At 35.6% G+C, this 107,955-nt stretch overlaps 12 protein-coding genes, 1 long non-coding RNA gene, 1 other non-coding gene and 1 pseudogene across 27 annotated transcripts; 7 read left to right on the top strand and 8 right to left on the bottom strand.

The window, feature by feature from the left end:
* The first annotated feature begins 12,870 nt into the window (after nt 1-12,870).
* On the top strand, nt 12,871-15,767 carry LOC142522407 (mitochondrial outer membrane protein porin 2-like). Its single transcript, XM_075625780.1, has 6 exons — nt 12,871-13,060; nt 13,154-13,221; nt 14,536-14,646; nt 14,728-14,814; nt 14,909-15,117; nt 15,246-15,767. The coding sequence occupies exons 1-6, from the start codon at nt 13,012-13,014 to the stop codon at nt 15,550-15,552; spliced, it is 831 nt and encodes a 276-aa protein (XP_075481895.1). The 5' UTR covers nt 12,871-13,011; the 3' UTR covers nt 15,553-15,767.
* A 673-nt stretch (nt 15,768-16,440) lies between these two features.
* LOC142522408 (large ribosomal subunit protein uL24z-like) lies at nt 16,441-17,185 on the bottom strand. Its single transcript, XM_075625781.1, has one exon. The coding sequence runs from the start codon at nt 17,107-17,109 to the stop codon at nt 16,669-16,671; it is 441 nt and encodes a 146-aa protein (XP_075481896.1). The 5' UTR covers nt 17,110-17,185; the 3' UTR covers nt 16,441-16,668.
* Nucleotides 17,186-19,445: 2,260 nt separating this feature from the next.
* Nucleotides 19,446-22,347, top strand: LOC142523097 (BTB/POZ domain-containing protein At3g49900). Its single transcript, XM_075626744.1, has 4 exons — nt 19,446-19,768; nt 19,868-19,940; nt 20,879-21,385; nt 21,507-22,347. Exons 1-4 carry the CDS (start codon nt 19,617-19,619, stop codon nt 22,245-22,247), a joined length of 1,473 nt encoding a protein of 490 aa, XP_075482859.1. The 5' UTR covers nt 19,446-19,616; the 3' UTR covers nt 22,248-22,347.
* Nucleotides 22,348-23,247: 900 nt separating this feature from the next.
* Nucleotides 23,248-25,431, bottom strand: LOC142523223 (uncharacterized). Its single transcript, XM_075626905.1, has 4 exons — nt 25,142-25,431; nt 24,494-24,644; nt 24,226-24,296; nt 23,248-23,788 (listed from the first exon to the last, which is right to left on the bottom strand). Exons 1-4 carry the CDS (start codon nt 25,346-25,348, stop codon nt 23,561-23,563), a joined length of 657 nt encoding a protein of 218 aa, XP_075483020.1. The 5' UTR covers nt 25,349-25,431; the 3' UTR covers nt 23,248-23,560.
* Nucleotides 25,432-29,221: 3,790 nt separating this feature from the next.
* Nucleotides 29,222-29,295, bottom strand: TRNAT-AGU (transfer RNA threonine (anticodon AGU)). Its single transcript has one exon. It is a non-coding gene; the product is annotated as a tRNA-Thr (tRNA).
* A 1,520-nt stretch (nt 29,296-30,815) lies between these two features.
* On the bottom strand, nt 30,816-32,415 carry LOC142522501 (glycosyltransferase 6-like; annotated as a pseudogene).
* A 17,629-nt stretch (nt 32,416-50,044) lies between these two features.
* On the top strand, nt 50,045-61,123 carry LOC142523089 (1-aminocyclopropane-1-carboxylate synthase 3-like). Its single transcript, XM_075626737.1, has 5 exons — nt 50,045-50,861; nt 59,356-59,499; nt 59,656-59,787; nt 59,872-60,032; nt 60,122-61,123. Exons 1-5 carry the CDS (start codon nt 50,664-50,666, stop codon nt 61,074-61,076), a joined length of 1,590 nt encoding a protein of 529 aa, XP_075482852.1. The 5' UTR covers nt 50,045-50,663; the 3' UTR covers nt 61,077-61,123.
* Nucleotides 50,904-53,800, top strand: LOC142523051 (AP2-like ethylene-responsive transcription factor ANT). Its single transcript, XM_075626691.1, has 9 exons — nt 50,904-51,057; nt 51,153-51,582; nt 51,632-51,799; nt 51,906-51,988; nt 52,202-52,290; nt 52,377-52,450; nt 52,569-52,619; nt 52,698-52,777; nt 53,011-53,800. Exons 1-9 carry the CDS (start codon nt 50,904-50,906, stop codon nt 53,595-53,597), a joined length of 1,716 nt encoding a protein of 571 aa, XP_075482806.1. The 3' UTR covers nt 53,598-53,800.
* A 7,773-nt stretch (nt 61,124-68,896) lies between the features above and the next one.
* On the top strand, nt 68,897-70,449 carry LOC142522704 (homeobox-leucine zipper protein HAT22-like). The gene is made up of 3 exons (XM_075626243.1): nt 68,897-69,469; nt 69,733-69,812; nt 69,945-70,449. The coding sequence occupies exons 1-3, from the start codon at nt 69,005-69,007 to the stop codon at nt 70,240-70,242; spliced, it is 843 nt and encodes a 280-aa protein (XP_075482358.1). The 5' UTR covers nt 68,897-69,004; the 3' UTR covers nt 70,243-70,449.
* A 2,753-nt stretch (nt 70,450-73,202) lies between these two features.
* LOC142522485 (kinesin-like protein KIN-8B) lies at nt 73,203-80,383 on the bottom strand. 5 transcript variants are annotated; one of them, XM_075625912.1, is made up of 16 exons: nt 79,591-80,383; nt 79,393-79,464; nt 79,213-79,329; nt 78,618-78,740; nt 77,984-78,128; nt 77,799-77,894; nt 77,497-77,588; nt 76,929-77,030; nt 76,692-76,838; nt 76,403-76,553; nt 75,984-76,046; nt 75,668-75,904; nt 75,348-75,452; nt 75,154-75,267; nt 73,991-74,572; nt 73,203-73,860 (listed from the first exon to the last, which is right to left on the bottom strand). In XM_075625912.1, the coding sequence occupies exons 4-16, from the start codon at nt 78,725-78,727 to the stop codon at nt 73,597-73,599; spliced, it is 2,208 nt and encodes a 735-aa protein (XP_075482027.1). In that variant the 5' UTR covers nt 78,728-78,740; nt 79,213-79,329; nt 79,393-79,464; nt 79,591-80,383; the 3' UTR covers nt 73,203-73,596. The 5 variants fall into 5 exon arrangements, with proteins under 5 accessions (XP_075482027.1, XP_075482028.1, XP_075482029.1 ...); XM_075625914.1 differs by having other exon boundaries at nt 73,204-73,860; nt 78,618-78,706; nt 79,591-80,382; XM_075625913.1 differs by having other exon boundaries at nt 79,213-79,464.
* An 887-nt stretch (nt 80,384-81,270) lies between these two features.
* LOC142522473 (uncharacterized) lies at nt 81,271-86,236 on the bottom strand. 2 transcript variants are annotated; one of them, XM_075625893.1, is made up of 10 exons: nt 86,031-86,236; nt 85,171-85,264; nt 84,843-85,072; nt 84,255-84,372; nt 83,668-83,742; nt 83,463-83,586; nt 82,854-83,359; nt 82,628-82,764; nt 82,426-82,512; nt 81,271-81,776 (listed from the first exon to the last, which is right to left on the bottom strand). In XM_075625893.1, exons 2-10 carry the CDS (start codon nt 85,189-85,191, stop codon nt 81,677-81,679), a joined length of 1,398 nt encoding a protein of 465 aa, XP_075482008.1. In that variant the 5' UTR covers nt 85,192-85,264; nt 86,031-86,236; the 3' UTR covers nt 81,271-81,676. The 2 variants fall into 2 exon arrangements, with proteins under 2 accessions (XP_075482008.1, XP_075482009.1); XM_075625894.1 differs by lacking the exon at nt 86,031-86,236 and having other exon boundaries at nt 84,843-85,086.
* A 1,004-nt stretch (nt 86,237-87,240) lies between these two features.
* Nucleotides 87,241-90,098, top strand: LOC142521704 (uncharacterized). 5 transcript variants are annotated; one of them, XM_075624846.1, is made up of 9 exons: nt 87,241-87,394; nt 87,740-87,825; nt 87,896-87,975; nt 88,161-88,280; nt 88,407-88,546; nt 88,646-88,738; nt 89,305-89,413; nt 89,497-89,633; nt 89,954-90,098. In XM_075624846.1, exons 2-9 carry the CDS (start codon nt 87,783-87,785, stop codon nt 90,096-90,098), a joined length of 867 nt encoding a protein of 288 aa, XP_075480961.1. In that variant the 5' UTR covers nt 87,241-87,394; nt 87,740-87,782. The 5 variants fall into 5 exon arrangements, with proteins under 5 accessions (XP_075480961.1, XP_075480962.1, XP_075480964.1 ...); XM_075624847.1 differs by having other exon boundaries at nt 87,242-87,825; nt 89,958-90,094; XM_075624849.1 differs by lacking the exon at nt 87,740-87,825 and having other exon boundaries at nt 87,243-87,394.
* Nucleotides 90,031-96,107, bottom strand: LOC142521701 (glycine-rich domain-containing protein 1-like). Of its 3 annotated transcripts, XM_075624840.1 has the most exons (9): nt 95,540-96,105; nt 94,598-94,715; nt 94,255-94,506; nt 93,631-94,080; nt 92,429-92,967; nt 91,699-91,894; nt 91,151-91,318; nt 90,934-91,068; nt 90,031-90,341 (listed from the first exon to the last, which is right to left on the bottom strand). In XM_075624840.1, exons 1-9 carry the CDS (start codon nt 95,695-95,697, stop codon nt 90,336-90,338), a joined length of 2,022 nt encoding a protein of 673 aa, XP_075480955.1. In that variant the 5' UTR covers nt 95,698-96,105; the 3' UTR covers nt 90,031-90,335. The 3 variants fall into 3 exon arrangements, with proteins under 3 accessions (XP_075480955.1, XP_075480956.1, XP_075480954.1); XM_075624841.1 differs by lacking the exon at nt 90,031-90,341 and having other exon boundaries at nt 90,737-91,068; nt 91,699-91,891; nt 95,540-96,107; XM_075624839.1 differs by lacking the exon at nt 90,031-90,341 and having other exon boundaries at nt 90,737-91,068; nt 95,540-96,104.
* Nucleotides 96,108-97,727: 1,620 nt separating this feature from the next.
* Nucleotides 97,728-101,811, bottom strand: LOC142521705 (uncharacterized). Its single transcript, XR_012814367.1, has 3 exons — nt 101,486-101,811; nt 99,600-99,713; nt 97,728-97,867 (listed from the first exon to the last, which is right to left on the bottom strand). It is a non-coding gene; the product is annotated as an uncharacterized LOC142521705 (long non-coding RNA).
* Nucleotides 97,866-101,459, top strand: LOC142521702 (nodulation receptor kinase-like). Of its 3 annotated transcripts, none has more exons than XM_075624844.1 (7): nt 97,866-98,036; nt 99,188-99,351; nt 99,460-99,686; nt 99,793-99,919; nt 99,995-100,253; nt 100,588-100,720; nt 100,880-101,459. In XM_075624844.1, exons 2-7 carry the CDS (start codon nt 99,195-99,197, stop codon nt 101,210-101,212), a joined length of 1,236 nt encoding a protein of 411 aa, XP_075480959.1. In that variant the 5' UTR covers nt 97,866-98,036; nt 99,188-99,194; the 3' UTR covers nt 101,213-101,459. The 3 variants fall into 3 exon arrangements, with proteins under 3 accessions (XP_075480959.1, XP_075480958.1, XP_075480957.1); XM_075624843.1 differs by having other exon boundaries at nt 99,173-99,351; XM_075624842.1 differs by lacking the exon at nt 97,866-98,036 and having other exon boundaries at nt 98,756-99,351.
* Nucleotides 101,812-107,955: the final 6,144 nt, after the last annotated feature.

Genomic DNA, 107,955 nt, shown 5'->3' with positions numbered 1-107,955 from the left:
GGACGTCCACGTCGATCCAGACTACTATATAAATGTAGAACTCGTAAATCAGTAGACGTATAAGTCATGCATAATTCTAGGTTTTCTTAAATTTAATTTACTTCATTGCATGATGCATTTATTTGAAGTTAATTATTTATTATTTCAGTTCAGTAGATTGATTTTTAGCATTTCAGTATTTTCAGTGAGGTCGGACCGGAGTTGGAGTTTTGAGATAGAATTTAAGATTTCGAGAAATATTTACAGAAGTTAATTTAGCCAGCAACCAAGTTCATTTAAGTTAGAAAGGGAGGTTTGAGAATTTAATTTAATTATTTGAGGTGATTAAGAAATGAACTCATTTAAGTTATTAAATTAAGGGGTTAGCTCACTAAATTATTTAAAGGATTAGTAAGGCTTTCAAGGATTATTAGTTGACTAGATAATCAACATTCCCCTTAATTTTATTATGCAATTTTCGGCCACCCTTAGTGCTAGAAGATTCATTTTCCAACTCATCAACTTTGACCAATTCTTTGCATGTAATTAGTAGGATAATTCTAGGATTTTTGGGAGCACAATTTAATTAAATAAATGGACATATCCTAGTCTAGAACAAGAGAAATTTCGGCCACTACCTCCTAGAAGCATCTACCAACTCATTTGATATCAATTCAAAATTTAAAATTCAAAGGGGAGTGGACTTGGTCTTGATTCTTCCTTATATTGTGCACCCTTCTCCTCACCCCTCATAACCATTCCCCCCCCCCCCCCCCCCCCCCCTCTCCTTTTCGAAAATTCAGAGTGAATTCACACTCATTTTCAGTAGAAAAATCGTGAGGTACCTAGCCAAAAAGAAGAGAGAAAAATCGAGAGCAAGGTAAGGTAGAAAAGAGAAGCGCTCCACCTCCTCCGTGCCGCGTCGTCGTCGTTTCGTTCGTTTTCTTTCGAAACGAAACCAGACATGTCTAGATTTCTTTCAAACCTCAATCAAGTCATATTATCATTTATTTTTCAGTACATGATCATGTTTATTCAAGTAAAAATCGAGATCCAAGTCAAAACATTTTGAAACCACACATGCAGAATTTTCGATTTCCTTGGCAAGCTTCACGATTTCTTTTGGTTTGTGAGTTTCAGGTATTGGATCGACTCCAGGATCCCAAGGCGGCTTGTATACATGTAGTAGGATGCATTAGGACCATGTTGGTCCATTCAAACCAGCCCCATGCTTGCTGGAAATTCAGAATGACAGCAAGTCCCCATAGGTGCAGAAATGTTGTTCGAAAAATTCAGTTTGTTGTCATGGAGGAAGGATCTGATCTTGGCTGCCCCAAGGGCCTATAGCCATGGTTGGATCACTTCCCTAGCATGTCTAAGACGTGACTAAGTTGCCCTTTTGGTGGCTTGGTCCATGGTTCATCGGTTTTTAATCAAAACGTCACAACAGCTCCTATACCCCTTCGGCTTCTTCATTTGTTCAGCTTTTGGTTCGTTCTTTTGTTGCTTGGTATGGATCTTGGTTGGCCTATGGCCCTTAGCCACGGTTCATATCATGCTCCTAGATGTCTAGATCATGCCATGGTCAATCAAATGGCCACTAGAACGACGCAAGACATCGATCATAGCATAAACACTACACACGCATGCAGGTTGCTCTCGGTTGGACCCTTCGGTTAAGATTTGGTGTGATGCGGATTGTGGCTGGCCTATGGCCCTTAGCCATGGTTCAAATCATTCCTTGGGATGTTGGTAAGAGTCTCTGGTCGGTGGTTCACTTCCCTAATGGCCGATAGCCTCGAAACCAACGCAAGTCTTGTAGTTGCGCAGCTGCTGGAAATTACAGCAAGTTGCTGTGTCGGTTCAGAGGCTCGTTCGAGTTCTTGGTTGGCTTTTAGCCCATGGCCTTGGACTGGACAGTGCCTCATTGAGTTAGGAAGGTCATGTTTTTTATCGTTCGTCATTTGGATCATTTTTGAGGTCGTACGAGAATTTACGGTGCAATGTGCCAAATTGACTCTCGAAAGAGCGTTTCGTGTTTTGGCCCCCATTCCACCTAGATTTCGACCCATCATTTTAGGAACATTATTTTATGATTTTTCAGCGTATTTTAATCATGACTATACGTCGGTTCAGTGTCGGTTCAGGTTGGCTCGGAGTCATGATTAAATGCGAAGTCATTAGGCGTCATAGTCGCATCTTTTGAACGTAAATTGCATAGTTGGTCATGTTTAAGCTATTGCATATTTTTCATGGCACAGTTAGGTTGCAGCGAGCCTGGGAACGATCCAATCCAATCCAGTTGGTAAAATTACGGGACATTTTCATTATGCCAGTTAATTATTTTACGTGCATTAAATAGAAAATGATTATTTTTGAGATTTATGCGATATGACTTGTGGTTCATTCACTATGTGGGAGTGTTATTTTATACGGTCGCCAGTGACCGATCAGTTCAGTATGGTACCACCCGGTCGCCAGTGACCGGCCAGCTCAGTTCAGTTTCAGCCTCCCCGGTAGCCAGTTACCGATCAGTTCAGCTTAGTGCAGTGGCCACAGGCGTAAAACATAATCTCAACAGAAAATTTTACCAGATATTTCAGTACAGGCTCCAAGGAGCAAATATTTCTACAGTAATTTCCAGTTTAGTTATGCACGTATTATAATTGCTCAGTACAGATTATTTTCAGTATGCCTCAGGACAGGATATGTTAACTCATGCATATTTTAATTCAGATTTTTACTCGTTACCTGTGATATATGCATGCTGAGTCTTTAGGCTCACTAGACTTGATTGTTGTAGGTACTGATGAGGCCAGGGCCGAGGGCGGGGACCAGTGAGCCAGCTTAGGTCGGCAGTAGTGGCACCCGAGGACCTCAGTGCAGCAGTTGTTATGTTATTCCGCAAACAATTTTTATCAGTTGTTGGATATTTTTAAATCGTTGTTGTTAGCAAAACTTTAATTTTCTTCCGCTGCAATATTTTGAAATATTGAACTTGATTCACCAGTGATTTTATGAATGAGGCCATTTAAGTTCTTTTAAAAAGAAAATTTTTAATTTTCCGCAAATTTTCAAGAAAGAAGTTTTAGGCCCCTCACAGTTGGTATCAGAGCCAGGTTCTGTATAGGGTTTCACTACTACTGACCGCGAGAAGCTCACGAAGCCACGTCTTCGGTCTGTAAGTTTTTCAGTTCAGCATTTTGTTCAGCATTTTAGTTAAAGCATGAATTAGTTTGTCAGCATGCTTCCAGATTTTTCAATACTTCAGTGTTCATTTAAAATAAATTATGGAATTATGCATGTTAGTTACGTATGGGTTATGTTGGAACAGTATGCCCCCTAGACGCATTTTAGAGCGCATCAGAGAGGAGGAGCCTCGCCGAGAAGACAGGGAGGAGCGTAGACCAGAGGGAGACCTACCACCTCCTCCACCGCCCCCACCGGACATGAGTGCCCAGATGTTAGCTGGGATGGCACAGTTTTTCGCACAGTTTGCGGGGGACAATGCCGCAGCCGCAGCCGCAGCCAGGCCGACAGGGCCCGAGGCTGTTTATGAGCGATTCATGAAGATGCGCCCGAAGGAATTCTCTGGGACATCTGACCCCATGGTTGCCGAGGGATGGATCAAATCCCTCGAGGTTATCTTCGAGTTCATGGAGCTGGGAGACGCAGACCGAGTCCGATGTGCCACCTACTTGTTCACTGGAGACGCCCGCTTATGGTGGGAAGGAGCTTCGGTAGCCCTGACATTGGCTACACTTTCTTGGACCCGCTTTACGGAGGTTTTCTACTCCAAGTGTTTTGCTGAGGAGGTTCGCACCAGGCTGACCACCGAGTTCATGAGTCTGAGACAGGGGGATATGTCGGTTACGGAGTTTATCCGTAAGTTCGAGAGGGGCTGTCACTTTGTGCCCCTGATAGCGAATGATGCCAGAGCCAAGCTGATGCACTTCCTGGTGGGTTTACGGCCGATCTTGCGCCGGGATGTTAGGGTATCTGACCCTGCTACTTATGAGATTGCCGTCTCCAAGGCCTTAGCCGCAGAGCAGGATCTGCGGGATATCGAGAGGGATCGCCAGGGCAAGCGCCCAGTCCAGGCACCGCACCGCCCTCCTCCTCATCAGCATCAGCAGCAGAATAAGAGGCCTTTTCATGGACCGCCCAGGAACCGAGGCCAGCAGCAGCAGCAGCAGCAGCGGGGACGCCCAGCCCCGAGGACTCAGGAGCACCCAGTCTGTCCCAGGTGCTCACGTCGCCATCCTGGAGCATGTATGGCTGGCTCAGGAAAGTGTTTTAAGTGTGGCAGTCCAGACCACATGTTGCTGCAGTGTCCTCAGAGGAATCTGCCTACCCAAGGCAGAGTTTTTGCTCTCCATGCCGCGGAAACCAACCCGGAGACTATGTTGTTGACAGGTACCTTTAAACTTTAAGTTATTATTTGAATTTCCGTGTTTTGGGAATCGAGATTTAGATTTTGAACTTAGAACTGTTATAGGATTGCATGCTCTACTCAGATTTATTTCAGGGAAATTAAGCTAGAGGAACCTTGACCTTTGCATGTCTATAAGTTTAGATCTTGTAGTGGGATTCAACTTAGAACTCCGCTCTTTCAGGGAGAATTTTTATATCTGGTTCCGCTACCAAGGCCTTGATAGATTCAGGGGCCACTCACTCGTTTATTTCGGAGGTCTTTGCAAACTTTCTCAAGATCCAGACCATTGGGCTAGATACAGCCTTTTCAGTAGTGTTGCCGTCAGGCGAGGAGATGGCAGCTACCAATGTTATCCGAGATATAGACCTTGAGCTACACGGTAATCTTGTTTATGCGGATCTGATCGTGCTACCGATGCCGGAATTTGACATCATCCTAGGGATGGACTGGCTATTGAGGAACAGAGTGTTGATAGACTTCCAGCGGAGATCTGTTCTTGTCCGACCGCCTGGAATGGAGCAGTTCTTATTTGAGCCGGACAGGTACTTTTCTTTACCGCGCATTATTCCATATGTTCAGGCTAGGAAGCTCATGCATAGAGGGTGTCGGGCATTTCTAGCAACCTTTTTATCTGTCCCCGAGGAACCCAGCCAGTCAGCCTCAGATGTTCCGATAGTTAGAGATTTCTTAGACGTTTTTCCCGAAGACGTCTCTGGTATGCCACCAGAGAGAGAGGTGGAGTTTTCCATTGAGCTTATGCCAGGTACGGCTCCGATATCCAAAGCGCCGTACCGTCTAGCACCGACAGAGATGGCAGAGCTTAAGAAGCAGATCCAGGAACTTCTCGACAAGGAGTTCATTCGCCCGAGCTTTTCTCCATGGGGCGCGCCAGTCTTATTTGTGAAAAAGAAGGATGGCTCGATGAGGCTTTGTATTGACTACCGGGAGTTGAACAGGGTTACAGTGAAGAATAAATACCCACTGCCGAGGATTGAGGATCTGTTTGACCAGTTGCAGGGAGCTTCGATTTTCTCCAAGATAGATCTGCGTTCCGGTTATCACCAGTTGAGGGTGAGAGATGCTGATGTTTCGAAGACAGCTTTCAGGACTCGTTATGGTCACTACGAGTTCCTTGTGATGCCGTTCGGTCTGACGAATGCACCAGCGATCTTCATGGATCTCATGAATCGCGTATTTCAGCCGTACCTCGACCAGTTTGTGATAGTGTTCATAGATGACATTCTCGTCTACTCCAAGAATCGGGAGGAGCACAGCCGACATCTGACCACAGTGTTGCAGACATTGCAGAAGCACAAATTATTCGCAAAGTTCAGTAAGTGCGAATTCTGGTTAGAGAAGGTGGCGTTCTTGGGCCACATTGTTTCTAGCAGTGGTATTGAGGTAGACCCCGCCAAAGTTGTAGCAGTTAGAGATTGGGTTGTGCCTCAGAATGCATCCGAGATCCGCAGTTTCCTTGGACTAGCAGGATATTACAGAAAATTCATCCAGGGATTCTCCTCTATCGCCGTTCCACTCACAGCACTGACAAAGAAAAATGTGAAGTTTGTGTGGAGCGAGGAGTGTCAGAAGAGCTTTGATACTTTGAAGCAAGCCCTTATTTCAGCACCAGTTTTGGCCATGCCATCAGGGCCCGGCGAGTTTGTCCTTTATACCGATGCTTCGAAGCTTGGTTTAGGTGCAGTTTTGATGCAGCATGGGAGAGTGATAGCGTATGCTTCTCGACAGCTGAAAATCCACAAGAAGAATTACCCTACCCATGATCTGGAGTTAGCGGCCGTAGTTTTTGCTTTGAAGATTTGGAGGCACTATCTGTATGGGGAGAAGTGTCAGATCTTTACCGACCATAAGAGTCTCAAGTATTTCTTTACGCAGAAGGAGCTGAACATGCGTCAGAGGCGTTGGTTGGAGCTTGTGAAAGACTACGATTGTGACATTAGCTACCACCCGGGTAAAGCTAATGTAGTTGCGGATGCTTTGAGCAGGAAAGTCGCAGTGATGGCTCACTTGACGATTCAGAAACCTCTTCAGATCGAGATGCAGAGATTTGATCTTGAGACTTACCCTCGAGGTAGAGTTCCTCGTCTATCTACCTTGACCATCCAGTCCTCTCTTTTTGACCGTATTCGCTGTGGTCAGACCGCAGATGAGCAGTTGGCACAGTGGAAGAAGAGAGACGAAGCCAAGGGCAGTGTTTTGTATTCAGTCAGCGACGGTATTGTGAGATACCGAGATAGGATATGGGTTCCTAGCAGTGATTCTATCCGAGCAGACATCTTATCAGAGACCCATACGTCCCCGTACTCCATTCACCCTGGGAGTACGAAGATGTACAAAGATCTGCAGCTATTGTATTGGTGGCCAGGGATGAAGAAGGACATCAGGAGTTTTGTATCCGAGTGCCTGACTTGCCAGTTAGTGAAGGCCGAGCATCAGAGACCAGCAGGTTTGCTCAAGCCTCTTCCTATTCCCGAGTGGAAGTGGGAGAACATTACCATGGACTTTGTGACCGGATTGCCGAGGTCAGCCAGAGGATCGAATGCTATCTGGGTGATTGTAGATCGTCTTACCAAATCAGCGCACTTCTTGCCTATTAAGACGACTTTCACCATGGTTCAGTATGCAGAGCTGTATATCCGAGAGATAGTCCGACTCCATGGTATTCCAGTTTCTATCGTATCCGACAGAGATCCCAGATTCACTTCCTCGTTTTGGAAGAGTTTGCATTCGACTATGGGTACGAAGTTGCTGTTTAGCACAGCTTTCCATCCGCAGACAGATGGACAGTCGGAGCGAGTTATTCAGATCTTAGAGGATCTTCTCCGTGCTTGCGTCATTGATTTCTCTGGGAGTTGGGAGTCGAACTTACCATTGGTAGAGTTCACCTATAACAACAGTTTCCAGTCGTCTATAGGTATGGCTCCGTATGAAGCGCTGTATGGCCGCAAGTGTAGATCTCATGTTCATTGGGATGAAGTAGGAGAGAGAGCAGAGTTGGGTCCAGAGATTGTTCAGCAGGCAGCAGAGGTAGTAGTCAAGATTCGTGATAGAATGAGGACTGCTCAGAGCCGACAGAAGAGTTATGCCGGTCAGCGGAGGAGAGAGTTAGAGTTTGCAGTGGGCGATCATGTCTTCGTGAAAGTGGCACCTATGAAGGGTGTCATGAGATTTGGCAAGAAAGGGAAGCTCAGTCCGAGATACATTGGACCGTTTGAGATCCTTGACAGAGTTGGGACGCTAGCGTATCGTGTGGCTCTTCCGCCGAATCTGGCCGGAGTACACAATGTCTTTCACGTCTCCATGCTGAGGAAGTATATGGCAAATCCTTCGCATGTGCTGAATTTAGAGCCGTTGCAGCTTACTCCGAACTTATCTTTGAGGAGAGACCCGTGCAGATCCTAGACAGACAGGAGAAGAAACTTCGGAACAAGTTGGTTAAGCGAGTCAAAGTCAAATGGCTCAACCATTCAGAGGAGAAAGCTACGTGGGAGTCTGAGCCGGAGATGAGAAGTCGATACCCTGAGTTATTCGGTGAGTTCTAATTTCGAGGACGAAATTTATTTAAGGGGGGGAGGATTGTAGAACCCGTAAATCAGTAGACGTATAAGCCATGCATAATTCTAGGTTTTCTTAAATTTAATTGACTTCATTGCATGATGCATTTATTTGAAGTTAATTATTTATTATTTCAGTTCAGTAGATTGATTTTTAGCATTTCAGTATTTTCAGTGAGGCCGGACCGGAGTTGGAGTTTTGAGATAGAATTTAAGATTTCGAGAAATATTTCCAGAAGTTAATTTAGCCAGCAACCAAGTTCATTTAAGTTAGAAAGTGAGGTTTGAGGATTTAATTTAATTATTTGAGGTGATTAAGAAATGAACTCATTTAAGTTATTAAATTAAGGGGTTAGCTCACTAAATTATTTAAAGGATTAGTAAGGCTTTCAAGGATTATTAGTTGACTAGATAATCAACATCCCCTTTATTTTATTATGCAATTTTCGGCCACCCTTAGTGCTAGAAGATTCATTTTCCAACTCATCAACTTTGACCAATTCTTTGCATGTAATTAGTAGGATAATTCTAGGATTTTTGGGAGCACAATTTAATTAAATAAATGGACATATCCTAGTCTAGAACAAGAGAAATTTCGGCCACTACCTCCTAGAAGCATCCACCAACTCATTTGATATCAATTCAAAATTTAAAATTCAAAGGAGAGTGGACTTGGTCTTGATTCTTCCTTATATTGTGCACCCTTCTCCTCACCCCTCATAACCATTTCCCCCCCCCCCCCCCCCCCCCCCTTCACACTCATTTTCAGTAGAAAAATCGTGAGGTACCTAGCCAAAAAGAAGAGAGAAAAATCGAGAGCAAGGTAAGGTAGAAAAGAGAAGCGCTCCACCTCCTCCGTGCCGCGTCGTCGTCGTTTCGTTCGTTTTCTTTCGAAACGAAACCAGGCATGTCTAGATTTCTTTCAAACCTCAATCAAGTCATATTATCATTTATTTTTCAGTACATGATCATGTTTATTCAAGTAAAAATCGAGATCTAAGTCAAAACATTTTGAAACCACACATGCAGAATTTTCGATTTCCTTGGCAAGCTTCACGATTTCTTTTGGTTTGTGAGTTTCAGGTATTGGATCGACTCCAGGCTCCCAAGGCGGCTTGTATACATATAGTAGGATGCATTAGGACCATGTTGGTCCATTCAAACCAGCCCCATGCTTGCTGGAAATTCAGAATGACAGCAAGTCCCCATAGGTGCAGAAATGTTGTTCGAAAAATTCAGTTTGTTGTCATGGAGGAAGGATCTGATCTTGGCTGCCCCAAGGGCCTATAGCCATGGTTGGATCACTTCCCTAGAATTTCTAAGACGTGACTAAGTTGCCCTTTTGGTGGCTTGGTCCATGGTTCATCGGTTTTTAATCAAAACGTCACAACAGCCCCTATATCCCTTCGGCTTCTTCATTTGTTCAGCTTTTGGTTCGTTCTTTTGTTGCTTGGTATGGATCTTGGTTGGCCTATGACCCTTAGCCACGGTTCATATCATGCTCCTAGATGTCTAGATCGTGCCATGGTCAATCAAATGGCCACTGGAACGACGCAAGACATCGATCATAGCATAAACACTACACACGCATGCAGGTTGCTCTCGGTTGGACCCTTCGGTTAAGATTTGGTGTGATGCGGATTGTGGCTGGCCTATGGCCCTTAGCCATGGTTCAAATCATTCCTTGGGATGTTGGTAAGAGTCTCTGGTTGGTGGTTCACTTCCCTAATGGCCGATAGCCTCGAAACCAACGCAAGTCTTGTAGTTGCGCAGCTGCTGGAAATTACAGCAAGTTGCTGTGTCAGTTCAGAGGCTCGTTCGAGTTCTTGGTTGGCTTTTAGCCCATGGCCTTGAACTGAACAATGCCTCATTGAGTTAGGAAGGTCATGTTTTTGACCGTTTGTCATTTGGATCATTTTTGAGGTCGTACGAGAATTTACGGTGCAATGTGCCAAATTGACTCTCGAAAGAGCGTTTCGTGTTTTGGCCTCCATTCCACCTAGATTTCGACCCTATCATTTTAGGAACATTATTTTATGATTTTTCAGCGTATTTTAATCATGACTATACGTCGGTTCAGTGTCGGTTCAGGTTGGCTCGGAGTCATGATTAAATGCGAAGTCATTAGGCGTCATAGTCGCATCTTTTGAACGTAAATTGCATAGTTGGTCATGTTTAAGCTATTGCATATTTTTCATGGCACAGTTAGGTTGCAGCGAGCCTGGGAACGATCCAATCCAATCCAGTTGGTAAAATTACGGGACATTTTCATTATGCCAGTTAATTATTTTACGTGCATTAAATAGAAAATGATTATTTTTGAGATTTATGCGATATGGCTTGTGGTTCATTCACTATGTGGGAGTGTTATTTTATACGGTCGCCAGTGACCGATCAGTTCAGTATGGTACCACCCGGTCGCCAGTGACCGGCCAGCTCAGTTCAGTTTCAGCCTCCCCGGTAGCCAGTTACCGATCAGTTCAGCTTAGTGCAGTGGCCACAGGCGTAAAACATAATCTCAACAGAAAATTTTACCAGATATTTCAGTACAGGCTCCAAGGAGCAAATATTTCTACAGTAATTTCCAGTTCAGTTATGCACGTATTATAATTGCTCAGTACAGATTATTTTCAGTATGTCTCAGGACAGGATATGTTAACTCATGCATATTTTAATTCAGATTTTTACTCGTTACCTGTGATATATGCATGCTGAGTCTTTAGGCTCACTAGACTTGATTGTTGTAGGTACTGATGAGGCCAGGGCCGAGGGCGGGGACCAGTGAGCCAGCTTAGGTCAGCAGTAGTGGCACCCGAGGACCTCAGTGCAGCAGTTGTTATGTTATTCCGCAAAAAATTTTTATCAGTTGTTGGATATTTTTAAATCGTTGTTGTTGGCAAAACTTTAATTTTCTTCCGCTGCAATATTTTGAAATATTGAACTTGATTCACCAGTGATTTTATGAATGAGGCCATTTAAGTTCTTTTAAAAAAAAAATTTTTAATTTTCCGCAAATTTTCAAGAAAGGAGTTTTAGGCCCCTCGATATAAATGCAGTGTCCAAATCAGGATGCCCTTGCCGATGCAGTTCACGGCTTGGAGCTGTCAATTAACTAAGTTAGGTAGTTTAAGGAAGGTACTTTTATTTTCGGATTAGGAATAATGAGATCAAGAAGTGGAGTTTCAGTCCCTTTGATAAAATAAATGTTTTTCAATTATGTGTGTGGGGTACGTAGAGCTCACATTCTTTGAGGAGGTTCATTTATCTATGTACAAATAAATGTTCATAAATTATTTGCAAACTTTGCATGTCAGGGAAAAGCTCATCTATGATGTCCAATTCAAACATTGAAATGTACATGGCCCGATGGTGGCCAGTGACTTTAAGGTTGTGTTTGGATACGAGATTTGAAATCTGTTAATTTTAAATGTATTTTTATTATTTAATAACTTAAAAAGAATAATTTCAATTCATGTTCATATTTATTTATATTACAGTTGAAATAATTCATAGATTATTATAATATTCAAATAATTCGAAATCCGTTGTGATTAATTAAATAAATAAGAGATGAATTAATTCGAAATTCATGGATGTCAAGCTATTTAATTCAAATACAATCTAAAAAAAATTGACTTTGAAAGAAATATTTTATTTTAAAAATGTTCTTAAGGAATAAGGAGTGAATTACTCTGGAAATTTCCCTAAACTCACAAATTTAGTATCATATTATGCACTCTAAACATGTTTTTTTTCCTTAAGATATCAATGCATTTACACAAATTGACGAAACCTAAATATAAATGAATTTAAGATCGTCTCTAAATGCGAAATGAAATTAGATTAAATTTTTTTTTGTATTTATTTTCTTGATAACAATCAATATGAAAGCGAATAGAATAACAATATTGCTTCAACTAAATTAGCTTAAAGAATTTTGGATTACATTTTTATTTCTTAAACATAATTAAAATGGATAGTAATAGTACAAGAGATATGTTACATATTAAATTAATTATTAAATAAACTTAAATATGTTGTCAACTATAACACACAATAGACGATATTTCGCATATACCTTTTGGCTCCAAATTTATTTAGCCCGTAAAATAAAATTAAAAATGATTAATCAAATATTAGTAGAAACAAATATATCATGATTTATTTTCCAAAAATTTAGTTTAATTAAAAATAAACTATTTTTTAATCGTAAGTTAAATTTATTTAGTCTTTCGGCAATAACGTTAGATATTTATATTTATTAATTTATTGGATTATATAAATATAAATTTATAAAAATGAATGGAAGTATTTTTATAGATGATGTTAATAGTACAACTCGAATATTTTAAATCGTATGACAATTCAAGTATCACATTTTGATTGTTCTAACAAGTAAGGTTATTTAGAGTGTGCCAAACTTGTGTGTTCGAGGGTTTAATAAACCAAAAGTTTAATTTCGTAATATTTTATTATCAATATTATTATTATTATTATGATGTCGTTATCTTTTAATACACGTTAGGTATACTCTAAAGTAAAAAGAGTAATCTGAAAAATACATTAATCAGGTAAACAATACTTAGCAAATCATGTGCAATAGAATCACATGAAAAAATATTGATTGAAAAAATCAAACTAACTCATATTATTGACCAAATTATATTATTCTCCATCCACCCCTCGAGCACTCCTAAAAGGATATATTATTGTGTTTAGGGGTGCAGTATGATTAAATAAATTTAATATTTTATCATTTCAATTTTTTTTAATTATCACTCGATAAGAACATGGAAGAGTTCTTGTGAGAATACCGCTTTCGAAATGATCGAGAAAACGCGACTTTGGGGAACATGGCTCCACTTTTACAAATACCAGATCGCAGAATTTTAAATCAACGGTCCAAACAATCCAACGAGAATAAATTCCCTACAATTACCGTACAGTTTCTATTATTTCTTCAATTTCGCTTTGCATCATTTCGTGTTCAGTTCTGTTTCTATTTCTCTAATTTTGAGCTTCAAAATGAGCAAGGGACCGGGAATATTCTCAGACATTGGAAAGAAAGCCAAAGGTTATTTTTCGATCTAAATTCAGCATCCCCTTCCTCTGTAGTTTATTTTTAAGATATTTTCAAGTGACTTAATTTTCGTTTTTTTTTTTGTAGATCTGCTGACGAAGGACTACCTTTCTGATCACAAATTCTCTGTATCCACCTGCACTGAATCCGGAGTGGTGCGATTTTTCACTTTTTCTTTCCAAACGCATAAATTTGTGGTGTATGTATGGATACTGTGATATTTTTGTGTGTGGTTTCTATTATTATTCGATTATTCAGGAGAATTCGTGGCGTGATTTGATAATTTTTCCATTTTGTGATTCTGCTTTATTTGTGATTTCTGGAATTTGTGCTCTACGATGGTATATAGATGCCAGAGTTTTGTATGATTGATTCTTGTCGATTGGCTTTTGATACATGCATTTAGTAGTCTAAATTACTCAGCAACTATTGCATTCAGTTTGTTATTTTTTGTTTCTTCGTATGATTGCTAATGAATTTTCTTTATGCTTTCCATCTGTTGCTTTAGTAGTTCATTTGTAGATGTTGGTTTAATGAGCTTCAATAATTCTGTCTTTTGCGGCGAATATGGACACGTTTCCTCCTGATTTCTGTATTATGTTTTTTTCATCATCAACATTATTCTTTCCAAATCTCTTTCTTGCATACACTTCAACCATGATTATGCTCTCTAGTTTATTAAGTGCAAGTTTTTACATGTCAATTGTGGTGATCTGTCATGGGATGTAGAAAAGATGGAAACAACAGGTGCTATTCAGTTTGGAGACAGATCATGAATTTTTATCTGCACATTGTTTTATTTCAAGATGCAAACGAATTAATTTCGATAAATGAATACTCTCTATTAGTACTGGTCTGTCTGGCCTCACAGTTATGTTATCTGTCATTTATTAAATGGTTCCTTGTTTTGAATTTTGTTTTTATTTTAAGTTCATGTTTATTGCCTGCTCCAAGTTTCTCGATAATATCTGTGGTATGATGCCTTCAGTTGGCAATCTATAGCAATCCGCTCGTTTATTTGGGGATTTTTAAAGTGAATAATTTATGCGAGAGTTTAGATAAAAAGGAAGAACATGAAATTGCGGGGAATTGCAGTAAATATACTGTGTGCTAGGTGAAGAGAACTACCATGCCTGTTTATGAAAAATAACCAATCTGGGCGTATTTATAAGCAGAAGATGAACTTAAACAGTAAATTGTGATTAAAAAGCCATTTACTTCACTCTTGGCTATTGCAGAACTTAGTTTATTTCATAATTAAGGTAATTACTGACATTTTGATTGAAAATATCCTTAACCACTGGCAATACAAATGACAACCTTGGACTCTGAGAGGAGGATCTACCCTTTGTTTATTGGGAAACTGTCGTAATTTAGTTAATAAACGTATTTTGTTTCTGGCGCCGTTTATCATTATTGATTTTTATCCTCGTACTGCACTTTTTTTTACTAGTGTTTCCTGAATTTAGGCCCTGACTACATCAACTGTGAATAAAGGAGGCTCCTCCTCTGGCGATGTGGCAGCACAATACAATTACAAAAATATCTTTGCTGATATCAGAGTGGACACGGAATCAAATGTTGGATCCTTAAACCTTCAACTCAGGGAAACATGCTTATCCCATTGTCACTCATCTAAGTAATCCCTCTTCTTTTCACAGATTGCAGCAACTCTGACTTTTTCTGATATCGTCCCCTCATCAAGGACCATCGCCACCCTAAACTATCCCAATTATGAATCCGGAAAGGTATAATACATGCATGATGCATGCATGTATAGTTTCCGAACAATTTTAATCTCATTGACCTTCTTTATTGCGCTCTTATGTTTTGCTTCTGCAGCTGGAAATTCAGTACTTCCACCCTCATGCATCCCTCACTGCAGTTGTTGGTATGAATCAGACCCCTCCAATTGATGTTTCATTGAATCTTGGTACTCCCATGGTTGCTTTGGGCGCTGAGGCTGGTTATGACACCGCTTCTGGTAAATTAATAAAATACACAGCTGGCATCTCTCTGACAAAACTCGATTCTTGTGCTTCAATACTTCTGTAAGTCCAAACATTTTTATACTAGTCATTAAAGATTAAAAAACAGTCACGATTTCTTGTTTTTCTTGTTACCGAGCTCTCATCTTCTTGTAAGATGAAAGATTTGACCCTTATTCATCTATTGATAGGAGCGACAAAGGAGACACCATAAAGGCATCATACGTACACTATATCGATCAATTGAAGAAGAGTGCTGCTGTGGGAGAGATTTCCAGAAAATTCTCAACGAATGAGAATACAATTGCTGTTGGAGGATCCTACGCCATTGACAGCCTGACTCTTATGAAAATGAAATTCAACAATCAAGGCATAGTGGGGACCGTTTTGCAGCACGAGTTCATTCGAAAATCATTGGTGACTGTGTCCAGTGAATTTGACACCAAGTCTTTGGATAAAACTCCAAGATTTGGTTTATCACTGGCTCTGAAGCCTTGAGAACATCTTACCAAAGCACGCTGCTTCTTTTACTTAAAGTTGCGCTTTAAGGAAGCGCAGAATAATCAGTTGCAGAGTTAAACTGTTCACAGATTTACGTCCTTTGTGATTCTTGCCGAGGGTATTTTACATGAATATTCTTCAGAGTTCTTCGGAACACGTAGAACTCATTTTTGAGTTAAAGATTGAGCAAACGTTGTATTTGTCTGTGCCAATTTTTCCATCAACACTATGCATGTATCGGATAGTGCGATTTTCCAGTTTGTTTATTTTTCTCAGGTTTGATCGCTTTGTCCATCTACACCATTTCATTTTTCCTGACCGCTTGGTGCAGTGGCAGAAGGCGTTGTCGTGGCAGAAGGCGTTGTCGTGGCAGAAGGCATTTCATCACAATATTCCGTCAGTCGGTATTTGACTTCAAAGTGGCAATTAGAAGTAGAACAAAAGTAATGGGGCATCCGCCCATACAGGAATGTGGAATATGGGCAGAGCCAGCCATCGCAAATGACATCTTTGTACAACGCCACGAAAATTGAAACATTTTTCCTCTTCACCCGTTTTACAACACCAGCTTCAAATTAACTCGAAAATAAAGAAAAATGCATCAAGATAATATTGAAATTATGTTTTACTAATATATATACAAGGATGGTTCAAGAACAAACGTAGAAAAAGCCATGACTATCATGAGTTGAATATTTTTCCAACTCCAACAAAAAAAGCCATAAGAACCAGAACCCGGAACCTGATAGCACAGGACCTAATGTAGTTCAGGCCAGGTGCGAGTCACATTGGGACTTTTCGATAGGTTGAAGGCTCGTAAATTGAACATCATTTTTGAGACACCACAATTAAGCTTTACCAAATGTTTCAATGGAACCCCCAGTCTATATCAAATTGAACATTGTAAATTATGACTGTAAAAATCATGAAACAAAAAGTAAATCGTGGACTGGTAAGTCTAAAATATAGAATTTCTGACGAACCTTCCATGATTTCAGAGACAATCAAAATACCAAAAAACATACACAAGTCCGCCACAATCATATCCTCTCTGATAAATCCAATAATTAACACAGAATAAAATAGAAAAAACAAACTTAATTGATTCACCAATCAATCGATGGTTTGCATAATATCCTCAGCCGTGAACTTAGTGCCCTTATCCTTATCTGCGGCGGTGCGTCCCTTCGCCTTGCGATCTAAGAGCGACTTACGGTCTTTATCTATGCGGAGCTTGGTAATAACAACCTTCGACGGGTGAATGCCGACGTTGACGGTGGATCCGTTTACCTTCTCGCGGGTGATCCGCTCCACGTGGATGACCCATTTCTTACGGTAGACCTGGACTACTTTTCCCTCGCGACCCTTGTAGGTTCCACGTACAACCTGAACTTCGTCATCCTTTCGGACGGGCATGGACCGGACGCTGTGCTTGGTTCTGAGGTCACCAGAGAGCGGTGCGCTCATGATAACACGGCGAACGCTGGACGGCGCCGAGAAGTGAGCCTTTCGGCTCTTGCGCCGCGATGAGGACACTCGGGGATTGAATTTCATCGTTAGGCGCTGGCGCTCCCTCTCTGGCTCTGCTCTTTGTGCAGCGGCTGATGAAGGTCGAACGAAAAGAGGTGGGGTTTTCTGTTTATATACTATAATTTTTGAGTGGGCTCAATTGTGCTTCTAGGGCTTTTTGTTTGGGCTTGAAGGTTTGATCTAGTTTGTTTTTGAATTTATGTTGTGTGTGTAAATATTTATTTTAAAAAGTATACAAACAAATATGATAATCCAAATATATATATATATATATATATATATATATATATAAACTATATTATTAAATGTATGACCCTTAGAGTAATTATCTTATAGGAAACAAAATATTTAATTCTATAATTACCAATTTACCATTCATACCCTACTAAAAAAATCCCAAATTATTTCTTATTTTACATAGAAAAAAATCTAAACAAAACTTTATTTTTAAATCGAACGACTCTTCTAAATTGAAAATAATTTCATATTAATTGTTTAGTATTATTTGATCAAATTAAAAATAATAATAATGCATGCAACGTGTGTGCATCTTTTAATAATATATATAAATAGATGGAGTTGTCATATATAGCATGCTTTTTCAAAAATTTCATACTAAAAATAATGTTTCAATTTTAAATATTTATTCAAACACTAATATTTATTAATTTTAATAATTAATTATATAAAATAACACATAATACATCGGAAACGACACTTGTCTTGTTGTTTCGAAAACATAAGTACTATTATTTAAATTTCACTAATTAAAATTTTCAACAAATCTTCTCAATGGGTGAAAACAGATTATCCACTTATAATCTTTTATGCTACATAGTTAATCGAAAATAAATTTCCATAATTGGATAAATTTTTTCGTTTGGGACTATGTTGATATTAGTTTGATGTCCAATTAATTATAATATTATTAAGTTTGACTAAATTTTATTTTTTAGGTGTCCTTCAAATTTAATTGGATCTAGACGACTCTACCTCTTAGGCATTACCTTACTCCCGTTCTTATTGTCTTAAGTTGTTTTCATATCATGATGTCAGGTTGTAGGTTTGTTTTTATGTTTGAAATTAATTTAGGTTGCATAGAAGTCGTCGAGTCGATGAATTTTTAAATGTATTTAAATGTATTTTTGTGTTTAAAAAATAATATTATAAATTTCAAATTCACTTCTTAAATTTTTATATAATATTTCATATTGATTAAGATGAATTTCAAGTTTATATAGTGACAAAGTCATTTGAAATACATTCTATTTTATATTGTTACCGGCCATGTTCATTTTATTCAAATTAAAATAGAAGAAAACAATTAATAATGTACAACTCAAAGACATTGAACCTATTTTTAGAAGATGCGCATGCTGCTTTAACATCTATATAATATATTCATGGTAAAATTATCATTATCTATAAAATATGTATATATATGTATTTATTAAGAAAAGTCCAATAAAAGATTGGCACATGTCTTAAATGCAATGCTCGCGACTTCTCATTTACGCTGCATTATAGATATGCCTCATCCGTTGGAGAAAACGACTAGTCGAAAATTTTCGACGAAATTGTATTTATTTATTTTTTAAAATAAAAAATAACACTTTCTTCTAAGAAAATGAATGACTCGAAATAAAGTCGAGGAAAGTATTTATATGCCCTTAAATTTGGATGCGTGATTGCTACTGTTGCACAAGTAATTGTCATAATTCACCGGCCACTTGTGTTTTCGACATTTAATGTCAAAGTCACTCTTTTATTTAAATTTATTATCTTTACAATATTAATATAAATATTTTTAATATCTGGTACGATACGATGTAAAATTCTATATTTGAAATTTGATGCCGTGGTTAATGATAAAAAATGAGAAATATTTATATTTGAAAAAAAAGAAACAGAGAACCGAGAGTAAACTAACAAGTATATTAGTTTTTGAATGATGTATGCCAAAAATATACGTGCTTTTAAATTAAAATTAACTGAAAAATAAAAGCTTAAACTTATTTATTTTATGCATCATATCACAACACACACACACAGATAAATGATTTAAAAAGTAAATTCAAAACTATTCTATCAATAAATTTATCCTCATGTATAACTAGAGAAAAATCTTCCAAAATGGATGGCCTCTTGTGAAAAATCATACTCTTTCCCCCCTTTTCACCATTATATTATATATAAGTATATATGTGTGTGTGTGTATCTATATATATATATATATATTTTAGCAAAACAGTGAATGGCGTTCGAGTCCTTGCATATAATATATACATATATACATACTATTACGTTACTATATTTAACTCTCCCCCTACAAATATATGTGTATACACTAATACACAAAATGCAGCATTTATGATTCTTACCATTCATTGCACCAACCCAATCTCCCTAATCTAAGCCAAACAAGGTGTTCAACATCTTCTTCACCCTCTCTCATAAACCCTTCAACCAAACGTTTTTGAGGACAAATAAAAAATCCCTATATTTTATGAAAGTATTCTTCAACGGTAACAATGGAAGCGGGGTTGAAAGGTTGGAATGAACTGGGAATTGTGGGAACTATATATGAAGAAGAAGATGAAGATGACGATGCAGCTTCTACTGTTCCATCCCAGAAATCAACCCCTTCGCCTCTTCTACATGTTTCTACCCAGAAACCCTGCAGGTGATAAACAAATTCAAAACAACGAAAATAAATCATCTCCCACTTCTTGATCCTCAATTTTCAATGATTTTCTTTTTAATTTTTTGGGTTTTGGCTCAGTTCATTTGGAAGGGTGAATCAGCATCCGGATGTAGTTATACATGTCCAGGATTCCTGTTTCCGCCTCCACAAGGTTTGTTTTTGGTCGCTTATTTTCCCCCACTTCAATTTACTATTTTTCTATATTCAGTCTCTCAATTCATTTTCCGTCTATATATTACATGTTTCTCGATAAAAGCATATATGATGTTTTGTAAGAGACACGAAGCTGGAAATTACTAGGTTTAAAGTGTTTGTGAATACAATAAATTTTGCAGGAAATGCTTCCACCGGAATATTCTCCATATTTTTGAGTAAATATATTTAATTTTTCAAAGAAAAAGTGGGTAGGTTATGCACAGATTTGGCTAGATTAAAATAATTTAACATGAAACTACTAATGTTCGATTATTTTAATATATAGGTAAATCTGTGTTTTATTTTTTTAAAACAAGAGACTTTATTACATATCCACCAATTAACAATGTTTCGATTTGATTTTTTGAAGTTGTGTTTAGATGGATTTATTTGAATTTGGGATGAAAAGTTATATACTATAGGATGATGATCAATAAATAAGCTAAAACCAATAGAAATTTTTTTATTTAAAATTTGAAATTCAAAAACTTTTGAACAACTGCGATGAATTTATATGTCATCATCTGACATGATTTAGGCAAAAACTTATGTGAGACGGTCTCACGTGTCGTATTTTGGGAGACAAATATCTTATTTAGGTTATCCATGAAAAAATTACTTTTTATACTAAGAGTATTACTTTTTATTGTGAATATCCGTATGATTGACCTTTCTCACAGATAAAGATTCGTGAGACTCTCTCGTAAGAGCCTAATCAAATTGTTTAGTTAGATTAAATTTATGTAAAATTAGATATTAATTAATTTAAGATAAAATAGATTAACCTTGTATAAATCAATAAAGAACCCCTTGTGAATTGAAATAAAATAATGTGCCATGAATTGTGTTTTTCAAAGAAAATGCGGCATTTAACTCTTATTTCCTCGATGGCAGCAAGTCTTGATACTGAGGAGTGGCTACTTGAAACGGCAGCTCACCAAATTGACGGAAATAACCCTCAACCCGCCGTTGAACATAACGTCCGCAACCTTCGCCTTGATAACAGACTTCTGCAACGGATCTTACATTTCCATAACGCCGTTCAACGTCGCCGCACTCCGTATTGCCGCGGAGTTGCTGGAGATGACGGAGGTTTGTGGCCCGAGGGACGAGAATTTGCAGCAGAAAACGGAAGCCTATTTCTGCCGTGCTGTTGCCGTTAACAAGGGGTACGCATCCATTGTGTTGCGGTCATGCTTTCCGCTGCTTCCGGAGGCGGAGATGACGGCGGCTCTTGTCAGCAGATGCATCGAGGCGTTGAGTTTGATCGGTGAAGGGGAATGTTTGGACGACGTCATGAGCTTGCGTGTTGAGGATTTGCAGTTGATTTTGGAGTCCATGAGTCAACGCTTGACTGAGAGTCACGATCTTCTTTACACAATCATTGACCTTTATATGAAGGTACAATTAAGATAAATTCATGATTAGAAATAATTTTGATTCTAATTCAAACAGAGGGAACCATCTTTGGAACAAATTTCATTATTGTATGTCAAGTCCGATCCTTCTGTGAATTACGCAGGAGAAGGATAGAACTGTATCGGAGGACCAGAAAACCCGAATGTGCAACTACATAGACTGCAGCATCTTATCCCACCGAATCCTCATGCACGCAGTCCAGAATCCCAGAATGCCGCTCAGATTCGTCGTCCAGGCCATGTTCGTCGAGCAGCTGAACACTCGGCGCTCCATCTTGTCCAACCAATCCGACAAAAATCACCAACCGAAAGACCCAGTCACACTCGGTGCCATACTTAAGCGCGATGCGGCACTCCGCCAAGCGACTCAGCTCAAGAACGTAGTAACCACGACAAATTCGAGAATCCAGTCGTTGGAGAAAGAGCTGAGTGGCATGAGGAAACTGTTGAGTGAAGTGGAGAATACTAATATTATTAATTCGGGTCGGTCTGCAAGCTTTCGTTTCAGCTCGGAGGGAAACAAGGTGGATAGGGGACAGATTGGCTCCATTTCTGCTTCAAGTGTCCTAAATATCGGGAATAGAATCGGGGCAGAAGGCTCTTCTTCATCAGAGGAGTCGTTTGAGGGGGCTCGAAGTGTTGAAAAGAATCTGGGTCGGAGATTAATGCATGGATTGAAGAGTGCGTTTCGGTTACAAAGTTTGGTTTCAAAGAAGAAGCGTGACACTAAAGGATCTCCAAATGTTGAAAATTCAGGTAAGGGAGATGATGGAAATGACGAAATTATTATCATAAGAAAGGATCAAGCTTTTCACAGGCGTTCTCGTTCCAATTCTTCGATGTAAGAATCTGTCAAATTTAGACCAAGCCGTTTGAATCCAGTGTGCATAAACCTTAAACGGTATTTGTTTATTTGAGTTGAATGAACGGTTTGATTTGTCCCAATGACGTTTAATTAGTTCAAGTAAATGCATGAGTGCATCTCTGCAATGCTCAAGCAGCAAATTGCGAAGGAGTGTCGCTTTCTCCACTAAATTCTTGAACAGGAGATGCTGTCAGATATGTCTGTCAGTCTGTCAGTTTCGTCGTTCGTTCTTGAATCATGCTATTATTATCGAAAATGATACGTGTGACTCACTAATCATGATCATGTGATTGATTACACAATTAACAATCATGTCTACGGCCCTTTCATTCTATGCAAATCATTGGACATACTTCGTCCACGTGGAGCGTCGGCGCTTTGTAAGCGCGGATTAAAGTATTTTTGCAAATTATTATTTTTTAAAATTATTTTTGAAATAATTTTTTATTTTTAAATTAATAATAAAAAAAACCTTTTTTCAGGCCTATCCCACAAATTTTTTTACCTTTTTTTAATGGCTCATTTCACTAAATCGAGAGGCTTAGTCTCATGATATATAAAATTATATACAATATAACACAAATTTGGAGATATTTTTTTAATAAATATCATCCATCAACAGGTCCTTATTCAGAGTGCTTATTTGAGTTTAGAACGAGAGAATATCAAAGAAATTCGACATTAATTCCACTTCAATCAATAGTGAGATCACGAACCATAACAGCGATAGCAAAGGAGCTCCGAGCATGGATGACAGTAGAACAGCAGTCTTGCTATCTACCTATATTTCCCATGCCTCGCTCCAAACCATCCACCAGCATGATTACCAACCCCGCCGTGGAAAAGACTCTACATCTTAATCTACCAACTAAGCCACGATTTTCGAATGCTCAGAACGGGGAAAGAGCGAAAGGAAAAGAATATGGACCTGAGCTATTCAACACTCAACATCTGCAATTAGGATGGAGGTGAATGTGATGAATCATCAGGAGAAGCATCAGTTGCATATAACGTGGAAAAAGCTTATATCCCATGACTCTCTTCACCTTTATTCAGCTTTATCCTAAATGAGAAACTCATCACAAATGGTCTCTCATTTACATTATGTATAACTTTAATAGTTGCATGATGCATCAACTCGACAATCATGAAAGCGTGTGTTGTTTTAATGAATTACAACAATACTTAAACCAAACTTTACCCTGGGATAAGCTTCAACATTCTTTTCTCATTCCAAAACCTGGTTAGGAAAAATCTTGAACATGGACTAGGTACTGCAACTATTAAAGTACATTATCTCCCATTTTGGGGGTTCACTCTCATATCCCTGGCTACTGAAGGAAGCCATCTTTCTCCTCTAATCCTTTTCAGCTCTGCCACCCGTTCTTCCTCTCTCTCTACGGCTGCCTTAGCTGCTGCTTCTCTAGCTTCAAATTTAGCCAACGACTTCTGGCATGCAACCCTTGATGCGATAACAATATCAGCCCCATCGACAACAACCGATTGAAGTTGTTTCTTGAACTACGAAAAATTATGAAAAAACATAGTCCAAATAAAATAAAAAAATTTCACCTGGAGTTGGACTGTTAATCATTGTAAAGCATCAATTAATTGTTTTCACCACCTCCCAAAAGTTTGAGCTTTCGGGAAAAAATGATTCCAAACAAATATACAAACTCTAGGATGTAAAAGTTCGTGACTCCTAGTGCACAATCCCCTTCATATTTGATTAAGATGGTATTAAGGATAATTTAATGGGCCTTTGTTACCCAATACTAAACCACATGAACTTGTATACATTGGATAATTATCATGGACATAAATTTTTTCTGTTCCAGATCTACACGTGAGGAGGCATGTTAAAATAAAAACCTTTTGTTGTCAACATTTCTATTGAGCTCAAACTTTTGGGGGAAGTGACTTCTTAAAATTGTAGCCAAAACCAGAGAAATGCTCACCTTCTTTGATTTTTCACTGAGCTCTTCTCCGGGGAGAATTTTTGGTTTTTTTTTGGGTCCATGAAGCTCATCTGGTCACATAAAAAACTTCCAACATCAAACAAGAATCAACAATGACAAAAACAATTTACAATTCTGAAGAGAAAATGCTCACGGAGTGCACTTCAAAGATTACTTGGTAAGCATCTCTAGGCAGACAAATTCAAGGTACTTTAATGTAACACGCACATAAATCGATGGAAAAATTTATCATCAGATGACTCCTTACCTATGTGATCAAAAACTATCCCAGGAGGAGCGTGTTTAAAAAGTCGAACTCCACCATCATTCGGAGTGGAAGTTTTGTCCAGAGTATTATGATTTGTATATGGCACCACTTCCAGAGTCTTATCTAATATCTCATCCAGTAACTTTCGCGCCTGTAGCAAAGATAGACAAAGAGAGGCCAACGGCATAATTATATAAAGAGAATTATGCAATTTAGCACGCCCTAACGATGCATTTGTAAGGGTTCCATGGTATAATTATATAGATGACTACAATATTCAAACACTACCAAATGTACTATTTTTAACTAAATTATGCACGAAGATCTTGCCCATACTACTATAGCTTTCCAGTCGCAAACACTGAAGGAAATTAACGGTTAATGTCCATCCTAACAGAACCAAAACAGAAATCAAACACTTGAACGGCATCCTCTTTAAAATTAGGCAATGATTTAAAAAACTCATAAAAATGCTATTTTTGGCATTTCTTGCTCACTGTAGCGTCAAATTAAGAGGTGAACGTAACTCAGCTTAGTGATACTCCTGACATTGTAGCGCAACTGGGGTGCGTGCTATATCGAACTTCAATTTTTCCTTTTATCTTCCGCAAAGTAATATTTGATGCATCGGTGTGATCAAAGTGATACCTTTATTTGGTAGTGTTTGATCTTTTGGGGTTTGCGAATTCCTTGTTCTTCGTCTTCATAAGTCTCTAGGCGGTCGAAGGATGTAAGAACACTGCGGGATTTTGGTTTGCTAAAGGTGGCGACGGCAGCTACAGAATCTATGGCGGCCCTCCACTCGGCGTCTCCGTCTTCCTCTCCACTGCTGCTGCTTCTCCGACTGTTGCCCATCCTGCGGTTTAGTCCCTTTGCTCCTCTTTCAATTATTCAGCGGCGCAGCCTCAGCAATTCGACAAATAGCGAATTTGTTTTAATACTTATATCGCACTAAAATTTACGTTTATAATTTATTTTTTGTATAAATAAATAAATGTATTATTATTAATTTTCTTTTAATAAGAGTGTATTCCTATTAATTAAAAATACAAAATGGGTATATGAAGTAGAAATTGTTGTTTATCACCTTATATGGGATCTTTTAGGTAAAGAAAAAAACAAATTCCCGAGTGTTTAGATTTAAAATAGATAATATCATAAATTGTAGAGACATACATGTCTTCTATTATACAAGTGATATCAATATCGTGGTCTAATTCGAGTTATGTACGTGAAATCCTACTATGTTTTAATGAAAGATGTGGAATTTCCCATAAAAATCTTTGAGAAACTCTCAAGGTAAACGATGCATACATGACTTCCATTGCCCAACCATCGTATATCCATCTACAATGCGAAATACAATTTGGATATTTATTTTGTTACTTGTGATTAGCTAAAGATTTGATCCAACCCAAATCTGTTTCTTCTTCCTTTCTCTTTGCCATCCGCAGCCGTATTGCAGTCCCCTTCGGCGGCCGCTGGTGGATCATCGTCCGCCACTAATACCGCTAAAGAGAAAACAACATTCGATGCGAAATTGGAGAAATTCGACCCTGCGACAAAGCTTAAGGTGATTTAGGAGATAAGAGGGTTGTTTACTGATTTGGGTCTTCAAGAGGCTAAGGATTTGGTGGAGAAGTCTCCGGTGCTGGTTAAGAAGCGGGTTTCTGAAGAGGAGGCTGAGAAGATTTTGGAGAAGCTCAAAGAAGTTGGTGCCACTGTGGTATTGGAATGAAGTAAAACGATATCATTTGAAGTTTAGGCATAAAGGTGCCAACTTTGTTGTTCTGCTAATGTAGAATGAGATCGAGGATTACATTTCATAAAGCAAATCAAAATTTTATGGAATACATATTGAGTTTTTTCGGTTGCTAAATATTGAATCTTGGTTCTTCTTTCCTCTTGAGACGGTAATACATTAACGGCTTTGATAATTTGGATCATGAAACTGGTCTATTGCCATAAAAATTTCGACCACTCATACTCCCACTTCGGGATACGCTTTCATTCACTTAAACAAGTTGAAGAATATGGTCTGTGACTCTGTTTTCTGGTTTTCATGTTCAGTCATTGTAATGTTTGTGAGTTGGTTCTGTGATTAGGGATGCCATTGTTCTTGTTGCATATGAGGTAATTCATAATTGTTTTCTTTTTTCTTACGTTTGACTCTTTTAGAACATCCAAGAACATCATGGAAGGAGTTGCAAGCATAAGAGAGAGCGCATATAGTTCTGATCCAAGTTCTCGGTCTGTTTTCATTTTCTTCTTACCTAGCTAGTCTTTGAGACTTTGACAGGATAAGGCATTCTATGTACCTTGGGCGTCATGGTAAACTATGTTGCTCACTATGTAAATGTCCTGTACACGAAGATAGGTGTGATGGAATTATATCCTATTTGTGTGTTCTGCCTGATAGCAGCAGACTATCATTCTCGAGGAGTAGATCCATTTTTCAGAGCTGATGAACCAACAATTTTCATATGCCATACACACACATACAATGGGGAACAATATTTTCTTACCATCGTAGATGACTACACAAGAGCAACATGGGTGTACTTAATGCACTCCAAGCTAGATGTTCTTTCTGTAATTAAGAGATTTCTAGCCCTCATTCAAACTCAATTTTCCGCTACTGTCAAAGTCATTAGGACAGACAACGCGATGAAATTATTCCAACATGAATGCACATATATGTTTCATGCTTTGGGTATTATTCATCAAAGTTCATGTCCTTATACCCCCAACAAAATGGTTTTGTGGAGCGTAAACACCGTCATATTCTCGATGTTGCTCGCTCCTTAAAGTTTCAGGCATCTCTATCTGATAAAAACTGGGGTGATTGTGTCATCACCGCAGCTTACCTCATCAATCGTACTCCGACACCTCTTTTATCCAAAAAACACCTTTTGAAGCCTTGTTCAGTGCTCCTCCTTCTTACTCTCACCTCCGAGTCTTCGGTTGTCTTTGCTATGTTTCCACATTGCCTAAGAGGGATAAATTTGTTGCGCTTGTGTTTTTCTTGGATACTACAATTCTCAAAAAAGGTATAAAGTCTAGGATTTAATCACAAAAAGAATTCTTGTCTTCCGAGATGTTGTGTTTCATGAAACCAATTTTCCATTATTGCATACTTCCCATTGTGAGTCCATCTTTCCACCCATACACACACTTATGGACACACCCATTATTGATCTCTTACCACCTTCACAGCCACCGCCACAGCCACAACCACTAACCAATAATTATGCATAGGAGATAGTTGATTTGTCATTGGATAAGGTTCTTATTGGGAATAAATGGGTTTACGAGATTAAACATAATCCCGCTTGTAGTGTAGATCGTTATAAGGCCCGACTTGTTGCCAAGGGCTATACTCAACTTTATGGGGTAGACTTCCATGACACATTTTCTCCAGTAGCCAAGATCAGTACTGTGAGATGTCTTCTTATTGTTGCTGTCATGTTACATTGACCTTTATACCAAATGGATGTCACAAATGCTTTTCTTCAAGGGGATCCTGATGAGGAAATTTTTATGGTGTTATCTCAGGGTCTTCGAAGACATGGGGAGGATTGCAAGGGACTTCGAAGAAAAGGGGAAGTTTGAAGGCATTAAGGAGTGTAAATTGATGAAATCTTTATATGGTCTAAACAAGCATCGAGACAATGGAACATTAAATTTGCATCCATCATGAAAGGGGCTGGTTTTTCACAATCCAAGCATTGCCATTCAATGTTTGTCAAGAAAGAGCAAAGTTTTATTATTGTATTATTGGTCTATGTAGATGATATAGTGATCACATATAATCATCAGATCTCAATCGAAGCATTGAAGAAGCATTTGCATAAGTGTATCAAGATTAAGGACTTGGGGATATTGAAATACTTTCTTGGTATAGAGGTTGCTCGATCCAAAGATGTGGTATGTTTGAACAAAAAAAAACGCTCTGGAACTTGTATCGGATGTAGGTTTAGCATGAGCTAAAATTTGTGACACTCCAATGGATCAAAACACTAAGCTCACTTCGAAGGAGTTTGATGGCAGTGCAGGGAAAAACACTATTAATGATCCATTATTGGACGATGCTGGTGAATATAGAAGGTTGATGGGTCGAATTATATATCTCATTGTTAGAAGGCCTTATATATCGAGAATTCGAGTGCTCAATTATGTAAATTATGGGAAGATAGTAAGCCCTACTTCCGAAAAGAAAATTAATAACTTGCAAAAAGACCATCTTCGCACTACACAACCCTAGAATCACAAACCACAAAAACAAAACTTGAAACTAAATCGATCAATATTGTCACACTTCAATCTGTAACCACAATATTTATTTTTCAGTTTAAAGTCCCAACTCTAACAGCTAGCTTACTGGTGTCGAATATCTTACTTCTCACGGAAGAGCTACTTAAAAAAAAGAAAAAAATCGTGGAATGAAAATAATTAGAAACCTAGCAGATGCAAGAGGTCTACCTAAAGAAAATTCCGCGGCGGAGCTGATCGAAGGAAAGACCGAAGGTAACACGAGCAGAAGCCATAGAAACAAAGGTGATGGAGTTGCAGCGGCCATAGCTTTCAACCCAGTGAAGATGACATTGAAATAAATTTGCTTTGTCGGAAAATTACACAAAACCTTTTACGTTGTTCGGCAATCGGCATAGCGTTTGAAACCCCTAGAAGAACTGAACTGCCAGAAAACAAAAACAAAACAATGAAAGTTGCTCTCGTTGAGAGTCGAACTCAAGACCTCCCGCTTACTAAACGGGTGCTCTAACCAACTGAGCTACGAGAGCTTGGCGTACAACTTTATTCACTTTTTTAATATATAGAAAAACTAGCATGTGTATCACGTGTAGCAAGAAATGCTAGGCCTAAGGTGATTTTTGTTGGGATCCACTCCCACTATGTTGTTTCGCTTTCATTAATTTATTGTCATTTACTTGTTATAATTTCTTTCAAACGACCACACTGGCTTTGCGGGATGATACTTCATTACTATGACAACGTTTTCCCATTTCTTTGGGGGCAAATCGAAGTAGTGCTAAATACTTTTAAAAGATGTTGCATCACTTGATTAATATTCAGGCAAACTATTACTTTTTAAGTAACATAAACATTTAATTTCTACTTTAATTATCAACAAAAGAAACTGAATTAAACATCCCGATCAATCGAGTCGATGAAATATATGATTGTTTGCCTAATACTCATAAATCTGATTTCTTTATCGAATGAAAATCATGATGTGCAGCAGTAGTAAAAAATGTTAATGCTCTCTTTCACTCTTCCCAAAGCCGACGACAAGATGCCAGAATCAATCAGCGGTCCCCATTAACACCACCGATATTAATGCGCATTGAATCACCGCCGTTCACTCACTCAAACCTTCCCTCCATTTTTATGTGACAATTGCAGCTGCTCCACATGCTTCGTCACATTCGATGTTGCCCTTTTACCTACAGCCCCAATATCATCTCCACACAATATCTTTCATTTCCAATCTTATTTATTCTCTTTGTGGTTAAAAGTGTGTCGTTACACCCCTTCCAATTCGAACTTCTTTAGTGGCCAAAATTTTCAATCAAGTATCCCAATATCCTATCCTTGTACCAAAGGCGCTCCCTGATTAACGGATTTTTAATCCAATCGAGAAAGTAAAAGGTTAACGCATCTGGGATTTGTGTATCCTTCATTCTCTACATTCCTTTTTTCAAAGTAATGGCGTAATTTCACTTTTCGATCACGATCAAATTTGGTGCACCCATCCTTAATACCTTGCCGACACCCATCACTGTCTCTATCCATGCTTCGGACCACATTCTTCTTAAATTTCACGAGTTTTATTTGGTGTACTCTATATTTAATTAAATATGAGGGAATTCTAAGATAATTATTGCTCTGTTTTGATTTTTTGACGCGTTTTGAAACCATTTTACTGTATGAATCCTATATTTACTCAATCAGTTGTAAAATTCAAAAATAATTATATTTACAATATACACTTGTTTGGTGGCCATAGTAAATATTACCTGAATCTAATTATCTTATTTATAAAATATATTTAGAATCAATATATTTTTCTTTCCCCACTGACATTAACTATGGTATCAGTAAAACATAGAAATTTTTAAAAGTAAAAGTTAAGTTTCAGCAAGACTTGGCAACAAATCTTCAACCGCAAACTAAAAAATAATCAATTTTGCCATTAATCGACTAGAGTAGCTTATGATTAATAATTAACTCGAGTTGATTGAAGAAGCTACCGTGCGAAGAAATATCTCCTCTTTCACGAAAAAGTAATCATCTGACAAGATCAGTCGAAAGATGAAACTAACATTTAACAACTTCTGCATTTATTACACACGATATATATTTTTTTTAAAAGAAAAAGATAACAAATCACATGATTTCCAGTCTCGGATGAGCAAATCGGATTCATCACCGGGAAAATCAAACGGCAATTGGCCTAACGGTGGAACCATCCTTAACATTTGGGTGCCCAAATCCATAATTTCTCAACACCTGGTTATCTGCGAAATTCAGAGCTCGTTCCATCTCCACTCTGCAAGAATTTTCCCCGTACTCTGGGTTATGCTCCCCGCTACACGGCTGGCATCCAGTAAAATGAGTAATAAAAGGCCGACGCCACCCCACCGACACGTGACTTGCTCGCGCCGCCCCGAAGATCTCCGTCAACGCTTCCGCGTGCCTCCTCCTAAGCTCCGGCGATCTTCTTTCTGCCTCATCGTATTTCTCATCAATGCTGTCGAGTTTCCCGACGATTTCACGCCAGTATCCATGCAAGAAGTACTCGTTTTCTACGTAAATCATGTCGCCCCACTTCTTCTTCTCTTTCAATAGTAAATAAACAAGTGCCGACTGATCATCTGACTCGGGGAACAATTTGTCTTTCAGGGTTGATCTCAAGATTTTGCCCCATGTTTTATAATCTGGACTGTTTGGACCCATGCTTGCCCATTTATCCAAGAAATCCATGGACCATTGGCAGTTTCTAATCAAAAAAATACCAGCGTTCACTCCAACCCAGCTCTTCTTCTCGTAAATCAAATTGGGCCAGCCATGAACGACGAGGTTATGATCTTTGTACCTCTCCAGTGGAACCTTGAACTCCATGTCTGTGAAAATGGCATCCGAATCGACCCAAAAGATCCATTCCACTTCCGGGTGGGCCACCATGGCGGCCCGGACTACCGGAATCTTGGCCCAAAAGGAGCGCATTTTTGGATTCAAAATCGCGTTGTTGTAGAAAACACCATAGCCATGAATTCTACAGTAATCAACCTTGTTCTTGAATAACCTTAAAAGCAAATAATCCCCTACAGGATTTTTACACGGAGTTGGTTGAGAACCCGTCAGGACGAGCACACGGGTCTCGACCCCTGGCCCGAAAACGGGGTGATTCTTTAGCCATTCCCTTCTCTTTTCATCCCACTCCATCACAGGTCTATCCATGGTGTAACCGACTTTTGGGTCATCATAGAATGTTTTTTCTGTAATTTCTTGACTCATGTTCAGGATTTGAGCACCGTCTGTGCAGTTTATTCCGTTGGGTGTCGAGAGTAAGGTGGAAAAACTTGGGAACGGGTCCGTAAAGATCCACAGGGCACAGAACATTAGAATTGCCGTCGCAGATGCTATACAAAAAGACGTATCTTTACCAAGATTTGAAGGTTTTGTTTGGACAACAGATTTGGCCATGACTGGAGGTTGATTTTGAGGGGATTTTGGAGAAGGGGATAAGATTTCAGGGGGAAAAAAAAGATCGCAGGATTTGCTTTAATTCAATGGTTTACTATTGCGGCATGATAAAACGCAAAGGAAACATTTTGGAATGTAAAATCATTGTGATTTTTATGAAGAATACACAATCTCTGTCCATTAAAGTGTGCGTGAACTGAAATTTCACTTAAGCCCGTTGATATTTATTAAAAAAATCGCATAATACTTGTCCAATCGGGCTTAACTCGACCTGGGACAATGGCTTTGCACAAAACCATATATTGGGCCTCAACATTTTCGTGGAATATAAAACTATTTAAGAAGGATACATTAAGTTATTATTAGACCATTGGGCCAATTTAGAAGAAGGCTTTCTAGATTCTGAAAACTGAAATAACGATATGTTTAAGCGTGGGGATGGGCCCAATTTAGTAGTGGCATGTGAAGTCAACATCGTACATGTCGACAGGGTGTGAAAACCACATTCAGCAAGCAGACAATACGGTTTGGATCGAGTTTAATTTATAACCCTTTATGTCACGTCTCGGGCCGTGGCAACTAAAGATATATAGAAAGCAATATACAATGATAAAAACTTCAATTTTATTAGACTAAAAAATATCACAATATCCATCTAGAATTCACGCTTAGACAATTTAGCATACAATTGACAATCTCAAAGTGTTTGAAAAACCAATCGTAAATGCTTTGATCTCAAATACACCAGCATATGATTAATAAAGATAATAACAAAATTATCTAGAAAATTTTTGAATACTCTATTCATGATATCCATAAACACTCCTGATGTATTTGTTAAACCAAACGATATTATTAAAATTCATAATGCTCATATCTGATTCTAAAAGCCGTTTTAGGAACATTTTAAAGAACTTTTTATAATAAAAATTTATTAAATAAGTTATGCGACCCCAATATACAGAAGCCGAACCATAATGTAATGTAATTTAAGCATGATGAAACAAGATTATATATTTTTCTGAAACTGATCTTCACGGCTTGTTTTGTTGGGTATAAATGTAATCAAGATGAGAAGCCAAACTCCTCCTCATCAAGCATTCTTCATCTCCAATTCCCTTGCAGCTATTTTCCACCTCTAGTACCTTAACAATTACATAAATTTAAGTGTTAAATTTTTCCCAAAAAAATTTATGGTCAAAATGTCTAGACAAAAAGTTTGATGCCATGCCTATAAAATATTACTAAAAGAGTGTTTGTAACCTGTAAAAAAATGATTATTGGATTTCCTTCACAAATTTTTGGGCAAAAATCTTTTTTAAAAGGTTACAAACACCCCTAAAACATCTACATGCAGATATTTGGAATTTACAGACACGGGATCGAATACAGGCCAATCGAGACATAGTTTTACTAACTTATAATGGATGAATAAATAATAAAATAGTTTATTTTTGTGAAAAAGCTTGATGCCATACCTCTTGTTTGGTTTCCTCTTGATCGATATGAAGAGGGGGAGAGGACAGAGAGGAGCTGGAGAAGAGGAGGAGTGCCATTAGGAACAATACCGTGGCTGTAGCTTTAGACATTTAATTTTCTAATCTAATGGTTTGTTTGCTGATGGTATGTGGAAAAAAATTTGGAATGGAGTTAATTTTATATAGATCCAGTGGTTTTGGTGCTAACTTAATAAAATGTGAAGGAGTGAACTCGGAAAGTGTAATGTTGGAGACTTGGATTTTAATGTGTGACGGTGGAGTCAATGTTATGAATGTAAACATTTGACAAATTCACACACGAAAAGGTTGACTGAAAGATGATGCATTACTTAATGTTCCATTTTGCTCTTGATTGGTCGAAAATGTTTTAGAAAATTATTATTCTTTTCCACTAACTTGTCTCATTTTGAGTTTTGTTTCATTAATATTTTAAATTTGGTTTTGCTTTAGTGACTTTGTTTTTTTAATTGCATCTTAATCATATTTTATCGTAGCGATATGTGGCATTTGACCAAAATAATGGGAAGTTAAAAGTATGACACTAAACTCGAAGTTTGACAAATTAATGAACTAAAATTCGTAAACTACTGCACCAAAAAAGTTATTCTCTATTTTATAGGTGAGTTAAAAATTATCGTGGGATGTACGCATTTAAGGGTTTTGCATCAAAACGTCTCATTTAATGAAGGCGATATTATTAAAATCAAAATAAAACGAAAACTTAAAGAAATGAATACAGTATATATTTGTTCGATAATTTGAAATGATGATAGTCTCTAGAGTAGGTCTCTTGTGAGACGGTTTTACGAATCTTTATCTGTGAGACGGGTCAATCATACCGATATTCATATTAAAAAGTAATACTCTTAACATACAAAGTAATATTTTTTCATGGATGACCAAATAAGAGATCCGTCTCACAAAATACGACATGTGAGACCATCTCACACAAGTTTTTGCCTAGCCCCTAATTTCTTGAAAAGTCTTAAAAATGGGAGACGACGCAAGTGTGGAAGCTTCATTCATCGGATAATTATCTAACTTTTCTTGAAGGTCGTCGGTTGACTAATTATGATTTTTGGAGAAAAGACCTATGGAAAATATATGTTTGCATTCGGAATTTTGAGTCCATTGCTATGATTGATTGGGAAAATCAGGCGTCTTTTTTTTATATATATAGAAGAAAATAATAATAATAAAATCTAATTCATGTTTTTGGAATATTAGTGGACGAAGATATTCAGCATTCTCATTAAAATCACAATTAACGTGGTATGATGTATCCATTTGATTCACGATGACGCCAAATAGAATGTCACACAAAAGCCAATGTCACTATTGTAATGCCCACCTGTTGTGGGGACCCAGACGCTAATCAGTTCTTAATCGTCATCAGGATCAATTTTATGACCCTAATTACTTGATTAGTAAATTGATCCTGATGACGATTAAGAACTGATTAGCGTCCGGGTCCCCACAACTATATTGATATTATATATTTTAGCATGATAATTAGACGTTGGATGAAATGGAGAAGTTTTGATTAATCCTGGGAAAATAATACATTTAAATTTAGTATTTAATAAATTTGGATCGAATGATTTTAGGAAATAATTAGAAAATGAATCTAAAATTAAAATCAAACCAAATAAATTTATTATGATGGATTTGAAAGCCTTTTAACTCCAAATTTAATTACAAAATCAAACCAAAAGAGAGATTTTAAGAGTTGAAATTATAATCAATAATTTTTGTGTGTGAAAAATGTTACGCCCGATCTGGCCCACTAACTTGGTCTTAACGGGTTAGGTCTTAATCACTAGTGAAGGGCTAATTGGCTTTGTGCATGTAATGTATTTATTTCACATTTATTCAAATACCTTTTCTGTCTATCACCTCTTCATTATTTGTAATAAAACTTAACGACGAAGAATAATTTGTATCTGAAGAAAAAAAAGAGAAAATTTCATGAATCTAATGCTTGAATATGATGCAAATAAAGTATTTGAGAAATATGGAGATGAAAAAAAAAAAAAAAAAAATAGACATTCAGACTTAAAACAAAAAACAGGGTAAGTGTCGGGTGACCGCCCGCCTCCCACCCACCACATTTAAGAACAATGAGCATATGCCACTTAAATTTAAACTTTGAATTCATAACATGCAGTAAATTTGATGATAAGCCTCCTACAGTGAGACATATGATCATTGAAATCATTAACTTTTATGTCTATGTACGTATAAAGTGAGTCTAAAAAATATAGGTAAAAAAAGATTAAACAAATAAATAAAGGTAAAGAGAAAGCCTCCAAAATTACCAGACAATAAATTAATTACTATAATATTACGTGTGAGAATTGTGGTCCAAATAGCAACATTAGCTTGTTGGTAGAGCCCAATTTTAACAACTTTACTGAATGAGAGAGTGTTCAAATGTTTACAATTCAAAATCGGATAGCTTGACTGAGTGATGTGGATAGATATCAAATTATCCTACAAAGTTACACTTGATCACACACACAAACACAGAGACATGTATGCATGTGTCAAATGTGTGTGTATAATATGAAAACATCAAAATTAGGGACTGCATGGACAATAATAATAATTAATATATCACAATAATAATTAATAAATATCAAAAGTCTGAAATGTTTTACGAACTCGATTGGGACTTCTGGACTTGCAACAATGAAGTTTTTTTTTAAAAAAAAAAAAAAAAAAAAAAAACTGGTCGAAAGAATGTGCGTGTGTCAAATTCTCGCCTAGGTGGTGGTGACGAGCAAATTAAGTGGAAGTTCAGAGAAAGTCTTAAAGCTGATAAATCTCCATTCTTCTCTTTTTCTTTCCTTTTTCCCTTTAGATTCGATCTAATCTGTTTTCCTCTGAATGTGTGTGTAATGGTTATTAATTCAACCCAACTTTTTTCGTACATGCTCCACGTTTAATTGTACGTGCAATGCTGTTCAAAATTAGAGGTTTACATCATACATGCCAGAATGAAAAAGCTTTGGGTATGTGATAACGATATATTTTATCACAAAAACTAATGTGAAATAATTCCATTAATCAATTCTGTGGGACAAATATTCGGTTTTGGTCACCCATGAAAAAATATCTTTTTTTTAATGTCAAAAGTAATATTTTTTATTGTAAATATAGACATGGTTGACACGTTTCATAAATAAAGATTCGTGAGACCGTACCAAAAGAGACCTACTCATATTTTATTAAATTTATATCCTCTAGAATAATTAATTTTTGACATTTTGTTGAAGCTTTTTTGCCGTTCAAAAATTAATTAAATACCTTATTTCATATTGTAGATTTGTCTTTCTTCATATCATTTTATCTTCAAAACCTTTTGAAAACTTTCATTTTAACGCAACACGTCCCACGAGTAAAATTCTTATCTATGTTATCAAATATGGAACTTGGAAGGTCCCGCAAAAGTACCAGAAATGGGAGAAAACGTTGTCATATTAATATGTAGATATGGAATATCAAAGACAGTATTCTAACATATGGTTTTATTTTTGGAAAATTGATACATTAATTACTATGGGCAGCTTGTTAAATAAAAATGCTCAGTACTCCTTACCTCGGGGAAACTAAGTGACTGAAAAAAAAATTAATGAAAACGAACTTCCTTCACCTATAAATAGCCCATCACTCCTAGCATTCTCCACACCACAATTTTCGAAATACCTAGTTGCGAAAATTCGGAATTCCAGCAGCATAGTTGAGGCAAAGTTCTGCTTGCATTCGTCCAAGAATTAGGCTAGAAAGTGAGCCGAAGTGCTGTCCGAGCAAGAAGCAAGAAGCAAGAAGCGATCCAATCCACGAAGCCGTGCACCCACGTTTTTAGTATTCAAAACCAAATGAAGTGGATTTGTTTTAAAGATTAAGTTTCGGTTATGCTTTTTTTGTTTCTTTTTTGAATATACGGTCGAATACACATTCTTCTTCTACTTCGTTCTTGTGTTGATTATCATATGGTTTAGGCACTGTGAGGACTCGACTGTATATGAGTGAGAATCCTAATATAACATGTTATGGCCATTACACGGTGAGATTATAACTGTTATATGACCTCGTCCCTTTATAGGAGTAAAAATTAGAGACCGATATCAGTAAACCATAGAAAATAGAGGAATCTAAGTGACTCGTCTATGTTATGCATGTGATATGAATTATGTTATAAATGTTGTATGATTTTCGAAATTATGCATGTTGTTATATTGTGCTCGATACGTCCCTCACTTGCTGAGTGACGACCATATCACTTACCCCTTACAATCCCGTCCCAGATAAACCCGATTAACAACTCAAGGAAGAAGAGTCAGACTAGTTTTGGGGACCTGATGAAGATTTTTTGAGATTTTAGTTTTAAGTTTAAGCTTTTATTTCAGTTGTAATGTTTCCGCATTAAATTCTGTCGTTTTTTGGTTATTAGGTTGTAAAGACGTTATTTTTCTGGAATTTATGATATAAAATGGCTTTGGTTTATACTTTGCTACGAGGCTGTTTGTTTTCAATTGTGTGATTGCTAAATAACATCGATGTCGACTAACTATGGGGCGTGACAATAAATCCATTTTATATGTTGAAATCGGTTATGGAATTGTATATATAATTTTGGTACAAGTTAAAAAGTTTTTGCATTTGGTTTGAAATTGAGAAATAGGCACTCTACTTGTACATGATATAGTAGCATAAACCTCTCCAAATAGAAATGTTATGGGTTCAAACATAAAATATTTATCATCATTTAATTTCTTTTCATTGTTTTCATGATTTCTAGCGGATAATATGTATGTATGGTGCATGCAAAGTGATTGCGAAGTTTTAAATGCATTTAATGATACTAATCGATAAAGTTGTCAAGATGTTTGTAAAAATATTTTATCCAAAATAATAAAATATAGGACCAATTGTCACATAATAAAAAGAATCGCCTTGCTTTAAAATTAAATACTAGGAAATATGTACTTTAGAAACTCTTTTCTTCGTGATGTCTCAACGAAATAAATAAGTAAATAAAAAGAATTTTTTATTTGGAATTAAAAACAAACAAAAAACTTATATTACACCTATTTTATTTTGTTTTGATTTCTCTCGAGTACATTAGCGTAAAATTATGAAAGACATGACTTGATAATGTACTATTATTGTCGTGAGGAGTGGATCAACAAAATTAATTGTAAATTCAATTCAGAACACAAATCAAAACCAATATGATAAATAATTGAAGTTATCATAATAAAAAAACTCTCATGAGACAGTCTTACAGATCTATTTTGTAAGACATATATTTTATATGAGTCACATATTAAAAAATATTGTTTTACACCAAAAGAATTACTTTTTATTGTAAACATGTGTATGGTTGATCTGTCTCACGAATACATGTCCGAGAGACCGTCTCACAAGAGACCTACTCAAAAATAAATTATATGTACGCCTGTCGTGCTACTGTCTTTTAACATATTTAATGTATGCTTGAAAATTTTAAAATTACGAAAAAAATAAAAGTTTATTTATTTATTTTCTTACATCTGTTTTACTTTTAAAAAAACACTGAAATTACGATACTTATACCAGGAACTAGAAAACATCTATCATGTCGATGCTAATTAAATTTGACACAAATTTTTACATTTCGTGATATAATTTTAACACAACAAAACCAAAAGGAAATAAAGAAATAAAGAAAAGCCAGATCTATCGACACATAAGCCATGACCAAACCAACAATGTTCGGTCGGTCACCTGGCTTTACCTGTTTTTCTTCAGAACTAAGCTTACACGATGACGTAAGCACCATTAAAAGTATACTTCCCCACCATTAGTGGTTCATGACTCAAAAGCTACCCTGTTCAATGACTAAACTACCCCTAACTTAGCTGATAAATAGCGGCTCCCTGCGCTTACGTTCTTCCCTTTTCCCCGCTTCTCTTCTCGCCCATGTTATCTACATTCCCCGCCATGTTCGAAAACCTGTTACCGGTTTTCGAACCCGGTTTATTCCCTTGGGGTTCGAGTGATCCAGTTCCGCCATTTGTCTTTCACACACACGACCCAGTTTTTGTCGTCACCCCACCACCGTCTTCCCAGGAACCGGCGAGTTCCGACTTCCGTTCGTTAAAACACAGCAAAGTCCTGACCACCCCGGGTTCTGGCTCTCCGGAACCGAATCTAAACACTTCTAAAAACTCGAGCTCTGGCTCGGACATAGATGAGCGAAAGCATAAACGCATTATATCGAACCGAGAGTCAGCCCAGCGGTCCCGTATGCGAAAACAAAAACACTTGGAAAACCTGAGGAGCCAAGTGTACAAGCTTAAGGTCGCGAACCGGAAAACCATGAACCGACTGAGTTTAGCGGTGCAACAGAACCAATTGGTCCGCCGGGAGAACGAATACATCCAGTCCGAATCGGCGATGCTCCGCCAAAGACTGTGGGACATGCGGCAAGTACTGCTCGTCCGTCAGCTTCAGCAGAACCTGAATCTGTCTGCATGGCCATGCAATAACTTAATTAATTGTTAATCAACTAAAATTTGCTCCATAATTATCAATTGTCGCCATTAAACAAGCAGGAAGATCAACTCTCTCTCTAGTTTAATATAGTTAGGGGTAAAAATGGTCTGTTTTTGGCTAAATTATTCGTAATTAAAGAGTCTTTTTCAAAGTCTTGATTAGTTTTACCCGCCCCCCATGTGTATATGTATAGTTTATATTGTACTTATTACTAGTGTCGTTTTCTGTTTATATTTTTGGTTTATATACTTTTCTCGGCATTATTCAATAACTCCACGTCATGAAATTAACGGCCAATCTGTTGTATATAAATTAATATATTATTTCATACTATATAAAATATCTCTAGCTAAGAAAAAGTAGAGGGTTCGTGTTATATATACATTTTACGGATCATATTACTATTATATAATAATAAAGGCAAGTTGTGAAGTGAGTTAGAGCTCATTTATAGAGATTAGAAGCACACTCTATTATGTTAAATAAAAATAAAATAAAAAATAATAATCATTTAATAAATAAAACTCTTTATTTTAAAAAAATGGAAATGTCCAAGAACAAGATTATATATATTAGAGCCAAATGTGCGAGGATACATAATTTTGGAATTAAAAAAAATGTTTTACATAAAATTAGTTAAACTTAGTGGCAAACCTCCCACAAAAATTTTATTGATTTTCAATGGAGAACTGTTTTGATTGCTGTCATTTAACGAACTTCACGCAGGGGCTTCTTCTCTATTGCTCTCGGAAAGTCGGAATATTAACGGCAACCTGTATATCCCATTTAACATTAACCAAGATCAGAAAACATCGCAACACCAAAAAAAAAAAAAAAAAAGCCATCCAAAAAATATACGTCAGAATACAAAACCGAAGAAACCGCCAAAAAAAAGAGAGAAAACTTGCTCACCCTTCTTCCCAGAATTTTGTGTTCCTCATTCTGCAGTGCGCTTTACATTGAAGAATGGTCTGAAAAAGAAACAAATACGAACCCTCGAATCATACCCGTGACCTGATTTCTCATAACCTGGGCGTTTTTCACTTCCCCACACTTGCTGAAATACTCTCTCAGATTTGTTGCATGTGTGCCATGTGTTATTCCCCCAACGAAAAGCTTGTTACTTTCAGACTCCATCGAGACAGCAGAATTACGATAATCAAGATCCGTAGAGGGCAAAGAGAATGAAAGATATTACGTTGAAGTGAGATCTTATTACATTTTCTTGAATTTTAGTTCGAGGTTTATCATCAAACTTCTGATAAAATCCGAAATATACGTTCCCCGCGAAATATAAATACCTTTCCCTGTCAAAAAGTGAGAAAGATTATCAAAACAAAAAATATGAACAAAAATAAAAAAATACTGATCAACCAAAATATTTGAAATTAATTATTTATTGACCCCGACATTTGAAATCTATTTTAAATTTAGTAACTAACTTATAAATAAATAAAATATGAATTTAAGATTTAATTTATAATTTTAGTTTTAACAATAAAACAATAATTAAAATTCATTAGTTTCAAATATCATATGCAACCATAGTGATGTATAATAATGAAGAGAAGATTTATAATTGTGGCTACTTTTCCAAGGGAAAATTGAAAGTGGGTTCGATTATTTAAATACTTAAATCGTTTTTCATATTTACATTTACTATAGTAATATGAATAGCTTAATACACTGAGTGTCTAATAAAAATAACTAAGTATAATTTTTAAGTCATTTTTTATGATATATAAAATTTAAAATTATTACAAACAAAATTATATATTACAACTGGTCAAATTGACATGGTGCTATATATTAAATTTGGGAATTGGGATTGGATGCAGCATTAATTAAATTTACATTTAGAGGGACCCAATATTAAATTTACGATGGAAGACTAGTCTACCGTGAATGAATTAAAAAAAATTATATTATTAATGCTGGTCCAGTACTCCATATATAATTATGTGTTATAATTTCAAAATAAATAATTCATGAACAAATATGAAATTATAGTACAGAACGATGAAGTAGTGTCTGATCAGTGCGTGAGGCCTGTTGGAGGAAGACAAGATCTAACATATTTAATTATGTGCATACATAGGAAAATGTTTTGCGAAACAGCCACCGCTGAGCCCGAGTGTGTATTGTCCAAGCACCACATGGTACAGACTGAACACAAATTCACGTAAGTATAAATCTAATTGCGTGACTTTTATTTCATATATGTGATTATTGAAATTATCAAAATTAATTAAAATCTTTCTTAAGGAAATCATATTCAACACGAGTCTCAACTGTCTATTTTCAAATTTTCCTCAGAGATTTACCAAAAGCTTAAGAATATTATTGAAATTTGAAGATGACTTTCATATTAACAACAGCAAATGTTTTTGCGACATGAAGAAAAACCGGAGAAGTTTGGTGACACAATTTAAACGATAACAATAGAAGATATATGTTTTTCTATATCAGAACCTTGAGTTTGACAAGGTTCCTAAAGGAAGATTCCCCTAGCATTCCCGAGGACAAAATTGGCCTCTCGCAAGTGTTGATTGATGCATGAAATCAAAGTGATTTATTGGAGGTCGCGGAGTCTCTCGGAGGTCATCCAAACGAAATTACATTGTTAGATCTTACCATATAGTATGAGTTTATTCCTCTAGACACAAAACCGTGGAAAAAGCCTAATAACTACACAACTTTCTAAAGGATGTTCCTTGCTAGACAAAACAAGTCTGTAATAATAATACACTGTGATAGTTAATCTATTATTGTAAGGACACAAAACAATATTTATAGTAACAACTCTGGACGTATTCATTGAAGACATACTATTGGTTGACAATTAATCTATGATGGAGCTATCATTTTTGATTATGTAAAGTCAAATGATAACTTGGCGGATCCGCTTACAAATACTTTAAATAGATATCAAATATATAGCTTGTCAAGAAAAATTATGTTGAAACCTACAAAACAAAGTTTTTATACTGAACACCAAACATTGTAGACGGGAGATCCCAAAATCCTAATTCACTGAAATAACTAAATTATGAAAACTTGGGAGAGCACTTGGGAATTCCTCCATTCACATTCTTAGGACGAAGAGTGTTGTCACCTACCAATGTAGGGAGGTAAATTCTATTTTTAATGATTCCTTAAATTGGAAAATTCGAAATATGTTAAAATAATTTTATAAGGAGATCACCTATGTAAGTGTGAGGACGGACCGCCTCATTGAAATATTTATGGAGTTGAGATGTGTTCCATGGCCAAAACGGGCACAACTTGAAAAACCAAATGGAATGTTATAGCGATTATTGTGTAAATACTATTGTTTGATTTTACATGAATCACCGAGAAGTTCAAGACACCACCTTCGATTTGTGGCTTCTGATAGTATTCTACTATGAATGGTTCAAAGCTATAAGCTAACTATCTGATGCGGTAGATTCTCACGCAAACTCTTTTGAAATCGCATGTTTGTTAATGCATTAATTTCATTTATGTGGGAGATTGTTGAAAAACTAAACGAATGAAGATTAAGAAAGAAAAATACTAGAAAAACTCGAGGCTCGAAAGGAAAAAAATTGAGTGACGTACTGTAGCACTGCGAAGACGCTACTGTTTGGCACCCCCGTTCCACCTGGTATTTTTTCCATGTGTGTTTTTTCGAAGCGTGGGAGCACCCCGTACTCATGACGTGGTGCGAGGGCGATACTTGACAATATTTTCAGTCTGTTTTTTGAACGGTGAGGGTACCTGTATCCGGAAAGTGGCGTGGGGATGTCAGTTGTGTTTGTTAACAAAAAAATGTTTTCTTTTCGTGGACCAATGTTCCAAGAGGTGTCCTTTGGACTTGTGGTCGGTTTTTGCACTCTAAAATGCCTCTATCTGATTGAAAGAACAAATGTATCATAGAAATAATACATAAAATAGATATAAGGTCATTTGCATTCATATTGTCCATATTTTATTCTTTCTATTGACATCCAAAGAGTTTACAACTTTTCTGATTTATGAACTTTTGTTTATTGTGTTGTAATCTTTTGTAATCACAAATGTAGTTATTGTATCTTGAGAGAGGAATTTCACGTTCCGAAACACCAAAAGCATGGCATAATCTTTATAAGAAAATCATGTTCAACGCGATTGTCAACTGTTGATGTTCAAATTTTCCTCATAGAGAATACCAACAAATTTTACGTGCAACTTTGATTGATTTGTTTGTTCTGTTAGAATTTTATCGTAAATATTTCTCTTAAAATCGATAACGATGATGAACTCTGTACTAGTTGTTTAAACATATGCGCACGTATTTTTAATTTTCATGAAAACGCTTATGTAACATTTCTTCTCAATATCTCAGAGCCAATAGCATGTATAAAATGTTCTCAGAAACCTAAGCAAAACATGGTTATTTATTACACGACCAAAAATAATATTAGGATTGTATGTTTAGGAATGAGAAAAAAAAATTAAGAGTAATGAAGTCCATGTAAATAACATTCCACCCTCAAAATGGATGCCCTAAAACCCGGAAATTACCACAAAGCACGCGGTAAAATTTGAACTTTATATATATTTTCAACTCATTCCCATAAAAGGAGTCATGAAAGGCACCCTTCCTGTGAACAAGAGGGCCAGACTGTTTGCAGTTGAATTAAATGCTTTATGCCATAAATTCTTTCCCTTTGTTCGGTTTTTGTCTTCATCTTCTTTATGGGTTAATTAGAGGCCTCAGGCCCTCCTAGGACTGTTGTAATATTAGTGATTGCTTTAAAAACACGCAATGCAGTGTGTGTATCGCCTTTGCTCTCTTATATTCAAGGATACACTATAGTTTCACCACGAGATATATATTTGCATTCATCTCCTTGTATTTTTTTGTATTTAATATTGGCCACTTTTATTAACTGTAAAAATTATAACATATGTGGGAAGATGATTGCAACTTGATTTCACTACAACTATTGGACGTTGATAATTAGCACAGATCTAGATCTCCTGTTGGTCAACCGACAAGCTTTGTTTTAAAGTGGAGTGGTTCGTTTTCAAGTAAAGTCATCCCTTTACTATGCACTAAATATTGAAATAATTGGATGGAAAGATGAATTAGAATTCTAGAAGTAAGAGCTCAAAATAGTAGGTAGAGACGTAAGGGATTAGGTTTTTTGTGAGACGGTCTCACGAATCTTTATCTGTCAACCCTACCAATATTCACAATGAAAAGTAATATTCTTAGCATAAAAAGTAATATTTTTTCATGGATGACCCAAATAAGAGATCTGTCTCACAAAATACGACCCGTGAGACCGTCTCACACAAGTTTTTGCCGATTTTTAATAATAAAGTATTGTTTGTTCCCATTTTTTTTTTTAATGTATATCATTTTACGGTATTGTGTGATTTTATTTTATTTTTTTAAGGAATTATAAATTACGATGAAATTAGGAACTTTGTTATCTAACAGATTTAACATTGCGAAAATAAAAACGAGTCCCACAATAAACTTGGATATCTTTAGATTTACCGACTCAAAACAAAGATTTAGCTAGCTTACAGATAACTTTAATTATATATTAAGAATTGATAGTCCATAGAAATTTAAAAATTTTATTATTAAAAAAATGTATATTTTCTTGGTAATTAATAAAACTAATTATTTCAGTAATTTGTTATTTTAAAACTTAACTTTATTTTATAACCTTTCATTTTTATGCAGCAATCTGATCATTTTGCGATCATAGAAAGTGACATCAAGATTGGATAAAATCATTCATTCTCATCAACTTATATAATATTCAAATATCTTATAAGACAATCTCAGTAACTTTATCCATTATACATGTTAACTCTGTTCATATTTACATTAATAAATAATATTTTTGACATAAAAATCAATATCTTTTCCATCTCGATTTTTTGTTGTTGTGTAAATTAAATTGAATTGCATGATCTGCTTCAATCTATATAAATTTGAATTATCACATCGTTACGAACATATCTTAAAATAGATAACATTTTCGTATTTAAATAAAAATTATTCAGCTTAAATATTAGAAAATCTCTAATTAAAAATCTTATAAGAAATAGTCTCTAAAATTTTTAATTTTAATATAGTTTTTACATAAAAGGTATTCAACACGAAATTAATAATTCGATGTACATGCTTACAATTAAGATGCAATGAATTTATATATTAAAATCCAAATGCACCTTTTATGTTTGATAATGTGATGTGAGGATACGTAATAGATCAACAACGCAAATATTTTTTTTAAAAAAAATCCGAGAGATAAACTAGGAGATCTTTAGGTTTTGTACCAAAACAAATATTGATCAGCTTACACATAAGTTAGAACATTATAATGAATAAAAGCCAGCTGAAATTACATAACCAATTGTAATTTCAAGAATCATGAACTCCAGGAATATAATGCAATTGAGATGTACTCATGAATAATATTTCTATTTATTTCCAGTTTAGTGGAATATACATATTAACAAGATTTGCATTTAATCCATGTTGGGGCTGTGGAGATAGAATCTTACGATGAATACGACATGACGCTCATGCTTTGGAGTATGACCTTTCAGGAGAGAGGGAGAGAGAGTTCCCTGAAAGTTGGCCACTATAATTTTAAATGGTGGGGGTACTTGCATGGCTTTCAATTCTCATGCTTTCTTTTTCCCCCCTGAAGGAAAAAATAAAAATGGTTATTATATTATTATCTAATTTAATTTCATGTTATTATGTAATGATACATGTTCTATCAAAGTGTCCACATTGACGGAGCAGGCGATCAAATTTGATAAATGATCGTGGATACCCTACGTTATTTACTATTTAGGTGAGAAGATTTACAACGTACTTTGTCTAGAAAAGGAAAAGATGTAAAAGGGAGATGGGTGACTTATAATCTGCAGGTTACTACAGACTTCTATGGTCATTTTTGAGATAGGTTGCTTTCCACTGTCCACTTTATTACTATTCTCTCTTTTGATTTATATATATATTAGATCTTGCTTGGATTTTCTGGTCCAACCATTCTATTTCCACTTCCCTTTTTTTTTACTTTGTTTCATTCAATTACTATGCTACATATTCTTAGTAGCCCCTATCCCACATACCTAGCTACCTACCTACTCAGTTAAGGAATTTGTCGTATTCAAATATATATATATATATATATATATATATATATATATATATATATATTAAAGAAATAGCTCGCTCCCCTCTTTGTTTAGTAACAGATGGACCCGATATGGGCAAAAATCAGATACATTTTGATTTAAAATAGTAGTGATTAATAATTAAGCAGCTTTTGAAGATATAAAATTTGAAGTTATTCTGTGGGGGAAAGTATGCTGCCGATAATGGAAATTTCTCAAGGTTATGTTTGTCCAGTTAAGTCAAATAATTACATAGCCAATTATTATTTTGCTCAACCTGCCTGCAATATTATTCTGCGTAGCCCACAAGGTGTAATGGACACATCTCGGATAATTTATTATCCAAACACCAAATAATTTTCAATTACATTAAATATATGTGGATTAACTAAATCACGACCGATCGACCATCACAAAATATATTTTAATTGTCTATATTAATATTCGTAGAATTTGTGTTCTATATATTATAATATAAGATCAGATGATCAATGCATGAACCGCCGTACGTACAGTTTAATTTTGAAAGCTGGGCAGACTTGCGCTTCCAAAAGTGAAAAAAGTACAGTTTAATGTTTATATATATCAAACTCTGTGCTTACATTGTCAACTCACCGATAAAAATTAACATATATAAATCTAATTATATAAATTGAATTTACGTATTTGTTCCAAATCATTTTACTTGTACAACATGAAATTCAAACATGAATAATTATACGTACGACGGTCGGTCGTCCCTGCGGCAAATAAGTCAGGGTATTTAAAAAGAGTGGCGTGGGCGGAGGACAATGAAGTAATAGCACAACAAAATGTGCCAAAGTTATTGAGATTTGGGATTTGGATCGCGTGCCATTCAAACATTGGCTCAATCTCTTTACAAAGTGTACGATATTGTCCACTGTCTTGTCTTAAAACTTCAATAAAACACCACATATTTTTAATTAAAAAAAAAAAAAGAAGAAGACGAAGAAGAAGATATTTATAATTTTGGTGATCGAATTCACGTGACCCATCGCACGCTTTCGTACGTAGTTGTAAGAAGACTTTTGTCAAAGGTGGTTCCAGACGGCATCGTTTAGGGTTGTCTAGTAATCCAAGTAGGGTGCCTGCGCCCGCAGTAAACAATTTGGTAGCTGTAGCATGCATGTATAGGTGCAGTGTTTTTGTATGTATGTGAATCGAAATGACAAGTGAGTGTGTTTGTCTTGTGATTTATATATACATTTGACTCAATGCTGTATGTATACAAAAGTCTTGCTCTTAAATTAATGTATTTAAGTATACCTTCTGATAATCTCTGGAATTTGCAAATATTTAAGCCTATGAGAAATAGGTGGATCTGTGGAGGACGACGTCTTTTCGAGTATTATATTATATTTACGTAATCTATTCAAATGTTTAAAATAACTAACTTTGGTGTCGTGGTATGTTTTAATAATTATATATATTAATAAAATGTTTAAATTTTAGTGTAAGTTATATATAGTTTAGTGGAAAGAGTCATTGTTATTGAGGCTTAGGTTATAGGTTCAATTTTTATTGACGTCATTTTTTATTTTTTTATTTATATATAAAAATTACAGTGTAGACCCTCACTATTTCTTATAATTATATTTTGATCCTCATTTAAATATAAATCAAATAAATTATAAAAATTATTATACAAACATGTAACGTGTACGTCGGATATACTAGTTATTAATAATATTTGTATGAGGTATTTGAATTTGTTTGTTTCCTGCCTGGAGAAATCTAGTCCAAGATCTTCTGAGACACAAAATACTCGCTCGTAATATATAGATAGATACTTGGTGGGACTCACTCCACAGCATAACATGCCAATTGATTGTGTTATCATATCACATCAATGTTAGCCATTTATTATTAACTTCAAGAATTATTGTTGTACATATCCATCAATCAAATTGTATATTTAATAAGTTTATTCAGATTCGATACAAATATTGAATGTGAGTTCTTTAAAATGATTATACTAGAAGATATTAAAATATTTAATTTTATAATTATTTTTTTTATCATATTAAAAATCTATCTCAAATTAATTCATATTTTACATAGCACAAAAATCTAAACAAAACTTCTATTTAATCGAATAATTCTTCTAAATTGAAATAATTTCGCGTTAATTGTTTAGCGCTATTTGATAAAATTGAAAAAAATAATAATGCATACCACGTGTGTGTATTTTTTACTAGTTTATATTATTTTCGGGAATATATTTTGAATAAATTATTTGATTGTAATTTAGATACCATAATAAATAAGCAAAATTTATGGGTTGTCCCAACTCCCAAGCGTCTTCTTGTTTTTTTCTTTTCATTTTTTTCCCCAGGAGTCCAACAATATTTGAATTTTGCGTCACATCAACATTGACGGAGGTACATGTATCCTTACCCAAGCTTTAACCCGGATAACCTAATGTTTTTAAAAAAAATTTATATGTAAATTTTATATAATTTTAGATTAACATGATATTAGCTCGGGTATATCAATTTAAAATATTAAAAGATTTTAGAGTTTAAAATTCTAGCACGCACATAGTCAGATTCTTAGCTCCGCCACTGCGCATTAATCACGATTAAATTCAAAAATACTTTGTGACAAAAGCCCGCCTCCCTTGTTTGAGGGACATGAGATTTTTCTTGGTAATGAGGAGCTTGTATTTCTGCCTGCGGAAACAGATGCTCAACTCGGTAAACTAATGGTGCAGGCTTTGGACCGAATAACTTGTCCTCCCTATCCACTGTGAGGCAAGGATATTATTTTAGAATAGAATATACACACAAAAATACACTGCATATTTGTATGCAATTAAAGAGACGTGAAAAAAAAAGAGGAAGCAGGTGTGGAGGGGAGAAAAAAGCAAAAGAAGATGTCTTTCGCAGGCTCGGATCCCAATGGAATGCAGGAAGGATACCCAGCATTGCTTGCTGGAACTCATTCTTTTTGTTTAAGTTTAAAGGGCCTTGCTTTGTTCTCTTTAGAAAACTTTTCAGAGAGAGAGAGATAGAGGGATAAAAAAGCAAAAGAAAGAGACCATAGATTCAGTGATTCAGCAGAGAGGGATGCGCTTTGGCTAGATTTTTGTTTAGATTTCATTCCTACTTAAGTCTGTAACTACAAAACAAAACGAGCCAGTTTCTTTGGTTTTCGGTTTTTCTTTTTTTATTTTCCATGGAGGAGAGTTTCCCACTTCTCATATGATTAGTTTACTTGGTTTTCAATCATTGACTTGCTTTCTTGCAACAAGGGAAAAAGAAAAACTCGTGAGAATCTTCCCCCTTTTCTTGTTTTTCAAAGGGAGGAAAATGAAGGCTATGGGTGATGAAATTAGTAACAACTGGTTAGGTTTCTCTCTTTCTTCTCGAAACATGGAGGGTTCCTCGGACAATAATAATCATGCTCAGCCTGGTTCTAATAATGTTCCTAATGCACTTCCAATGAGTTTTCCCTCTGGTTACGGTAGTTATCCAGGGTTTTTCTATGGGGTTGAAGGTGAGAATACTGGATTTTACTCTCCTTTAACTGTGATGCCACTTAAATCTGATGGCTCATTGTGCTTGATGGAAGCTATCAACAGGTCACAACCACAAGGTTAGTTAGCTTGAACAATGCTCATTGCTTAAACCCTTTTTTTTATTGTTTTTTGTTGTGTACTGTAATTTATTTTTTTTACTTTTACCTTGAAGTTATGGTGGCTTCAACTCCCAAACTTGAAGATTTCTTTGGTGGCACAACGATGGGTACCCATAACTATAACAGAGGAGGAATGGTTCTTAGTCTAGATAGCATGTACTATAATCACAATCCTCAAAGTCAGACTCACAATATTCTAAGTCATAGTCAAGAAAACTCTAGGAACCACCAGATTCAAGTTCAAGAGTACACAGATTACACCCCATTCAGGGGTCAAGAAATGTACGAGGGATCAGAAAATGAGCCTAAAGATACTCGGCTTTCAGATGGAAATTTGCAGCTTCCAACAATGTGTGATGATGAGTTATCTGGAATGAAAAACTGGGTTACAAGAAGCTATACAAATAGCCATGCATTAGAGCAGAAAATGGGCTTCAGTGTGGAAGAAAATGGCGGAGAATCTGGGCAGATTGGTTCGATGGGGTATGGTGATTTGCAATCTCTGAGCTTATCAATGAGCCCTGGTTCACAGTCTAGCTGTGTCACTGGCTCACAGCATATTCCGCCGGCTATGGCAGATTGCATGGGATTTGAAAACAAGAAACGGGGACCTGGAAAAAGATGAACAGAAGCAAATTGTGCATAGGAAATCCATTGATACATTTGGGCAGAGGACCTCACAGTATAGAGGCGTTACAAGGTTGATTTTTAAACGTTTTTTAAACACATTCTGATCTTTCTGTTGGAAATAAACCTATTATTATTTAATTAGAAATGTACTATAATGCTGGATATTTGCGCACCAGGCACAGGTGGACTGGTAGATATGAAGCCCATTTGTGGGACAACAGTTGCAAGAAAGAAGGCCAAAGCAGAAAAGGGAGGCAAGGTCTGCGACATAAACTACATTTTCTGTTTTCTGTTCATTATCTCATTCGTTTTACTAACTCAAGTGTGTCAACTTCTTCCGGAAATCATGGAACATTTGGAATGACTTGAAATCTCCTTTCCAGTTTATTTAGGTAAAATGATCTTCCCTTTTTACTATCAAAAGTGCTACATTCTAGTCGCCGACTAATTTATTGCTGCCATTTTTTTGTAGGAGGTTATGATATGGAAGAAAAGGCAGCAAGGTCGTATGATTTGGCTGCAATTAAATACTGGGGACCTTCCACTCATATCAATTTCCCGGTATGGATTTCATTCACTTTATATTAATTATTCTTTGTTTCTGCAATCAAAGTTATACGAACAATAAACTTCTTGAGTTGACGCAGTTGGAAAATTATCATCAAGAACTTGAAGATATGAAGAACATGAGCAGACAAGAATATGTTGCTCATTTGAGAAGGTTCTCTTTCGTCCGTGTTGGGATCTCACGGACTGTCAACTTGACGATTTTCGTTCTCCCCATATTTTGTTACTGCATTTTTAAATTTATGTTGCCACTGCTCTATGATCGTTTGCAGGAAAAGCAGTGGCTTCTCAAGGGGAGCTTCAATATACAGGGGGGTGACCAGGTCTGAAAATCCGCTTCTATGCTAACCTTTCCTGGCGTTGCTACTGTGTGAAATCTCTGTTCTTGCCTTGTTTTTTAGCAGACATCATCAACATGGTCGGTGGCAGGCTCGAATAGGCCGAGTGGCAGGAAACAAGGATCTTTATCTTGGAACATTTAGTAAGTTTTCAGGCATTCTAAAGTTTGAATCCGACAGTTTCGTATTTGGATGGATAGACTTGAAATCATTGTTTCTATAAAACTAAAAAAACAATTCTATAAATTTGAAATCTTTCTATCCTAAACACAAATTTGTTGAAATTTCTATGTCTTGTATATGCTAAATTTTACCAGGAAACGAATGCCTCCCCCGTACATTTTTAAACTGACAGGTTTACATACATTTTGATCAGGCACTCAAGAAGAAGCGGCGGAGGCTTACGATGTAGCAGCTATCAAATTTCGGGGCATAAATGCTGTAACAAATTTTGACATCTCAAGGTATGATGTAGAAAGGATTATGGAAAGCAACGCCCTTCTTTCCGGGGAGATGGCTAGGAGAAACAAATTGGCTGATTCAATTAACGACAGCTCGCTTAACATTCCTTCGAATCTAAACAATATTATGGACTCAAATGTCTCAAAAGAGAGCAGCAGCAGCAATGTATATGATTGGAGAATGACCCTTTATCCATCCTCTAATCCTAAACCTATAGAAGATTTTAAGGTTTCAAACTTCTCAGCTCCTTTTGGAGATGAGTCGGGAAAAACGGCGAACAATTTTTCCAGGAATTCTTCTTTGGTTACAAGTTTGAGCAGTTCTAGAGATGGCAGCCCAGATAAAAATAACAGTCTTCCCATGCATTTTCCGGTGCCTCCACCGGTAGCAACTTTTTCCCCGGCCCAATCAGCGATTTCTAACTCGAGTTCTTGGAATCAATCTGCTGCCCAGATGAGGCCACAAGTGCCACTTTTTACTGCGTGGACTGATGCATCATAATGTGATCTAGGAAGTCCGACTGGTTTTAGTTTCGATTTACTGTTTTTAGAGGTTAAATGGCTTAAATTATGTGGCAGATTTGTTTGTGGGCTGAAAATCAACTTTTTATTTCTATGTTTTTCAAGAAAACTAGTGGGGCATCTTTTAAATGAAATTATCGGGGTTTTTATGGAATGATGTTGATTTCCGTTACTTTCACCTCTTGAGATTAAATGACTTTAAGTCTCGTTAAACTTTTTTTTTGCTGAAATAGCGACTTTACTTCCCACTGAACAGTTTTGCACTTTTCTGTATATATAATATAATATACAAGCTTTTTACGGGCAAGCGTTGTAACTTTTATTGATATGTAGTAGTGTCACTCATTACTAGGCTAACCAATCAAAGCGATAAATTCTCAGGCACACAATAAAAAAATGCCAAGGGAAGAAATAACGAACTTTTATAGAGAATGAGCCACGACATTAGTCGTTCTCCTAACATAAAAAAAGATATTATTGCTTAAGCAATTATTATTGAATTAATAATCTCTTACGCCCATAATCCAACATAACTCGAACAACTCAAATACTCCTTGCACCGCCAAGAATGAATAAGATGTAATAAATACTTTCTGAAAGCTTTTGTTCTGTATTATATCTTGAGACCTTCCGGGTTACTAACGATTCTCGAAGTTTCGAGAATACCCTACCAAAGATCGCACCACCCCAATGATTTCCCGATTCTGAAAGCTAGCATCCACATCTAATCTTATGTGATCAACCCGCGGCGCTTGCCACTGCCTTGAAGAAGCTGAATGCGGCGAAGGATGTTTAATAAGGCAATCTTTCGTTTCATGTCTACAATTCTCCCCTAGACATGATGCAATAGTGGATGAAATTTTCAATTCACTACCCTCACTATCATGCAGAAACCGGCATCTCTCATTCCTGATCAACCAGGCTAGACAAGCAAATCCTCATCTTAGATATCTTTAAGAGCTGTATATATGTATTTGAACAATTCTCCTATTAAGTTAGTTTTTAAGGTAAAATTAGACCAAAATCTATTATTTTAACAATGTTTTTGATTGACAAAATAAATCTTCGCTCTATCGTATTCTGAAAAATAATTTTAATTTTAATGCCAAAGAATTAATTTTTGAGCTTTGGGTCTTTACTCTTTAGGCATACGACCGTCGCCCAACAATTGGGGCGACCACACAAACAAATTGAACTCGCGGTGCCTTGTTTTTTCTTTGCTTTTCCGAACATAATAATCGTCAAATCTAAATCTAAGTGGGGTGTATTCAATTCAGAGTTTTGATGACTTTTAATGACTTTTTCAAATGATAGACTTTTATGGATTTGATAGATTTTTATTGACTTTTACAGAATCTCACAGATTTATGTGGATTTATGTAGACTTTTTTGCAAGATTTTTATAGACTTTTGTGGACTTTTTTTTTTATAGAATTTTATAAATTTTGTACTTAATTATAACATATTATTATTTTTATTAATTTCTTTGAATCAATAATTAATTGACATATATAACATATTCAGTTTGAAATTATTTTCAGTATTGATATTAATAAATAAATTTATTTATTTAAAAGTTAAATCATTTAATCTTTACATGTGTATATATGTGGGTTTGTATGCATGTTATTAAATTTTTTAAAATACATCAACTGAGTAACCTGTAATCTTGTTTTTAAATTGATAATGTACATGTGAAAAAAATATTATTTAGTATTGTGTGAATATAATTTTGTATAAAAACTATCATACTTTACATATTAATTGAAAATGCTAAAATGAATTTAAAAAATCATGATTGTTACGAGACTATTCAATTATTAAGAATTAAGCAACATTTTTTTGGATCAACTTTTATTATTATTGAATATTACATTAATTTGTATAAATCATAAATTAAAAATCACAAAATCAATTATAGAATTCAAAATTTCATGTGATATTAAAATAAAAAATTATTAAATGAACAATCAGCCAAAAAATGAAAAATTTGAAAAGGAAAAATGAAAATATATATAGAGATACACTTCGAAAATTTGAGAGAATGGTAGAAATATATGAGAGGAGAGAAAGATAAGAAGAGAGGTGATGTGAAGCGACAGAGAGGAAAAATAAATAGCTTGTGTATGAGTTAGAAGTTTTAAAAATCCATCCAAATCTTTGGGTTGAACCAAATACAATTTTTTATAATTTATAGTTGTACCTTAGGCTTTAATGTTTGTATGTTAATGAATTCCATGAAATTATTAAAAGTCTATGGAAGATTTGAATACATATAGACTTTTATAGAGTTTTTAAAAGTCAATTTTGAATACCACTTGACTTTTTAAAACTCTATGAAAGTCTATTTTGAATATCACTAGACTTCTACAGACTTCTATAGAGTATGTAAAAGTCTTAATTGAATATATCTAGACTTTTAAAATCTACAAAAGTAATTAAAAATTAATAAATCTCCTATATTGAATACATCCCCTAAATCTAAATCTAATGTTTGATTACAGAATCAAATCGCCACACGACATGTTCTACAAGTCTACTATTACTCTGTTAATAATAATAATAATAGTAATTATAATAACAATATATAAGGTGAGTCAAGTTCCCAAGAACTTGTACAAGTTTAATTCACATTGACCACAAAACCTCTTGGGCCTTCAGTTGAACCATGGTTGAAACTTGTTTATATCAATTAATCACGTACACTTGCTTGAGACCATTCCGGATGTGCCATAATCTTCGATGGATGAACATATTTACATGAATTGAACTCGGTGCAACTATATATATATACACACACACATGATCACATTTGTTGAATCGATCTTATTTATTTATTTTTATATATGATGCATATAAAAATATCGAAGAATAAAGGATAACTATGTCTGCTCAAGTATTGAATTGGCGAAATGGTCCAGGATAACTGTCTGCTCAAGTATTGGATTGACTAAATGGTCCATTATTTTTGTGTCTCCTTGTATTCTTAGCGAGAGATGGATAAATCATGGAGTATGTCTCTTATTAGACGGTCTCACGAATCTTTATATATGAGACGGGTCAACATACCGATATTCACAAAAAAACGTAATATTCTTAGCATAAAAAGTAAAATTTTTTCATTGATGATCCAAATAAGAGATCTGTCTCACAAAATACGACCCGTGAGACCGTCTGACACAAGTTTTTGCTTAAATCATGTCAGTTGTCACCATGAACAAGCTTCTCAAAGGTCCATTCACATAGCGATGCATTTATTTTAAATATGTGGTGAGGTGGAATATGTACATTCCTAATTGCCTTTCTCCTACTATATATATTTAACATATAAATTGTCTTTGACATTGGGAGCAATAATCATCAATGCTAAAAGAGCGACCGAAACACATAATTTACATCATAGTATGATTAAAAAAAATCTTTAAAATTTTAATTTGTTTGAGAGGAGACATCTATTAGTTCTGATTGCGCGATCTATCATCTATGTTTGCTCAGGTCATTACAATAGGTGTGAGATGTTTTCTTACGTGACTTTACGTCCTTAATTACTTAACTAAGTTTAAGTGAAATAAATAGAGACACATCAAAGGAGAGACTATGGCCATAGGCCCATAACAATAAATTATTTAAATTAACTTTCTTTAAATGATTTCTATTTTTAAAAAAAAAAAACAAACGTAAGTTATGTCTCGTTAAATTACTCTAAATTGTTTGATGTTAATTATTTTGCTCGGATATACCATGGAATTTATCAGGCATGACTCTTTCTTACAATTTTTTTTTAATAAATCAAATATTTAGTACGATAAATGTGAATTTCCATATGTAGAAGATTTAAGTTTTTATATTTTTGTGAGAGGTTTACTAAAACCCCAAAACTTTAATCACAAATCAAAGACTACAATCATGCTATCGTGAGTTGTCTCTCACTTTTACATATAGGAATTTCTAATACGAAAAATGCCAAAAGGATATTAACCAGATATTTAGCTACTTTCATATATCGTATACTATTTTTTTTCAGCCAAATATAATAATTAGTAGTAAGAATTCTTTCTAACTATTTTTACTAAAAAAGATTGGCTAATTCCAGCGGCTGAACTCATTGGTTTATAATCCTAAAGTAATTATGTCTTTCTTGATTTTTCCGAAATCGGTAGTGTTCGAAAGCCGCAGGACCTTTATGCTTGTCTATTTACCATGGCGATTGCTGGATTCCAATAGGGTTACCAGAAAGTAGGTGTGTTTTTTGGTAGAATAGTTTAAAGTTTTCAAATTCGAGCAAGTTTTTCCTAGTTAATTGATGATCTATGTCGGTCACGTAACCATTATTTCAAATTAGTCGCAGTCGCCGAGTTCCAGTATCAAGATTTAAAGAATGCACAACCCAAAATTATAATATTTATATTCTACTTTAATGGGAGCTTTCAGCTTCTAGAGTGGCCGACACTCGACATAAGATGGACCAATGTAGCCGGGGAAGCCATGAACCAGACAACTGTTGTAGGTCGCGTTCCTCAATTTCAACAATGTCAAAAAGAAAATTACAATTATTTTTTTTTAAAAAAATCATGGAGTTTTTATAAGAAACATATTGTGTTGATGTAATCCATAATTAGGAAATTTATATATTAATAATTCATTGAAGATGATAAAAATAATTAGAATTCAAGGTTATGGAGTCATACTTAAAATTATGTACATCCAACTTAATTAGCAAGTATTTGGTTAAATTTAATTATAAGCTCTTTAAAAGATTTTAATTGAAATTGTAAGCTATAATCAGTATTTAGTAAAACAATTTAGAGAAATTTGCAAGATGACAAAAAGGAGTTTTCTCATTTTCTTAAATTATCTTTCTACATTTTGTAAACTATGAAGAATTCTAATACTCCAAACTATTTTTTATTTTTATAAATTAAAATATGCGAGTAAATAACTTTTGAAATAAGTATTTGTAATATTTTCATAATATCATGTTATATATGATAATCACGATTATAAAAAATCTTAAAATATGAAGCATATCAACATCGATCTTCCATCTTATTTTATCAAATCATCGCGTCTTACCTTATACTTTCAGAATAAACCGTCGCAACATATGAATTCTTAAAGTAGCTTATAATAAAATTAGAAATGTGTAAATCATTCATTTTTTCCCCATATTTGTTATTTAAATCAGAATAAGCACCAAGTGTTCTACTCAAATACAACGCTTAGTTTCCACTTTTCATTATTGTCGAATTATATAAATTTGTTAAACAGTAGATGTTATTTCCCAGTTTTTACTATTAACATGATATTATATAACATACATAAGATAATCTTATGAGTAGGTCTATTGTGAGATGGTCTCACGAATCTTTATCTGTGAGACTGGTCAACCCTACTGATATTCACAATTAAAAGTAATACTCTTAACATAAAAATAATATTTTTTCATTGATGACCCAAATAAGATATCTGTCTCACGAAATACGACTCGTGAGACCGTCTCACACAAGTTTTTGTCTAATCTTATATACATAAGATTAAAACTTAATCAATGTAAATCTTTGTCTGACCTTACAATTGTATGAGAGAGGCGTGTTTCTTAATAATATGTCATGGAATTGTGTATATTATTATATTATAAAAAACATAAATGTATGTGACACATGACGTTTCGATGTCTTGACTGGACAGTACTATGTAAAGTCCGCCATTGGATCGACTCTCTTCATCGAATTAAAAAAATGACGCTTTCGATCATTGCTACGTGCGATTCTCGTGGTCAAAATTCCTCCTACTTTGTGGGATTGCAAGAGTATGAGAAGAATCCCTACGATGAAATCAACAAGCCCGACGGTATTATTCAGATGGGTCTTGCAGAAAATCAGGTACATATACGTACATGATTCTTTTGGATCTCTCAACTATTTTTCTTTGTATACAGTACTTAATTGGATGAAATTTATAAATTGATTTGGTATATGGATGTACTCATGTACACGATCATCTTATAACAAGTTCGTGTTCAAATTAATTCTCCGCAGCTTTCTTTTGATCTACTCGAGACATGGTTAACAGAAAACCCTGATGCATCAAGGTTCAAGAGAAATGGAGAATCCATTTTCAGGGAGCTTGCCCTCTTTCAAGATTATCATGGCCTTCCAGCTTTCAAGAATGTAAAAGCTAGCATGCAATGATAAATAAATCACACACGTATATAAATGTGAGATCGATCTACTTATTTAATTACTTTTAAGCAGGCGTTGGTACGATTCATGTCAGAAATCAGAGGAAACAAAGTTAGTTTTGATCCAAATAAGCTAGTACTCACAGCTGGCGCCACCTCCGCCAATGAAACGCTCATTTTCTGCCTGGCTGACCCCGGTGACGCTTTTCTTCTTCCGACTCCATATTATCCCGGGTAAGTCTTCTCGTGAAGAATTTGTCAAATACTTGGTTATATTTATTGTGGCGCTAAATCTGGTTTCAAGAGTGAGTACTTTAATTCAGGTTCGATAGAGACCTTAAATGGCGAACAGGAGTTGAAATTGTACCGATACAATGTACCAGCTCTAATGGATTCAAAATTACGGCACCTGCTCTAGAAGAGGCTTTTCAACTCGCCCAGACCTGCAATCTCAAAGTTAAAGGAATATTAGTGACGAATCCATCTAATCCTCTGGGAAAAACCCTGACATGGAATGAACTCAATCTTCTTGTAAACTTCATAAGCATCAAAGGTATCCATCTAATAAGCGACGAGATTTACTCGGGCACAGTTTTCAACTCTCCGAGATTCGTCAGCATCATGGAGGTTTTAGATAAAAAAAGTTCCGTGAACACAGGAATTCGGAATCGTGTTCACGTAGTATACAGTCTTTCCAAAGATCTGGGAATTCCGGGTTTCAGAGTCGGGGCCATATACTCCAATGACCCGACTATCGTGTCTGCTGCAACGAAAATGTCAAGTTTTGGGTTGGTTTCGTCACAAACTCAGTCTCTTCTGTCCGCCATGCTTTCGGACAAGAAATTTACCAAGCATTACGTTGTTGAGAATAAGAAACGGCTGAAAAGCCGGCATGCGGTGCTTGTTAGAGGCCTGAAAATGGCTGGAATTTCATGCCTGGAGAGTAATTCCGGTTTATTTTGTTGGGTGGATGCGCGGCATCTGTTGAGATCCCAAACTTTTGAAGCAGAAATGGAGCTGTGGAAAAAGATATTGTGCGATATCCAGTTGAATATCTCGCCGGGATCTTCATGCCATTGCGTAGAGCCGGGTTGGTTTCGAGTTTGTTTCGCTAACATGTCGGAAGAGACACTAAACCTAGCAATTCAACGTATAAAAATCTTCGTCGATACCATTTCGTTGGGTAAAGGTAGCAATGGTTTTTATTACAATTCGAGGACAAAGTCAGTGGGCAATTGGGGTTTTCGGCTATCTTACAGTCACGGAAGTGAACGATGATGGATAGTCTGGTTTGAACACCCATGGATTGGCTGGAGATCACCATTCATATTTAGTTAGAAAAGTTGTGATTTTTCTGAGTGATTCGTTGCATTGTTTTTGTTCTCGATATCTATATGTTGAGGTTTGGAATTCCATTTCAAATATAAATTAAATATAGTCATTCACATTTCTGTACAAAATTATACTTACTCATTTTTTATTTTAACTAAAAGGTTATTATAAAATATAATCTTAATTTAGTATGATAAAAAAAATTAAACTATGATTTTAAATAAACGACCTAAAAATAGGAGAAACAAAGTATATTTACACATTTATTATCTTAACTAAAAGATTATTATAAAAAATAATCTTAATTTAGTATGATAAAAAAATTATAACATGGTTTTAAATAGACGACCTAAAAATAGGAGAAACAAAGTTCAATACCAATTTTTTAATGCTTCATCCCTAACATATTACACCACGATCAAGTTGGTAAAAAAAGACAAAAAATGATTTGATAGTGATACTCACGGAAAATTTAGGGATCCGATTCCAGCGAGTGTCACTAGTCCAGACGCAGGTTTTAAAATTACCCTGAGCCTGAAATCACAAATAAGATAATTAAGGGGGGGCCAGTAGGGTGTCCTGGCGTAGCCACTCCGACGCTCAAGTCAGTGACTGAGGATATATGGGGGGAGCAACTAAGGGTGCTGCTGAAAAAAAATAGTGAATCCATAATCATACGCTGAAACCTTGTATTTATAGGAGAATACCTGGGCTTGTTATGGGCCATTCACCTGCGGGCCCTAGATATGGGCCGGGAGTTTGGGCCGGATCTTGATGGGTTCATCCCTGGGGTATCACAAGTCTCCCCCTCCCGAGTCGAACTGAATCGTAGGTTCAAAGTTCGATTAGTTGTGTTGTCCTTGGTTTATCGACGATGAGGACGTACCGTACTAGAAAAATCTACTTTGTTTGCCATTAATGAACGATGTTCACACACAAAAAATACCAGCTCTTACCTGCCACGCTTCACCTGCGAGCTAACCCTAGCGCCGCCTCACCACCACTCCATCGTCACCTTAGCCCGCCGCCGCGCGCCGCCCCACCTTCACCGGAGCCAGCGCGCCCTCGCCGAGCCACCGCCGCGCGCCGTTCCACCCTCGCCCGAGCCAGTGCGCGCCCTCGCACGCTCGCCGCTCGCCCCTGCTGCGCACGTTCAAACATGCCTCGCCCCACCTCTGCCGAGCAACGCTGCACGCTCGCCCGAGCGCCTCTGCACGCTCGCCTGTCCCTGTCTTCACGCTCGCCTGTCCCCGCCTGCACGCTCCCCCGAGCGCCCCTGCACGCTCGCCCTCGCCCTCAAGCTCGCCCTGTCGGGAGCCACGCTCGCCCAGCGCCTTCGCCCAACCGCGCGCCTCGCCCTCGCCCTCGCCAGCTCGCCTAGCACCTACCGAGCACCCCTGCGCCACGCCATCTCTTGCTCGCCCGGCGCGCCATATCACGCACACCCAAGCACATGCTCGCCTCCGCCGAGCTCCTGCCCGTCAACCCTCGCCGAGCGCGCCTCGCAGCCCAGCGCCACGCTCGCCGCGCCCGCCTCGGGCTCAACACTTGTTCGTTCTTGTGGTCCTATCTTTCGAGTATTTTGCATTTGAATTTACTGCTTCTCACGAGTTTATCTTTGATGTTATTAAACCACCAGGGCTAATAAATTATCCAACTCTCCTTCTCTTCTACTAGGCGATGTTCTAACAGGAAAATAAAGATTCAACGTCTCCACCCTCTAACTTCTCTGCTAGGTGATACCTTAGCAGGAAAATAAAAATTCAACACCTCCCCCCTCTAACTCCTCTGCTAGGTAAGACCTTGGCAGGAAAATAAAAATTTAACACCCTCAGCCTCTAACTCCTCTGCTAGGTGATACCTTAGCAGGAAAATAAAAACTCAACATCTCCACCCCCTAACTCCTCTGCTAGGTGATACCTTAGCAGGAAAATAAAAATTCAACCTCCTCACCCTCTAACTCCTCTGCTAGGTGACACCTTAGCAGGAGAATGAAAATTCAACCTCCTCACCCTCTAACTCCTCTGCTAGGTGACACCTTAGCAGGAGAATGAAAATTCAACGCCTCCACCCCCTAACTCCTCTGCTAGGTGATACCTTAGCAGGAAAATGAAAATTCAACGCCACCACCCCCTAACTCCTCTGCTAGGTGATACCTTAGCAGGAAAATGAAAATTCAACGCCTCCACCCTCTAACTCCTCTGCTTGGTGATACCTTAGCAGGAAAATAAAAATTCAACATCTCCACTCCCTAACTCCTCTGATAGGCGATACCTTAGCAGGAAAATAAAAATTCAACCTCCTACCTTAGCAGGAAAATGAAAATTCGACATCTCCACCTTCTAACTTCTCTGCTAGGTGATACCTGAGCAGGAAAATAAAAATTTTCTTCTACACGCTGCTCCTCTACTAGGCGATGCCTTAGTAGGAAAATAAAATTTTTCTGTTACACGCTGCTCCTCTACTAGGTGATGCCTTAGTAGAAAAATAAAATTTCTTCGCGCCCCAACTCTGCTCCTCTACTAGGCGATGTCTTTGTAGGAAAATAAAATTTTTTCTCTTCTTCCAAAATCTGCTCCTCTACTAAGCGATGCCTTAGTAGAAAAATAAAATTTCTCCCCGCTCCAACTCTGCTCCTCTACTAGGCAATGCCTTAGTAGGAAAATAAAATTTTTCTCCTCCCCAACTCTGCACCTCTGCTAGACGATGCCTTAGCAGGAAAATAAAATTTTTCTCCTCCCCAACTCTGCTAGGCGATACCTTAGCAGGAAAATAAAATTTATTTCATTCTCACAATACAACAACATCCATGAACTTAATATAAGAACTTGGTTTTATTAAATTTCAACTGATAACATAAGACAAATTCAGAAATGAAATACAGCAAAATTCAAGTCAAGATTAATATTCTCTAAGATGATAAGTGCTCCCGGGCCTCTTTAGAGCATTAAACAGCGCATTCTCCAACTTTCTTCTCTGCTCCTCTTGTATCTCCACAGGACAAAGTTACCCACTTAGAAGCTTCTGCGAATGACTCTACAACTATAAGACTGAGCTCAAGCTTCCATGCGAATGCTCGCGACCTTTCTTTTCTTCTTCCTTCACGATTCTTTCATAACAACGACGTGAGACTTTTTGGTCCCCGCACAAGACTCCAACTCCTTTTCCCACAGGAAACTTAAGCTTCTGATGATAACTGAAAGCTACGACTCTAAAATCCTTTAAGGCTGGCTGCCCCAGGATTCCATTATACGATGAGGGAGTATTCACTACGGTAAATGTTATCATCTTTGTCACCCGCCGAGAGTCATGTCCCAAAGATAGGGGAAGAGTAATCTGACCCAGCGGCGGGATGGCATGTCCTGCAAACCCATACAGCGGGGTGGAGACCGGCTCAAACTCAAATTCTTCCACCTTCATTTGATCCAACGTGCTTTTGAACAAGACGTTCATGGAGCTTCCATTATCAATAAATATCTTTGCCACATCATAATTGACAATGGTGGCCGTCATCACCAAGGCATCGTTATGTGGAGTCACAACGTCTCGGAGGTCTTCCGGCCCAAAGCTGATGACGGGGTCTTGTGGAAGTCTGCACCACTATATATCTCAAAGTTCTCCAATCTTCTCCCATGTGCTTTCCAAGCTCTCCCCTAGCCTCCATCGGTAGCACCGCCCGAGATCATATGAATCATTCCTCTCGTAGGGTGATTATCCTCATTCGTTCCCCTCCTCGGTTCGACGGGCTCCTGAAGGACATCTTGACCTCGACCTTCCCCTCTCTGCTCCCTAACCCCCTGATTTATCCATGGAGGGCCTTGGCCACGTCTAGGGGACGGGTGAGACCACGGTCGACTCCCGGATGCGGATCCTTCTCGTCTGTCCCGCGAAGGAAATCTAGCACTGTACTCAACCCTACCGATAGTCACAATAAAAAGTAATACTCTTAGCATAAAAAGTAATATTTTTTATGGATGACCAAAATAAGAAATCTGTGTCACAAAATACGGCCTGTGAACCGTCTCACACAAGTTTTTGTCAGGAATAAATTGGAATCCAACACAAGTTCATTACAGTGTTTGAAAAGCCAATTAATTAATTAATTAATTAATACTCGTGATGAACCTAATTTACAAAGCAAATATGGAAAATTGGTATTATCCGAATAAATTTGAGGTTACTTTTATTATCAAGAAGGTGAGGTGTTGAAATTGATTAAAATGGAATACTGAAGAGATAGATAGATCGATAAAATGGAATGCAACAAAATACTTACTCAATTATTACACAAATGAATTACCTGTGTATGCGTGGCTGGAGCGAGACTATCAAGGGACGGTACCAAAAACCTTATCCCCCAATCTAGAGGCACCTGCCCACCTCCATCATCATTACCAACTTAATCTACACATTTTTTATGGAATGTCTCACCATAAAGAGCATCTTATAAACGTATGAGATATACCACTCATTAAGCAAATATTTTGAAATGTTATCTTTCTTGAGTTTATAATCTACTATTAATGCATGTTCTCATTGAAACTCCAACTTTTTGAGATGATACTTCTATTGGATTTATATAACCAAACAACGAATCTCTGGTTCGACTCATGAATTTTTTTTTTGTATAATATATTTTTTAGTGTTAAAATATCGTGATTTTTGTTAATTATGTTATAAAAAATATTGCATAATATATGCTGATTTGTGTGGAAAAAAATTATTTTTTATGTCAAAAAATGTTACTTTTCATTGTAAGTATAGTTCGGTTCGACCCATCTCACATATATAAATCTGTATAAATATGTGAGAACGCTGCACATGAGATTTCCTCAATTTATTATGCCACAATATTATTATTATTATTATTTATATCAATTATTATTATTATTGTAATTATTTTAAAAAAATCATATAGCAATATCTTCAAACAGGGATCCAATTTACATCGTACGACATAATTTGGGCAAAAATTTGTGTGTGACAGTTTCACATGTCGTATTTTGTTAGACAGATATCTTATTTGGGTCCTCCATGAAAAAATATTACTTTTTATGCTAAGAGTATTACTTTTTATTGTGAATATCGGTAGGGTTAACCCGTCTCACATATAAAGATTCGTGAGACGGTCTCACAAGAGACCTACTCAATAATTTGTGGGGAACTTTTTGTTTAAATGTTTCTTTGTATTCATGTCTTCTTCACGTTTTATCAAAATAAAAAAGTTCTTTTCACACGACACGTTTCTTACCCTTTTCATAATTGATTAAATGGTTATTTGTAATTCACACACGAATAAACCATGGATATCTTTTTAGGCTATTACCAAATGGATTTTGTATATCAATCATTAATTTATATTCTTTCATAATAATAATAATAATAATAAAAGTAATAATGGTCCAATGATCGGATTAGAATTTAAGACTTTTGTGCACACAAACAAATTTGGTACTGATAAAGCAGTAGTACTTGTTTTTGTATTTTATTGTTTTTGCCTATGGAACGTCCAAAAACATGATGTCTTTCATGTGAAATTTATGACAAGCACAAACCGAAGCCGACAATGCAGAATCATGTGGTTCTGGGTCGAAACCAAACACTGCCTTTCAACTCAACTTTCTAGTTTACCAAAGATCCCGATTGATCATATAAATGAATCATATTCCATCGCCATTATAATCCCCATACAACTACTTCTTTATAGTGTGTTTGGCATACTTTTTCCTTATTTCTTACCCCGGCCGTGTTATATTTACCATATTGCATCATCAATCAGCCTATTCAATGTAATTGGCCGGACACTGAACCCATTTAAGTTGCCGGTGTATTGGGATTGACTGGCCTTGTTCAACTACCAGTAAAAACATTTCTAAACAAAATTATAGCACCATGCAGCCAAATGTGTCCGAATAAGAAAAGCAAATGAAGTATGTCCAAAAGTAAACCAACTCCTTAGACTTCAAGAGCTATTATGCTTATAGTTCCCCACTCTGCAAACACATTAATCATTGACACTTGGTTCCACTCCTTTAGAGTTAGTTATAAAGAGTTATTAACGATCTCACTCTTTTTTAGGGCAGACCAATGGACCTATCTCTGATTAGGACCGTAAACTATTTGAAATACTTTTGGCGTCATCTTCAGACTCTCGTCTTGGAATAGAATCAAAGAGGATATATGGAGTGAGTGGAATATGTAGGCATAGGCGGTGGTAAACTTCTCTTTTCCGATAGTAGAAGGGAAGTTCGTTAGCTCGGTTCGATAAGAAATTAAAGTGCAAGTTACTTCTAGGATTTCTATTTCCTGGTCTTGTCTTTTTTCCGGCTAAAGCTTCAAGTCTCCATCCGAAGTCAAATAGAAAATAATAGAGAAATAGATACCTACTATATGTAAAACCCTTAGCTTGCGTATGGTGTGCAACCTTCGTCTTCCAATTAATGATTCGGTACTCGCAATGGATGAATGCATGCATGCATGCAATAATAGAATTTATGATTATGATATTTGTACTCATAATTATTTACCATTACTAGTTCTCACGATATTCTAGTGGAAACTTGCATGCTTGACTCGGTATATGATTGGTATTGGAGCTGAACACAAGAGATTTTCATGTAAAGTATTTGGAGGGGGTTCTTGGATGCCTATGATAAGTATTTATCCTATAATTATATTTTTTGTCATGTAACTTGTACGTTTTTCATATTTTGTGTGTCGTCAGTCAATTCACAGTCTTGATACACTAATGAGCATTTTTTCCTTTTCCAAGAGAGTGCTAACGTGGCAACAACAAAGTGATGACGTGACATCCAGAGATGAGTACGTCGTCTCTCCGATTATACATCTCTTACAAGCACAATTCGACATATATAGATAAGTATATGGTACGGGCCAGCATTTTGAAGTGGGCAATACATATACTCTGATCCATCCTTGAAATAAATTATTTTAATTAGGAAAAGAAAGAGGAGGAAAGGTATTTGTTTAGTAAAGAAAGTAACATGAAACCCATTTCGTGCTAATTAAATCAAGCATGGAGTAAGAGACAGGTCATGTGGTCCGCTAAAATATAGTATTGATTAATTTAATATCAAACATTAAAACTTATCTGCGATTCATATCATGCATCTTTCAACATTATATTATTTTTCCTGAGTTGATTTGGATCACACCCACATAGGACAGATCCAAAGTTTTCATATATAATAAATATACAAATAAATATTATACGTGACTATTTTTTTTTTAAATTCATGAGTGCTTATCGACTCATTGTTTCTTTGACCTTGTATCATGATCATACTGTACAAGACTTGTATTTGCGCTTCAAATCATTATTAAATTAACTAATTTATGCACAAAAATGTATCTGAGATTTAAAAAAACGTTATTTAATTATCAATTTCAGCAATCGTAAGAAAGTATAATTCCGCTAAAAATATGGGATTTTAAATGGAACCAGAGAGGTAGCTAGCTAGAGTGGTGAAAGAGTACTGCATGTGTGTATAGGGGGAAAGGGAATGATTGAATTGGTGATGTTCGTTCCCCGACGTACTCGAATTAATTGTTAGCTTGTTTTCGTTTCCTCGTTGTTGGTCATCATAATTGGAGAAAAACCCACACACACACACACACCAATTTCCACCATTACATACTCTCCTTTTAACAAAAGTCTCCCCATAGTCCTCATATCCCAGACCAAAAAAAAAAAAAAATTCAAGAAAAAAAGAGGGGATCCTTTTTTTCAAAATATATATATATACCGTCAGACACACTGCTTGATCACAAACACACACACAAAACGACACCCCTTCTCCTCTCTCCCCCACGCCAAAAAGCTCCAATCTTTCCACCCAATTTCTCCAAAACAAATGGGTTTTGATGATTTAGACAACACGGCAGGGTTGGTTTTAGGGTTGGGATTGATTTCATCACCAACCCTGCGAAACAAGTCCAAAAAGGCAGCTCCAGCTCAAAAGCTTGATGAGTTTTATGATTCTTCACTGAATCTGAGTCTTTCTGACGAAACTTATCAGATTCATGACGCTGGAAAAAGGGTGGATTCTGATAATAAGATTAAGGTGGTTTTCAGTGATCATCAATTGTCCTGTGGACGTTTGTACAGACAAGACAGTGCCGCTTATTCTTTCTCGAACGTTAGTGTGAAGAGGGAGAGAGAATTTGGCAGCAGTGAAGAGGGAGAAATCGAAAGGGTTTCCTCTATAACTGGAGAAGAGGATGATGATGGACCCAATGGTAGGAAGAAACTCAGGCTTACTAAAGTTCAGTCTGCTCTTTTGGAGGAAAGCTTCAAGATCCACAGCACTCTCAATCATGTAATTTAATTTTATTCTTCTCCATATATACATACCGGCCGAGACACCTAGAATTTGATTTAAAAAAATAGTCGACTTCTTGTGTTCTAAAAAATATTATCACAGATATATTTGAAATTTATTTTGGATTGAGGGATTTGATAGATCTGATACGGTGCTGTACCTGCGTAATATACGGTCAATACATATATAATTTTCAGGTTGATTTTCGTCTATATAGAATAATTATAAACTGATATATATTTTTTCCATTATTTCATCAGAAACAAAAGCAAGATTTGGCGAGGGAGTTGAAGCTTAGGCCACGGCAGGTTGAAGTGTGGTTCCAGAATAGAAGAGCCAGGTTGGAATCAAATTATCAATAATTCATCCTCTTTTAGGGAAACTCAAGTTTCTTCCAAAATCATAACGCAAAACCTTGAAAAATAATATATATATATATATATATATATATTTTGCTTCCATCTGTGCACAGGACTAAGCTCAAACAAACAGAAGCGGACTGCGAATTTTTAAAGAAATACTGCGAGACTCTTACAGATGAGAACCAGCGGCTACAGAAAGAGCTGCAGGAGTTGAAGGTGCTAAAATTGGCGGCACAGCCACTCTACATGCAGCTTCCCGCCGCCACCCGGACTATGTGTCCGTCCTGTGAAACGGTCGGCGCCTCCTCTTCACCCGCCGCCGCCGCCGCCGTGGATAAGAGCTCGTTGACGGTGGCTACGAAGCCACATTTCTATAATCACTTCAATAGTCCATCGGCGGCTTGTTAGTTATTCAGCCTCCGTTTTGGGATATAAATAAATAAATTATTATATATTTTTGTAGCGTATATGAATGTGGACCCACTCTCCCCTCCGACCCTCTTTTTTGATTGGTCAAGAACTTGAAAAAAATATGAAAATTTAGATTGTTTAGAGAGAATAATTTATTTTTTCCCCTCTTAGTTTCTTGCTTAATCATTTTTAATTTATGCTAAATGGGTGGGAAACAAATAATCATAATATATTATATATATTGAAGCTAAGTGATTATTTTTTGTTGTTCCTGTCCATATACATCCTTTTTCTTCTCTGGAAATCTTCAATTATTTGTGTAATATTGTTGAATTATTATGAATGTATTTGAGACCTAGTTCTTACTTACATTTCTATATATATAAAAATAGACGATGTAAATATAGAGGCCCTCTTCAATATAATGGGATTGAAAATATACATCCTTGTGGGAAAATGTGAGTTAACATGATTGATGCATTAGATAAATGTAGAAGTTGGCTTATGCGGCAGACTTGACGTAACAGTTCTCATGTGAGAGACAGTATCACATGTTTTTTTAGACGGATTAACTAGGATCATATTTATAATAAAAAGTAATATTTTCATTTTGACTCGTAAAACCGTTTTAAATTAATCTTAATGTTTTCTAAAACCACACAAAAAGAGAGATGCGTGGGTTAAGAAAGAAATTGTCGTGTGTGTGTCTATATATCAATACTTCAATACTATTTTATTAAGTTTGAGACCCTTAGAGTAACTAACTTTGGTGATATGGTCTGTTTTAATAATTATTTATATCAATAAAATGTTAAAGTTTTAATGTAAGTTATATGTAGTTCAGCGGATAGAATCATTAGTTCTTGGGATTTAGGTCATAAGTTCAATTCTCACAAAGGTCATTTTTTTATTTTATTTTTCGATTTATTTTTTAATTTATATATCAAAATTACAGTGTAGTCCCTCGCTATTTCTTATAATTATATTTTGATCCTCATTTTTTTATTCTTTTATTTTTCAATTTATTTTTTAATCTATATATCAAAATTACAATATAGTCTATCGCTATTTCTTGTAATTATATTTTGATCCTCATTTAAATATAAAAAATCAAATGATTTATAAAAAATATTATACAAGTACGCAACGCGTGCATCTGTGCACTATATATAATTCAAACATCCGTAGTACGAGAGGAGGGATCCAATCATTCTGTCACCGACGATTCCTTTCCTAATTAGTATTAATAAGGAACATGGTAATTAGAAGAATTAGGGGTCATTACAAGGTTAACATAAAAAACGTTGACTTTTTTTAATTAAGTACTTTATTTTCATACAAAATTTACCGCGTTAAGTATCCGGCCTGACTTTGAATATAGGTGAGAAACCTGCAATACGATAACTGCATGCCAATGTATTAAAAACAAATTTTTACAGTGATTTATAACAGATTAAAAATAATGTATTTTAATCCATTTATTTGATAAAAATTAATTATTTTAAGAGATTAACATTTAATAATATAACCATACTATAGATATAAAAAGGAAATTCGAATGCAAATATTGTGATGTAGAAACTGGTAATATACTAATATATATTATCATAAAATAAAAAAGGGGAACAAATTGGACGAGATGTGTGTTTGTCGGTGCTATTAATTTTTTTATATTTAACAATAAAACGTGGAATTGCTCGATAAAGTGTTGTAAGAAACCGAATTCACGACAATTGATCAAACATTCAACTATTCTACTAACTTGAAAAGTTGAAAAACAATATATGGGATTAACTGATCGTCAGTAGAATTAACTGATCGTCATTAGAATAGTTGAAAAACAATATATGGGATTAACTGATCGTCAGTACTGTTATAATAACGCTAGCTAAAGAACGACTGAAACCGTTCTTCTCTGCATAAAGTAAGATCAAAGTATCTAAATATAGCTCTATATCTATATTGCGTTGTTGCTGTGAAATTTCGGGATACATGCATAGTCTGAATTGTCAATTATTGATGCAATAATTGCATCTTTTTTTCACGTGGATTTGAAATATGCATGTCAAACCATAATAATGTGGTGGCTCTTGAATGAAGAGGTAGAAATTAAATACTAGCGAAGCAAGCTTCATCGCTTCATACGAAAATTTATATAATTATTAATTTTAAATACGGCAATCCAAACCATACTTACAAATTGTTTGATTATAACATATACAAGAAATTGGTCATAATAAAAATATTAATTATATAATCAACACTGGCACTCACGATTGTAGTAATTTATCACTATATTGGATGCCGAGCCAAGAATTTTGATTTACAAAGCCATTACCAGCGGCATATATAGTTGTTTGCGGGTGAGAGAAGGATTCTGCATCAAAATTAAAAGCACGTTTTTGTTTTGAAATTAATGCATTCATTTTGTGAAATGACCAAGTGCAGTGGCAACTTTTGGGTTTGTTACCCACCAACTTTCCTGCTGATCAGAACGCCAAATGCATAACCATCACCATAACAAGGGATGCGTCTTGCCTGAGACTAACTAGTTTCTTGTTCTCAAACTTCGCACTTGCAGTTCATAAGCATATGTAGCCCACGATTTTCGCAATAGAATCGAGGCGATATCAATCAATAACATCTGTTTTTTACAATACTAAACAAGTTTTAAGCTTAACGTTTGAACTTCGGACAACATTCGTATCGTGAACTGCACTGTGACTCGTGGTAGGTGAAGCCATTCCAAAGGAAGCGCAGAAAGCAGTTATTGCATTATTATCACTATGCCATCCATTCTTAAAACTCGAGATTTCACAACATACTATCGTATTTATTTGTGTTATTACCGGGCATTTTGATAACAGTTTTGATTGAAATTTAAAGGATCCAATTAAATATGGTAATTTTTTAATTAATCAAACCGAGACTAATCGACTTTGCTAAATAATCATAACAATGTAACTAACCAGATTGAAATATGCGTAGAGAAAATTTCTCCTCTGAAGTGGAATAAGGAGCACGGCTTTCCCTTGCCCACATGTTTGCCTTTCTAAGTCAAGTAATGGTGACCCGCCGAAGACTGGAGCTCCGTAACATGTTGACGAAGATCTCCGAACTGAGGGTTCGGTCAGTAGAAGGGACGACTTTTTCTCCCCGGAAGAAGAATAGCCCCGAAACTAGCCGACCGATTCCCTTGATCATATAACTGGGAGGGAACGTGTCACATTAGAGATGAACGATCAGAGGTGTCCTCTAATCACCACGATGAGGGACTGGGGGGGAATCAAATGTAATTAATCCTGAATTCCTAAGATTCTACCATTCCTAAAGATGAGCTGGTCACTCGCACTAAAAGCGCTTTTCATGAAAATTGGAAGTAACATGCGGAGGAAGCATAGGTGCAACATTTTGTTGAGTAGGAGTTGGAAGCTTAGGAAAAACCAGTGGGAAATTGGCTGTGATAGCAACTTGATTCGTTGGAAGATGCCCAAATGTAGCTTGCATTGTACCACCACAGTGTGTGATCACGCTTCTGCGATGGTCCCATGCACCGCTTGTTTCAACATGATGATTCATGTTTACTTCCTGCTTATTAGCCACTGCCCATCCATCCTGTAAACCATAACACAGTTTAGAAAGGTCATGAGGGCTACTACTGTGGAGAAATAAGTTCAAGAATATTAACCATCTGTTTAGTTTATTGAGACATTTGTGCAATAAGTTTGTTGTACTTGCATTTTACCTGTTGCTCCCTAAAGTTGACCTCAAAAGATGAAGTCGCCACTCCACACTCATCATATGGAGAGATATAGCTTCTCATGTGCGGAAACAAATTGTGTAAGCCATCAGAATATTGATCAAAGGCACCAAAACCTAAAATTGGCTGATCGCTGTGCCATGGCTGATAGGCTGATGGGGAGAAACCCCGAGAAATGCAACAAAATGAACTTGGGTGCTCCTCTAGTAAAAAATCAGGAGGAAGCTTCTGATTGTCTCTAGAAAGTGATCTTGAGATGTGCTCACTTGTTTGAGGATAAAAACAAGTTAATGCACCACATTGACTGCGGGATGGAAAGCGATGTAAAGGAGTGTAATTTTTGCGTTGCAAATCTAGTGGCGTAGTCATGCTTGACAACCCGAGCGGTTTCATCTTTGTCCCTTCTTCAACAATTATCCCTTGCTTTGCTCCAAGCTCTACTATTTGCTTCTCATCGAGACCTAAGCTCATAAGCAGATTCCATAGATGTCTCTGGGCTTCCTTTTGGCTGGAGATAATTTGGTCTCTCATTGCCATTTCAAACTGAAGTTCTGTGTTAGCAATTCCCTGCATATTTGCAGAACTAGAGACATTGACGAGCCGATAAGTGATAGATATGACTACAGAGGAAAAAAGGAACCATAACTCAAAGTCAAATATTCATGATGACTAAAATTTCATAAAGTTTGGAGGGACCATCTTTTTCAAATAGACAAATAAATTCTGATAAGTCGAGTTCGAATCGAACTTGAAAATCTTTTCTAGCTCAAGCTCCAGTATAGCTGATGTCTAAATGGTTTTCTTTTTACATTTTATTTAGGATTATGATTTATTATTATAACTATCACGTGTTGTCCAATAAAAATATTGTTTCATATTCAACACATCATAAATATATTTTTTAAAATACTTCACATACATAAAGCTTTCTCGATAATTGATATTTTTATTTACAGTTTAATGTATTACGGAAAAGAATTGATAAATATATAATAGTCAGTTTTCTAACACTAGTACTGGAACTCGGCCCAGTTGTCCAGTAATGCCAACTTGCATGAAGGGAGGACACCAAAAATCTGGCCTCCATCAAATCACAAATCTCTGATAAAAAATAAATGACAGAAGTAAATATATAAATATTTGTATACCAGAAGTCGGTATTGACTGAGAATGCCCAAATAAGTTTTGTTGCCATTGTTTTTAATGGCTTCATCTATCATATCTTGTAGTTGACACCGGCGTTTCTCGTTCAGTTTAACTTCCTGCATGGTACAGATCAGTTGAAAAGTTTTAAGCGAGTATGACAAAATATGAACACAATCAACACTCAGGGGTACACAACCTTCTGATAAATGACACCAAGCTCGTCGTTGTCACGAATATTGTCAAGAATCACCTGACGCCTCGATTGCAATGCCTGCACAACTGCCCCTTCATTTTCAACAGCCTGAAATAATAAAACATAGTCCTCCAATAATATTTCCAATTAAAGATCAATTCAGCGTTCAGTAAAGATAAATTACACAAAACTGGATGAAATGGGTCCTTAGAGGATCAAAGGAGCAGAGAAACAAATAAACAGCCAGATTTTCACAACGGTTTGTAAGCTCAAATCTTTCTTATATTCAGCAAAAAAACTGGAAGTAAAAGTCACTGTCTAACCTGCTGCTTCGCAATAGCATCATCAAGATGTCGGAGTTCCTTCCGATTGCGAAGGTTAGTTTCATCGAGTTCGATTAGAGTCTTCTGCAAATTTATCCTGTCCTGGACGTTTTCACTAGTTTCTTGGCTCAGTGCATTCAACCAAGATATTTCATCATCTATATCTCTTTCAGTAGGCTTGGCATTAAGTTGAGTCTCTTTTTCAGCCAACTCCTTTCTCAAACGGATGACCTCCCCCTGCAAATTAGAATGATCTCTCATGGTATAGCAGGACTTCAGACCCAAAAGGCGTAGATTGTTTAAAAAGATTAACTACCTGAAGGTTGTCAATCATCTTTTGGTAGTCTGATACATGAGCATTGATCGTGCCTATATTTTTCTGACAAATATATTATCGCTATATCAATGACAATGTCCCAAATGAACTTTATGAAATTAAGTTGAACATAAACAAAAGTATGTTACAAGCATATCATATTTTCAAGAAACTAAATCGAAAGGAGATAAAAATATAGCAGACATCATACAAGTACAAAATATAGACATAAAATCATCTAAGTAAAACCCTTGAGAAAAAGTGTGATTGATAAGAACCTGACACTATATTAATTGAAACGTGTAAGAGATTCCATGTAGCCAACCTCCAAACAAGTACAGAAAAAGTCATTGTTAAATGCAGACAACACTTGACACGATTGCCCTTGATCACCAGTTCTTTCATCTTTATACTCTCACCTGTATATGTGTTTTTATTTCCTTTGCACGGCCAGCATACTTCAAAGTATTGACAGTATGGTGATACTGGTGGTCAGCAGGAGAGATAGTGGCAATCATTATTGTTTGAGAATTACCACTCAGACCATCTTTAAGAATCCGTGTCAACTTACTGAGGAAAAAAATAAGATTTGCTAAGTTATCAGCAATCAAAGCATACATCACGAATGGGAAACATGTCGCACTTGCACCAAATAATAGATGGATAAAAATGGTGGAATGGAAGGGGGTGGGGGCAAGAGAGAGAGACCTATTGCGGTATGGAACATAAGCTAGGCCCTTCTTCTGTTGTTTACCCAAAGCATTAATGCAATTTGCCAAAGCAAGAAGCGACCGATTGATGTTGGCACCATCTCTCAATTTTTGTCCCCCGCTATTTGTCTCAGATGCTCGTTCACTGCATTATGATTTTTCACATCGGTACTCCATACCTCTTAAAGAAGCATATTGAAACTTTTTGGAACAAATACCAAACAGAAACGCAAACCTGCCAGCAAGATCCACCAGTGCAAGTTTTCCTCTGATAAACTGAGTGGGATATCTCTTTTGATGTTTTCTTGTCACGTTTATTTCCAAAACTGCAGGGGAACTTTCAAGAAATATTTGTAAATACATCATACCATGCTAAAAGATAGGTCAACTCAAGAACATCAGCTGGGTTAGTGGTTATGTGCACTTTTAAGTCATTTCATGTGCTTCGTATGAAGCGATATCTGGGTATGCATTAGTTTCCCTTCTAGTTCACATTCCATGGTTTGAAAATTATATTGGAATAATTCGCTGTGCAGCTAATTTACTTAATCAACCCGTCAGCTTCCTTTAAGCACCTATATTCAACTGCTCGATTATCTATTTGATAAGCAATATTGTACTAAGTATTGCTAAGTTTGAAATGTAAAACAGATTTACGTATGGTAGTACTAAATGCAATGGGAAATGTCTTCAGCTGCTGCTATTCGCTTTCAAAGGATGTCACCGTTCTTAAATCTGAGGCAGCATGGTACCAAGGGAAAGACAACTATTAGAACTAGTACACAAAAGTAGAAAACACGCACCGAGAAGAAGTTTCATTGACCTCTGTGCTTTCAGTTTTACGTCTACTATTCCCCAAATTCAAAAGTTCAAGAATCTTAACAGCTGAGTTCACCTGTGACATGCAGCAACGACAATAAGGACCAACTATGCTCATCATAGATCATCTCCACAAATTTTATGGCTGCCTATTAAGAATAAAAACATTAGCCATGTCTCAGATAACTTTCCATCTACCTTATTCATATGCATATGAAGTTCTATAAATATTTCCAATGAATCAACTATAAGACTCGGAAATTTCTACAGAAACAGGATAAATGACCTTAATACTTCTAAGGTCAGCAACAATTATTCCTTTTTCGGGATCCTCCCTCAGTTCCAAGTGACCTGATGACTTTTCAAGCAAGTCATAGATGACCTGTGGGAAAGAAAAGTCAAATATGAAAAGACAGCTAATCAATTTTCAAAACCTTAATTTTCTCCGAGTAAACAAGCAAATAGATCTACCTCATTGAATACTTCAAGGTACGAACAAGTAACTTCAAAATCGTCAGAGGTATTGTCTTTCTCGATTAGATCAAAAATGGTATTGAGACTGAGAACCATAAGTCCAGGATCATCTTGAGTTCCAACCATGGTATATGTTTTGCCACTAGATAAGTTCAAAAAGAATAGCTTAAAGGATGCAATGGGATTAATTTCCTATATGACGTATGGCAAAATTCAAGCAACCATTTTTCCAAGCCTAAATTTCAGAAGAATCTATTTTAGTGTGCTGTCTTTGAGGTATAATAATCATTGACACCTGTTTCTCAGCGACTTAACATAACTACATGTTGACACACGTCAAGAGAGATATAAGTTAACAAGAAAAATGTATAGGTATTGCAGTACTAACTATCATTCCATGGCCATCAGGCCCATCAGTAAGGCAGCAGGAGTAAAAAATAAATGCCACTTACTTTTACTTGGCTTGGAAGGTATAAATAAACTTTTTTCAGCACAGATATATTAGCAACATTCAGCCAAAAAAATTTGTGTCGAACAATTGTTTACATTAAATCATAGAACCAAAGACAAAATAGAATCACAATTAGATGGCCATGCTGCAACTGAATGGATATTGATAATTTTTATATACCTCCCAGTAGAACCATAAGCAAATACAGTTGCATTGAGACCTTGGACAACCCCAAAAATAGTGGAATGTATACTTCTCTGGTAGACATCCTGAAGAAAGCAGGAAAACATCGGCTGTCAGCATCTGCAATAACTCTTGCACATTATCAAAAAGATACTTATCAAACTAATTTTAACATAAGAAACCATGCATGATGCAACAGTTATCATTTCACATTTCAAGCATGAATTATCCTGATGAGTATCATGCCTCGAGCTTCATCCTTCAACTCTAAGTTCCCGACCAAATCAGAGAAGTTCCTGACTGCATATCTTAATGGGATAAAAATAGAAAAGGAAGAGATTAAAAAATCCACTAAAGAAGAGAAAACTACTCAGATATATCATTTGCATAAAACATCGACTCTATTATGCATAAAGTCATAGTCATCACTCAAACAAATGATAAGAAGTAACCCTTCAGATAATCGGTAATCCAAATCATCAGATGATATATGACGTAACACTTCAGATTATCTAAATCATCCTATTTAACTCAGTGGATTACAACCATAACTTAAAACATTTTTGCAATAAGAGAAGCGCACAATGATTACCAAGTTGGTGGAGTTAGGACCAAAGGCATAATCAAAAGCATATATCTGTTCCTTGGATCGATTTTGTATACGATCTAAGTAGTTCTTTGAAAGGTCTGGATCCAAAACAATCACTTACTGCAATTTTTCATTACCCCCATCAATTTTGTTCTTCTCGCTATGAATCGAAATTTAGCAAACCTTATCATTTTGCACTCTGACAATATCACGACCACATTTTCTCTCAGTTAATGGCCTACATTTTACAGCCACCTACAGTCAGACAAAAAATTTAATATGTAAACTTGAAAAACAAAGAATAATAAGCAAGAACACAACATTAGAAATGAAAAATAGCACAAGTTTGAACAGGATTTTGAAGGAAAAGGCTGCGCTCACTGTAAGAGTTGTGGTTTTTTTGGTAGCCGGAGCTCTAATGCTTGCCATTCTTGGTCAACATTCGTGTCAAAATTCTCCCAAATAATTGAGCTTCTTTTAAACTTCAAATAGCTTCATCAATCAAACAAAAATGTTTTCCCAAAAAATCGGCACCCAGAAAAGGAAAATCTAATCTGACAAAACCAGTCCTTTTACCATAAAATAAAAAAAAATACATATATATTCGAATTAATCACCATTTACGTCGGAAAAAAATTCAACCGATATCATTGAATCGCAGAGATAGAAACCAAAAAATGTATAAACCCTAAATTTCCAAGCAAAGATGCGACATTTCGCCGATATAAAACAATGGGACTTAAAATTCATAACAACAATTCAAAAAATCATATTGACTCCCGCAAGCTCAATAACATCGACAAAACATCGTTTTCGAAGCCTCGATTAAACCAAAAAAATGAAGTCAGCTGAATCAGCTGGATTCTCGAAAGACGGAGAAAAACCCCAAAAAAAAATCTCAAAAAGAAAAACGAAACACGAGTAATTAATGAAGAATCAAATATCAATGCAAATGAAATGACACTGCAGAATATAATCAGAGATTGAAGAAATCAAAATTGTCCCAATTTTTTCATGCAAATGGTAAAGCTTTGCATCAAAGAGCATCCTACGATGACGCGGGTAATCGAGACTCTAACAGAGTTCAGGAACGGTTGGACGATCGTGACCGTTGATCCGAGACTTTAATGAATTTGAAAATGATACGCTTTTGTAAGATTGGTTGCATGGTTGGAAGGGAAAAGTTATGTCCCCCGGACGGACAGTGACATTAAATCAAATGTGATAACTTTGAATTTTACCAAAATTCTTGGTAAATTCAAAATAACTCGTTTCATTTCCTTTTTTGTTATTTAATTTGAAACGGATACAATAATTAACTTCACATTTAACCACTCGTTATTCGTGCATTGGAGTGGTTCCTAAAAATTAGAAAGAAAAAAAACGAAAAATGATTTTGGCTGACAAGATTTTGTAAAATTCATTCGTGCAACAAATAAACAAATCGAGACGTGATAAATCCTACAAAATTCAGAGTTTAAAAAACTTAACAGTTAATTGTCGTTGGGAGTTAGGAGAGTGCGACATTTTTGGTGTGGTGGGTAATAAATGAGTAGATTATGATAGTACGAAGAAAAGACGCTAACATTACAAAAAGGTTGCCAAACATGCATGGCTGTATTGTAGGAACTAGTGCCCAAGGAAGCAGATATATATCTTCGAAATTTAAGAAACCCTTTTTGTGGAATTAAATTCAAGAAACTTTTTATATATATAACAGTATCTATTATTAAGTTATATGTTTTTATATATACATATATATAAAACTTCGAAGAATTATATTAAAAAGGTGGATGAAGTTATATGATCAACAGCCTTCCACCACAGTTTTGGCATTAGAAGATTGACCACCCTTAAGTACAATTGTTTACATCAAACTCAGCTTCAAATTTTCATCCAGTTTCAAAATATATTTATCTCACACTTTTCCTATAACATTCTCGATTAATACAGAGACAAGAAATTTTACACACAATTACTATAAACCATACACACCAAGTTTCAAATCAAATTCCCAAAATTAAGTTTAAGCATGCACATCTCAAATACTACTTTCAAACATTTGAGTCGGAATTAAATGATAGCATTATCAAACCCACAGTTAAATCCCAAGTCCAAGAGCTTTGGGTTTTTGCACCCACTTTTCCACTACAAACGGTAGAAACAGCAAATTTATTGTGGAAGGGCAACAATATTGGGCAGAAAAATAGACAGCAACAAGAGCCCTGTAAATTTTAGTCACTAAAACTGATAAATTACACTTTCACCTCTCAAGAATTGGAGCCAACAAAATTAAGAAACCAACCTCATTCTGCATGTAACCTCAAGCTGGCATAAATTCCCAAACCCGGCAACTGAGAGAACACGTTTTAAATCATCCTCCTTAGTTACATAAAATTGAGAGGTCTCGCGCATTTGCTTTTATCAGATTGACATTGGCCATCTGCATGCATGTCACATTCAACCATTAGCGGCTCAGCTTGCGTTTTTTAGCCAAATGCTTCCTTCTTTCCTCCTCTTCTAACTTGCGGAGCTCTTCTTCATCCTCTCTCATTGCAATTTTTTCACTACAAAACAAGATAAAGATGTCGACAGAGTTCAAAATGGTATACTGATTTATTAAAAAAGACCAAGTTTTATAAATATGGAAAAGTATTATATAACGGATGGTACAATTCATGAGCATTGGCACTTGGCAGCTAGCATGTAAACATAGTGGATGCATCTTGATATGCAAAAAAAAGTAGCTCAAATGTTACCGAAAAATGCCGTCTCATTTGTTGTCAACGTGTAAGTATCCTTCGAACATAAATGTAGCAATATAAAAAAAACAGTATGGAAGACTCTAGAAAAATACAGACTCGTCTCGCATAAAATCCCACAATATATCATCCTTATGTAACATTCCTAAATGACAAGAAAATGTGCTACTACTACTAAGACATGCCGGGGATACATGAAATAAATTTTTCCGAATACATATTGACAAAAATATAGAATTGCATCAAAGAGAGAGAGGCCACAACATTCAATCTTGGATAAAGAGATGTGTGAATGGGGAACGACACAACCAAATGCATAAAACAATGGATTGATTTCATAAACAGATATAGAAGTAAACAATGCAATACTATCATCTAAAAATGAAAGAAAGAATTTAAACAAAAAGCAAAACACCACACACACAAAATATTAAGTTCACTTTATCTCACTCACCTGCGTCTCTCCTCCCTCAAAATATCATCAAAATTCGCTTCCATGTCACTATCATCATCTGCATCTCGATACTTATTGGGATTATACCTACAGAAGGCATCAAATCGATGAGTACGGAGGTTGGAAAACTGCAGCGTAAAAATAGTGTCAAGAAATGGGTACAAAATGGAGAAAGTGCAAATAGAAATATAAACATAATTACCCAAACATTTTTCTGATCATATTTATAGCTTTATCATCATCAGATTCTTCAGCATAAGGTTGCCTCCCAATTTTTGCCTTTGGGCGAACATCTGCCAACGTACTTCGAGCTGTGACTTTTGCAGACTGCTGCTTCAGCTGCCAAAATCATAACTCGAATATCACTCAAGGAAGAAGAGATGTATAAGCAACTCAATGGTAACAACAATTCAGATATATGTTCATACATGATTTCTAGAGGGCGGCAATGTCTGTTTGGGCATGATTTTTGGCTTGCTCGTTTCTTGATACTCCTTTCTTTGTAATGATAGATTTTTCATAATAGAAGGTTGCGAGCTTGGAGGAATAGATTTCCGCACACCAGATTGAATGTGTGACGACGATGGTTTACGTACAACAGATTGTACAGATGTTGAAGGATTTGATTTTTCCCGACCAACCACGGAATTTTTTGCAAGAGATTGGGTGACCTTGGTCCCTAAGGAAGGGCCACCACTCCTAGAAGGGACAGATTTAGGCCCCAAAGGCCGGCCTGGACCACTTCCACTATTGCTACCGAGTTGTTTCCTAGATCCTGCTGGTAACCTGCTGGTATGATCTATCTTCTCTGGTCTGACTTTAGTTTGGCTGCTTGAAAGCAGTTGCTTCCTATGTTCATGACCATTGGAGACTTCTCTTCCTCGATCATTCACCACCCGTTTACTATTTGACAGTAGCCGAGTGGTATGAACCTCTTCAAAACCAGCATAAAACCAGAATAAGTCCACCATTAAAAAAGTGTTCGCAATAGGTACTTGCGTCAACGAACCAAAGGGAATCATGGAAGAGGAACACACCAGACTTGGGGGCAGGCACATTTCTAGACGGAGGACTTTTCATGGGCATTGGAACCTCAGAATCTTCAGATAATAGAAAGGAATAGTCCCTTGTGTTCTTTAGCATTTCTACTTTTTTTTTCAACTGCATCATTAATCAGCAGACAAGAGTAAAAAACAAATAAAATAACCAAAGAGAGAGTGACAGATCATAAAGAATTATTACCCCAGTTGTAACTTTTGTTTGAAGGCTAGCTTGATGCTTTGATCTAACATTGGTTGTAACAGAGCTCTTGTTATTCTGCAAAGAAATTCTGAACATCAACAAACAACAGAACTAACTAAATTATTCATTTATGCTAGTATGCAACTAAAAATGAATTTTGATATACAAGTACTACATGCTCCCACTCGAGAGGATTATCACCATAATAATCCAAAGAGGACCAATAACATGGAGCATGTCACATAACAATACAATCATAATTAAGGCATCCTCTTCTTGGAAACCTTCAAGACTCAACCATAGGAGCAATGATGTGAAACAAAAAACTTTCGACAACCAAAAAACAAGACAACCAACAGCATGCCTTAGTACATATGACCTTTCTATCTTTGACTTGTCCCACGTTATTACTATTATTATTATTATCACTAAAAGCAGCAGTCTTGAAGCACTTTGCAAATCATAGCTATAATTTATATCAATTATATGACATAAAATATTAAATCATGCCACCAAGACGATGCAAACAGCAGGGATATATTGAGAAGAATGATAATATTTCATAAAAATGAGTCTTATATACATACATCATATTTAGGTTTAGCAATTCTTGCAGCCAAATTTGGATTCTCCAATAAGGACTTGCTTTCTTGAATCACTCTCTGAGCAATAACTGGCTGTGAGGGCCCAAAGAAGGAACCATAACTGCAAAAATCGCCAGTCAATTTTCTTATCGAATTAAAATGCTTTGAAACAATCTACTAGACATAATTCATCAGCACTCTCACATTCACCAAGTTGATCCATTTAATAAGTTGGACCAAACAGGTAAGTGTGCTAAACAATGTGGCATATGACTTGAAAGAGAGAATCTTATAAAAAATCACTTATCCCCATAAGGTAATCAGTTTTCGGTTATTATTGTTGGAACTTAATGTAAAATTCACGAGGAACAAACTTGAATAATTAGCGCAAGAAAAATGCCGGGAATATTGCAGGTTAACGAGGACATGTCAATGGACAAATGCATATGCCCCACCCAAAATCATATCCAAATATATGTGATAGGGAACCCATTGCCCTCCTCTGACCATCACTTCCCCTGGACTTGTATCCAGAACAATAAATCATGTATAAGGCATTATTAAATTAAAATAGTGATGACAAGAACTTACTTGTCCTTACGATAAATATTAGCCTTGTCTCGAGAACCAGAATTGGCAGCCCCCATTTCCTTCTTCATCTGCTTTCTAATCGATTCTTTTAATCGATTCCTCAGTTCAAGATATTCCACCTCATCCTGGGTAGGCTGGAAAGTTTCTTCCTCCTCATATCCGCCTTCATCATCCTCTTCCTCTTCTGGCTCTGTACCATCATTTTCGTACTCGTCCAAGTCTTCATACTCCTGCGCTGACAAAACTAGTTAAATGAAGGTACCAAATCAATAATCCCATAAAATTTAATCCGGAAAAAACAACGAAAATGAAACTGGTAGGTGCTTACATCTCTTTCATATCCGCGCATCGCAATTTGAATAGCAAGTTAACAGTAGAATATATAGATGCTAGCTCTCTCAGGGCCTCAGATACCCAAAAACCTGATCAGAAAGAAGTAGGAAAAAAAAGTAAATTTGTACCCAGATAAATTTGATCTTCCCAATAACATATGTTTCAAAGACTCACGCGCGAATGCTTTTGAAAGACCGGCCTTACCGACGACACTATCCAAATTAAAAAACTGACAAATGCTAGCATAAACTCATTTGGACTTTGGAGTGCCAATTTCTTCTTCCTCTACTCTTGTATTTCGCATGGTCTCCTAGTTGTTCAATAATTCAAATTTACGAACAAAGAATTTTGAACCAACACTCAGAAAATATAAATAACCCAAGAACAGGAAAACAATCGATTCATGGTTGAACTGATCAGATATCCATAATCAATTAAGAAATGAAAACAGAAATCTACCAAATTTTTCCAAGAAGGTACAAAACGAAAAGAATCTCTTATCCGGTCAAACCTTAAAATCTTTGGTCACCAGGCGACAAGAGAAAAATATGAAATCACTGAAATATGTTCCGAAAATGTTTAATCAGCCAGGAAAATGAAGAATGACTCCCCATCAACTACGTTAAATTCAATTTCTTCGCTCATTAATTACAAAAATCGTTTCAAAACACGTAAGAAAAAGCCCAATTGAAATATCATATATTTTAGTTTTTAAACTAAAATGATGCGATTATCGCGTGATACGCCAAAATCGATGGAAATTCAACAGCAATAGCAGTGAGAAAAACATCAGTAACGTAATTCGCCGATAAATCATAGAAAAAACAAATCTTTGAATGAATTAATGCCAAATACCTAGAAATCAACGAACACCGACGGAAACAATCGAAATTCAATCGCCAAAATCGACAGCGATCAAAAACGATAACAGATCTGAGAGACGACTTCGGAGAATAAAATTTGGAATTGAAATCCCGGGGACTCCTTCGCGAGGCTGGAGAGATAAACGTGCTTAGGGCAACCGAGACCTAGAACAACAAGGGCATCTGCTATCATGCGCTGGTGGGTGCCATGCTAATAAAGAATACATTTTTTATTTAATTTCTTTTTTACCCCTCGACATATCTATTCATAATTACCATTATTAAACTAACTTATCTGATAATTATTTTGTTGCATGAAGATGTATTTCGACAATTCAAACTTGGAATATATTTTATTATATATATATATATATATATATTAATAATATAATATATAATATAATTGAATAAATATATGAATAAGTTTGGAAACTTTTTTCTTTATATTCCCAAAAATATATTTGTAGAAATTACTACTTGAATATAATATTTTCATGATAAAAAATTTAACTCTTTTTCAGTGCATACCAGACCCAAAATTTCTTTTTTGTTTTTTTTTTTTACTTTTATATCTAAAAACCGAAACATCTTCAATAAAAAAAATAGCCATATTCATTTTCAAATACAAAAATATTTGGATACTATTTGTCAATTTTTCTTTGTATTTCTTTATATATATTTTAGAAATATTTTTTAAATTATTAAGTATTGATTACATAAAAATCTGAAATCTAAAAAAGGAAAAAAAATCATGCATACCTGACCCGAAATTTATTTTTTGCTTTTTTTTTTTTACTTTTTTCTCTAAAAATTGAAACATCTTCATTAAAAAAAATAGTCATATCCATTTTCAAATACAAAAATATTTGGATGCTATTTGTCAATTTATCTTTGTATTTCTTTCTATATATTTTAGTAATATTTTTTTTAATTATCGATTACATAAAAATCTGAAATCTAAATAAAAAAAAATGTTCACTTAAGTCGGGTATTATAATCTGAGGTCAACCTGAAAAAAAAATCATATTCGAATATAAACTCAAACCTGACATTTTGAAAAAATAACCGAACTCAATCTAAAATCGAATGTTCATCGATACATCACATCTCGATGATAGAATATATTTAAAATATATAATTTTAGAAGACATATAAAGAAAATGATACCACACTAGTAAAAAAATCCACACACAAAACGAAGGTTATAATTGTAAATGAGAATAAAAGTTTGTGAAAGCGTCAGCCACCAGCATTTCTGTGAAATAGACTTGACTATGTTCAAGTTTCACGATACTCCTCCGGCGACGACTTCTGTCTTCCTTCGTGTTTATTTAGACATTCACGTTTCATAAGTTTGTATGAATTTGTCGTTCCGAGCTTTACTTCACGGACTTTGAATGATTAATTGTATGCATGATTAGTTGTATTGCTTTGATTGAGTAGCTCCTTCTATCTCAATTGGTGGTTCACTTGAGTAGTGTTACAGTTAAATTGCAAAAAGTGTTCTAAGGAGATTACGTGGTCCTTTTGCTACGTTAGAATTGAAAGGTAGTTTGCCATTCGATGCTGTGTTTTCTGTGTTTGGATGATGCAATTTTAATCAGGGACAGTAGAGAATTTTTTAATGTATGTATTTATATGTTGATGGATGAAATGACATTTTCACAACCGTAAATAATGTGTTTTGTGGTTGTGAAAAAGTTGAAGAATGCTTTCATAGGGAAGGAATGAATCTAAGAGAAGGATGCATTGTTTTTTCTCTAGCGAGGTTATGTTACTAAGAGTAGGTAAATACGCATGCTTGGTGTTTTGGCTTGCGGAATTATGATCCAACATAATTAATTCTCTCTTTTGCAGGGTCTATTTTTACTGTTTTGCCGTTTTTCTATGGAAACGGATTGCAGAAACAAGCTTTTCCTGGCCCCATGGTTCGAGTTGTAAGTTCTCTCTCCACTTTCAAGTATGGATAAATAACTGGCTTGTTGGTCACGGCACTAAGTTTTCTTGTACATGAGCAATACATAACACTGCTGTTCGTGACTTTCCGATTTGATAAACTACAGTTTTATGTTTTGGTTTAAAGAATGTTGTTTGATACTTGATCCATGTATGTGAATTATAGGGTACACTGCCATTTAGGCTGCTAGCTGCTGAATATGATGCAGACATAACATATGGGGAGGAGATTATTGATCACAGGCTCCTCAAATGTGAGCGCCGGTTCAATGATATGTTCGCAAAAGTTAATTCCTCTCATTTTTTCCTGTAATTCACTGGTTCTGCCCTATGACAACAAGTTGGTCAGTTAATGGAAAGCTTTTTTATTTTCCCTTAATGTTTGGAACTTATCAAGTGTTGTGTTCATTAGAGATACTTGGAACTATTGATGTGGTTGAGAAAAAAAACAATCAACGTTGTTTTGAGAACATGCGCTGAAGAAAGAGGTAGGGTGGTACTCTATATAGGAACTTCAGATGCCATTAGAGCACTTCGTGCAGCCGAAACTGTGTAAGTACTTACCTTGGTTGTATTTAGTTCTCCGTATGGATTATGATGAGATTTGACGAGATATTAGGAGATGGTTCCATTAATGATATTTATGCACAGGCATCAGGAAATAAATGTATTCACAATTTTGATGACACATAATTCTCCGTTGATGTTTTCTACACACAATGATGCGGCTACCCTAAGAATGCGGTAACAAAATATGACATCTTTTTTAATCTCGATATTCACAAACTCTTTCATTTCTTGAATTGTCAATTCAACAAATTGTCGGCACAATTTCATTCTTGGTTGTTTATATCTGAGTGAGTTTGTGTTTGTTTGGACACCATTGTTAGGTGGATATATTTGGATATCTTTTCCAAAATTCTGTTGGAGAATTTCTGAAGCTTATCCTCTTCAGCTAATAGATGTGTCAAAATCCAGTCGTGTCGAAATTTTCTTTTTGGAATATAATGGGATCGAGATCAAACCTCATTCATGTATACTATCATTAGAAGGACAGCTCTTCGGATTTCTTGTTTCATTTTTTGTTCTCTGGATTACATTGGGCAGCCCAATTTATTTATGCTATGAGTTTTGAGAAGATTATATCTATATGTTTTCCAATCTTTTTGCATTTCCCCAACATAAAAGGTCAATCCTATAAATTTAATGAGCCTGATACTGGAATGTGCTGTATCTCTCCGTGCTAGATGTTTTGAAGACCGTTGATTCTTTGTCTAGGTGGATTTATATTTTGAGTTTGTTATATTCAGGTTCTTGGATGTTGCTGCAATTGATGGTTACATGAGTTACCCAAAGTCTATCTCCATTAGTGGTGGAATGGGTGCTGCATTGTTGACAAAACCAGAGCTAATTCATGATGCAAGCAGGCATTCTTGTATCTTTTTTGAGTAAATTAATGTCAATTCACAATTGACTTTGCATTTCATTATGTACGAATCCAGATTTTGACAACATTGAAAAGAAACCTAGATACACCTGTAACATGCAAGATCCGTTTGCTAAAATCATCCCAAGACACTACGGAACTAGCAAGGAGAATTGAGAAAACCGGTGTTTCTGCATTACCTCTCCATGGAAGGTATTTCATCCATCTCTTTTTTGTGAAAGATGGCGAGAAGCTCTGGCTTGGGTCCTCTTTATGTCAGCTTAAATTCTTTGTATATATTTTATATCTAAATCTGACAGTTATTATTTGATCTTGCATGATCATATCTCGTTAATTATCTTTATGTGAATAAGAAGTTATGTTGTTCTTTTTAGCTGGTATTCTTGTTACATTGAGATAAAATATTTGCCACAAAAATAAAAATGGTCATATGACAGTTTTTAAGCTAAATTTTGGTATTTGTGCTCATGCTAAATCTTTTTGGCTTACTGTAATTCTTGAATGAATCATAGGAAGGTTGCTGACAGGCCCAGAGTTCCTGCAAAGTCGAGTGAGATTGCTGATGTTGTAGCTGTGGTATCTATTCCAGTAATAGAAAATGGCGATGTGTTTGAGTATAAAGATATCCAGCGCATCAAAGTTGCAATAGGTAGATAACATAGATTTTTAGTGGGAAAAACGAAAGGTAACCTTTTGACACTATGCCATACCAATTATGATATCTCGCTACTCTATTACTTAAATGCGGAAAATTAAGTTGGTTTACTGATGTTTATATTAAATGTGACACGAGACGAAGAAAGAAACTCCTCCGATGATCACAATAAAGTAGTATGCATAATATCACCCCGGCCCGTCAGTGGGAGCCGACAAGCTAGAATCTTGACAATATACCTATCTAATAAAACAAGTAACGTGAGTGCAGTAATTTACAACAGAAGATGAAATAAATACATGACGAAGAACTATACTCTTGATCCCATACATTCGTTGATACAAATTACTCGGGTTGTTCCGATACAGAAATATCAACCTCACAACCGGTATCGCAGTTTATAAGTAATTTGGTTCCCAAAGTTAAAAACTAAACATAATCTTAGTATATGCAATTTTAGATACTGCTAATCATAAAAATAAAACGAAAGGATAGAAGTCATCTGGCTTGAAAAGGAAAGGGACGACACATGCAATAATGCAAACCCTTCACTGAAAAAAGATGAATTATAATTTATACATACAAATATTATCTTGTGAATTAAAGGCGAACACGGTTTTGATTAAGCCATTTGTTTGAAAAAAAAACATATATATAATGAGGCAAGATGATGACAATAATTTTTATTATGTTAATACATACACTACAGTTAAAAATGTTATCTGAAATTTAAAATATTCGACCCAATTAATATCGGACATTTGGGGAAAGGATGTTTCAATCATGTCCTATGGAAATCTGATCGGACCGTGGACGTATCAACCAAGAACCTCATCTCCTATCAACTTCTTCGTTTCGGAGTCGTTTCTCCTTCGCGGCCTTCCCACCCAATGTCGGACTGTGATACAGTCCTTCCTTCCCAAGTATCAAGGCGAGTATAAGGCACGGAAAAAGGAACCATTCTTCTTTGACCTGAAATACACAAAAAGGGTGTTATATGAACAAGGAGTGAAATGCTTTAATTGAACGAGTACATTTTTCAAGAAAATGTCACCTTGACAGTGCCAGATTTCAAGTCAAGTAGTGCCACTGCCCTGCCGTAGGGGTAGTCTGCAGAGAATTCTGCGGCCGTAACTAGGTGACGTTCAATTTCACGCTCACATTTATGTTTCTCGCAACATTTTGACTCGTAATCCAGCCTTCTGCCGGGGAAAAGCCGTACCTGAACGAAATCATTGGTCATCCACCATACTGATAGAAGCAAAGCAAAGACAACATGCTGCTATGTTTCACACACTGTGTTGTCAACCGAGCCCACCACAATTATTTCCATGCATATTTTTTCTAACATGGTATCTTTTACCCCTAAAATACATAAAGAATCGTCTTCCTCAGATATAAGTATGGGTCCTCCCCTGTGTCGAGAGATTTTACCAATAAAAGAAAGACTATCTAAGAAAAATAATGCCACAAATATGAACATTGCATACTTTTTTTCTAATAAAAAAATTAAAAGCTAAAAAACAAAATGATTTATTTTCGTTTTCAGTGTTTGGGTTTGGTGTCATGAGACTTGAAAGATAAAAATGGAAAAACACTTACTATATGAGGGCCAGACAGCTGCAAGATATGACCGTCGTCATTATTAGAACTTGGAAGCTGAAGGAACCACGGGGAATTCACCATAGACCACTTTGAATCCACAGATTCAGCCAGCGTACGTGTTTCTCCTGCTGCCGTGGTTCCAATTACCAGTCTTCTCTTGCATTCTTTTTTTTCCATAAACTTCATCGAACTTCTGTGATAAGATCCAATAACATAAGCTTGTGGAAAATCCAACATATTCACCAAACAGAAGAAAATTATTCTGCCATTTTTACTCGATCAAAGTTGCAGAACGATTATGCAAATGAACAGATGTAACTCCTATTGTTGTTCAATTTTCGACAGATTTTAATGAAGCCGTAAGTAAAAGTTTCTTTACGCCTCTATCACTTGACCTGGCAGGAGTTTTTCAAAATAGTTTGAAGAAACCTTACACATGGACAAACTCATACCTAAATGAATCCACAAAATACAAAACATGGATTATTGACCACAGAACAAACTCTAAGTTCGATCAAGAAAATATCTAAGCAACTAAAGTACAATTTTTTTGGATCCACCAAGGATGACAAGTGTAATTGGACATGCCTTCGAATCATAATGTATCATACTGAATAAAGGAATCATGATATCCAAAATTGCAAAACAAAATTTTACATGATCAAAATCTCTTTTGCATCTTAACTTCTACAGCTCTTAAATAACACAATTGGTTCTAAAAAAATACCTTATTTGTAGGTTCATGACCAAATTTCCAGCAGCATCAAACACACGTGTACGACTTTTAGCTAATTTAACAGTCATTAGCAGTGGAAACAAGCAGGAAGCTTTTGAGAAGGGCTGAGAATTAACAATATGAAGTACATGTGGCAGTGGGGTAGGTACTGTAACCGAGATTCCAACTCGTAAGCCGATTGGTTTGGATTCTGTGGTGTTTGGATTTGGCACTAAATCGAGCCATTTCTCCACTATAAGATTGGAATCTGGGGACAAGAAATCTTCCAGAGATACTGAAGCAACACCCAGAGATTTGGATGATTTAGGTCGGGGTAAACTGGGAGGAGAACAGGACATAAGTTCAAAGATCAGGTGCCCAGTAGGTTCACAATGGAAGGTAGCTACCTGTTTTAACCCAGATTCAGAAAAAATTTTAAGGCTTCTCTTTGCATTAAATATTGCATCGGGTTGTGTTTTACTAAAGGAAACCGAGAGAGTTTCCTTTTGTTCTTCTGGCAGATTTCTCACATTCACAAACTCCAACATGACCTGAAATATTACACAGCAAATCAGCAGGAAAGATGAGGAATCAAACAACACTTAAGACAGCTCTTATTTCTGAGACAAAGATACCTCAAACATACACCATTTTATTTAAAACGATAACTCTGATGCTTTGCTTCTAAGAAAGATACATAAACAACCTATTGCGCAGTGGATTGGGATGTTGTGGACAAATATTTGTACATGAAGGTAATGAAAGTGCCATTTCGGAACTCTTCAAAATATTTATGAGTTAATCTAATTTCTTTCAAGTGCGCCACTTTTCACAAGGTCAAAATTCTGAAATGCGATGGGACTCATGTTAGATAAAATTCAGAGAAACTCTAGGCTGAAATAAATTATATATTGGGTTGTAAATAGGGAAGAGGCTTGCTGAGGAAGTTAGTGGGTGTCGACCCACGAATCATTGTTTCATAGACCCAGGATAAAGACGCAATTGCAAAAAGCATTTATGAAATACAGGTGGAACTCAATATTAACTATATCGTTCATGATTCTAGAGTCTTCTTGTCACTGTCCGCTGAACACATCAATAATACCGAGATTCAACTTACCTCGATGTAAACTGACACCCCTGTATAAACACAAACACAGACAAATTTATGAAAAGCTTATGACTTAGGTCGGAAAAAGCTCTATATGAACTACCTCCAGATCTTTGATCTTTGGAATATCTATTTTCTGATTCTCACTGGCAGCAGCCACCTTCTTGGTCGTACTGATGGGGTAAGGCATAGTTCTCACAGGTGAAGGGGTGCTACCCCGGTACATTGCTCCTGCTCTCCAATACCTAGAACCATACATCTCCTCAAACGTTTTGGTGGTTGTCGAAAACCCGACATCCAGTTTCTCACCCTTGGTTCTGTCTGAATCAGTGTCGTCATGGTTTAAAACCTTGCCCATTATTTCTAAAAGATCTTTGCAATAAGATGCTGGATGTAGCTGGTGAGTGTGCCAGATGAGGTCAATGTCATAAGTTGGAACAGAGAAGCTCTTTATAGATCTCTCCGTGTTTCTCTTAATTAGGTGCAGAAATCCTTTGTACCTGGCCACCGCTCCCTCAAGATATCTACTGTCATTCATATGGGCCCTGGAAACCTACAACGCATAAAACAAGAAACATGTATGATCCTCCGGTCAGAAAATAAAAAGAGCTATCACTTCAATGCAAATGGAATCTGCATGTTGTCAAACAAAAATAGAAGTTTTGAACAGACTATGAAGTATTCTGATTATAAAAAGTGGATTAGCAATAAATATCAATATACTTACCTGGTAACAGAATGGACTTTGTCTCTGAACAGCCAAGATTAAGTCGTACTTTGTGCATTTATCATCTCCTCTTTTAGGGTAGGCATTTTCTTGAAGAGCACTGCTGAAATCCAAATCATAGGGCTCACCTGAGTACAACATTTTCCAAACCATCTCAGTATCGCTGCTTGATGGTACATCTAAAGTAGAAACAACGTTTTCATTGTCGAGAATTCTCCCATAGAACTCCTCACAGTCAGATTTATACCTAACCTGGAAAGATACAGTGGTAGTTGACATTTTAGTGCAGCACAACTATCATAGAGTAATGACCTTTATGGAAAGTGCACAGTGAGGATCATACTGGATTGAGTCTGTGACAATGCCAAATCCATTCACAATCGAAAGGGACAACCAATGGCCCTTCGAAAAATGGGGATTCCGAATGTTTTGCAAGTAAGGGAAGCCAACATGCATTGTACCTGAAAATTGGAGTTCAAAACTCAATGAATTCATACAAGTGTCCAAATCAAATCATCCCGAATCAAGATGTGATACTAAAGTCCGCGCCAAAAGGCATGGTATTGCTAATGACAATTAGGCTAAGGAAAAATTTATGAGATCAAGCTGTCTTTAAAACTTTTACTAAAAGAAACAGTGAGGTGTATGTATTACAACCTTGGAAAAATAAAATTGCAGAAAATAACATCTCTTCGATCATCCAGAAACACAGGATCAAAATTATAATTTTGTTTACTCCGTTAAAATTCAACAATAACAGGAAAAACAACCGTGCTAACAATATCGTTCATCCGTATCAAAACAGATCATTTCTAGCCACTGCCTAGACTACATATATGAGACTCTAAGTTAAGCATCACGAATACATTTAAAAAAATTATAAAGAGAATCATGAAAAAATCTCCAAGATTAATGGTGCAGTTCTACTTTACCGATAATGCCAAAATTATCCTTCTGCTAATAAAATACAGCAAATCAACAAAGCTCAGATGTAAGCATAAGGAGTACCGTACAAATAATTCTGTTTAAGAATCATAACCACATCCACATGCATCACACCTAATTGCATACTTACAAAGAGGCTGCCGCAATCAAAATATTCGACTTTTATTTCCAATATTTCCAGTGTAGTAAATTTAATTCCCAAAATACACAGTATTTGCCACATCAACCAAAATATTGCATCCTTGACATTGCTTAGTATCACTAGTTAATAACAAACTCCATCAAACATATCAGGCTGATCAATCCTAAAAAATCAACAAGTTTCAAACCAGGTTCTTGCCTGTAAATTGCCCTCTCTAGTCCTGGACTTTCATAGAGCCAACGGTTCCTATCAACGGTGGCAAGAAACTTTAGGTGTCTTTTTGCCGCAGGGACAAGTTGCAAACTTATTGCAGTGCTCTGCGCTGCTTTCCACTCCAATTCCTGCTCCACCTCCATTCTTGAAGTTTCGTCTACTACACAATCAGTTCCCAGCAAAGCCAGATTTTCCAAGTCCAATAACACCAATTGATATAACTTTGATGGATTTAACAAATTAGCAATCTAAAAGCTGGAAAGAAATTAGAAAAATAGCCGCTAACAGCGGACAACTACAACATACGATCCAAATGAAATATCCCGAAAATATAGGCGTAGAACTCAAAATTCACTATAACTTTACTTACACAGAAACTGAAACAGTACACGATCAAGAAATTGAACATGCAATAACAAAGTCAATCGCAAATATCTAGGAAGATCCAACGTAATTGCTTGATCTTAAATATCCGATGGTACGTAATTTCGTGGAATAGATTTGAGTTGATTTTGTCTTACGAACGATCCAAGTTATTGGTCAATGAATACAAGAAACAGGTGGGCTGAACTAAAATTACACACGCGGCAACGAGGCATTTGTTGTGTTGGGAAATTTGTCTAACTAAATAAATAAATAGATGCTTATTTTTAATGAGAAGAAATTTAAATAATTTATAAAGGAAAAAATTTGAGTGTTTTTTTTAAATATATATAATCGAAAAATTTTCGTTTTCCAAAATATATCCAAAAAATCTATTAACCATCTACAATAATCAGATTCAAATTGGTAATAACTATTTTTTTGTGTATTTAGTTTTTCCCAATTTTCAATTTAAACTATTAGTAATAAAAATTCAATCAACAATAATAAAGTATAGTGAGAATTAATTAATAATACTATAATAGTAATATTGATTATGATTAATTAATTAATAATAATAATAATAGTAATAATAATAATAATAGAAGATAATGATTAAATTAATAATAATATTGTTAATAATAATGACGATATTAACAAAATTAATAATATTATTATAGAATTATTAAGAATAATAATTATATAGGATACAACATTTCGACGTTACGTATTATTATTAATTTGATTCTTATTATTAAGTATTTATATTATCATGAATAATATTTATTTGATTCTCCCATTTATTATTATTATTATTATTTATTTTTATTATTAGTATTATTTCTTGAAAAATATAAGTGAGAGACAAGTGGTGGAATCACTGTTTACAATAGTGAATCGACTCTGTAGAAACAGGTTTATTTTTTGTCATATTTGAAAAATGAAATTTATTTGATATATTTATTTTTTAGAAAAAACACCGTAATTGATAAATTAGACAGGGACGTAAATTAAAAAATTAAGCGGATAAAAACGTACTTCAGAACGATAAAAAGCTAAACCAAACACATCTTGCTCAAAATAATGGTAAGAATATATATGGAAGGGTCCATTTTCATTTATATTCGAATATGGCATTGTACAAGTTCAGATGCTTTGGCTTTTCACAGATACGCATGAAACAGAAGCAAATATTCGAAGATGACTCAAAACAAAGCCAAACAAAAAATTCTAGTGATAGATTGGTAATAATTATTTCAGATACAAAGATTTGTAGTAGCTATTCACGAATTATAACCATAAGCTTATCATAGGTAAAATGAATTCACAGCTGCATTCTTCATTAGGACATGATTCTTCTTTTTTTCTTTTTTCACTCGAGCTTAAAGAATTTTGACGAAAGATAGAGATGCCTTAGCATATAGGAATATCCTTTTAAAAAGAATTACGCGTTGAAACAAAGACACCCTCTGGAAGACTGGACCCGTCCTCGGACAAACCACGTAATAAAAAAAATCTCACACAGATTTATTTTTTATCAAACAAATTTAACAAATCACTTTCGAAGCTCAAATTTTAAAATCCCTTGTCCCCTTTCCTGGATACAGGGTTAACGTTAACGGACAAAAGGTCCTCGTAATCAAACAAAAAACAAATCGTAATTTGTAAATGGTAGCTCCGCCCCATCATACTTTAATACTACTACAAAATTTCTTACCATTAAACAAATAGCAACTACGCCACTAACACAAACAAATGATATGTTACTAATTCTTGAGTACTAGTTAAAAGTATTGGTTATTAAATTGATTTCGGATTTATTTAATATATCTATCCCACCTCATTGCGATGTTTCAGTAATACCAACCTCCATAGTCAAACTGATAATTGAATCGGAGTTTCATGAAATCCGTAAAAGTTTTTTGATTCCTTTTTGTCTCCAAAAATTTCCTGATAAAACCAAAGAAGAAAAACCATTAATCACTCCCCTATACGATAGTATAAGATCGTATCTTTCCTGTTGCCATGATGAAGTGACTTTTGATGATCATACCATGAAGGAAAAATTTAATATCAATCGATGATTTGCTGTCTATTCAATCAACTTTTACACACGAAGGTATGTTTTCTTCAGGCTTCTATATGCTAGAATTTACATGTCTTTAAATTTTTATGTTGGGAAACGAAAGAGAAGTGGCAAGTTTTAGACAATTACTAGATCAAGAAACACCATCCACCATCCTATAAAGTTTTCAGGTTTTTGGAAGGGGTAGCAAGGTGTTTGTTCTATAATAGACAAATGAGTTGCTTCTTTAGTCAGTGGGAGTAAATTAAGTCATTGTCTGTAACACAACCAGTCACGATATTAGTTGGTTATTGGAGTGTTTAGGGGTTTAACCAGTATAGCCACTGATGGAAGTGGCTAAATTCATCTATAACAACGACATATTGTAGGTTGTATTATGGTCTAGAACTTCTTAAGAAACAATTGTTGACTGTAGTTCAAAGGTCTATAGCATATGTTATTATTCATGGTCCTCACTTATCAGGGATGGATAGCTCAACTTCAGCTTAAAAACTAGATCCATAATGCAACAACAGGAGTAACTTACAACTTTGCATCACACGATCTATCAGTTAACATATATACAACTGTTAGAAATCATTTCTTCCACAAAACTCGAGCTCATGAAAGGTATCCCCGTGATAGTTTAACACTTAACACTCCCCCTCCTGCATAAGCCAAAGACGGATAATATATGCTTCTAATTTATGTCCAAACTCCAAAGTGCATGTGCATGTTGGCTAGGTATTTGGCAATAATGGCGCCTACAAGTAAGCATAGGAGACCAACTTTACATTACTTTTCAACTTTTCAAGCTCATGAGATATGGCCCAATAACAATTATGTACCTTCACGACAAGCTATTTTAGAACATAGAGATGAACATTCGCTGGTATGTTTGATATTATTAGGCTAAGTTTTCTAATCAAACATCAGTCACTTTCTTATTGATCTAGATATATCAGACATAGATCGACACAATATTTGTCTCAGTAAAAGCCAGCCTTCTAGATATTTCAGCCAATATTTCTCTCAGCAAAAGCCGGTCTTCCAACTTAGATAATTCAAATTTAAGAGCAGAGTAAAGATTTTATGACTTTGCCAAGTGCAAATTACGTTGATAAATAATAAAATGCATGACAGAAATTTTGGTCATATCTCTAACGGTTTTTTTTTATGTTTCTTTTAAGCACACGTATGAGCAGTGCTGGTATGTCCTCTCATCCATCTCAAGGGATTGTGATAGGCACAATTGCTGGTGTATTCATTTTGGTTACCATAGCTATGGGAATGTGTTTCTTCTGTCGGTATAGGAACAAGAAGAGGGGTCTGCAAAAGTTCAATGTTCAAGGGCAGGTCATGTCAAAGAGTAAGCACACACATAACTTATGTAAATATATCAAAATGAATATATGTATCTGAGCAAGGATAGTCTATATATACCTTCAAATGAGCAACAGCATTATTTCAAATGCAGATGCTGTGTATTCAATACCAAGCACAGAAAATATTGTACCAAAGCCCATTTCCATACAAAGTTTCACATTGAAGGACATAGAAATTGCAACAGAAAATTACAAAACATTAATAGGTGAAGGTGGGTTTGGATCAGTTTACCGTGGTACTTTACCAGATGGTGAAGAAGTTGCTGTGAAGGTCCGCTCAGCAACTTCAACTCAAGGAACTCGTGAATTTAACAATGAGGTAGGTCTCTACGCTGCATCAAAACCACTAACCCAACAAGGATATTTTTATTTAATATTTACACAAGCAGATAAAGAAACCTATCTGAAAATAACGAATTCCACAGATGAATTTTCTTTCAGCAATAAGGCATGAAAATTTGGTCCCACTTCTTGGCTATTGTTGTGAGAAGGACCAACAAATTCTTGTCTATCCATTCATGTCTAATGGCTCTCTACAGGATCGCCTCTATGGTATTTGACTTAACCTTTTCAAACTAGGTTCTGTTAAAAATTAGCATTCATTTCTTGCAACTCACTAATTCACAGGAGCAGCAGCAAAGCGTAAGACTCTAGATTGGCCAACAAGACTTTCCATTGCTTTGGGTGCTGCCAGGGGTTTAACATATCTTCACACATTCTCTGAGAGGAGTGTCATACACAGAGATGTTAAATCAAGTAACATACTTCTTGATCATAGCATGTGTGCCAAGGTTGCAGACTTTGGCTTCTCAAAATATGCACCACAAGAAGGGGATAGTGGCACTTCCCTTGAAGTAAAGGGAACCGCGGGATATTTGGACCCAGAGTAAGTACGAGATTCATAACATTTCATGATAGAAAGAGGGAAGAATCTTCATTGAAAATTTTATTTAGAAACATGGTAGCGCTAATGGGATAATGGTCCATCCTAATATGAATTGATTCCGAATAAAGTCCTGTTCCTTTAATCCAGTTCCATGCCAACAAACATAGACCTCACTGTTGCATTTTTGCAATTGAAATTCTTTTCCAACAAACATCATCGATTTTGAATGCATTGACATAAACACTTTAGGAAAATATATGATGAACATCTTTGACGAAAAATGGATTGTTATGAACATGATGGAAGTCAATATCTGACAAAATGTTCCATACAGGTATTACTCAACACAGCTTCTATCTGCAAAAAGTGATGTCTTTAGCTTCGGGGTCGTACTACTGGAAATTATAAGTGGTAGGGAACCTCTCAACATAAACAGGCCACAGAATGAGTGGAGCCTAGTTGAATGGGTAAGATTTAATTTATTCGAATGCCACAATGTGGTAGATTTTCTAATTTTCCCTTACAATGTACTTGGTTCTTTATTAAGATTCTGGACAATTATAGGTCATTCCGGTTTCCAAAGTCTCTACATATAATTAATATTCATGGAACTTTTTGACACCCAGGCAAAACCTCATATAAGGAACTCAAGAGTCGAAGAAATTGTGGACCCCGGAATAAAGGGAAGTTACCATGCTGAAGCCATGTGGAGAGTAGTGGAGGTCGCTTTGGCATGTATTGAACCTTACTCGACTTATCGTCCATGCATGGCTGACATTGTTCGTGAACTTGAGGATGCTTTCATTATAGAAAATAACGCATCTGAATACATGAAATCCTTAGAGAGCTGGGGATCTAATCGGTACTCTCTAGAGAGGCCTATCGTTATGCCTTCCACTACGATTACAACAGAAGTATCACCTATGCTTATGCAACCACCACCTCCACAGCCAAGATAGTAATAAGGACAGATGAGGTCATCAATCATTCACTACAAAACATGTTGTTGCAGATTATACTAGGGAAAACATAATAACATTTTAACTCTTTTGTACTGTTTTACTCTTGATAGTATTTGTGTAAATACTAAGAAGGATTGGATTCACATAAGTTACAATGAAAACTAAATTACTGGTAATTTTGGAACCGATGACTCTAAAATTAATGATTCAAGAAAAAATTAATAAATACATACCGAAAAGAGGGATCCGAGATGAAAACGAAGTACATACCGAACTGCACGAGGAAATCAAAGAGTCGACGGCCGTTGAGAGATATATTGGAAATGAATTCGCGGTTCTCCCAGTCGGCTTGCACTGCTATCCCCAAGCTCACCGCGTTCGTTATACCACCGGCTCGAGCCATTTCACCGGAATTCAATTCATACGGCTCGGTTCCAACTTCCAGCTATATTTTGGTTTCCTCTGTATCTTCTTCTTTTTCAACCCAAACCTAAAAACGTGTCGCTGATACTATTTTTTATTGCATAACTTACACGATTTTAGAGGAGTTCAATCTTTTTTTTTTATTGCATAACTTACACGATTTTAGAGGAGTTTAATTAAACACCAAGATCTCTTTCACTTCGTGCTTTTGTTATAATATAAAATTATAAGTTGTGGCTTTAAAAATTTTAAGATTATAGTAATATCTATGTTTTTACATATTTATGAAATTATGAATATGATGTGTACAAGTACATGTAAATAATCTATTCTATTTTATTAAGAGTGAGGATATGATAGTAACCACCTAGAGCACAACAACTTTTTCTTCCAACTTTACCCTTATATGATATTAATATTACACAGTCCCTCCATAATTTTTCAAATTTCACTTTAGTTCATCGATAATGATAAAAAAAATTGTACACACGCATCACGTGTGCAGAGTACTAGTATTAATAAAGATTGAAATCAACATATCAATTTTTTAACTAAATTAACTTCTATTGCAATTAAACTTATAATAAAATATTATAAAAATAATTAAACTCTTAATAAATTTATAAAATACATACATGTATCATATAATTAAACTCTTCATATCATCGTTAGAGATTGATTGGCAAAATAATTATAATATAGTAAAATATTACAAGTAATATATAATTATGGATACAAATATTTCTATTTCTCGATATTCATCTCGGATACTTGTGTTTTTAAGTTTTTGTCCACTCCCTTTAATTTATTTGAAAATATATATGTGCATATGTAATTTTCACTCGTATCGTGTCAATATTTAAAAATGAGTGAGTCTCTTGTGATATACTCTTCATTGTTGAAACGAAAGTTCCCAAAACATTTAATAAAAGTTGAAATTTTCCTTGTTAGAAAAATTATAATATGAACGTTGATATTATAAAACAACTATTTATTAAATTATGTTCAAGTAAAAAAAAAAAGTTTAATAATTTTGGATCGAAATTGGAGATTGACTCTCTTTGAAAGTATTTTTAAATCAAAGAAGTTGTAGTTTTGATGTTGGATTCCAAACTATTCTCCTAGTTTTTTTAGTGTTCGACAAAACAAAAATGATTAATTAGTATTTTATAGATTGAATTGTGACTCTCCATAAAAATATTTCAGTCTAGACCTTATATAAATCAAAATAATCTCTTGTGAAAGTTACAAAATATAATAATTAAAAATGTCTTTTGACGTCCTTCTTTTGTTAATCCTTTTACCTTTTAAATTTTTAACATACTAGCGAATCGTGATACATACAATACATGTGTTTTGTAAAGAAATGAAGAATGAAGTAATTTTTTATTTAAAATAAGAGTAATAAATTTTTAAAATTAAGTTGATAGGAGATCAATAAAATATTAAAAAAATTATATTTAGTAAAATCATATATTTATTTTGATAAGATAGAAGGTGTTTTTAGAAAATCTAAAATTATATCATAATTCCATATAAACAATATAGGTGTTCTTATATTATATATAATAATTAATATAAATAAGGAATTTGGAAATCTTATTTCTATTGCCCTTATTGAATGAGTTCAAAAGAGGATGGGCGGGCGATCTATTTCATTGGATGGTGGACAATGGCATAGCGATAGAGTTCGAATGATTTGTTGGAATATTTGGAATGCAAGAAATCTTCATGTGTTCTAAAAACAATCTTGTACTGACTTGCCAGAGCAAAACGAATGGGTGACATATATCGTTTATGTTCCCCACCAACACTTAATATTGGGTTACAACCGGTTGACACTCGACGTTGGCAACCCACCACCTAGGGAAGTTATCAAAGTGAATGTTGATGTATTTGTTATTCTTAATTTGGATTAGTTTGGAGTGGGAATTGTGGGAAGGGATAGTTGTGGAGCAGTGCTATTTGCTGAAGGACGGACTCTTCGACGCAACTTTACTCCTCATCTGGCTGAGTTAATTGCCATTAAGTCCGGTTTTTTGAGTGCCATATATAGGAATGGGCTGGACGAAGATTATTATTGAATCAGATGTCTTTTTAACGGTCCAAACAATCGACTTATTCCATCGTTGTTCGTTGGAAGCTCCTCTGATATATTACATCGGGAGTCTGAAGTCGAATCTGGAGAATACTTCGATCAAGCACTGTTATCGTAGTTCTAATCATATGGCTCACCAATTGATCGAAGAAGTATTATTTCTCGAAGGGTGACAGCAATGATCCAGCCCCCCACCACACCACACTGGGTGGATGAGTGGATCGTTTAATCGAAATGTTTTATTTTAAAAAAAAATAAAGGAATTTGGAATTTTGGTGTGCTATGTATACAGTATAGGCCAACAGAAACAGGTCAAAAGATTCTCGAATTACAGCTAAGACTTGAAAGACGTTAAAGGTTGATACAACAGGAAAATACATCACTTACACAACGGATATGTTCGTGAGTAAGTGTTAATCTGAAAGCTACAAAGATATCATGAATTCTTTTTTTTTTTTTTTATGTAATGCAATTTGAGGGTCCATTTAAAAAAATATACGTCGACCGCCTTATAAATTAGTAAAAAAAAAGGTTTACAATTAAATGCGAACGAGACAGTGGCCCAGTTTGCAGTTAGGTCTCTCTCCCGTGTTGCTTTTGTATTAATTCCCTCAGTAATTTGTGATTCAGTCTGTGGCCAACAGTCGGTGTACTCGGATTGGACCGAATGGTGCTAGGGAGAGGTGCTACATATTTAAACTGTTTTTTCACCAAAAAAATTAGCCTTTAATATATAATCGGGTTTTTATAACCTGTATACTTAATTTGAAACTTACATTCTTTTCTGGTTTGATACAATTTTTTTGGTTTATTTGAATACATGGTGGTGATCTATTCTTTCGAATTCATCCCGTCTTTCTCTTTGGCAATCCATCTCAACGATTTTTAAGAATAAATATAAATTGGAAAACAGGGGAACGAGAGATGAGTGAGAGGGGGGAAGACAGTACTATAGTGCAGAGAATTTTGGCTTTTTATCAGCGCAATTAATTCGTAGGGTGACAGCAATGTTCCAGCCCCACACTACACCACACTGCACTACCTATTTGTTGTACAACACGGGTCAACTTGTCCAAAACACTTTTAATTCACGACGGATAACCGTGTCCATGCATAAAATGTAGATGTATGGAGGGATTATCACCATACGGTTTTGCTGTTTTTTTTTAAAAAAAAAAAACACAAAAGAATTTTTAAATGTGATAAGTTAATCTTTAAAAAATATCAAGATTTTAAAGATAAGATTAGATTTACTGTTTTGAGAGATTTCGGTTGGTCTGAGATTTTTTGATAAATGATCATGTAGAATGTAAAATACTAAAATATATATCCATATTGATTTGGAGATATAGTCTTTTAAATATAAAATATAACTCAAATCATACAACAATAAAATCGGATAAAATGATAATCAAGAATACAAAACAAGTTAATAAATTCTATATGATCGGACAGAACATAACACTCACAAAAAATGATATTTACACTATGCTGTCATTTTGTTACGTTCAAATTTGAAACAAAATATTTGTATTAAAAACAAAATTATTCTAACAAATACAAGAATAATATTTAAAAAGAAGGTTTTAAATATATACTATTCTATATCATATGCTGCTTCCTATTCAAAATTCTAAGGGTGTGTGTTTGAGTTTTATAAATCGAAATCTCATTGAATAAAGACATAATAGATAATTTCTTATTACCAACGCTTTCATGCAATTTTGTTGTGCGAGATTTGTTTAGTATGACATATACGAGTGAAGTTTGTGGATTACTACATTAACTTCAAGTTTACTCAATTTCCATTCAAGAACAACGTGGCGGGTTTTAATATTGATATTAAAAAAAATAGATAACTGCAATCTTTATGATATTTAATTTAAATTCCAAAAATCAGTTTTATATATATATATATATATATATATATAATTGACTGACGTGATTACAGCTCCTTTCAAAGAGTCAATGTAGAATATTTCACATAAATTCGCAAAACGACCACAAAAACTTATTTATAATTTTAGTGTGTTGCGTGTTGAATTCACTTACTCGCAGTTTAATTAATTAATTATTTTAAAATAACAGTTGTAAACTTGAATATCAAAATGAATCAAACTAACTTATCGAATTATTAAAATTTTGATTGAACCTTTGACGTTCCATCCGCATTCGAAATTAAAAGCGAACTTATACTTTGAGCGAGAGTTCAAGTATATACAAATATATTTATTTTCTTCGAATTTTACACGAGTAAAATCGGATATATACAAATTAATTAAATAAGATCTCGAAAGCATCGAATTCTCGAATCTATTGAGAAAAGTACCTCCAGCCTCTATTCCCCCAATCAGCTGTAGTCGTATAAAATGAGAGAACATTATTGTGGTACCAAATTTATTTTTCTGGCCGGCCACCATCATTCATTCTCACGCTTCAGAAATATATATGTGCTACTAATTTATTTTCTATTTTAATTCATGTGGAAATTAGTATTGCAACAACCTCCTAAAAGGGCAATTATAAATAAAATAAATATTTCAATTTTATTTTCGTAATATTTAATATATATATAGTTATCATATTATTTTTAACATAAATTTGAGGATTTATAATCACAAAAACCCTAATAAAACAATATCGCATATTTTTTTGTGAATCATATATTTAACTTGATCTAATGAATAAAAAAATATGGGCATCACTGTTGCCATTACTGTATCTTGCATTCCAACACTATAATAACATTACACTTTTTGTCTACTTTCCTTACGAAACCACGGTCTCTCTTTCATACAAAGAAACCGACGTATGGGCCGTGATATCAGCCACCGGCGGTCATACTTCTCCGGCTGTATGTCACCGTCTTGCGTTCCGGTGCACGAAGAGTACACCCGCATTCAAATTGGCCACTCCGAGAAGGTCCATCGCAGCCGGAGACTGCGAAAGCTCCTCCGAGACATAGTGAACGACAGCAAGATCAGCATATACGGCCTGCCGAAGCCTCCGACGTTCCAGTACGATGCTGTTAGCTACTCGCAGAACTTCGACGACGGAGGCGATGAATATGGCCACTATGTACAAATGATTCACGGTTTAAGACGCCGGCAAGTCATGATTGCGCACATAAGTACCAACCATCTTTAATTCAGTTCCGCAAATTTTCATGCTTTCCTCTAATTGCCAATATTTTGGTTCAGAAACATGTTTCTGCACGTACTTTCTTGAACATTGCCTGTGATATGCGTTTATGGTGGGATATAAAATCCAAAGTTCAGTTGATTCGGAATGAACATTTTCGACGAAGTAAATTAATTTTTCGTTCGATCGTATTATTTGTTCCTTGCGTCTAAATAACCAAACACTTTTATCATTGAAATTAGGTATTCAATTTAGAGTATACTCAACTTATCTACAATTCCATTCGTAATTATATATGCATAAACTTTTTCTCATAGATATATAAAACATGATGCCATTACATTTTTTTTTTCCATTCTCTAAAAGCTATGACCTAAATCACTGATTTCAGAATTAGCATTCCACGGTACTTTAAAATTCGACGACTAAGAAAATCTTTTTGGATGAATAATCCTTGAAACTATTATTTTTTTCTCTCTTTCCGATGACGAATTCTTTGAAATTAAACAATTAAATAAAATTATAGGGAAAAATACAACAAATTCGATGTCATTGATAGGACATGCTAAGTCCAGCTAAGTAGTGGGGAGAGGCGTGCTCGTCACCACATAGCGTAAACATTTATCCATATATATATGTATATATATTTGGAAAGGAGAATTTTACAAGGATCTCAAATTCCATATATTTGGCGTATTGGGATATTTAGTGCCACTTGGTGAAGAGGAATGTGGTTTGTTTTATTTATTATTATTATTTTCAGTTGGGTTAATGCAGGCCCGCACGGCCAACATCTTTTTTCACGTCCTTTTCAAAATAAAATTATGTGTTTCGCAGGAGAAAAATATTTAACTATATAGAACTACTGGATGAACCCGTGATTTTCAAAAATTCATATATAATCTGGAACCAACGCGTTTGACTAGATTCCAATCACGAGCACGACCATGTTGCATGGCAAGAACTACATCAAGAACAAGCATGTTTTTTAGAATTTTACCCCCTATTCACGTGCCTTGGCCGTGTGAAATGTTTCATTCATCCTAGTTTGCTACCCAGTGTGTACGAGTCCCTGATT

This window comes from Primulina tabacum, chromosome 13 (genome assembly GCF_025594145.1).
Source record: "Primulina tabacum isolate GXHZ01 chromosome 13, ASM2559414v2, whole genome shotgun sequence".
In the NCBI taxonomy this organism is placed as follows: Eukaryota; Viridiplantae; Streptophyta; class Magnoliopsida; order Lamiales; family Gesneriaceae; genus Primulina; species Primulina tabacum.
This window is presented reverse-complemented; position numbering and strand designations above follow the sequence as displayed.

Excerpts from the sequence above, each read along its gene's own strand:
- LOC142523051 (XM_075626691.1), top strand. The coding sequence starts at position 50,904 with ATGAGTTTTCCCTCTGGTTACGGTAGTTATCCAGGGTTTTTCTATGGG. Across the intron at positions 51,058-51,152 it reads CAACAGGTCACAACCACAAG|TTATGGTGGCTTCAACTCCC; the intron begins GTTAGTTAGCTT and ends TTTACCTTGAAG. Across the intron at positions 52,778-53,010 it reads TCTTTATCTTGGAACATTTA|GCACTCAAGAAGAAGCGGCG; the intron begins GTAAGTTTTCAG and ends CATTTTGATCAG.
- LOC142523223 (XM_075626905.1), bottom strand. The coding sequence starts at position 25,348 with ATGGGCAACAGTCGGAGAAGCAGCAGCAGTGGAGAGGAAGACGGAGAC. Across the intron at positions 24,297-24,493 it reads GATAGTTTTTGATCACATAG|ATGAGCTTCATGGACCCAAA; the intron begins GTAAGGAGTCAT and ends TTATGTGACCAG. Across the intron at positions 23,789-24,225 it reads TCAGTGAAAAATCAAAGAAG|TTCAAGAAACAACTTCAATC; the intron begins GTGAGCATTTCT and ends AATTTTTCGTAG.
- LOC142521704 (XM_075624846.1), top strand. The coding sequence starts at position 87,783 with ATGCATTGTTTTTTCTCTAGCGAGGTTATGTTACTAAGAGTAG. Across the intron at positions 88,547-88,645 it reads CTTCGTGCAGCCGAAACTGT|GCATCAGGAAATAAATGTAT; the intron begins GTAAGTACTTAC and ends ATTTATGCACAG. Across the intron at positions 89,634-89,953 it reads GCATTACCTCTCCATGGAAG|GAAGGTTGCTGACAGGCCCA; the intron begins GTATTTCATCCA and ends AATGAATCATAG.
- LOC142522485 (XM_075625913.1), bottom strand. The coding sequence starts at position 78,727 with ATGTTTTCCTGCTTTCTTCAGGATGTCTACCAGAGAAGTATACATTCC. Across the intron at positions 78,129-78,617 it reads GCTTATGGTTCTACTGGGAG|TGGCAAAACATATACCATGG; the intron begins GTATATAAAAAT and ends GAACTTATCTAG. Across the intron at positions 77,031-77,496 it reads GTCAATGAAACTTCTTCTCG|TTCCCCTGCAGTTTTGGAAA; the intron begins GTGCGTGTTTTC and ends ATTTCTTGAAAG.
- LOC142521701 (XM_075624840.1), bottom strand. The coding sequence starts at position 95,697 with ATGGAGGTGGAGCAGGAATTGGAGTGGAAAGCAGCGCAGAGCACTGCA. Across the intron at positions 94,507-94,597 it reads ATTGTCACAGACTCAATCCA|GTTAGGTATAAATCTGACTG; the intron begins GTATGATCCTCA and ends GTATCTTTCCAG. Across the intron at positions 91,319-91,698 it reads AGCTGTCTGGCCCTCATATA|GTACGGCTTTTCCCCGGCAG; the intron begins GTAAGTGTTTTT and ends GATTTCGTTCAG.
- LOC142522407 (XM_075625780.1), top strand. The coding sequence starts at position 13,012 with ATGAGCAAGGGACCGGGAATATTCTCAGACATTGGAAAGAAAGCCAAA. Across the intron at positions 14,647-14,727 it reads GAGTGGACACGGAATCAAAT|ATTGCAGCAACTCTGACTTT; the intron begins GTTGGATCCTTA and ends TTCTTTTCACAG. Across the intron at positions 15,118-15,245 it reads TCTTGTGCTTCAATACTTCT|GAGCGACAAAGGAGACACCA; the intron begins GTAAGTCCAAAC and ends ATCTATTGATAG.
- LOC142522408 (XM_075625781.1), bottom strand. The coding sequence starts at position 17,109 with ATGAAATTCAATCCCCGAGTGTCCTCATCGCGGCGCAAGAGCCGAAAG.
- LOC142523089 (XM_075626737.1), top strand. The coding sequence starts at position 50,664 with ATGATTAGTTTACTTGGTTTTCAATCATTGACTTGCTTTCTTGCAACA. Across the intron at positions 59,500-59,655 it reads TGGGTCTTGCAGAAAATCAG|CTTTCTTTTGATCTACTCGA; the intron begins GTACATATACGT and ends AATTCTCCGCAG. Across the intron at positions 60,033-60,121 it reads CCGACTCCATATTATCCCGG|GTTCGATAGAGACCTTAAAT; the intron begins GTAAGTCTTCTC and ends ACTTTAATTCAG.
- LOC142522704 (XM_075626243.1), top strand. The coding sequence starts at position 69,005 with ATGGGTTTTGATGATTTAGACAACACGGCAGGGTTGGTTTTAGGGTTG. Across the intron at positions 69,470-69,732 it reads TCCACAGCACTCTCAATCAT|AAACAAAAGCAAGATTTGGC; the intron begins GTAATTTAATTT and ends TTATTTCATCAG. Across the intron at positions 69,813-69,944 it reads TTCCAGAATAGAAGAGCCAG|GACTAAGCTCAAACAAACAG; the intron begins GTTGGAATCAAA and ends ATCTGTGCACAG.
- LOC142522473 (XM_075625893.1), bottom strand. The coding sequence starts at position 85,191 with ATGCGCGGATATGAAAGAGAT. Across the intron at positions 84,373-84,842 it reads AATATTTATCGTAAGGACAA|TTATGGTTCCTTCTTTGGGC; the intron begins GTAAGTTCTTGT and ends CGATTTTTGCAG. Across the intron at positions 81,777-82,425 it reads TTGAGGGAGGAGAGACGCAG|TGAAAAAATTGCAATGAGAG; the intron begins GTGAGTGAGATA and ends CTTGTTTTGTAG.
- LOC142521702 (XM_075624842.1), top strand. The coding sequence starts at position 99,159 with ATGTTTCTTTTAAGCACACGTATGAGCAGTGCTGGTATGTCCTCTCAT. Across the intron at positions 99,687-99,792 it reads CTCGTGAATTTAACAATGAG|ATGAATTTTCTTTCAGCAAT; the intron begins GTAGGTCTCTAC and ends CGAATTCCACAG. Across the intron at positions 99,920-99,994 it reads TCTACAGGATCGCCTCTATG|GAGCAGCAGCAAAGCGTAAG; the intron begins GTATTTGACTTA and ends ACTAATTCACAG.
- LOC142523097 (XM_075626744.1), top strand. The coding sequence starts at position 19,617 with ATGGAAGCGGGGTTGAAAGGTTGGAATGAACTGGGAATTGTGGGAACT. Across the intron at positions 19,941-20,878 it reads CCTGTTTCCGCCTCCACAAG|CAAGTCTTGATACTGAGGAG; the intron begins GTTTGTTTTTGG and ends CCTCGATGGCAG. Across the intron at positions 21,386-21,506 it reads TCATTGACCTTTATATGAAG|GAGAAGGATAGAACTGTATC; the intron begins GTACAATTAAGA and ends TGAATTACGCAG.